The following is a 144,179-nucleotide window of genomic DNA, read 5'->3' as shown; positions in this document are numbered from 1 at the left end:
AAAAAACACAAAAGAAATAAACAAAACAGCAATGAAAAACTTCAGCAATGTCAGTTGTGCCCACAAATGTTTTACTCAAGTGGATTTGTGTTTCGGTTTTATACTCCAAGGAATGCTAAGTTGCATGTCAAGGTCAAGGAATAGAGTCACAGAGACTGTGGGTGGAAATAGGAGCCCAGGAAGAATACAGAGGCCATGAGGATAAAAGAACAGAGAGGTAAGCAAACTTGAGGAGAGAGTACTTGGTTTTCCATGGTCTGTGAATGAGATGACTTAGATGGCAAGGGCAAGAGAGAAAGAGTTCTCCTAAATGGTGTATGAGATATGTTATAATTACTACTATTGTATTCTTGTCATTATTATTGTCGTTTGTCATAGTCCTGGCTGCTATAATATACTCCCATAGACTACGTGGCTTAAACAACAGACATTTGTTTCTTACTATGCTAAGAGGCTAAGAAGCTCAAGATCAAAGTGCCAGCAGAATTGGTTGTTGGTGAGGAATAGCTTCCTGGCTTTCAGATGGCCACTTTCTTGCCATGTCCACATAAGGCAGAAACAGCTCTGGTGTCTCTTCCTTTTTTTTTTTTTTTTTTTTTTTAATAAGGAAACTATCTCATCATAGGGGTTCTAATCCCTTAACCTCCTCTAAATCTAATTACCTCTCAAAGACCCTACTTCCTAGCATCATCATAAGGAGATGGTTTCATTCTTCTTAAATATTCAGAATATTCTAGAAACAAGTATTTCTGCCCACCATAAATAACCTGGGCAATTCACTATCTATCTATTGGGAGTATATGGAAGATGAAGAACATAAGCACAGGGAATCCTCTTGACTGAGTGAAAGCCAAGGAGCACTCACAGGTCTTCAGGAGAGTATGGGCCTCAGACATCAGTAATTATGGATTCTAGTCAGTTGTCAAAATTTGAGTGAGCTGACTTCTTGATGACTCTCACAGAAGGCAGCCATCACATTAAGAGGAAACTTGAACTGCAATCCCTCATTTTCATGGAAAAAAAAAAGTTAGCATAATGGGAACTGATAAGAGAGCCAAATCATTGGAATATGAAAATCACAGAATTAGCATTTATCCAAATTCCTCAGCTGAGCCTATGATGGAAAAAGCTTGTTTTAATCAAGTCAAGTCATTGCTTCATGATTGTGGAGTTTCTTATGAGCTAAAACATCCCTTATTCTTATAGGTAAAATTAATGGCTTGACCAAAGAATTAGATTAGTGAAGCAAAGAGCCTTTGTAAAGCTCCAGGAAAGACATCTTCAACATTTTCAAGTTGTCACCTCCATGAAACAAAAACTTCAGGGCTAAATCCTTTGGAATTAATCAATCTAAAGGTCACCTCCTTCATATTTCCAGTTCTCAGACTCAAAATTTTGCTCTGCTAAATGTTAGTTTTGTTTAAGATCTAGGGAAATTCACATGACCACTGTTTTTTCTCCCAGATAACTTCATGAAAGATAAAGAAAGCCCATGAATTGTATCCACAGACCTCATGTCCAAAGGACACTGTCCGTTTGGGTTTGGCTTTGCCAACGAGGGGCCCAGAAGTTATATGTCAGAAGTTACTCTGTCCTATTTAAGGGTTATTTCATTTTAATCCTCAATTGTATTTGTGAGGATATAGTATTTTCATGGAAAAAAAAATATTTATTGCCTTGACTGTCTTTCTCCCCTACTGTTTGTCGACTGCTAAGCAGTTCTTGAATCATCAGGTAAGTTTTCTTAGTCTCATTGAAAATTACATGCTCACTCTGATCTGAAGAATACAAAACTTGGATACTCAAGATGGTGAATTCTTACTAGCCATGAAATATTTGTCAGAAGTGAAGGGGCAATTTCCTGTAAGCCACAGGGTTATATAGTAATATCTCTTCAGTAATTAATATATGGCAGGGTAGGATAGAACACAGCAACATAGCAGAGTTCTGGCACCTCTTTCCATCACACCATGCAGACACCCCCGCTGCTTCCTCATCAACAGACTCAGGAATACCACTCGAAAGTTCTGGACGTGCTTTATTTTAATTTACTGTATTTCATCAAATGCTATATTGAAAACTTACGTGCTGTTGCTCCGCCATATACTTTGCCCCCTTCTTTGCCCCCTAAACTTCCATAACCTAATATTCTTCCTTTTTTTAAAAAAAATTAACATTTATTTATTTTTGAGAGACAGAGAGAGAGCATGAGTGGGGGAGGGGCAGAGAGTGAGAGAGAGAGAGAGACAGACAGAATTTGAAGCAGGTTCTAGGCTCTGAGCTGTCAGAACAGGGCCCCAAGTGGGGCTTGAACTCACAAACCGTGAGATCATGACCTTAGCCAAAATTGGAAACCTAAGCAACTGAGCCACCTAGGCACCCCTTTTAAAATTTTTTTAACATCATAATCTAATATTCTTTATAATTATTCTCTAAGGTTAAATGTCAAGTTCCAAATGTATACATTTATATAAATGCAAGTACAATCAATTGTCAATATTCATGGATTCCATATTTGCAAATTTGCCTACTTATTAACATTTGTCGGTAACCGCCAAATCAGCACTTGTCGCTTTCATGATCTTTCTCAAACGTGCAAAATGATGAAAAACTTGAGTTGAATGGCATGCAAGTTCCCAATTAAGGTCAAACAAAGTAATGCTCTGCTTTCTTTTTCAGTGCTTACCCTGTAAATATCTTCCCCCACTCTGGTATATTTACTGCTCCTTTTTTTTTTTTTTCACTTCAGTGCTTTTTGATAATTTCACTATCTAAAACAGCCCAAGGGTAGTGCTTAAGTGCTGTCTAGTGTTCTTAAGTGCAAGATGGCTGTGATTTGCTTTGTGAAAAAAATGCATGTATCCAAGAAACTTTGTTCAGCATCAGTCATAGTTCTGTTGGCCATGAGGTCAATGTTAATGAATCAGCAATGGATGTTAAATGCAATGTCTTTAAGCAGAAACACATATAAAACAAGGTTATGTATTAATCAGTTGACAAAAATGTCAACAGAGGTTTACAGGCACCTAACCCTGTATTTCCTCTAGGAACAATGGTTCAGAATTCACCAATTCAGTGTTCATGGCTATTTTACAGAATGTAACTACCACAAATAATGGAATCAACTCTATTTATTTACAATGGGAAATTTATCACTTCTTAAAATATATACATTAGTATGGAATCAGGAGGAGACTGACCTAAGTCAGGAAGTGAGTGTTTTAGCTCCAGGCTCATTATTGACCTGTGTTCTGAGATTCAGGCACAACATACGATGCAAAAACATAACAAAACAGAAAGAAAAAAAAAATATATATATATATATATACACATATATACTGTATTACTTTGAAGCAAGTAGCAAACATCACAACAATTTATCTGTAAGCATTTATGTATGTTTATCTAAATAATAAGTCTTTTCATATAAAACAACTCAAATAGCATTATCACATCCAATTAGCCAATCAATTATTGCTAATAATACACACTGGGTGGGGACAAAACAACTTGATTCTTGTTGAAGCTGAATGATGGACACATGGGGTCACTATTTTCCTAGGTCTATTTTGTATACTTTTCTGATTTTCTATAATAAGCTGTTGCAGAAATAAGTAATAAAGTAAGAAGCACCATTCTTCTATGCCAAAATCCATGCTTGGAACTTTATGTATGCTGTTTTAATGCAACCCCTATAATAATTTTGTGTAGGAGTTATTGTCTTTCTTAACGTAGAGCAGACATTCGTGTGTGTATACACACTGCATATATACATATATGTATATAGACATATCTACATGTCTATATACATATATGTGTATTAACATATACATTAACATATATGTACATATACATATACATAGTATGTGTGTGTATACACTGTTTAATCAGTGATAGCAACTATATTTTAAACATTTAATTTTCATTGTTTATTTTTTCTTATAATGTATTACATATATAGTTTGTAACAATGATAATGGATGATAAATGAATATATTTTCCACTTCCAATTTATACAATTTTCTGGAATAGTGTGGTACACATACATTTTGAATATTTATGTATGTACATATATATTCAGGATCACTAATATTTCATGTCTACTTATCAAAAGTTCAAACTCACATTTCTAGACTTAATATCTGAAAAGGCAAATAACCAAGATAAAGTTTGTTCAAGAGTTCTAGAACCCAGATCTAGATATGGAAGATATACTCAGTCAAGAATGTAACAACAATTTTCTTTCTGAAATAAATTTCACGATTATTAAATTTAGAATCACAGTATGTTAGAGTTTGAAGTGGTCCTAGATATCCAATCTTCTTACATTTCAAGAAAATAAATCCCAGAGAAAGAGAGTGGCTGAAAGTGGAGACCAAGTCTCTTAAGTTTCAGGCACAATGCCTTTATATTACCTTGCATAGATTAATTTACACCATACTGAAAAATGTATCAAGAGTTCTAGGCAAACATGGAAGAAAGAATAAATAAATGTGCATAAACATGCACATGAACACAGATGCACTAAATGCACAAATGCAGATTAATATAAGACATTTAAATTAACTAAGATATTTAAATTAACTGAAATGTTCCCAACTTTAAACCCAGAATAGACATAGGTCAGGTAGAGACAATTTTATCTAAAGCTGTTTGCAAACCCATAATTAAATCCATGCACACTAGCAGTTACACAAAATATCACCCTGTGGTGTTATACTTGGTTGAGGATTAATTAGATTAAAAGCCTCTAAGACTAATTCATTGAGATAAGAAATGATAATTTGGGAGTCTATAAAACAGAATTATTCTTACCATATTGCTTTTCTAAAGAAAGTTTCAATTATCTCTCTTTAGCCAAATGTAAAAGTATCTTTTCAGCTTAAAATATCTACTGAGGGAAGAAAAAAAAAACAACTCTATTGAGATGAAATATCTACTTAACATAGAAAAATATTCTACCATGCAATTAAAACATTAAATATGAATAACATAAGTGAGAGGTATACCATAACAGATGCTATGAGTCAGTGTAATGCTCCTGTCTATTTTACCAAAAACTCTATCATCATTTGCTAACTTAGATGAGTATTTCTTTTCAGGGAATAAAAATAAAACCAAGACCAAAACAGTGCCAAAAACATAAAAATGCTTCAAAAAACATGTCCCCTTGCAATAAAGTGAACCACTTTTAAAATTATAGTGAAACAGTGTTAACCTACCATAAACATTGTTGCACTTCAGCCTTTAGAGTTGTAGATTCTGATCTGTACTTAAGTTACAGGAGCTTCAAATATGGGGCACAGATAAGGAGGACTAGTATAGAACTGGCATAGTAATATAACTCAATGGAAAATTAAGAACAAAGAATATTTGGAGGTCTAATATGTGATAAAGGCAAGACTTTAAGTCAATCAGGACAGAATAGAATTGTAAATACATGGATTCATGCAAATTGAAAAAAAAATGGGTTGAATTCATGCCATAAATTGTAATACATTTTGAATAAAAATATGCATGTGAAAAAATTAAGCCCCAGATACTTTAAAATATACAGAAATTGTATTTCTATAATATTGGGCATGGGGAGGTCAGTTATAAAGATCATGCCAAAGGAAAAAGAAAACAACAAGGAAAAATACTAATTGACCTATTTAATGAAAAAAATTTCATTACACATAATAATCAAATTTTTATGTGAATAACAGATAAAAAGTTCCTAAATATCATAGAAAATCTTTGTATTCCCATAGAAATACAGGCAAAGATATGAAAGAGCAACTTATAAATGAAAAATTACTAGTGGCCAATAAATGTTACACATTGTATCAACTTGATAAATAATTTCAAAATACAGATTAAAACAATCAAATATGATTTTCACCTATAAAATTGAGAAGATAAAAAGAAAATACAGAATATTAAGGAGTGTCACCTATTAAACATTCTCATACACAGCTAATCCAAGTTCAAATTGATCGAATATTTCTGGAGAAAATGTTATCAAAATATATGAAAAATAAAATGTATAGCAAGTTCAGTCTAGATTTTTTCAAAAAATAATCAAAATTATAACAGAACAAACTCTAACTCCTGGTCTGCTCTCCTTTCCCTTTATTTCTTTCTATTTCTAGCCCCAAACTCCCTATTTTTCTGATTATCCATGATGGATGATATTCAGCTATTTTCATAAACAGCTTAATACAATTTAGAAAAAATATAGATGCACATGTATATTCATAAATGTCTATCTGTGCATATATATTATATTTACACACACATTACATATGTATGCATGTATATGTCTGTGTTTGAATTTTATGTAAGGAGAGATCATCATAAGATTAATGTATGTAGGATAACTTCTACCATATGTATACATACCGACTGAATATTTTTGGTTTTCATGACATTCTAATGTGCAGGCTAGCAGTAAAATTTGCCCAAGTTCTGCTTTCTACACCTATATTTGTTTGTGTTTTCTCCTATATAGTGGTATGCTGAAGTCAATTAACACCAACTTCTGAGAGTCAGTTATTTTTTTCTACAGTTTGCAAGCAATTATTTCACATTGTTATATGAGTATAAATTTAGATATGGGGATAAATAATCAAAACTCCATTTCATAATAATTTTACTATAATTTACTATTACCTCTGCTCTGGAAGTTATTTACATCCTTTGTTTCTGTGTAATGGAAAAAGGATAAAATAGAAGGTCTTCATTGTTTCGTTTTTTCATTATTAATTAATATAAACAAAATGTCAACTAACAATTCTCTCAGAACTATACTCATCTGTTACCTGACACTATAAGCTGTCTATAGATACGAGTTTGGCAAATATCAAAGAAAGTGTTCTACAAAATCAATGGCTGTGAAAGTTACAATAAAGAATATAGTATATGAAACTATTTTTTGTAAATTGTGTGTTGCATATAACAGTAAAATTAATAATAAACATCTATATTTTTCTCTAGTAAACTGGTTTATTAAATATTTATAAGCACAGCACTGCCTAGATCTCACAGAAAATTGTATCTTAAATTTCCTTTTTTTTTTCATTTTTAATGTATTTTCAAGTGTTTAAATTTATTTAAGTACAAGTTAGTCTTGCCATGAATTTGAAAAATATGGAACAACACAAGTAAAATATATATAATATTTTGTCTTTTGGGGTGTTTCCTTTCACGTACACATTACTTCAAAATTTCAGATACACTGTGAACAGTGTTTTAATTTCAACAATACCTCATGAACAGTTCCCTATGCTATTAAACATTCCTTTAAAACATTCTTTAATAAAGGAATACTCTTTCATAATATAGATTTATTCATAATTTATTTGATGAATTCCAAATTTATACTGTTGAACAAACTATATATTCTAGAGGTACAATTTATGGTAATGTTTATAACCTCTCATTAACCAAAGACGTGAGAATTCAGGTCAAAGATGTTTCAAATCCGTACATGAAGGCTGATAGTTACTCAAAATTATAATAATTATAACCCATATTAAGAGATTAATTGCTTTGATATCATTGTAGTATTCTATACTTTATCTTGTATAGTTTGCACTTGTGATTCATTTTTAGTGTCTTCTCACTTTAAACAACCAAAAGACAATTTGTTTTAGTTTGGCACAATTACTAATAAATAACAATGAAGAAGAAAGTAAGGTTAGTTCTTTCAACACAAAAATTTCTTCATTATTAGCATGGTGCAGACATTGTCATTTCTGATTCCCAGAATTTGAGACAGAGTACTAAGGGCTTCTTGTTGGAATATGAGGTTCATAAAAGTTCATGCCAAAGAATCACCATAAACCTCACATACAGATTGCTAGATGTGAGAAAATATATACATAATCAGGTATAAGAGGATTGGCTGAAACAATAAAGAACACCAACAGATTGTGAGTTAGTTCTTTTCACACACTAGTGATTTCTTGGGCTGAGGCTCAGGATTCACAGTGACATTATTCAATACAGCTTCTCAGATGCTTCCCTCTACCAGCAATGCCAGCCTCACCCCGTACCATTTCCTAGGATAACCTTACATATTTTTAAATGTCAACTAAACTGCATCTTCTCTAGGAAGTCATCCTCTGCCTTCCCATATACCTAAACACACACACATGCACACACACACACACACACACACACACACACACACACGTGGGGGCGGGAGGCTCTTATAGTCCATAAAACTTTTCTAAAGCCCCTCATTACGGATTGAGTCACGTCCCCCCAAAAGATATGTTCATGTTCTAATGCCTGTTAGCTGTGAAAGGGGCCTCATTAGAAAATAGTCTTTGCAGATGTAATCAAATTAAGATGAAGTCATGCCTATTAAAAATGGGCCTTAATCCAATGACTACTATCCATATAAAGAGAAAGAAATTTAGACACCGATATACAGGGAGATCACTACATGATGACAAAGAGACTGGAGTGATATATCTATAAGTCAACAAACACCAAGGACTGTCAGCAACTACCAGAAGCTAGAAAGAGTCAAAGACCATCCTCCTCTAGAGCCTTCAGAAGGAGGATGGCCTTGTCTTCACCTTGATTTCAAGATTTTAGCCTCTGAGACTGTGAGACAATAAATTTCTGTTGTTTGGAGCCATCCTGTTTGTGCCTGTTTGATAAGGCACCCCTGAAACTGAACACATCCCTAACACTTTCTTCCTCATTCATTCATTCAACTAATTTTCCTAAAGGCTGACTCCATGCCAGATCATGTACTTGCGTGCTTTCCTCCTACTCCTCTGCCAATCAGTACAGTCCCTCAGGAGAGGAACTTTATCATCATATTCTCCAGAGCCTACACAATTACACACACAGAAGAGGTTGCTAATAAATACTTGTTGATTAAATGCCACTCTTGATCTTTCATAGTGAGCTTGTTTTAACATTGCTTTTATCTCCCAGTAAAGAGTGGTGTTCAAAGAGAATTGAATGTTGAGAGAATAAGGAGCTGTCTTTTAATGACAATCACAAATCTATCCAAAGTAAACAACAGAATATGTGCATTTTAAGCAAACATCTTAGATTTTTGTTGCTGGTGGTGCTGTTCTCATCAACTATGCAAATAAAATCCCATTTCTCTTTGATTGTCTGAATGTTCTTTACTTCATCAACATAAAAACAGCCAAATGGACTTTCACTGAACTTGAAGGGTTTGGGAAGGCCTGAGAAACAGTAAGTATAATGGATCAACTCTGAAGTCAAAACACCTGAGCCTGAATTCCTACTTAGCCACTCCTTAGGTGTAACCTTAAGGAAGCATTAGGTCTCTCAAGTCTGTAGATTCTCAGCTATAAAATGTGATTACTAAGTACACACCAGATATCTTACATATGTGAGGATTCAAATACATACTAGATGTTTAATACAGTGTCTTAGATAGAGTGAATGCTCAATAAAGTAATTTGCTTTAGTCCTACTGTATTATTCTCATTATTAATTCCACGTCTATATTTATGGTTACAAAATCTTGGTGCAAGTCCTTTAGAAACTCTTACTACTTCAGTAGGATAAAATATGTAACATCTTAGAGAAAATAAGAGATCATTTACTTATATATACTCAACATGTGATCATTTCAAAAAATGAGGACCAAAAGAAAGATTGCTTTTTCCTTCAAAAAGAAGTCAGTCTAGCTAAGTATCTTGGTCATCATTTAAAGAACTTTAAAAATTTTAAGTCTCTAATAGCACTGAGGGGAGTGGTTGTCCATGTGAATACACAGCTGAATCAGAAAGAATTGCCTACCAAACACTCATGGTTACATAGGAAGATAGAGATACAATTGCAGGATTCATTGACTCCCTATTTCCCATGGAAAACTGTTACAACTCCCTTGCTAAGTACACACGACACTTTATGTTCTCATTTCCTGCTTACTGGCATATATGGAGTTACAGTTCCCACATTACATTTCATTTTTTACTGGTTCTGCTTTCCCTATGTGTTTTTTTTTTTTTCTCATTTGCTGCCTTCTTTAGATGGATTCTATTTATAAAATTTCATTTTCTCTCTGTCTTGGTTGGAAAAATATAAATTTTATTTCTATTCTTTTTGAGGTTAACTTTTATATTTTAACATGAACATTTAAAGTTTAAAATTGATAGCCACAGAATCCTCTGGAAAAATTGAAGGGTATGATAATATTTCAGTCTAATTATTACTACCTCCCCCATTTTAGATATCTTTTCCTTTATGTTGGTTCTAAATTTTGTCCCCATCCAATGAAATATTTTTTATTATTTTATACAATCAGTTTCAATTAAGTCACTGAGTTTCTTTGCTCACAATTTCTCTTTGTGTCTCATATATTTTCCTGGAATTATTCATCCAGAATGCATTCATTAAATTGAATTTAAAAATATAGCCTTAAGAATTGATTTATTGTAAGTGTTGTGGGTGGGAAATGCTATTTTTGTTTGCCCAAAATTATTTTGATTTTATTCTTATTCTTGAATAATACTTTAGCCTGCGAACCTTTTTACTTCTTGGAACACTCTGCGGATCCCATTTTCCTCTTCTCACTTCCACTATTGTTAACGGGAAGTCAAATTTAAGACTATCATTTTATCTTAAGTGATCTTACTCTTCTGTTAATTTTAAGATATTTTATTTATGTCTGGTGTATTGCAGTTTCCTTACCATATATCCTGTTATGCATTTATTTTTAAAATTTTTTTTTCAACGTTTATTTATTTTTGGGACAGAGAGAGACAGAGCATGAACGGGGGAGGAGCAGAGAGAGAGGGAGACACAGAATCGGAAACAGGCTCCAGGCTCTGAGCCATCAGCCCAGAGCCTGACGCGGGGCTCGAACTCCCGGACCGCAAGATCGTGACCTGGCTGAAGTCGGACGCTTAACCGACTGCGCCACCCAGGCGCCCCTGTTATGCATTTATTTTTATTCTGCTTATGATTTATTGGGTCTTCCTAGAAGTCAAATTTCATGTCTTTAATCAGTTTTGAAAACTATCCACCATTATCACTCTAGCTATTACCTCTTCCCACTCTATTTCCCACTTCTGGAACTCCAATAAAACATATGTTAGACCATTTCCTTCTGTCTTGCATGTCTCTTAACTATTCTTTCTTAGTCTCTGTACCTTTGATCTTTGTGCTACATTCTGTGTGATTCTTTTCAATCTCTTCTCTGTATTTCGTAACTCTCACTTTAGTTGTTGTTGTTATTGTTTTCTATTCTGTTGATTTACTCATCCATCCAATTTGATAATCTCTTCTGTTTGTTTATGCTGACTCTTACTCTTTTTATTTTCTTCTGTTTTGCAATTTCTATTGTGAGTTTATATTCACATCGTGTTTCATTTGTAAGAATTAAAAAAATAAGATCTGTAGAAATAAAAAGATAAAGTTATGTCCCTCTAGATAAATTTTACTTTTGATTTGTTAGTTTCCATCCTGTTTCCAATCTGGCAACTCTTATTGGACTCATCAGTTTATAATCTGGAGGTCTCAGAAGAGCTATAAATTTCAACCCTACATATGAATCAGGTCACAATTTCTCATGGGAATAAAAAAATTCCAAAGCCTAGGCTAAGACATAAATAAAATATTTATTTTATTTCCCTTTGCTGATTTGATAGGTATTTAGCCATTGAACCAATATATAGGGTTGTCTTAAAGATTAAATGCTATAATGATAAAAAAATCTTGGTATACTAATAGTAGTTATAGTAACAGCAGCAATAATAGTTACGAGCCTTGCCATTTATGATTAAATCAGAATAGTAGGTAATTTTTAGTCTTTGTATAGTTAAGTACAAATTCTTGCATATATTAGAAACTTAGCACGTTTTTTTGTCAAAACAATGAGAAAATAAGTGTATAAATTAAAAATTTCTACATGTCTTAATGTAGTGGTTTTTAAAATATTGTTGGCTACTAAGTGTTTTTTCCTGTGTGTGTGTGTATGTGTGTGTTTCAAAAAAAAAACAACAACAACTGCTCATTGGATAATCCCACTCTCTCCATACTCCTCAAGGTGGAAAAGTAAAGTATGTTTTTGTGTTCCTAGAGGAGGTCAATATATTAGTGCTTACCACATACATTACTTTCACTCACCAGGAGACAGAAGGTAGATAATTACATCAGTGTAGACAGGTCTCTGAATTGAGAAGACCAACCCTAAAGCGGTGGGTGGGATGCCAGATATTTACATTTTAACATGGAGGGACTGATATGAATCAGAACCTTCTTTCAACCTAACTCTGAAGACTTTTTAGGAGACGTGCGTGAAGTTTCCACAGTGTTAAACATTGGCCATAACTGCTTTCCTATCAGTCACCAACTTGCCTCTAAAAAAGACACACTAGCTTGATGCTTATTAAACTCTTAGGTTGTATTGGTGAATATTTCACAATTTTCAATTGTGAATAGTAATTCTAAAACCATATGTTCACATCTGTTTGGAGTGTATTTGTTTTTGTAGTGTAGTTGTCATTTTTATAACTGTTTTTTCTTTTGTTCACTGAAATCAGTTAATCGTTATATTAAAGGCATTATCACCACCATTTTTGTAACACCAATTTGATGCCCACAAGGTAACCTTCTTGCTAACCTCTTGGTTACCTACTAAATAAGTAATCAGGTGTTCTGTTATTTTATCCTCACAAAACTCAAAGTAGGCATTGCTACTAATTTTCTTCTTTTTCCTTTTTGCTTTGTTTTGTTTTAATAAGAGCTTTGGAGTCCAAAGAATAGAGGTTAGTAGCCCAAAGACTCAACAACTCCTAGTTCACCCTGTGACCTCCAGGTACCTTTCATTTCAAAATCTTTCAATTTCTGACAACAAATTTTCCAAATGAAATCCTATCAAACTTACATATAGCAAACAATCTGGTCTGAAAGGAATTGGCATTAAAATTGATGCAATATTTCTATTATAAATCAATTTCTTTGGACTGGATGATACAATTGTGTAACTGACAGAGAACATAAGATCCTAGAATCCATGTTGATGTTTTACAGAAACTATTAACAACGAGCCTCCCCAAAGTTTTCCTTATCTTTCTTGAAAGATTTTAAACTTTCCTACTGCAATATTTTTCATAAGCTAGATAAGTATCTTTTAACTCCACTATGTTTAAACGCATATCAATGAACTGAATGAGTGTAGTTGTAATTGTCATAATAGGTTTTTCTCATTTGCTTTCACTTGTTTATCACTCCAGAGAAGGAAATGTCATTAACCCACACTATGTTTAACAGACAGGTTCAAATATCTGTTTCTGTATCTCTTTGTTGACATCCTTCCCTTATTTTCACTGTAGCCTATCCTTCATCATGAGTTTTATTTTTTTTTTTTAACGTTTATTTATTTTTGGGACAGAGAGAGACAGAGCATGAACGGGGGAGGGGCAGAGAGAAAGGGAGACACAGAATAGGAAACAGGATCGGAAACAGGCTCCAGGCTCTGAGCCATCAACCCAGAGCCTGACGCGGGTCTCGAACTCACGGACCGCGAGATCGTGACCTGGCTGAAGTCGGACGCTTAACCGACTGCGCCACCCAGGCGCCCCTCATCATGAGTTTTAAAATTAACTCACACTCTTCTTGCAACAACCCTGTACAAATTTGCAGAAGGCAGTCCATGCCACATCAGCAGTCCTTGACTTTCAGGGGATGGGGACTAGATATCTGTTGAATGGAAGGAAATTCCCCTGCAGAGTGAGACTTGGGGCTTCCTATTTTTAGGCTAGTGATTCTTTAAATATGTCATGACTCAATAAGTAATTAGTTAGCACAAACTTGGATTTTACCTCACATTAAATATTTATAGGTTTCCATTAACCTGGTCTAAATTGATAGAGCCAGACTTGATGAGACTCCCACCCCTCAACTAATTTCAGTGCTTTATTAATTGTATTTTGAAAATACAGTTCTGATCCTCATACTTACCTGCTCTTAAACTTCCCATGGTTCCCCGTTACTGAGAGAACCAGATGCTGAAAACACATTCTATCATCCCCAAACATCCCATGCAAGTAGAAGTCACTAAAATTCTACATGGGAAAATAAAGGGTGTGAAAAATTTTAACAAGTTATCAAGATATGGGCTTATGCACTTTCCCCCTCACATCTATATATAACCTACAAAATAATTCTAGAAACTCAGAAATTGTGTTGAATCTAAATGTCTCGTTTCTCTCCCCTGTCTCTGTTGCTACTACCACTGTTTTAATTCAGGGCCTCATTAGATCTCATTTGGGCTACTTCAAGACCAACCCCACTCACTTTCCTGAATCTTGCTGCTTTAGCTCCAGTCTATCTCTGACTCTCTAGCCAATCGGATCTTTGTAGCAGAAATATGGATCGTGTCCTCCGCCTCCTTATCCTGTCTGTTAGTCTGTCTATGACCTGAAGCTGCACCTTTGTCTCCAGAACCTAGCATGCTCCTTCTCTACTCTCAAGCTCCTGCTGTACCAAATCTCTTTAGGCAACCTGTTAACTGACCTCATTGCTCTCTCATATGTGTAGAATGATCCCCTCTGCTTATTTATCAGGAAAACTCCTATTTATTGTTGAAAATCCTGCTCTGATCATTATCTCATCTTTGAAGTTTTCATTATTGCCTTCTGTCAAAACTGAATTAGTCACTCCTTACTCTGAACAATTTCTATATTTCAAATGTAATTTTCCCTATGCTCATATCTCATAGTAACTCATGGCATTAGGATTATTACCAATTATTAGTCTAATTTTTCCATCTTATAAGTCTTCAAGCCAAGAAAAACCAAAAGATTTTTCTGAGTTCTGCTATATATCAGAACTTGTAATGGGGAAATAGTGTAACTAAACAGAAAAAAACCCTGCCCTTCCTGACATGATAGACTAGTGACTGTATCACTCTTCTTTGTTACTGTGAGACAGAGAAAGCACAAAGATATATCTGTTAAATAAACAAATAGAGAAACTGTTTTGTTAAATAAATGGATATGGTATCAACCATGAAGAGAATTCAATCTCATTTTTTGAAACCAATTTAATTATTTTTTATTGGATTTGGCCAGCATTTTCAGAAGCTGAATAGCAAAGGATGGCAATGCCATCTTTAAGCCAAAGTACTAAAGGAGAGATAATCACCCGTCTGAAGACTGTAATGTGTTCTTAGATATAAAAGGCAGACAGGAAGACATGCCTCCGGGTATCTTACCCATCCTGCATGGAGCTCTCCAGAGGTGAGTTCACATAATTCTACAGACTCTATTATAGCCATGTCTAGACTTGCCTTGAATAGCTCCAATAATAGCAAATCCCTCACCTCCCATCACAAGTTGTTCCATTAACAATTGTAAATTTTTTAGCAACTGAGAAAAAAAAATATTGTGTGTGTACATATAGAATTTCTACAACAACTTGATGTTTCAGTTTTCTTGGTAAGACTATTCTTTTTTTTTTTTTAAGTGGATTTCCAGTATTTTAAATGACAAGGAAAGAAGGTATTTCTTCTGTTTTTGACAAAATAACAACACTATGGAGGAACTAGAGTTCACCTAATCCAACATCACTGTTTCCATATAGGGTACTGGAGTCCAGGGACAAACACAAGCTAGCCAAGGTGAGTTGGGTATTTCATGGATAAGCCAGAACTAAAACCTAGATCTCCTATCTCCCACATACCCATTCCACTGTACCATCTCATCTAAGAGCTTAATCTGACCAAGATTTCATCTAGTTTTTTGTCTCTGTTACATTTTATCAATTCCATATAAATATAAAAATTATTTTATAATTGTTTTTTGACAAACTAAAATTCAATAGTGTTAATGTAATCATTCATTTCCCTTATCCCCTGCCCCATTCCCCCTGCAGCCTGAACCAGGCACACTGTGATCACCAATATAGCCCTTCCCATTACCCTACACTGAGAAGAAATTTTCTGTCTCTGCCTGGTTCCTGGAGAATTTGTGATGTCGACTGCCAAAATGGGTTTGAAAGGACAGACTCTGAAAATCAGAGGGGAAAGGAAATATTAAGGGAATACAATTACACTAATGGATAGAAACCTAGAAAGAAGGGAGGGGCAGAGGCTAGGAGATACCTTTTGACTCAGAGAAGAAGGACTTTGGGTTCCAGAGAGTGGGGATGGAGACAGGTCAAGTGATGCTCCAGATGGTGCTGAACGTAAGAATTTTAAAAAGAAAGAGACATCTGGGATTATGGCTGAAACCCCCTTTATCAACTAATGAAGAGTGATATTTTGTTACTGTTATCATTAGAACTGTTAGAGCTGTTTCAATAAATGTGGCCTGACAATAAAACTTGTGGCTTTATTAGGGCTAAAATAAACAATGTAAGAATTTCTACACAAGTAGGTTTAAATGCATTTAAGAATATTAGGTTCTAGACCAGATTTTGTCAAACTGTGGCTCAGTTTGAATAACCTGTGAACTAAGAATGGATTTGTATGTGTTGATAAGGGTTGCAACAACAACAACAACAACAAAAACAAGAAAATAGCAACCGTCAGGCTCTGGCCCTTCATAGAAAATGGTTGCTGACTCTTGCTCTAGACAAAGGGCAAAGTAGGCCCTTTCAAATTCTGCTAAAAATTTGGATTTGAAGCTATCCCTTGAAAAAGAGACAGAACTGTTGTCAGATGCAGAAGTAGGGACTCCTGTCAATCTATCCCATGTGAGACAATCAGGAGTGGTTAGAGATGAAAAGGCAGGCCCTATCCTTGCTCCGTGAAGAGACTGGAATGCAGAGACCATGAGGACCTTGCAACTACCCTGCAGAGGCTGACAGGCTAAGGAGAGAAGATTCAACATGCAATGTCTCATTAAGTTTAAGAGCCATTTATTGAATAAGAGTCATGGTAAGATTCTCTTATCAGTAGTAGCAGTATAAGGACCACCAAAGCTTGGGGTTTAAGTTAATATCTTTTAATAAATTACATGTCTTCAACAGACATCAGTGTCTTCATTCATAAAATGGAAATAAAATTGGTGGCTCTTTTATAATATCAAGATAAACATTAAATTAAGTAACATATTAACTATCAACCTTTCATATGACCTAGCCCAGATGAAGTGATAAATAGAAATAATTAAATTATAGATATTTCATTTTTTCATGTGACTTTAAAAACAAAATTCCAGCTCTTACAGCCAGGTTGCTGACAATTGAAATCTTTCAGAGAGCTTGGTGAGATAGCTGAAAAGCAAATGCTAAGATATTTTAATGCACAGGAGATATGGGACATTTAGTTTCCTCCCAAAGTAGGTTCAGGTGCCCAGGTGGAAAAGAAAGGCAATTACTATCCACTTATTCCTTCTCTATGGAAAAAATAAAAGTCCCTCATCCCTTGCCTGACAGCTCAGCTCCTTCCCAATATGTCACCTTCCAATTATACAAGTGACACACATGGTTCTGTCACCAAGTCACAAAATTGCCCACCCAGACATGAACCCCAATGGTATATTCTTAAGCTCAATTTATGGCCAGTCACTATGCTACTCATATATGGCTTATTATGCCTAAAGAGTAGATGTTATGGTTATCCTGACATTTAACTAGGAGGGAAGAGTACAATTCCTAACAGGAATCAGGGACAATATTAATTATAATAAGTAACTATTACTTCCATTATCATCAGTGTAAGTAGTGAATGGATACGTATATAATGCTTTCAAACACCTTGCTCTTTGGGTCTTCCTCACAGCTCCATTCCTAGTTAATCAGCACCTAATGTGCAGGGAGTCCCCGAAGGACAAGGGGTCGTTATGGGGTTAATATGTCTGTGGTGTTTAATACTTGGTAAATAGACAAACAAAACACAGAGAACACAATAAACACGAAGCTGGAAGATTAATAGTTTGCATTAAAAGCTTTATCAAAACCCCCCCTGCCCTTCAAAATATCTAGATACCATACGCAGGGGTCATTTAGGAATTTTTTTTTTAATTTTTTTTTCAACGTTTATTTATTTTTGGGACAGAGAGAGACAGAGCATGAACGGGGGAGGGGCAGAGAGAGAGGGAGACACAGAATCGGAAACAGGCTCCAGGCTCTGAGCCATCAGCCCAGAGCCTGATGCGGGGCTCAAACTCACGGACCGCGAGATCGTGACCTGGCTGAAGTCGGACGCTTAACCGACTGCGCCACCCAGGCGCCCCAGTAATTTTGTTTTTAATAAATGACTAAAAGAGTCTTATACCAGCTATGAGGAAAAGATGACCTGGATATCTTAGCATAATTCTATTTTATTAATACCTATATTTGAGGAAAAGCTGAAATAGGATTTGTTACACCAAACTCCCTGACAGCATAACGTTATTTATACGGGTAGGTATGGGTAAGTGAGTTAATGTTGCAGTATTTTTAAAAGCCAGCTGTTCCCCAAGCAAGAAAATAACTGGCTGTCGTAAATGATCAATTGTGTAAAAAGGTCCAAGCTTTGCAAATTTCCACACAAGATATTCAGAGAAATTCTCCACCTACCTAAATAAGCTCATTCCAGCAACCAAATTGTGGGACTGAGAGCTTTGGTTTCACGCTCAGAGATATGTTTTCGTTACCCCAGAGTGTCACTAAATTGGAAATGTCACAACCCTTGGGGGCACATGAAAAATGCATATTATTTCACATCTGTTTTTCACTTGATCCCAATGGACCTGATATTTCTCCAAATTGCTATGTGGAAAAACCAATTTAATTTGATTGAGGAATGAACAGAAACTTACAAGTAAAGTGGAATACTTGCTTTAAGGTTAAAGTGGAAAACTTTGCTTTGTATTGTTATTGCTGAGAAATGCTTCTAGGAGTATTGTTTTTGTTTTAAAAAACTTCTTTACTTGTACTGATGCAACTCTAACTCAGCTCTTTAAGATCTAGGTCAAGAAGCATTCCAAGATGGCACCCCAAAATATGTATTTTTTTTTCTTTTCTGAAAATATCGTGCAGGTATAAACTGCAAAGGTTGATGATACGCTGATTTGAAGGCAAACTCTGTTCTTTGATAGTTGTGTGACCTTGACTAAATTAGTTAATTATTCTGATCCTCAATTTCCTTATATGCAAAATGAGAATAATGAGTGGTCATGGAGATTAAATAAAATAAGGGATATTAACACCTTAGTAAATAGAAATGCCTAAATAGACCCTAAGAAATGCTAATTCTATTCATTTTAAAATACAAATTAAAATTTTAATCCATTGAATTAAGCCTTAGATGATAGAAGATAATGGCTCTTGGTCCTTTCCTGCTTGAAAATTATGTGACTCCCATTTATAAACATTTCTCATATATCCATACTCTTTATCAATCCTAAAGTTTAAAGAATCTGAAAACCATGGTTTTGACTACCAGAACATCAAAAATCACTCCAAATGCAAGGAACATAAAGCATACCAAGACTCTGTTGAAGGGAAACACTGGCGTTCTAAAGGAAGATGGAATATGTCCCAATCCATCAACCCTCTGATCATCCCTACATTCTCCCCACATCTCTCCAGGGGAAGGCGTCAGATTAGATTTAGCACAATTCATTCTGGAGAAACGCTGTGTGTGAGCTGATAAGCACACTGAGCGGCAAGAGAGCATTGTCTGTGGCTTTCCCCTAGAGCGCTGGCTATTTATTTCACTTCTACCCCAATCCAGCAAAGACATTTACTAAATTTCGCTTGATGCTGTCATAGGATCCCTTTGAAAAGCACCATTTGCAGCAAACTGAAAAGGTTGGCAGAGGAGGAGCCTTGTGACTAGCTCACAGGGCTGTGTTGGCATGTGTAGGATTTCTTGGGGAAAATTATCCCTTCACCGGGCAATTAAAATCCATCTGGATATTCTGCCAGCTGAAGAATTCACTGAATTCAGTGCCAACTACTATCAGGTATGGATGTCTCAAATTTCCTTTGAATGAGATGGGAATATTCATCCTACAATGATATGTTCCTTTTGAAATGTAGTTAAAAATACAGACTAGGACAAGAGGGTCAGACAATCACAGCATAGTTTACCAGGGGCTCTTCATTGTGTTTGCACATTAACCTCTTTGACTCTGTGGTCAAACTATGGACTCCTTTCTCATAATAATACTTTAAGTGCATAAGATAAGTACATAGCATCTCAAGAAACTAATTAGATTGACATACAATTACAAATATTTATTCAAGCAGCAGGTATGATAGCTAGTGCAATTTCAAAATAGTGGTAAGCATAAATGATATCTCAGCATATATACAATAACTTTAGTGTGGCATAAAAGTATTTTTATTTCTATTAGTGATAAAGTCAGAAGAATAGCTTACACTAATGGATTTACTGCACACATCCATAAACCAAGGAGAGGCTTAAAAATTTTCAGTTAGAGATTAGGAAACTAGTGAATTTCTCCATTCATGTACATAAACCCTCAACTTATAAATATCTACTAGTGAGAAAAACTTTGGTCTTAGAGTGAAAACAACTTAATTAGCAATCTAGTATTGCCGCATTATAAATGTGTGACCCAAGCAAGTCCTTTTAATAACTGTGAGTTATAATTTTCTCAACTCTACTTGCAAGAATTTAGTGATAACTGAATGACATCATAATGCCGCCAATAACAATGTGGTCTAATATTTACTGGGCACTTACCATGTATAAGTCATGGTGCTAGTTGCTTTATAGACATTCATTCAAGCAATACAGGGGAGAATTCTTGCATAATTCAAAATTATATCCAAATATATACAAAGGGCTCCTGACTGGAAACCATAGGATATCCATTTTAGCCTAGACTTTGCACAGGGAAAACCTTTAAACCCGCAGAAATTCTTCCCAGTCACCATTGGATATTATACTGACTGTAATATTGGTATTATCTCTGCAGGGGAAAGGAACTGCAAGAAATCTACTCAAAACTCCTCATTTTGCTGGATATCACTCTGAGGAATGAAGGAATTTCCCATTGAAATGTGTGAAGTGTCCCACTGTAATCCTCAGGCTCTTGCCTATACTCCTTCCCAAAGTTCTCTCTCAATATAGTTTTACAATGATGGTGGTTGGGATAATCATCAAATTCCTAACCACATAAGCACACTAGTCAGGAAGGACTCCTGACCAGAAAGGATGCCAGTAATAAGCAAAGGACTGTTACAGTTACACTGTTATATATAGTTCTACTGTTATAGTATAATAGTGTTAAGAAATAATTTCAGGGGCACCTAGATGGTTCAGTAAGTTAAGGGTCTAACTCTTGATTTTGGCTCAGGTCATGATCCCAGGGTCCTGGGATTGAGCCCAAAGATTCTCTCTCACTCTGCCTCTCTCCCTGCATTATGCGCTCTCTCTCTCTCTCTCTCTCCCTCTCTCTCTCTCTCTCAAATAAATAAGTAAATAAATAGAAAGAAAGAAAGAAAGAAAGAAAGAAAGAAAGAAAGAAAGAAAAAGAATTTCAGTATCATTTCCAAAGTTTTAAAGCATGGAAATAGAAGGAAATGCCTCAAATTATTTTAATGAAGCAGGCATAACTTGATAACAAACCTAACAACTGTTGGCTTAGGATATTATTCCATAAATATAGGTATATGTCATAATTTATAATATTAATAAATAAGAACAAATATATGGACATTTCTCTCAATGCTAAAAAGTCCTTTGAAAACATATTTATATAGGATAGAATAGGATATATAAATATTTCACTGACATGATAAAGCATATCTATCTCAAATTCAAAGATCATATTTAAAAGAGAAAGAGATGAAGAATCCTAAGAACCAAACAATGATATCTATAGTCACAATTACTACTTAGTATTTTTGAAAATATCAATTAACAAATTACATACTGGAAAAGAGCTACAGTGTAAACTTGGAAGAAGATAATATATGATTGTTTACTTGGAAACTCAGAATGCCCTGGAAAAACTCCTACCGATAAAAAAAGAACTTTTGTAAAGTTCTAGGTGCAAAATTTTTATACATAAAATAATAGCCTTCATATATGCAAACAACATCCAGTTAAAGGACACAGTAAAATAAAATAAAATAAAATAAACATTCAGAACACCAATAAAACAGATAAAACGCTTAGAAATAAATCCAACAAGAAGTGTCAAGATCTATACAAAGATAAATATTAAATGCTCCTGAGGAACCCAAAGATGATTAGAACAGATGAAAAGGCATACAGAGAGTCTGACTAGGAAGATTCAATAAATAGTGATGCTTGGTCTCCCTAAGTTATTCCACCAATTCATCATGATACAAATACCACTCAAATTCAACTTTTTCTCTGGTGGGAAGTAAACAAGCTAATTATTATATAAATTTTATATGAAAAAACAATCAAGAATCACTTGGAAAACTGAAAAAAAAATAGATTGGTGTTTAAGGTGTGTAATGCCACCAAATACTGAAACACATTCTATAGCTTCAATGAACAAAGCAATGTGATGCCGGCAAACAATTAAAAACTCAGTGACTCAGATTAGAAAGTCTAGAAATATATTCAAATATGTATTGGAGTCTGGTGTATGATAAAGTTAATAATTACAAATAAGTAAAGAAAACATGAAGTATTTAGTGAAAGGTTCTACAACAACTTGATAGACAATTGGGTAATTATTAGATCTATGCCTCACTCATAATACCAGATCAAAAGCATCAAACATTTAAAAATATTCTTTTGAGGATGAAACTATAAAGGAATTGATAGAAAACCTAGGATGTTTAAAAATATCAGGTTGAAAAAGGCATTTATGAGAAAATGCAAGACTCAGAAGCCATTAAAACATTGTTCAACTGCATAACCGCATGGCAAAAATTACTACACAAAATAAATAGATGAACAGGAACATATTTTCAATCCATCACAGAAAGGAAAAAAAAACATAGACTGTTGGCTTCAACAAGGCTTCAATATATATTTAATAAAGAAAAAAGAACAAAAAAAGCCAGTAGAATGGGAAAAGGATTATAAGCAGAGTTCACACAAAAGAAAATGCAAATGATTTTGAAACACATGGAAAAAGTTCACTTCCAGAAACATTAAAAAAAGTCAAATTAAATTACAATGACTTACTTTTAATCTATTGAATTGCCAAAAATAGATAATTTTGATAATTTACATCATTGAGCATATAGGGAAGCAGGCATTCACATTCTTGGTGAGGATGAAATTCATACAACTTCTATAGAGGACAATTTGGGAATATTTACCAAAAAAGAGAAAAATACACATTACTTATATGTAAGTTAAATAATATATAGTCCTTCAGTGCAATAAGATTCACAATATAAAATGAGATTAGAAAAAGCCTAAATGCTCATCAATAAAAAGCTAGTTAAATAAATTATGGCACTTTAATATCATTGTCTCTTTTAATGTCTAGAGTTCTTACGCATAGTTCAACTATGTTCACTTTTAAATATCTTCAAATTTTTGCATGTTTGCTTAAGAAATAAATCCCACCCCTGGGGTGCCTGGGTGGCTCAGTCAGTTAAGTGTCAGACTTCCACTTAGGTCATTTTTTTGCGGTTTGTGAGTTCGAGCCCTGCATCAGGCTCTGTGCTGACAACTTAAAGCCTGGAGCCTGCTTTGTATTCTGTGTCTCCCTCTCTCTCTGCCCCTCCCCTGTTCGTTCATATTCTCTCTCTCTCTCTCTCTCTCTCTCTCTCTCTCTCTCTCTCTCTCCAAAAAATAAACATTAAAAATTAAGAAATAAATCCCCCCAATACTTTTAAAGTCATTTAAGTTAAATGACCAGTAACATATAAAATTCTTAAATATATAATGTATTCCATTCAGTTTAAAGTAGGTGGCACAAAAAAAATTCAGAAAATAGGTGGCACATATTTAGTGTAACAGATTATAGAAAATTCTAAACTCAAGCTGTAAAAAATACAATCTTATGGGGTAGCTGGGTAGCTCAGTCAGTTCAGCCTCAGACTCTTGATTTCGGCTCAGGTCATGATCTCAGGGTCCTGAGTTCAAGCCCCTTTGTTGGCTCTGCAATCCTGCTCTGTGGATCTTGCTTAAGATTCCTCTCTCTCCCTCTGCCTCTCCTCCACTAACTGTCTTGTGCATGTGCATGTGCTTTGTCTCTCTCTCTCTCTCAAAAAAAAAAATCTTATGGATTGTCATTATTCGCTTATTATCTGTTCCTGTCAACATTTACATGTTAGCAGATATGCTTTTCATCTCCTCAGAAGTCTGTATGGGCACTGACTGTAGGAAACTCATGGGAATGGTTCTAAGATGGATCCTAAAGAAACACATGAGCATTATACTCATTTATTTATAGACCCAGTTATAGAGTAAGCAGTAGTTAGGTAGGTGGATAGATTTAGACAAATGAAAGAAGACACATTGAAGCATAGATGGAAAGATGGACAGAGTTATGGACTAAATATGTATATTTTCCCCAAATTCGTAAGTTGAGATCTTAACCCACAATGTCATGGAATTAGGAAGATGATAAGGACATAAGGGTGGAACCCTCATGAATGAGATAGTATTTTTGTAAAGGGGACCCTCAAGAGTTCTCTCATCCCTTCCATTATGTGAAGATACAGCAAGGAGATGGACTGTGAACCAGGAAGTGGACACTTTCCAGACACCAAATCTGCTGGTGCCATGATCTTGGACTACCCATCCTCCAGAACTGTGAGAAGTAAATGTTTGCTTTTAAAAGACCCAGTCTATATTATCTTGTTATAGCAGTCTGAACATACTAAGATAGATGATAGAGATAGAGAGAGAGATAGAGAGATAGAGATAGAGATAGAGATAGAGATAGAGAGTCCATCTCTAATTAGCTCTGCTTCTACATCATTGTCACCCCCAACCACAAGCACATACAAGCACACAAGCACATTTGTGCACACACACACACACACACACACATATACACTCCTGCCTTCCCTTCAAAAATGACACCATCTGTTGAGTCAGAGTCTTACTATAAAAAAAACAAAAAGTCTTACAGCATGAGTTTAAAATCAGAGTGGAACTTTCCCCTAAGACAGTATTTTTCAAAAAGCAGGTTTCAAATAAGTGGATCCTAAAATCAATTTAGTGGGTTATAAACAATATTTTATTTGAATAAAATAAAGCAGAAGAGAACACAGAACACTGGCATGCATAAAATGGATTTAAATATTATTTCATGGCAATTTTGTTTTAATTTTAATTGTAATTTCATATATACATACATATACAAATATATATATATATATATATATGAGCTGGTTTTGACATAAAATATATTACTTAAAGTGGAACAAGATAAAAAAGTCAAAAATATGTGAAAATTATTGCCAGAACTTAGGCACCCAAAAGCAGATGGAAGGATTTAATCTTCAATCTAGATAAGAAATCATTTTCCAGGGCTTTGCAAATTACATCGCAGCTATAGCAATTAATCTTTACACTATATTTACTAAATGTTTTTACACTCATCTTTCAATTGATCTTCTAAACCATTCCTTTTAATGTAGATGAAACAACGGAGACTTAGTAGAATTGAGTGTCTTTTCCAAGTTTATTCAGCTAAGAATCTACGAAGCAGAATTGGGAATCCAGCCCAGGCTGAATCCGACACCTTTTTTTTTTTTTTTTTTTTTAATTTTTTTTTTCAACGTTTATTTATTTTTGGGACAGAGAGAGACAGAGCATGAACGGGGGAGGGGCAGAGAGAGAGGGAGACACAGAATCGGAAACAGGCTCCAGGCTCCGAGCCATCAGCCCAGAGCCCGACGCGGGGCTCGAACCCACGGACCGCGAGATCGTGACCTGGCTGAAGTCGGACGCTTAACCGACTGCGCCACCCAGGCGCCCCCGACACCTTCTTGATCAACAGATATGGAAGCCAATTTATTCCTTTATTTTTTCACTCATTCAAAAAAAAAAAAAAAAAAAGGTTTACTGCATAGTCTTGGGCTCCAGGCATAGTGCTGTATACAGGGAATGTACTGAAGGGCAAAACAGACATGGCTCCATTAAAGTGGAGTCATGTGAGTGTTAGCTTCACAGTCTCACATCCATAGGCTTGGCAAGTGACAAAATGTGACTGGGCCTCAATGAAGTTTAACTTCTCCCTGAATAATGATCTCACTGATGCTTGAGAAAATTAAGATGCCGATACAAAAGTAGGGATTTGTCACTACACAAACGCAGGTTTGAATCCTCACTTCTTTTTCCACCTGGCGTGTCTTTGACATAGGCCAAGGTAATTCTCAAATTCAGCTTCCTCATCTGATAATGGAGATAATAACATCTGAATTCCAGGATTGTTAGAAGGATTAGAAATAATACATTAAAAAGGCCTGGCACCTCACTGCCATTATTATTAGCTATTACTGTCAGTGCATCCAAACAAATTTGAAGAATACTTGCTTAAAACATAGAGACTTGGAGAACCATACATAAATGTTAACAGTGATAGATATGAAGACTCCCTAATAAGTGCCTGTCAAGTCCCCTGCGTGTGTAAATGCCAATTTGTAGTCCTTGGCAAATATAAATATAAAAGCTGTCTACTAATAATGTGTTTAATGAGGACAATAAAAGCAACACAGCACAGAGAAAATTGAAAGCTCAACATTCTCATCAGTGCCAAAGCATTTCATCTGTTCCATCTACCAGTGTCTGTAAAGCCAAGCTAGCCTACTTTTGAAAATTCTCCTGATTTGATAGTAACTAGTCCTACTTAAGACTTAAGACAGCCATGCTTAAAATGTTCTCCCCAAGAAAATGATGAATCACAACTGCCAAAGCTTAACGCTATTTGGCAATAGTCTTTTTGAAGTTTCCTATAAACATTTACCCTGACCCTTGATACCCTTCCATTCTTTAGAATTCGGCATCCCCAGGGTAAAGATGGCAAATTATGAGGAATTAGGTAGTAGTTATAGGATGTAGCTTCACTGAGAAGAAAGAGTGTCATTTTTCAGTAATAAAAATTCTATGAATGTGTCTAGGGCAAAAACCTACAGTTACTTTGGGAAAGGTTTATGTAAGATCTGACATTTCAAAATGAGGCATCAAATATTCTTGGCTGCTTAATTTTTGCAAGCTGGGACTCTTGTGCTTTTGAAAGGGGGGAAAAAAAAGGACGAACATTTAGATTCTCTTCTCTTCTTTTCTGCCAACCCAATCCAGACTGAATGGGTTCCCTGAGCAAAGGCTTTTCATGACATTAAAGTGAAGGACTTAAGAAAGCAAAGAGATAAGGTTATTTTATCCATGTTAACCATACCAAGCCTTGGGAGAAAAGCAAATGGCTCACACTGGGGAAAGATCTGGATTCTTCCATTCTACATCACTGGAAGAGTTAATTTACTAGATGCTATAAAATGGCCCAAAATTACATTCAGGCATATTCATTTATTCTTCTGTGCTCTCCCCACCTTCTCCCACCCCCTCATCCCCCATGCCAGCCCAAGCCATTAACTTCATTCCAAGACTGAACTAAGGAATGTTCAGAATTCAGCTTTTAGACTTACTGATGGTTAAAGGGTGACTCCACATTAAAAGCGTCACATTTCCAGAGCCAGAACCATTTCTAAGCTAGTGCCTCTCTTCTCTCCTTTCCCACAGAAACTGACTTCTCTTCCAAGAGAAGGCTTCCCCCAGGCTCTAACCCTATGTGATCCAAAGACCTTCCAACGCATTTAAAGGAAAAAGATAACAATTTAGACTTTAGACAAGGGCAAACCGACAGACAAAAAAACATCACAAATACGGTGGTAAAATAGATTATTTTAAAGAGAAATACATTCTCTAGTAAAATAATCTCTAATGCTTTCGTTTACAAGGGGAATAGAAATAATTACACTTAATTTGTAGCTGGTTGATGTTTGTACTATTATCTGGGGAAGACTACAGCGTTCAGAAAGAAGACCAAGTGAGTTGCCCTCAGGGCCTCCCTGACCTAAAGGTGCCTTTTCACTAAGAAAAACCCTCCCCTATCTTGTCAACCCAAGATTTTTCTTTACAGAGAAAGGAATTCCTCACACACACCCTGTATCCTGCCAGCCCAGTTGTACCCCTCCCACCTTTTATAGCCTTTGGTTCTCAGAGCTAGAGTGGATTTCAGTTCTCACCTGACCTAGCTCACCTGTTCAATCCTACCTGACTCTGATCCAGAGTCAAGGCCATGATGTGGTCCTCCCCACATCTTCCAACTTTACAGTCAAAGTTTCTCCCCTTCCTTTCCAAGCAGATAAAATACAGAATCAAGAAAATAATTGAGTCCCATGCCCATGGTCTATGCTGGAGACCCGAGGATTTCCAAGATACAAATGAAGGAGGAAGTCAGAGGGGAGTCAAAAATGTAGAGAAGGCAGGAGAATAAGGGAAAAGAGGAGTTAAAGTAATTCAGGCCTTCATACAGGAAAGGAGTAGTGTGGGGGCCATATGGCACAGTCTTTGAAAGGCTGAGAAGGTCAGTCCCACATTGGTAGAGGCTATACAGATTTGAGTTGGCTAGACTAGTTGTCTTTGCATGGCATTTTCCATAACTCCTTCCCCCCACAACTCCACTCATCCCTCCACCAACTAAGTAATTTAGATCCTATTTCTATAAACCTAAGATAGATAGATAGATAGACTTATTGATTACTTTATTTGAGGGTTTCCATAGTTGTACATGCTGGTGTACTATTCTATAGTCACCAGCAGGCATCCAGCATCCATTCAGCATAAGTGACAGTTAAGATAAACCAATCAATTGATCAATTGATCTAAAATCCCTAACCCATTTCTATACCACGGAACCTCACCTCCCAAGATAAGAAGCCTCATGTCTGGCTTCGCAGGTAGTAATCACAGAAGCTATGTGAAAACTATTAACTTTCATAAGCCAGAGCTTTTCAACCTTAGCTATTCATTAGTGACACCTGGAGAGCTTATTTAACAAAACCATCCTGCAGCCTCACAATAAGAACGAAATTTCTAGTTAGGACCCATGAATCAATACTTACTGATATTCTCCAAGCTGATTCCAACATGTAGTCAAGACTGAGAACTACTGCTTCAGATCAGTTGTCCTCAAATTTAAGTGCTGCATGAGAATTACCTGGAAGGCTTCCTAAACAGGATGACTGGACCCGCCCACCCCAAAGTTCCTTATTTAGTAGGTTTGGGGTGGAGCATGGTGTTCGCATTTCTCAAGAATATACAGCTGTTAATGCTGCTGGTCTGGTATCATACGATTGTGTTAGAGAAATAACTTGGCAGTTGTGGTTAGTGGATGCGGGAGAGGGATGTAAGCCAGTCATACTAATATATGACCCATTAATTGATAACACAACTCATTCAGCATAATGAATAAGAGATATATCCCAAAGGTAAAGAGTGAAGGTTTTGGTTTCAGACACAGGGAAGATGAAATGACTCCAGAACATAATTTATAGAATGTCAGTAAAAGATTTCCTTACAGAGAAAGTTATATAAGAATGAGGGAAGTCTGTGCTACAGCATATTGATCCTTTAGTATATGAAGGTGACCACAGTGGCATCCACTACACTGTAACATGAAATAAATTAATTTGGAGATTTCAAGTGAGTCTGGAAGGGATAATAAAGGTGAAAGTTTTTTTTTTCTTTTCTTTTTTTTTTTTTTTTTTTTTTTGAGAGGGAGAACAGGGGAGGGAGACAAAGGGAGAGAGAGAGAATTCCAAGCAGGCTCCATGTTCAGCACCAGCAGGGAGCCCAACACAGGACTCAATCTCATGACCCAGGGATTATGACCTGAGCCGCAATCAAGAGTCAGATCAGATGCTCAACCGACTGAGCCATCCAAACACCCCAAGAGATTTCATTTATTAAACCAAAGAAGAAAATGCTGATTAGGAGGGAAAAAATATTTTTAAGGCAAAGAACATTTACTTAAAAGGCTTCCACCATTCAAACAAAGGTTAAAAGATAATATTAGGCTGAACCTCTAAACTTGCCAATACTAAATGTTTTTGACCTACAGAAATGACAGTTTATTATGGTTCAACCTACACTAATAATTTCAGAAACAGAGTATGGTGTGTTTCCTTGGAATCAGGTGAAAGTTATTAGTCTGAAGCTGCATGAGCAAAAACATCTCATCCAGTTTTGTCCCTGCTGACCCTGGCAAGTTCCTATGCCTGGGATAGGGTAAGTAGTGTACTTAATAAATGTTGGTTGCATCAGTAAATGATCTTAAAGTGTTTTCAGAGCATTTGAAAACCCTAAATATGCACATCTGGAGCCTGAATTTGCTTTGATCTTTCATTTTCTGTGCCAGGTTGTTAATGTTTGAAACTTATTTTTTCTATTTTAATCAATTCCCCTGCGAAGTCACCTGTTGGACCATGGCCTGTACATAACTATTGTCTAGACATGAACCAGGATGTACTTTGCCCTTTCAACCCCTTCCATCCTTCAGAACTGAATCATTATTTCACTGTTACACTCGCAATCGCTGTTCAATAAAGCTTCCAGTGGACCCCCTTTCACCTTTGCCAGATTTCTAGTTTCTTGCTTGAATGTCCTTCATCTTTTCAAATTGTCCTTTGGCTGTATTCAATACTTAAGTGACTATTACTTCACAATGCATGCGCCGTAACCCCAATTTTCCATTCGTTGGAGTTTATTTTCTGAGGAAAATTGCACTTCATTACAGATCTATTCATCTGTGAGTTGGGGGGAATATAGTATTATTCCAGTCTAAAATGGGTCACTTTTTTTTTTCTCCTTTTGCTTGAGTAGGGAATGGGAAAATAAGTTTGGGCTCTTTTGTAGTTGATTTGGCAAGGATACTTAATCAAAACTATTAGGGTCATGGCAATTCCTCAATGCCAAGACAGAATATATATTACTTATGAAACATAAACAAAGGGCCATACTGAAAATGCTAGTGCACTATAACTCACAGCAGGTAAAAAAAAACCAAAAAACAAAAACATATGTGATTCAAGGAACTCATAGTTGTGCATAACAACACTATCTAGCTCAACACGCTAGTCCCTCACTGACCACAACAAAGGTGATATAAAAAAAGAGCTTGTATATTAAATTTTTATGTACCAAATCATATTTTGTTATACAAAACAAATAGCCAAAAATTAAAGAATGCATTTAAACAGCATTGTACAGTTTATAAGGGGCTTTAATATAAGTCATTGGACTCTCTTTAAAAAAATAAATAAAACCTGTGAAGGAGAAAAGCCAAATGGCAACATGTCCACATATTATGACAAGGGTAGGCTACAGAATGTGCCTAGTTTCACACAATAAATATAGTTGCAGAAATTAGTTATTAACCTAAGATTCTGTTCTAAAATTCAATGCTGTTTTATCCATTTCAGGCTGTCAACATCCATAGTTTAACCTTTGATTTTATTTATTAGGCTGGTTTTGAGTTATCTTTCTTTTAGTTGGGTATCTTTCCTATTGATTTGGTTATATTTCCTACAAATTATCCTTATATGATCTGTATCAAGATATGAATCAGTGAGTGGCATGATTTTGTCTCTTTTGACATTTTAGTTTTACAGAAAGGGGATCCCACAGAGTTCTGGTCAAAGACAAATATGTTGCCTTTATATTCTGGATGTGTAACTCTCAAGAGACAGAATGGAGACAAGGCCCTTTAGGGCCCTGAGATATGGCCCAGTTTCCCTGACATTGTAATGAAGATTGTCTACTCTAGAGGCCATGGGTTTATAATGGGGGATCTCGTACTCAATTATTTGCTTTTTAAACTGTATATCTTTAGCTGGGGGGTGACCATGGCCTGAGTGCTTCACCACAAATTCAAATTTAGGCTGGGGATTAACAGAAAAAGCAACAGGCTAGATTTAGAGTAAATTTATCATTTTGCAATGTTTCACTTGGCATGCCAAGTTCTCTGCAATGAGGCCTTTGCCTCTACTTCCAAATTGGTTCTGTTATCATTGTCCCTGCTGTCTTTAGGTCTCCTTGAAAGCAAAAGAGGAAGAATGAGGTTAGAGCCACAGTGGCCTTAACCAGGTCTCCAGAGAATTATTCAAGTAGTATAAACAGCACAAACATCAACACAGCTAAACTTCTCAAACTGTTTTTCCAAAGTCCATCTCAAATTTCACCTCTTTTAGGTAGTAACCCTACCCTTTCCTGGGGAAAATGACTTAATGTGTTTCTCAGGATTTAAGTTGCTTATTATAAGCAACTGCTATGCTCTGGACCCTGTACTTGGTACTAGCACTTTGCTCCTACGTTTGTTATAGTATTTATTTTTCAAACATCTTAATGTATTTGTTTTCCTGCCTATCTCCATAGCTAAACTGTGAACGGGTTGAAGCAGACCCCATGTCTTACTTGCCTGTATATTTCACCACAAGGGCCTTCCAGAGTTCCCAGGACCAAGCAACCCCTGTGGCAACCACAGTAGAAATAAGACACTGGGTCTTAGTATATGCCATCCAAGCACTCATGATCTAGTTATGGGAGTGGATAAGAAAATTTTCAGGCATCACCCTTCAGAGAAGTCTGTGGTATAGGTAAACACGACTGTAAGAAATTTCCACCCCAGTTACGAAGCAGGGTGTCTTGCTTGGTAGAATCAAATTAACATCATGCTTTCTAGCTTGGGAGTATTTTACAGAGACTACCTATGCAACCCACTAATATCATGTCAGATAGGGTTAAACATCTAGATCCACTGTGGAAGAAATGGTACCTGATCCAATTGGGGAACAAGGTGTAAGAAAACATGTGGCCAAGAAATAGCTGTACAAGTCAAACTGGAAATCTGCTTCTTTTCCCAGTGCCAAGGTCCCGGTATTGAACAAGGAGCTTAAAACAAGACAACACAGGCAACTATGCAAGTAATTTACCACCACCATAATACCAACATATAGGAATAACTGGGGAAAAGCAAAAAGTCCAGGATTTTACTGTAAAAAACAAAACAAAACAAAAAACAAACTGGTATGTCCTGAATTCTTCATTCTTAGTATTAGACTCAGTCTCCTGAAGTAGGGAGCGGCTTGGGTTATAGACATAAATACAATACATATAATAGATATGGCAAATTAGGTAAGGTTAAAAGCTACTTGTTGCTGCCTACTGACCCTAGGATCCCTTTCTGTTCATTGGTAGAATACCTGAAATTTCCCAAATTCCAGGTTTTTTTGTTTTTTGTTTTAGGAACATTGATAGTTTTCTTAGCATGTAAATATGTGTAGGGAACAGAGCCATAGAAAGACATAAAGAGTAGAATGCTAGAGCTGTAATAAATTTAATAAATAATCTCACTCCAAAACTCATTTTAGGCATAGAAAAACTGAGGACCAAATAATAAAATGGGATTGTCCAACGTGTAAAGGTTCTGACATTAGGGCAATTGAAATTGATTTATTACCAACTAAATAACGGGTACTGTGTTAGGCAAGGTCATTGCTGTTATCTCACTTAATCCTTAGCATGACTCTGCAATAGGGTTTTGTATCTTCATTTTACAAATGAGAAAGATGAAGTTTGGGAGTTTCAACCAGTTTTCTTCAGATTGTACAGTTACTGAGTAACGGGAGATCCAGCAGTCATATTCAAGCTTAGGTTTAAAGCAAAGCCAATAGTATAGATCTAATTTATCAAGGTTTTGCAGAGCTGTCAATAAGCACAGTTTAGGTAATATCCTTTCCAAAATTCTTAAATAACAGTCTACTTTAGTTAAATATAAGCAAAATTTTATCATCCAATTTTGAATTGTATTGTTTCTATTCTCAAAGTGATTTTTTTTTCTCTTCCAAGAGGGCTTCTTTCTTCCTTTGGGCTGAGGTTTCATCTGTGTCTAGGAAGGGTTCTGGCCATTATAATAAAAATCTACTTTTGCACTGGCTCAATTTGCTATGCATTGAGTGGTAAAATGGTAAAAGTAGCACCTCCACCTCTGGTATCTTAATATCCATCATTCTGCCCTCCTCACTCATGAACCAGAGAGAAGTCTGTCAAAAATATTGAGGCTATCAAGTATGGTTTTCTATTTCTCTCTTCTTTTATGGAGCTTTTTATTTTCCACCCTCACTGCCCTGATGCTTAACATAATCTCCAATCTTCAGAATGAGTCATCTGCCCATTACAAGCTCAGCCACTTGTACTGTAAAATGGATCAGGTGCTACAGGAAAGCACCCAAAAAGCACAGATGAATAGCAACATAGATAGCTACAGGTTGACAAGGGCCCTATAAGGTGAGTCAGAAACTAGCATTTTTGAGGACATGCTGTGTTGTGTACTTTACATACTAGTACTACTAAATTTACTAAATTTATGTGTACACTAAATTTATGTGTACTTTACATAATACTACTACTAAATTTAGCTTATTAGTTTCTCATAAGCAACACTATCAGGAAGATCATTTCTATTGGGCTCTTACTATGTACCACACACTATTACAAATGCCACACAGGAACGTACTTGTTCAGTTTTAAATAGTACTAACAGCTTTAACAACAACAACAATAGGGCAGCAATCTTCAAAACTGCCCAAATTCCAAATTCGTTTGTAGTAGCAGCATATAACATTTTTCCTTCTTGAACTTTGTTTCCAAGTGAGAGCAAACTTCAAAATCCTATTTAACTTTAGGTTGGGTTTTATATTACCTGGAATGAGTGTTAATCTGGATTATCATCTAAAAGACAAAAGGCAAGAGTTGTTAGTGGCAGTCACAAGAGATCAAAGAAAGTGAACAATCCAAGGAGGTTTAATGTTATTTATTCCAACAACACTTTCCTTCCTGATTTGCAGACAGTGACACCGAAGAGAAAAGTGCTATGGTTCAGACTACATCGCTGGTTAACAGCAAAATCAGTGTTCAAAGTCAGTCCTCTTGTCTCCCATACCCGCAGCCCTTCCACAATAATGCAAGTTACAGTCTCCAGGAATGTGGAAACACTGCCTCTGTCAATTACAGAAAACTATCAAACGAAACCGAAACCCAAACATGCAAAATCTATTTAGTTTAAAGAGACCCTACTTAACTATACTAAGGGCTACTTCGTTTTGGGTAACTATTCAATGACAGCATCCTGAATGACAGGATGCCTCCCTACTGTCTATAGCCAAATGTCAAAATTCTGTATTTTAGAAGTCCCTTATCTGATCTTTGCTTACCTCCTAGTCTCACACTACTAGGGCTTTTCACCTCAAAATAAATATGCTGGTCTCGAAATCATTCAACCCAACCTCCAGCTGGTCTTCTCCTTACATATTCCTCTCCTGCTCCATGCACACACACTGACTGAGTCCAGAAATTGCACTTTTACATGCAAATGACTTGTATTGTCTTAAATATCTATGTCTATTTATAATTTATATACCTTTAAATAAATATATATAATTAATGTGTATAAATATTTATTTACATTCTTTAAAAAATTTTTTTAAATGCTTATTTTTGAGAGAGAGAGAGAGAGAGAGAGAGAGAGTGTGTGTGTGTGAATGGGGGAGGGACAGAGAGAGAGACACACAGAATCTGAAGCAGGCTCCGGGCTCTGAGCTGTCAGCCCAGACAGGGCTTGAACCCACAAACCACAAGATCATGACCTGAGCCAAAGTCAGACGCTTACCCAACTGAGCCACCCAGGCACCTCTATTTACATTCCTATAAAGATATACATACATATGTATAAATATTCCAGGTATCCGGTGTATCCTCCCTATGACCTGTGTTAGAGCTGTGCTCATCAATGTTCATTTAGTGAACAGATGAATTTGGCATTAGGACACACAATATAAAAAATTCAATGAGATAATTTCATCCAACTATAATTCCCTATCCTATCGTGTAGCATCTTGTCCTCCACAGAAATTCCTTCTCCCTAATGGATATGGGAAAGAATCCCCAAAGTTAGAGATATACACATAATGCAAAAGAATCTCTATATTCTTTCTATTTCTTGCTATCCTAAGTGATGCCAAGTGTCAGAAAATATATGCAGCAGTCTCCCAAAGTAAATGCAGGTTTCTGAGAAAGCTCTATTTTCTTGGGAGTACTTAAAATCAATTTTTTTATATAAGCAAAGGAAGACTGCAGCTCTTGCCACTAAAATTCAAAGTGCTATACACATTGTAGAGTGAAACCCAGGAAGATTCAGAGAGAATCTAATCTAGCACAGTGCAAGCGATAGACAATGTTATTTCCAACAAATTAATTTAATTGGTTCTACAATAGCAAGAGGAAGTAGCTTTGTGCATTTAGGTGTTCCCTTGGGTGCAGAGCTGAAAGTGGCTCAGAGAATACACAGGAAATCTACTGTAAATCAAATGTTCTTACGGAACTCCATCCTTACCATGTTACCTAATTGCAATACAATTTTACATCCACATGACTAGTGCTGTTTTATTACTTCTTTAAAAGAATACGTGCAAAATGCACTTGATTAAACACGCCCTCCTATAATATGTTAGGAGAATTTACGTTAATAGGGCACAATATCAACTAACTAATATGATTAAAAAATCTTATGTACATAATTTGGAAATGCCAAATAAATTTACCTAAACTATAGCAATTTTTTTTTGCAATTTAAAGAATATGGAATGGGATGCCTGGGTGGTTCAAATGGTTAAGTGTCCAACTTCAGCTCAGGTCGTCATCTCACGGTTCATGAGTTCGAGCCCTGCATCAGGCTCTGACAGCTCAGAGCCTGAAGCCTGCTTTAGATTCTGTGTCTCCTTCTTTCTCTGTTCCTCCCCCACTTGCTGTCTCTCTCTCTCAAAAAATAAATAAACATCAAAAAAAATTAAAGAATATGGAAGAGCTTAAGAAGTTATGTTATCATGAAAACTCTTGATTACAGTAGGAACTAAGGTTTTCTTTTTACTTATCAGCATTTTAAAAATATTTTCTATAACAAATTTATGCTACTTCTGAAATTAAAAAAACACTTTTTATTTTTAAATGTTTTAAGTGCTTTGAAAGAGGAAAGTTTAAGGTACACCAGAAACTGTCAGATGCATTGAGTAAAGGCTTTAAGAAATGTCACCAGCTAGAAATCCAGATAGAGGGAATACTATCCCACGTAGTAGCAACAGTGTTAGCAAACATCCAATATTATATATGTGAGTAAGTGACTTAATGAACAAAGCTGCGTAAAGTAACTGTTTTTGTAAAAGCAAATAATGTAGGTATACTTGAGAAAATGACGTAAAAGTGCTTTATAAAACTAATATCTTTAAAAAAACCCTATTTGAATATCCTTAAAGTAGGCGTTCTGCTTTCTACGTTCATATATGCTAATAAATCTGAAGTAACCTGTGAGGGAAGCAATATTTTATCTATTTCACAGATAAAGAAATAATACAGAGGTTATAAGGATTTATTCTCTCATTCATTCAAAACTTTTTATTGGAAACCTACACTGTGCCAGGCAGTGTTTTGAGTGCTGGAGAATCAGAAAGAAAGAAAACCCAATAGGCACTGCCTTTATGGGAGAGGCCCTGTCCAGTGGGAGAAAGTTTCAAGGGTGGGATCTAGAATTGGCATCTCTAACCAGTTTCCAGGTTATAAGTTTCTGCTTACCTGGGGATCACACCTAGGCAACAAAGGAAAAGCCCATTTGGTGAAACCTAACGAACAATGAGAACAGAGAGCGAGATAAGATGAAAGAGGCAGACTGGGACTTAATGGATTATGGTAACAATTTGGAATTTTATCTTTGAGGAGAGTCATTAAAAGCTGGTAAGGGAGGTTTAGGCAGTTGGCCATAGGATAAGATTAGTATTTTTAAGAACTGTTACTTGAGCTGTGGTCTGGAGAGCGGACTGGAGAGGGGCAAGGTCAGATGCTGAGAAAACAATGAAGAGGCTATGCCAGAGCTGAGAAATGATGGTGGCTTAGACTAAATAAAGTAAGAACAACAGAGATGGAAAAAGTGAGCAGGTGTGACTTAACCTAATTTCTATAGCTAGTAAATGGTAGATGTAATGTTCGAAGTAAAATTTTCTGACTGCATATTTGGTGCTCTACCCAATTGCTATTAAATATGTCCAGACTGGAAGCAGCAGCAGCAGCAGCAGCAGCAGCAGCAGCTGAGAACTTGTTGGAAATGCAGAATCTCAGGCTTCACCTGAGACCTGCTAAAGCAGAACTCTAAGAAGATTGCCAGGTGTTTCACATTTACATTAAAACACTCTACCATAAAACAGCCACTTTGCATCTTACAAATTTAGAAAATGTATGCTTTTGAGTAGCAGAATTTTTTTTTTTTTCAACTTTTTTTTTTATTTTTATTTTTGGGACAGAGAGAGACAGAGCATGAATGGGGGAGGGGCAGAGAGAGAGGGAGACACAGAATCGGAAACAGGCTCCAGGCTCCGAGCCATCAGCCCAGAGCCTGACGCGGGGCTCGAACTCACGGACCGCGAGATCGCGACCTGGCTGAAGTCGGACGCCCAACCGACTGCGCCACCCAGGCGCCCCGAGTAGCAGAATTTGTGAAGGAAATTCAACTTCTCTTCCAAAGACGGTCTAGAATTTTTTTATTAGGACACACATACTAATAAAAAAAAAACACATGTTGCAGATATACATAGATAATGAATTCATTGATAATCGTATAACTTAAAATTCAAAACAAGATTTCAGTTAATGACTATAATCTCTATCAAATTAAAAGTTTCTGGGTTTGATTTATTTTTCTATTCATACCTGAGATATACTTACAAGAGAGGGAAATGATTTATTGAACAATTTCACTAAATCTAAAAATTTCTTTATGAAATTAGCATAGCTGACAGTGTCAGAATAATAATGTCAGGGGTAAGTAAAATTTGGGGATGAAAGATTTATTTATTCCTTTAAATATTGGCAACTTAAAGTTTACAACTATTCAATTTTTTTATATATATAAAGGAATAAAACAGTATAGACAATCTCCAACTTTCGTATCATGGTAAATGTTCACAAGCTGAACAAAATATTCACAGATTCTAATAGGTGTTCCATTCCCAATATGTTAAAACCAATTACAGAATCTCTAATGGCAGCTCATCTTTTAGGTATGTTGTTTAATGCATATTTCTAGCACTGTGCACTTTAGTTTTATCCTTTTCCTTTATAATTGAACACACAGTTGATTGGGCTTAAGGCCAGTGAATGCCTGATAGAGGCTAAAGTTGAGGCAAGCCTAATGATCTCCATCTTGCCTTAATTATATTGAGTTTATGAAACCTATGCTTCTCCTCACCACTCTCAGCAATTTCATTTTTATCTGTTTCTCCATTTGTATAAAGTAATAAAGGCAAAGTGAATAAAATATTAAAATATTTCCACAAATGGATATTACTTTACAAGCAAAGGTGGTGATGCATATGAACTGAACTTCCGGCTTGTAGGTGGAGCCATTGTCAGATGGATTGAAGTGCCCTTCCTAAAATGATGAAGTTTGAAGTTGATAAAGAAAGATGATTTAGGGGGTCTCAATGTACAATGCATGAAAATGCAGGATGTACAACATTTGATTGAATAAAACTCAGTAACTATTAACTACCTGTCTATAGCTGAATTTATTTCAACAAATTAGTATTGAGGGTCCGTTTTGTAGCTAATTGGTATTGAGACACTATGTTGGTAATATGATATACCTTGGCCTCCAATAGATACGGTTATGAGGAGGAAAAAATGGAACATATTCACAAATGATTGTATTATATTCACACATTTGAAAGAAATCTGAAAAGGCACTGAAGAGAAAGTAACATTTTAAGACCTTGGATTTCAATAGGTAGAAATACAGAAGTACATGCATTTCAAATAAGCAAACTCTAATGAACAATAATTTTAAGGTAGAAAAACAGTGGATTCATGATAAAATAGAAAGTAGAAAAACTGTGGACTATAAGATAATTACAGCTAACATTTATTAAATATTTTGCCATTCCCTCTTCTATAAATCACTGTATTTAATCTTCACAACAACCCTAAAGGGTATTTTACCTTTTCCATTTTACAGATAAAGAAGTTATAGCTAAGCAACATACAATAACTTGCCCAAGGTCATATAGCTAGTATACGGGGCAGGACGAACTGGATCATTGTCGATAAAACTGGAAAGTCTACATTATCCCATGTCCTTACTAAACAACACTCATGGCATGCATATCGAGAAGTAGTACGAAATAGGGCTAGAATGATTAATTTCTAGCTTTGAAATTCCCTGATTATTCTGAGTTATTTATATAAGTGATATTGTAAGACTTATGGTAAGGCATCATCATCTCTATCCTTCTTGACTCATCCTGTACCCCCAACTGTTTCCTTTACTGCATTTTTCACAGTGTAGTACATTAATCAAATACATGATTCTTCTAAACTACTCTATGGGTATAAACAGTTTCATTTATGTTCATATCTTCAACATGGCTAGGTCAGGCATCATGTAGCATAGATTAGGTAGTCACTCAATAAACAAAGAAGTGGAATCTGAAGAGGAATGAAATTATCCTTTTGAAATATTGAAATACTGCATCATTACTTTCAGAAAGATTACTCCCGAGTGGAAAAATGCTGATATTATGATAAAAGAATCCCCCTGCATTTAGGATGTCATATCTCTATCTGTTAATAATTATAGGTTCTGAGAAGCAAGATAATATGGTGATCATCAACAACATACTTACGAGTAGGGGTTGCAAATTCTGTATGAAATCACCACATAGCAGCCTGCACTCTAATTTGAAAAATCAATTCCCAGTTGTCTTTTAAAATTCATATAGGAACATAAAGTGTGAAAATTAAATAGAAAATCAAAACAAAACAACCTTTTATAATCACGAGGCAAAGTTAGCAAATAACTACTATTTATCAAAGTGATTTACGTACTTTATTAATCCCAAAGCGGTTAACATTAGAAACATTCTGACAATTTATTTTCCATTAGGATGAAAACATACGTATTCATGGATGTGCTGAAGCTGAACTATTAACAGCTTCATTCTTTTCCCTTTAGGATTTCACACAAACTCTCTCCTGTAGCCTTCATATTGTACCACATCCAAGAGAAGATCCTGTTATAATCATGGCTCTTTGGTATTCTGAGAACTCATTGCCTTGGCTAGAATCTAGAATACATCTTAAATACTAAACTGTCTTGAAAGTGAAGACTGTCTGAGCCAGATCTAATTACCTGAGAAAACAACAGTACCTTCAGTTGAGCCACCCTGACATACCTTTGTAAGACAGTGACTAGTTAACTACTGTGGAGCCAGCAGCACAAAAGCAATTGAACCTAACGTGGCTTAAGATTTTGAAAGCAGAAAGTCATATGATCCAATCCCCTCCTATCTCCACTGAATTCACAGGCATCTCTAAACCTGATTCACTTTGTAGTATTTATACTTATTTATTTTTTACAAGAAACTATTACAGTTTGCACTATTTTTGTCTTCATTTTACATATGAAGCATAGACTGTACAGGGAATTGGCCTAAATAACACAGCGGCATGGAAATTCCAACTCAGGCAGTAAGGTACTATATACATCTGAAACACCTTACCTACTGATACTCCTATGTGTACCACAAGCAGCACCAGTGCCATTTTTCCCATGACAACTACAATAATCACTATTGACTGTGATAGCTACTTTTTTTCTCTGAGCCTATATGAATTTTTATTAAAACACATCTGTCAAATTAGCTACTCTTTAAATAAGCATTTCTTATATGCCAAGCATCATGTTTTGTTTGGTCTTTATTTATTTTGAGAGAGAGAGAGAATGCAAATGAGCAGGGGAGGGGCAGAGAGAGAGAAGGAGAGAGAGGGGATCCCAAGGAGGTTCCACACTGTCAGTGTGGAGCTTGACACAGGGCTCAGACTTGCGAACCCTGAGATCATGACCTGAGCAGAAACCAAGAGCCACCTAGGTGCCCCTCCAGGCATCATGTTAATGACTTTACCAGCATTAAATTATTGATCCCTTAAGAAGGCATTATTATCCTCAAGTAACAGATAAAACTGAGACTCAGGGAACTTCAGTAACCAAGATTATGGAGCTAGTAAGTTCATGGCCAAGAGTCAAATAAAGATCCTTCTGATTCCAAAGATGGGCTCTTAGTGTCCAGATGAGCCTTACCTTGCTTTACCTCAGTAGTTCTCAAAGACAGACTATAAAACTCCCTAGATAGCATTTAGAAATGTGGGGGTATTTTTGGTTGTCCCAAAGCACTTAAGACAGGGATGCTAAACATCTTTCAATGTGCTAGAATGTCCTTCAAAATGAATAACTGTCCCATCACCAAAATGTCAACAGTGCCCTCTTTGAGAAGGACTAAATGATCACTTCTTTTCCCATGACAGAAATGCTTCTCATGTTGGACATTAACTAATGTATTGTCAAACAACTGTTGCCATCTTTGTATCTAGAAGGGCTGAATGAAATGGTAAAGGTTCTCTGATGTGGAGTTACACCTGCACATGGTAGTGACTTTTTTCAGGTCATAAAGCAGTTCTCATTTATGTCCCTCTAAGAATAGGATCCTTTATAATTTTAAATAGTAAATGAGGACAGCTGACATGTAAATAATGCAACTCAGCCCTTTGATCCCCTTTGAGTAATGCAAATTAATTCTGATAACTGTCTAAATCAAATACTCAGTGAGAGAGATATGACACTGTTCTGGCAGATGATGCAGAAATTATTTGCTGTTGGTGATGGTGGTGGTGACGGTGGTTTGTTTTTTTCACTTACAGATATTCAGATAGGCAATCTATTTTTCCATCTGCACCTGTTGCAGCCAACAAAGGTGTTGATACAAAACAACAGTTTGAATATCTGACTATATCCCTTTTAACTCTCTCTATATATTTTTTTTCTTTTTTTTTTCTTGTCCTACAAAGATTAGTGGTTTAATGATTCTCTCAAATGTTATTAAATGTAAACAAAAAATGGTTTGGGAAGAGGAATAATATCATGGTGACAACTAAGAGGCCAGAGATTAGCAGTGGATTGGTCTTTCTTTTCAAAGGATACTTTAGCTACCTCATAAAGTGAGAAATATGCTTAGATCTCTTGAGGTTGGTTTCTTTTGTAAGTTAAAGGCTGGATATGCTTTGCTTTTGCTGGAAAATAATAGAATGAAAGATAAAGAAGTGATAGCAGTTTGCCAAAAGATAACTTACAGAGTGGGTTTCTTTCAGTTACCATGTTAATCAACCTCAGGGGATTGAGGTGCATTTCTCAGCAGCCATCATATTCAGAAGAACGCTGAGAGTTCAAAGTAGCCATTTCACAGAAGAAGAAAATGAGGTTCAGAAAGTTAAATGCCACCACCTCCCTCCCCCCACCCCGCGCCCCGCAAGGTTTCAGATCTAGTGAAGGTCAAAGTAATGATTCTAACCCAGGACAATCTATTCCCAAGGCTTGTGTCTACATCACAGGGCAGCACTGAGTTACCAAGCTCAGTGAGCAAAGGAGTGGTAAGAATGCCCTATGGCTTGTATACGGTCTCAATATTGTCAGCAAACATTCAAATACCGTATTTATTTGTGCTTTATAATACTGTCAGGAAGAGGTCAGGGAATAAAGAATTACTTTTCTGGCAGACAGTGAAGATAAGAGATATGAAGGGAATGTTCCAATGTCATACAGCCAAAAAGTGGTAGAGCCCTGATTAGAGAGTTAAGAAGCTGACATTAAATGATGCTCTCCAGTACAACAAATATCACCTCTCCAAGAGATGAAGCCGATGTGTAGAGCCTCAAAAATGCATTTATATTTACAAATAAGACTATCTCTCTAACTAAGGAAAAGGTTTTATTTAGCAAAGCAAGTCTTGTGAATATCTATACAATGGTGTTTAGCCATGTTAATTGTTAATTAATGCATCATAAATTTTCAACAGATGTGGTAGTATGAGTGAAGTGACATCCTTTTCTTGGCCAAAATTTATCCTCAAGAAAACAACATAAATGCTCAAGACCTTAGCTTCCTCATATATAAAAGACAAGATTATGGCAAAGCAATTTTGTTCACAACCTAAGAGTAAGAATTAAAAAGAATTATAAAATATTTGGTGAATTTTGGATGGTCATATTTGTATGACTTATTTAGACTCCTATTTCTCTCATTTTCTGCCAAACCTTTTAATACTAGACTAGCACATAAATTACATACATACATATACGTGTATTCACGCACATGTGCCTGCATGCACGCGCGCGCACACACACACACATACACACACACACTTTAGTGATCCTGTTTATAAAATGTATAAATACCATGTTTTACTAATTTGATATTAAAATACAGAATTCAAGCAATAGTAACATTTTAATGAATATTTCTTAAATTTTATTTGTTATTAAAAATTATTGAGAGGATAAGACAATCTTACACTAAATGTGGGTTTTTCTTTGGGAAATGAAAGCTAGAATGCGAATATTGCTATACTTTGAGTTAAAAGCTACAATTAATAGAATGGCAATTTTGCATTAGTCAAAACTACACATTGAGAATAACTGTATGATTTCTTTAGCATATCTTTTTCAGAAAGGAAAATTATTGAGATAGTTCTTCTTGGAATTCTCCACCCCATCTCTCACTGGTTGTTTTTAATTTTCATTTTTTTAAAAGAGAGAGAGGGAGTGTGAGCAGGGGAGGGACAGAAGGAGAGGGAGAGAGAATCTTAAACAGGCTTCACGCCTTGCACAGAGCCCAAATGCAGGCTTGCATCTCAGGACCACAACTTCACGACCTGAGCCAAAATCAAGAGTCAGATGCTCAGTTGGTTTACTGAGCCACCCAGGTGCCCCAAACTGGGTTTTTAATTTTTTTTTTCAATGTTTATTTATTTTTGGGACAGAGAGAGACAGAGCATGAACAGGGGAGGGGCAGAGAGAGAGGGAGACACAGAATCGGAAACAGGCTCCAGGCTCTGAGCCATCAGCCCAGAGCCTGACGCGGGGCTCGAACTCCCGGACCGCGAGATCGTGACCTGGCTGAAGTTGGACGCTTAACCGACTGCGCCACCCAGGCGCCCCCCAAACTGGGTTTTAAGAAAGGGATAATAAGCTCTTTGAGGATAAACACCTGATTCTGATTTAACAGCTTTGGGAGAGAGTAGTAAGAAGCTGGTCCTTCTCAGATAGGTTGAAATGGGAGAAACACTATAAATAGCATGCTGAGATTTGAACACAGAGCTCCCGCTTCTTCAGTAGGAATTTTCTATATATTGTTGGGAAGAAATCTTGAGACTCATACATTGGCCTTCAGCACTTTCTAGAATTTGAGCAAGGTGACTCATGCAATTAGCTTAGGACCAGTAGAAACCAAGAGAAAGTATGTGGGGACTTGTAATAACTTGTTTCACCTGGGAAGAAGGAACAGCGTGGGTAGAAGGACGATAGTTTCCTTTTGTTCTAGTTGATAGATGGGCCTTAAAGAATTTAAATACTTAAATAGCTCAGTACTACAGAATATTCATCTGTAAGTGAGTTAATGGGATTTCTAAAAGGTTATAAATTATCCCAACGAGCCCACATAGGTCATTCTGCAGGAAACTCCAATACATCAGGAAACAACAAATTCAACAACATGTATGAAACCCATACCGATTTTTACCTACTCACAGAGGGTGAGTGATTGACTAACCCATATTCACGATTATGGGTGCAGCAATGAGGTGGAGCCAGGGTGGAGGGAGGAGTGTCATATGTAGAACAGTAAACGATATAGAATATCTGTGTCAAGAATAGTGCATTCGGGGTGCCTGGGTGGTTCAGTCAGTGAAGCATCCAAATGTTGATCTCAGCTCAGGTCATGATCTCACAGTTCGTGAGTTTGAGCTTCACCTAGGGCTTTGTGCTGAAAATGTGGGGCCTGTTTAGGATTCTGTCTCTCCCTCTCTCTGCCCCTCCCCTGCTCATGTGCTCTCTTTCTCCCTCTGTCTCTCAAAATAAATAAACCTTAAAAAAAAAGAGTACAATTAAAAAAAATGAATAGTGCACTCAATCTCTGTTCAAGTTCACACAGAAGAAAATGAGATTAAATTTTAACATTTAGAGCATCTACTTATGGAGCCAGGAGACATATCTAACTTATATCTAACTTGAGCGCTAGGCATCATTCTCCCCGATTTTGTAAACGAGAAAACTGAGGCTAAGACATCAAATAACTTGTTCAAGGACTCATACGTAGTAAGGGGTAGAGCAGAGTTTTATGGAAACCTGACTCTAAAACCTAGGTTATTGATCCTCATGTAGCACTGAGCTGAAAAGAAGGTCAGCAATATAGAAGAAATGACAGTAGACATGTTGATATTTTAATGAATAAGGCCTAAAATTTCCCTGCTTGAGATAGTTTATCACTAGTCCTAGCTAGAACTATACAATCTGTGCTGCACAGTAAGGCAGGTCCCAGTGCCCCTATGGCTACTGAGGACCTGAAATGTGGCTAATCAGATATGCTGCAAGTATAAAATGCACATCAGATTCTGAAAATATACTATGAAAAGAATTTGCAGTAATAATTTTATATTTATGTTGAAGTAATAATATTGTGTATATATTTATTGAGTTGAATTTTATTATAGTGAATTTTACCTATTTCTTTTAACTTTTTAAAAATGCACCTACTAGAAAATGTAATTTTACATATGTGGGTCACCTTATTGGGTAGAACTGGTGCAGATCCTGAAAGAACAGAGATAAGATACTTTTGGCCTTTGAGGATATTGTCTTTTTTTTTTTTTTCCAAAGAGGAAAACGACTTGAGGATGTGGCTGTTGCTGAGCTTCTGTTTTAAAAACAAGAGCTTTCTTTGTTGCTGTGCCATGGTGAGACCATCAGCCTGAGAGCTGGGCCCTAGAAAAGACAAGTTCACTCCCCCTCCTCTTAACTAAGAATCCTTTTTAAAAAGTTAGTTTCCAAATCTGCCTAAGTATTTCATTTCAAAAGTGAAAATAATAATATCAACCCCAAGTTACTGTTATGGAAATTAAACAAGATAATCCATGCCAAGTGCCCAGTTTGGACACTCCTGAAAAAGAATGAAGTCTTGCCACGTGTAAAACATGGATAATAATAGAGGGCATTATGCTAAGGGCAGCAAGTCAGAGAAAGACAAATACCACATGCTTTCACTTATATGTGTAATCTATAAAGAACAAAGCAAACAAAACAGAAGAAGATTTCTAGGTGCAGAGAACTATCTGGTGGTTGCCAGAAGAGAGGGGTTGGGTGCTGGGTGAAATATGTGATGGGTATTAAAAGGTACAGACTTCCAGTTATAAAATAAGTAAGTCACAGGGATATAATGTACAACATAGGGAATACAGTCAGTGTGTTTGGTGACAGATGGTGGCTAGATTTATTACGGTGATCACTTCATAATATATATAAATTTTGAATCACTATGTTATATACCTGAATATAATATAATATTATATGTCAACTACAGTTTAGTTAAAAAAAGAAAAGTTCTATCATTTTATAATGAGATACTGTCAATAGCTCCTCTCTTATATTCTTGATGAGGTACTTTTTTTCTTTTTTTTTTCCCCCTACATGTATAATGTCTCTTTGAATTAATTCACTTAATAAAAAATTGAATAATGCTCAGAAGTCCACTAAAAGAGTAACTTTAACAGGTCACTGAAAGCTTATTTTATATCCCTCTGAGAATACCCTAATATTTACTTAATATTCAAAGATGATACACCTCTTTCTAAAATGATAGAGACCATACTTTGTACAAGATGATGGTACCATTATCTTAGATTCATTTGAGAAACTGAGTTCATATGAATGTTCCATATCACTGTGGTCTTCATATTCATCTGTCACTGTCAATAGTGATTTCTCTGACTTGCTGCCCTTAGCATAATGCCCTCTATTATTATCCATGTTTTACAAATGGCAAGATTTCATTCTTTTCTTGGCTAAGGAATATTCCGTTGCAATATTTCATTGTGTATATGTGTATTATATATGTGTGCGTGTGTATATGTATCTTTATCCATTTCCTATCAATGGGTCATTTAGGTTGCTTTCATATGTTGGCTATTGTAAATAATGCTTCAGTGAACACAGGGGTGCACCTATCTTTTCTAATTAGTATTTTCATTTTCTTCAGATAAATATCCAGAAATAAAATTGCTGGATCATAGAGTAGTTATACTTTTAATTGAGGAACTTCCATATTGTTTTCTATAATTGCTGCACCAATTTACATTCTCACCAACAGTGCAGGAGGGTTCCCTTTTGTCCACATCCTTGCCAGCACTAATTTCTTGTATTTTTATAATACCCATTCTTACAGGTGTGAAGTGATATTTCGTTTTTGATTTGCTTTTCCTTGATGATGAGTGACATTGAGCATCTCTTCATGTTTCTGTTCGCCTTCTTTATGTCTTTGGAGAAATGTCTATTAAGGTTCTCTGCCCATTTTTTTAATAATTTTTTTAATGTTTATTTTTGAGAGAGAGAGAGAGAGAGAGAGAGAGAGAGAGAGACAGAGCATGAGCAGGGGAGGGGCAGACAGAGAGGGAGACACAGAATCCAAAGTAGGCTCCAGGCTCTGAGCTGTCAGCACAGAGCCCAATATGGGGCTTGAATCCATGAACAGTGAGATCATGATCTGAGCCAAAATCTGTCGCTCAACCGACTGAACCACACAGGCGCCCCACCTCTGCCCATCTTTAATTGGACTGTTTGTTTGTTTGTTTAGATATATCTCTATCTCTATCATTACCTACCTACCTACCTACCTACCTACCTACCTACCTACCTACCTATTTTGAGTTGTGCAAGTTCTTTATACATTTTGGAAACTAACCCCTTATCATACATATCATTTACAAATATCTTCTCCCATTCAGGAGACTGCCTTTCTGTTTTGTGGATGATTTCCTTTGCTGTCCAAAAGATTTGAGTTTGAAGCAGTCCCTTTGGTTTATTTTTGCTTTCGTTGTTCTTGCCTCAGGAACAGACCCAAAAAACTATAGCAAAGACCTATCTCAAAGAGCTTACTGTCTTTGTTTTCTTCCAGGAGTTTTATGATTTCCAATCTTACAATTAAATTTTTAATCCTAAAATGGTAGAACTTTTAAAGTGCATATTCGTTTGAAACTTACTTAACATTTATTTTATGCTAGGCACTTCTCTCCTGGATTATCTTATTATGTCCTCTTGTTGTCAAACCAACCTATAAGGTAGGGATTTTTACCCCTATTGTGAACATAAGGAAACTGAAGTTTAGAGGACAGAAATAATTTGTCAAGTTGGCAAAGCAAATTAAATAGTAGAAAATGGACACATCAGCCCATTATTTCTGATCCTCTCCCTATAACAAACATTGATTAAGTGGGTGGGGCCTACATTGTATTAGTGTTTAAAATGGAATCCCAGATACTATTCACTACTTTAAGGAGCCTTCCTTCACTAAATGCCACTGTGTTTGAAAACTGCTCCTTGACAACTGCCTCTAGAGAATTAAGAACATCTGCCTTAGAGGAAAGAAATACAGTTTTGGAAGACACATAATCAAATATGGTCTCTCTGCCTAAAGTCTTGGCATTTCTTCACTCATGTGCCTCAGGATTAACTATAAAATGTATGTACGCACTGTATATAAAATATATGTTTAAAAATCTGTAAAATTTGATCTTATGTCACCCACCCACATATTTTAAAACTCTGTATGTCTAAGGGAAAAGTAAAACATCTATCAACACCCTCCTATCTTTCTCTCCTACCCCACACACAGGTACAGGGACACATAGGACATATATATCTTTGGTCAACTTACACTACATCTCAGCTTTAACACCACTTTCTCCAAGAATTCTATCCTTCCAAGTAAGAATTTATTCCTGTCCTGTACATTCCTTGAAGTTCTTTTATCTAACCTTTATAACCTTGTATTTTAAATGTATGCTTATTGGCCTGTTCCTGATGAACTGTAACATATAAACAGCAATGGATTCTACTTTTGTGTTGCCTCAAGTATATATAAGTTGGGGGAGGACTCAAATAAATATAATCCAAAATAAGAAATAGAAAATCAAAGTCACATGTTAACATTTATTTAAAATGAGAAAATAGGGGTGCCTGAATGGCTCAGTTGTTTAAGCATCCAACTCTTGATTTCTGCTCAGGTCATGATCTCACAATTAGTGAGTTTAAGCCACTGTGTTGGGCTCTGCCCTGATAGTGTGGAATCAGCTTGAGATTCTCTCTCTCCCTCTTTCTCTGCCTCTCTCTCTGCCCCTGCCCCACTCACATATGTGTGCTCTCTCTCTCTCTCTCTCTCTCTCAAAATGAACTTTAAAAAAATAAAATGAGAAAATAAATCACATCAAAATAAAATACTGAAAGTTGACAAATAGTACAAATATCCTATACACAGAGAAATAACATTATAGTTTTACCAATCAATCAGCCTAACATCTTTCTCCCTTTCTCCTCCCCCCAACCCTTGTCTCTACACACACACACACACACACACACACACACACACACACAACTTCTGGGTCTAACCATTTCAATTCTAATTGCTCTTCCACCATCCACATCATTCCAGCAGTAGCACCACTAGACAACTTTATACTGTGTAACAGTTTATAGATAGGCACCTTTTGATCATGGAACCCAGTGAGGTGGCAGAGTGGGCAGTAGGATTTCTACATACCATTTCTCACCTGGGGTGACTAGTCCTAAATTAATATACACAGAACTAACTGTGAACCACATGTATCTGTGCTACTACATGCTAACCATATGCTAACTATACATATGCAGTACGTATGTTTGTAAGTATGTATATATATATATATATGTTTCTATCTATCTACTTCTCAACACCAACTACCCTTTGCTGGATCTCCAAAATGTCCTGACAATTCCAATGCTACTCTTCTTGGGAAAAGTGTGTAGTAGGAAAGCTGTGGTATAAAGAGATAGAGGTTCTTATCAGTGCATTAAAATAAAACAGATGAATTTTGCAACCTCTCTAAAATAAGTGACCATGTGAACATACTGCCAAAGCCAGGGATTTGGAGGGGCCTGTATATATGCTTCAACTTATTATGCATACAATAAATCCACTTTTGAATATGAAAGAAGAAGCATGTGTCTTTTGTTACTTTTGAATCCCTTTTTCCTAGTCCTGTGCCTGAAATATAGTAGGCCCTCAAAATATATTAAGTGAATGATTAAATTTAATCATAATAGTTTTAGTCACATCTTCATAACTCATGGGTTGCTTTGTAAAAGAATTTAAAATAAAACAGGGGAGTTGTTAGTCCAGCTTAAGATGCTCCCATAACAGGATTCCCATAACAGGGAGTTTCCCAGCTTAGGAAACAGCAACAAGCTTCATCTGGTGCTATGCATATTAAAAGCACATTATTATTATTATTATTATTATTATTATTATATTATTATTAATTATCATCATCATAAATATTGTAATTATACCCCTGTGTATCCTTAAGGTACTTCTTTCCTCTCTATGATTAAGAGACAGTGGAGAACCTAGCTTTTGAAATACTTTTTCACAAAGAATTTATAATATCAGAGACATGAAAGAAAAGATCACGAAGGGTACATTAAGTTCAAGGGAGTTATACTTGCCAAAGGAGAATGGATGAACAAACTCTGATATACTCATACAATACAATTACTACTCCAGAAATAAAAAGGAATAAACTACCCATGTATGCTATAATATGGATAAATATTCAAATAATTATGCTGAGGTGAAATAAGTTAGACAATATGCTGTATGATTCCATTTATATAAAATTATAGAAAATTATAGAATCTATAGAATTATAGAAAATGGAAATGAATTATGATAGAAAGCAGATCAGGTGTCGTGAGGATGGGACACCAAGGGTTGGGAAGAAATAATAGGCAAGAGGAAACTTTTGGGGGTGATGGATGTGCTCATTATCTTGATTGTAGTGATGGTGTCATGGATATATACATACATCAAAACTATGAAAGCATATGCTTTAAATATGTACAGTTCATTATGTATCAATTAGACATCAACAAAGATGTTAAAAAGTTAAAGGAGTACATATGTATTGTTGCCTTTCCAAAATAAAAAAAAAAAAAAAAAAGGAATCAGCATTATATAGCACAGGCCCTTGAGAGGGTAGACCCAGATACATCCCAGATGTGTCCTCATTTGGCTAGATTTGTACGTCTCCTTATATAAATCTTTAGATTGCTTCACCAATTCCTGAGCCTCCTCAAAGATTTATAAAGGGTAATATTTAGTAGAACATCCTTATCAGCAATTCTAAAGAATCCCTATTTCTAGAGTGTGCTCAAGGCCAAGAGGGATTTGACAAAGCAAATAATAGCCTATGTAATGAAAGAGAAATTCTTCTTCTAAAACAAACGCATGGCTTTCTAAGACAAATGGATTAGTCCCATTGTATTAGAGCAAACTTTTTACACATATGACACAAGGTCATTTTAAGTGAAGGAATACTTGTTTGTAGCAGAAGACCAAACTTAATATTGGATTCATCTTAAAGGACATTCCATCTATTTATTAAATACCATGATGTTTGCACTGGACATTTCTGCAAAATTGACTTTACTAGTTAAGGAGAGGCTTTTATATAAATAGTTTGTGCCCCAGAGATACTGGGGTCTCCTCTGCCTCATTTTTACTCCATGTGGAATGTTTCTTGAATGAGTATACAAAGAAATGTTAGTAAATATGAAACATTAAAATGAATACAGCTTGGCTTATTCATTTCATCTAATTTCCTTTTGGAAAAAAAATGAAAAAAAAAATTTCAAGATGACAGGAGACAGTCATGGCCAAGACAGGCAAGCTGCATATCCTAAAACACCTGCTTTTATGTATATAATAATTGTTTCAATGTTATAATAATCCCACATCATAGGTAAGACAGGTATCAATCTTCGCATTTTATTTTAAAAATAAAGGTCTCTCTGGGGCACCTGGGTGGCTCAGTTGGTTAAGGGTCTGACTTCAGCTCAGGTCATGATCTCTTGGTCTGTGAATTCAAGCCCCACGTCAGGCTCTGTGCTGACAGCTCAGAGTCTGGAGCCTCCTTCCGATCCTGTGTCTCCCTCTGTCTCCCTCTCTCTGTGCCCCTCCCCTGCTCATGCTCTCTCTCTTCATCTTTCAGAATTGAATAAATGTTAAAATTTTTTTTTAAAAAGGTCTCTCATAAATTTATATTTTCATTGACTTCACTTAAAAAAAAAACAGAGAAAGTCTTCCTTCAGTCTCTCCTGTTCTCTCTCATCTTAAGTCTGATCTTCTGCACCTTTAGTTTTTCCTATGCTTATATAGACAGGTGTAGACATTTGAGTGTTTCAATTCCTATGCCACCCGTGACTTTTTTACTGCTCCCCCAACACATTGTAATTTCAGGGCTTATTCTGGGCCTTTGCTTAAACACTGACTGGTTCCAGTTCTTATGGTACTGTGTCTCCAATGCTAAATTACTCTTTTCTATGGATTTTCTGATCCCTTCCTTAGATTTAATTACTTCCCCTAAGTATACGTATAAACAGCTCTTAATACATATTGTTTCCCTTGCCCTTTAAACACACATGCTTTTTAAATGAAATTATTGTATGATAGGTATCATTTACATATATTTTTCTCTTTAACTAGACTGTGAGCTTCTTCATGCTGAACTAAATATGATCTGCAGTTGTTAAGAATTTTCTAGAGTCAGGGAGACCTGTGGTTTGAATGCTATCTCTAATGCATCTAGGACAAGTTTTAGACAAGTTACTTTCTTAATGTCATCTTATTTTTTTATATGTGAAATATAAATCATGACACCTGGTTTAACAGGATATGTTAAAGAACATATAATGAAGTACTGTATGTAAGGCATGCCTGGTACATAATGTATGTTCAACAAACGATAACTAATGTCATTGATGTTTTATTGCTATTATTGCTTTTACAGTGACAGATGACACTCAGGAAATCAAGATGTGTTTTTGAAGAGCTTTCAGTTATTCTCCAGGCAGTAACTCCTTGCAGATTTTCAGGGAGAAGAATATTACAGAGATCACGGGACAATATTCCTCAAAGCAAACTGACCCTCACAAACATATTGGTGTGATGCGACAGAGGTTGCTATAGTGCAAATGAAGAGAACCGCAGCCACAATAAGCCATCTGGGGTCTTCTGAGACATCCAGCTCATAGGAGATAATGAAAACATACATCACCCGTAACCTTTTAGGCCAACTGGGCTATTGAACATAACAGGACATAATGGCTTTCCTGATGTGTCAGAAATTCTCCACTCCTGCCTACAGGTAGTTCATCAAATTGTTCTATGCTTATTGCTTCAATCTGCATTTAGCTTTAATATGCCCTATATGCCTGAATCTTTTCTCCCAAAACCTTCAAGGCCCCAGGAAATTATTGCTCCCGAATGCCATACTCACTAAGTGACAAAGACCCTGAAAGTTGAAAATCAAGCCTGCTACACTACAGAAATAAAAAGGAGAGAAGTCATGTTAAAAATAAACAGTTTCAAAGATTTCATGAAAAAAAGTCAATGCAATTTGCAACTTCATTTGTTCTAGTGACAAGCTGATAAAATGTTGGTGGTACAAATGCATCAGAAAATTTGACACAAATTGAAAGTGACTACACATTCCATTATCCCAAACTCCCTTGGTAATGGAAAATGATTTTTAAAGACAGTTTCTAATATGTCATAGATGTACGAGGCTGCCTATGGGAAATAATACCCTTGATTATCAGGAAAGATAAGCATTCAAAAGAAGGCAAGGGCTGCAGTGATTCTGTGATTGAAGCTTTACTACCCCGATTATTGGCTATGCAAAGAACTTCACTAAGAATACTAAAATATACAAAGAAAATTGTTATCAATGAAATACACTTAAAAATTGGGGTATGGAAATAACTCATGAGTCATTACCAGAAAAGTCAGTGTAGTTAGTCAATAATTAAAGCTTGCCATGTTCAGTTGGTTCAGTGCCCAACTCTTGATTTCAGCTCAGGTCACAGTCTCACGATCATGACATGGAGACCCAGATCAGGCTCCATGCTAAGCATGGAACCTGCTTAAGTTTCTGTCTCTCTCCCTCTGCTCCTCTCCCCCGCTCATGCGCACTCTCTCTCTAAAATAAAACAAACAAAACAAAGCTTGCCAAGGTATGCATTACAATTTTTCTAAAAGAGTGTTAACATGTATTAAATGGCATTCTATTCATTGAAAAGAGTTACTTAAAAATACTAAAAATAATGCACACCAAATTAAATTTTCTCTAGAAACTTTTGAAATAAAAGTATAGTTGGAATTTACTAGATGGTCTTTTGAATTTATTTCATTTTTTTATAATATGGCTTTGTAACATTAGTATGTTGTATCTTATGCAAAAAATGATTATACAATCAAAGAACCTAGATTCATGATAGTTGGAGAAGGTATAGGATACTAAATATTTATGCCAATACAATAACATTATATCAAAGTACTGATTTTCTTTATTTTACAGGGAGAATTGATCTCAGAAATTAAGGGCTCTTCCCAAGGCCACACAACTAATAAGTGATAAAAGGGGGTTTGAATTTAAGTCCATTTCACCTGAAAGACTCGACTATTTCTCCTATGCTATTTTTTTCCAATACATTCTGATCCTGAATTTTAATTAATTCTGAATATACTTTGTTTCATCCTTGATAATCATATATTAATGCAGAAAACAGCTTCCAACTCATCAATATGAAAAAAAATCACTCAATTCATTTCAAAATATTTACTGAAAAAGTTATTAGTTCCTAAGTATCATGCTCAGTAGCCATTCACCAATAGCCATTATATGACAACAGTAGTAGTTTGAACAATTTCAGTTTCAAGTAAAAGAAACCCAGTCCAAACTGACTTAAGCAGCACACAGAAATTTATTGCCAGGACACTGGTGATTTTCCCATAAATGAAGGAAAAACTACAAGGGCCAGAGAAGCTTTGGGTCTCTAAGAGATTGGGCTTGAACTGTTTCTCATCATGACTCTCCCCATCTCTCACTTTTACTTCTGTTAAGGTGTTGGCTTCATTTACTCAGGTGTTGGGGTTAGGTTGAGAAGAGAGAGGCCCACACTTCCTTGCACCTGCTGTATGCAGGGCTCCATATGTGCCCGGTGCCATTTTTGTTGTTGTTGTTGTTCTGAATCAAATTTAATTTCTTTTATTATCAAAAGTTAAGAGACACTTTCTTCAGTCTTAGAAATTTTTACTCTTAGTATAAAATAAATTATCCCACGTCTTACATGTGGGATGTAAGTTTCTGAAAGTTTCTTCCATCATCACTGTCACTTCCTGATTCATTCAGCTGCAAATCATTTCTTAAAGTACTCATCAGAAGGCCACTGTTCTCATGAGATCTATTCAGGCCAGCATCCATATCAGGAATCCTGCACTGTGGCATGGCAGACATGACAGGATGTCCTGAGATACAATTTCCTGGCTCAGAAGGAGAGGACCTGTAGTCTTCATTGTCTGAGTCACTGGAACTATCCTCACTACCTGAAGATGATGAACTTTTAGAATCAGATGAACTATCACGACTACTTATGTAGTCCATTAGACTAGCTTCTGCCTTCAGTTCTCTTTCAAAATCTTCCATTGGAGATGCTAGGACAGTCCATCTTCAGAAGGGGAATGTTTTATAAGATTAGGAGTCCTAGCTAAATTCCGCATTTGTTGCTTCTGTTGCTCTATATGATACATATGCAATATGATATATGTGATAACAGACATGGCCTCTCTAGCTCTGAAGCACACCGTGACAGTCTGAAATGTGAGAAAGTTTCCTGCAGCTTAGCACATAAAAACAACAGGGAAGGATTCTAACTGGCCAGCTACATTCACATAATGATCCATTACCAATCTTTGGCCAAGGTGATGCAGCATTATGGTTCTTTAGGCTTGGGGTGCAAGGCCACCTCCATCATCTGGAAGATGGGTGCTTTGGTTGGGAGCTCCACAAGAATTATAGGATTGCAGTGGAAGAAGAACAGTTTCCTAAAGAATGAGGCCAGGGAAGTACAACAAGTTGAAGATTAGGAAAGCATAGTATGTTATCAGAATTAGCAGACATCAAATATACACTGGCTAACATTTGTCAAACATGTACTACATGACAGGTATTATTCTGAACATATTACATGTATTATATTATTTAATCTTCACAATAACATAAGAAATAGGTGTTTTATATTTATATACACACACACACACACACACACACACACACACACACACACATACACATTGTTTTAAAAGTTTGTTGATTTTCAGAGACAGCAAGCAAGCGGGAGGCAGGGAAGAGAGAGAGAGCGAGAGAGAGAGAGACAGGGATCCGCATTGTCCGTGTGGAGCCATACTCGGGGCTCAAGAACCTTGAGATACAGAGCCAAAATCAAGAGTTAGATGCCTAACCGACTAAGTTATCCAGGTGCCCCAGAAATCGGTTATATTTTTCTCTCCAATAAAGATAACCAAATTAAGGCTTAGAGAAATTAAATCAATTGCTCCAAAAGGTATGGCAGTACTTGAAAGGGCTGGACTGAAAATAATGTCTGATGTAGCTCTTATAACCATTCCATTCCACTTCCAGGTGTGGAGCATTTTTTTTCTTTTGTTTCCCATTACTACATACAGCATGATTTGCAGGTCTTGGGCATCCATCTTTGTGAATATTTTAGTTTATTAATATCTTTAAAATATATTTAGAAGCAAACTGCATGTATCAGATAAATCTATAAAACAAAATGAGGAGGAATATCACACTCACAATTTGGATCTTTGTTATTTTAGGGAACCCACTGAACTAATTTAAAACGAATAGTAACATCAACACGGGTAATCCTATTTATACTTTGAGCCAAATATAATGTTTCAAACCCTTTTCAATAGCCTCTTGCCAAAGCAGATGTTTGTCTCTTTTTTAAATTAAACACTTGACAGTTTCTACTTTTATCCCCTCTGCTTATTTTGTATGTATTCATTCCTGGGTTGAATTTTTCTCTTGACCTTGTTCACCAATCCCAGCAAATGTTATGCTGAAACATCTCTTTCATTCACTGCATTATTAAACTACTTACCGCATTAGAAACTATACATTATCTATCTGATGTTATTCAATGTCTGTTTCTCCACTAGATGATAAACTGTCTGTGTCAGGTATTGTGTGTACTTTATTCATCATCGCATGCTCAATGGCTAGTCAAGCATTTGGTAGAACAGTCAACCAACAGGTAATCTTGAATAAAGTGGATTAATCCACTGATATTTTAATATATACAGAACATACTTTGTCTAATCCAAAATCAAATTTTATTATTATTGGGGTGCCTGGGTGGCTCTTGGTTAAGCGTCCAACTCTTGATTTCAGCTCAGGTCATGATCTCGTGGTTTGTGGGTTTGAGCCCTAGGAGGGCTCTGCACTGACAGTGTGGGTTCTGCTTGGGATTCTTCCCTTCCCTCTCTTTCTGCCCCCCCCCCCCCCGACTAGAATTCTCTCCTCTTTCTCTCAAAAATAAATAAAAACATTAAAAAGTAAAAGTAAATTTAAAAAGTTTGTTATTGTTGTTTTGTTTGATATTTAAGGTTAAGATAAAATCTCATAGCAGGACTAATTTGATGTTTTCGCACTTTTAGCTTCTTCTTCAGATGGAAACATTGACATTTGTTCATACCACCCTGTCTTTGCTCACAGTGCTTCCTTGGTTTACACTGCCCAAGTTCTGCTTTTCTATGGGGTAAACTTCTCCCCATTCTAGAATTTTTCTATTGCCACATCATCTATAAATCTTGTTTGACCTCCTTATGGTAGTTTTTTCTCCACTCATGTTTCTATGGTGCAATTCTATTATTACCCTTATCATCAGTCACTGTTACTATATGTTTAAATGTTTGTATCTTGGAGAATGGAATCTGTCTCTAAACCTGACTTCATATTCTTGGAAACTAATAGAGTACTTGGAACATAGTGCTATTTTCATGTTCATCATTTTTTTTTTTGATCAATAGAACCTCATTTCTTGTGGGATTCATCTAAAAACTCTTTACCAGTGGTTCTACCAGAGAACCACATTCTGAGGATAGAAATGACTGATGCTGATGAAGTTTAGCTGGTTGGGAGCTGAAAATATACAACTTTGAGAAAAAGTCAGTTTGCTGAAGCTAAGGGAAAACTGTACAAGAATGAAAGGATTTGGGTAAGAGGGGACGGAATTATTAAAGGTATGAAAAAGGAAGTGAAAATTCAAGAAAGGAGTATTTTTCAGCATTGTGCAAATGTTCCCAATCAAAACTTATATTCTAGGTGTGAATTTCCCTGGCTGATAAACTGATCATCTTATATTTTAGTTCTATCTTTTTCATTTTCTCTCCCAGATCTTCAGTACCATCTATCCTTTTCTCTGCCAGTGCAGGTACTTATTTGACATTCAATGAATGATATTAGTTCCATGTCAAATTGACTTTGCAAAATAGGAGATATATAAGAGGAGAAGCATTTTACTAAAGAAAGACCACAATGAAATGAATAATAAACTATAAAATCAATGACTCATGCTTAGGGAGGTGGCCAGGGCTCTGGAATCACCCTGACTGAGGTTCAAATTCTTATTGTCACTCACTGGTTGTCAAAATTGTTTATTAACTCTCTGAGCTCCAGTTTCCTCCTCTGTATGACTGGATAATACCTACTTCATATGATGATTGAGAAAAAGAAAATAAGTTATACAGAGTGGTGAATGTATGCTCAGTGTGTACTGAACTCAGTACAGTTTTAACACAACTGAACTCAGTTGAGTTAAAAGAAATTTGTATGGGCTTACAGATTTATCTCATTCCATTCAAGCAATAACCCATTTAAAAATTTTAGGGAACTTAAATTTAAATAAGTGAATTAACCCGTCCAAAGTTTCCAAGTTAATAACTGGTACAATCAGAATTAGAGCACTGGAAGAACAAAGAAAAGTTATTTAAAAGGACATATTGTAACAATTACCATCTCAGAAGGATTCTTGAGCATATAGACAATATTATAATATGACATATGAGAAAAAATAATTTTATTCTCTGTAAGTAGCAATTAATAACAAATTAATAAACATTTGCCAAATAATGAATCATACTTGATTTCCATCAGGGAATGACTAATTCTTATCTGTTTCATCACTTAGATTAAAACAAATGCATGGTTATGTTCAAGTGATATCATCTCTGATATAAAAGTCTGAAGATCTAAGAGTTATTACTTATTGTGTGGAAGGTGTTAATATATCTCTTTGGAACCTCAGTGCAATTTTTGGAGAAGAAACCTAATGGAGCTTTGTGAGTCATTTTAGAATTAGAAGAAAAAAAAAAAAGATGACTTCAGATTAATGAGGCAGTGGCTTCAGGATTCCATTCCACTCAACAGCAGGCCTTTCCTTACCACTCATTACCAATCTAAAGTTTTCCGGGCAATTTAAACTTGATTCCGGAAATGTAAGCCCATCTGCGGCAGATATTTATTGGAGAAGAATTAACAAAGGCCTGGGTATTTCTGGAGCTGTGCTCCTGGAAGCATGTGCAGGTGCGAGCACTTTCCCCCACCTTCCACTTGCGGTAGGGGAAGCTGGAGGCATTTTTCAATGAGGTTGCTCTGGGCAAACCCTAAGGGCCTGTCTTCCTGTTGTGTGTACCCAGTCCAAGGAGTTGAGTAGGAGGCAGTGAAACTGGAGAAGATGAAAAGTGGCATCACTGAAGCCTCCCTCTAACTCTCCTTCAGGTATGCAGCATCCGGTAAACAACAATTAGAACATACACCCATGCCCTCTTGTCAGCACCTATGATCAGCTGGTCAAGCATTGGTGACCCCTGACTGTACTCAGCAGCCCAGAAAATCACACCCGAAGGCAGAGTCAGCTCACCTTTGTCAGAGTAGGAAAGGCTTTTCCTGTTCTGGGGCCTATGGGCTTATCTAAGAAGCCTGGTATGGACATCTCAGGATGTAGTGATAATCATTTCACGGATTTACAGATTTGATCTGGGAAGTTCTGGGCGATTACCTGCTTACTCTGCTCCCTGCCCTCATGGAGGTGACCTTTGTGAGTGTCCATGTCAGAGTTTTCCAGTTTCAAGGCTTCAAGCACATCTCCCAGTTATTGATATCACTGTTTTTCCAACCAAAATAAATTAAATTTGAGACAAGTTGTTCATTCCCAATCACCTACACTTTTCAGTACATCTTACAGATAAAGGCAGACTCCAGTTTTCATAAAAAGCCAGCTCAGTACTTGTCTGGACAAGTGGGATACCCAGGAAAAATGAAAGATCTCCAGACTGTGCTTCTAAAAGCTATGTTAATCCTGAGACGATAGCACGTTATTAAAGAGTGAAGATAGCACATGAAAAGTAGCTAGCTAGCAGGGCAATGTCTGATGCACCACTAGCATTTAATAATAACAGAAGGTACAAGGCATTCCTTCTGCATGGTATTAGTTCTTTTGCTCATGTCTGCACCTTGCCCTTTCATTGTCCAGATGGAGAGGACTCTGTTACTTCTTTCAAGTGTAATTACTGCAAATTGCTCTTGGCTCAGCCCCTTCCCAGATACTGGGTTGTCAAGAAACCCCATTTCAGGGCTGTCCCATGCATCTGTATGAGTGTACATCTCTCCCCTTCCCCAGCTCTCTCTCTCTTTGTGGATGCATAAACATATCTCTCTGTATCTCACTTTCAAACCTGTGGCCTTTTAGTTTTAGGAACCTGAAGATGCTCAAACAGAAATCATTACCATTAATATATGATGAGAGGATGCCTGTTTGACCATCAAATAAGCACATTTTTAATTCAAGTCTAAAACTGACAAACTCTAAAACTATGTACTACAAGACAAGAAAAAATACATTATCAAGATTAGCAAATTAAAAAAAAAATAACAAAACAAAGCCTCTGCAACTGAAAACAATAAGTTATCAAAATTTACTTCAGAAGAAAGAGTGTTTTTTACTGAAAGCCTGAATTAGAGTCCTGGCTCTTCCATTTTCTAGTTAAGAGATGGAGTGGGGGGGACTTAGTTCATTTCTCCTGCCCATGTTCCCTCCACCCGTGAAGTGAGATTAATAAATGTTTCCTTTCCAGGCCTGAGGTGAAGAGTTACTTATAAAGACACACCAATGACAAACATTTACATTCACGAAGCCTTAGTATGTACCAGCACCTTAAGCACTTTGCACGATACATGATACTCCATATGAGAAGGAATATTTATATTCCCATTTAACATAGGAGAATCTGAGTCTGTATTATATAATTATAGTACAAATTACTTTTTTGCCAAAGCATGCCCTGTAATGGCATTTGTTAGTTGTTATTATTTTCCCTTCAAAAAGTAAGTGAACACAATATATTTGCAAAGAACCGTGTTTGGTTTCTCTCAAGGAAATGAAGCTGTCCCGTGCCCACCATTTTCCCTCCACTGCCAGGCTTTGGAGATGTACCATCTACATTTGCAGACTTCAATTATGTGTGACTCTTCCCTTCTCATGCTCCTGCAATCTTCATCTCATTCCCACACCTCCTGATTCAGAATGAAAACGGAAATAATGTTTCTATTAAAATAAAGGGACCAGAATTGCATCATTTCTTAATTAATTAGAAGATGCCTGTCTCTCTCCTCTCGTAATTACATGCTTCTCTTTTCATTTCTTTCTTGTGATGAGAATCTACACTCTTAAATGAAATCAATATAAGATTTGAGTTGAATGGGTATCAACTTTACTCTGGGGAAAAATGACATTTGTTCACTACACCAGCTCAAAAAAGAACTTGAGGGTTGTGAGGATTAAGTTAGCTTATTCTTGATTTACTCCACACATCTTTATTGAGCAATGCTAAGTACTGGACACAAATCAGTCAATAAGAGAGATGTGCTTTCTGTTCTTGTGGGGTCACGTTAGCAGGGGGAGACAGACCTTGTCTGTGCCATTTATGAGTGGGGATGGGAAGTGTGCATCTGTGTCTTATTTCACTTGATAGTAGGGCATAGCAGTAGTTATGGGTGTTACAGTAAGGTCTCACAGGGCACTAAAACATCACTTGAAATAAAACTTGATGGGGAAAATCGTATTTACCAGAACTCTTTTTAAGAAGAAAAAAGTGGTTGGCAAAAGTAGTTTATATGGTTACTGGGCATGGAGGGTGAAAATCTTCAGCAGGGATGAGTTACTCTAAAGTACCTTCAAAAGAAGTTGGGTCCTGTTAACTTTCACCTTTGTTTGTCTTTGTCAAAAGGCAGTGTGCATGATGGAAACAAAACTGGGTTACTCTCTATTAACTGATGAGACACTGAGCATTGACAATGTTCCCTGCCAGTCCCTCATGCAAACCCCAGAGTTTCCTCCAAACATATGTTAGAACTCAAAAACTATGATTCAAACAAACACAGGTCATAGTCCCCCAAATCATTTTCATTCTTTAGACAGGTCCTGAACTTTACAATTATGTCAAATAATTTCCTGCTTTACAAATCCTCCCTTTTCTGGTATCTATCTTTCTTTCCTTAACTGCTATCATCCTGCTGCTATATATGTATGTATACTACTATGTATATATGTATGTATGTACTACTATTACCTTCCCAATTTCTTTTCTAATCATTTTTTATCTGACTTCACTATCAAGTGTGAGTTCCATAAATACAGTGATTTGTCTTATTCATCTTGGCACTACATTGCTAATACCCTGAATCCATATAGGTGTAATAAATATTTACATTATGTTATTATTTAAATAATAATTTTCTACTGAAGGAAAAATTCCAGTAACTTGTTTACTAAGTCACGCCTACTACACCCAAGAAAACTGTATTCACAGATCAGACATCCAATAAATATTTGTTGAATGTCTATATGATTGTCTGATCCCTTGTTCCTCTAAATAATGTTAATTTCCTCTAATAAGAGCAAATCATTTTCTTTTACTTTCTTTGGATAGTCTTTTTGCTATTCTTATATTTCAGGACATTCAGAAGCGGTTTAGTTTCAAAACTGTGAAGTGTGTTAAAAATGTGTTATTTATAGACTAATTGGCAAAGCCATATAAACGTAATGATGGCAGCTCAATTTCTGGGTACAGTCTTGTTTGGTTCATCATAATTTGACAAGTTGGCATGCATGAGGTTAATGAGAAAATTCATTTTATCTGACATACTAGGCATTTAGGAGAGCAACAGTCACACTAATAAGGAATTACATGTTATACATATTGCATAGTCTTTGCAATTTTTCTTAAAAATATATAATGAATAGTTTGCTTTGCTGAACTCTAGATAAGCAAAGAAAGAAAGGGCAACACCAAGGACTTCAGAAGAGAAACAGAATGTCTTAATAGCTTCATGTTCAAGGCAGAAGTTCAAGGTGATAGCCCAGAAGGGCAAACATAGACCCTACCCCTGCCTGGTGTGGAAGTACAAACAGAATTGAATTATTTGTCCACATTACTCTGAAAATAATTGTTTACAGTAATCATACCAGGAACATGCCACTAGCTCTCATAAACATCCTTTTAAAATAAGCTAACAACTAAGAATATAGGGAAACAACCCTTTTCCCAAAGGCAGTGAACAGAGATCCAAATAGCATTCACATTACGCCCACTGGAAGGACAAATTCAACTATCCTTTCTAGATAAATCGTTGTTGGCACCTATATGACAAGCACCATGCAAGGTGCTAGAGAAACAGTGGATGGCAGACATATTGTCACTGCCCTCAAGGAGCACACAATCTAGTAGGAAAAGCTTACAGTTATGGTAGGTTCAAGGTTACTGTGTCCTGGGTGAGAACCTTTGCAGGTGAGATTCAGCAAGTGAATGATGTCAAGGAGAGACAAATCTGGTTCTTTCTGAGTGCACTGGACACCTGGTTAGTTCTATGAGGATCTCTGTCCTAACATGGGTTATTCCATAAGAAACAGAAGAGCAGAGACAATCTCTATTTTAAGCACCACATCTAATCATTTCCCAACTTGGAAAAAGTTTCATTGTGAGTCCAATTTCTTGTGCTTGTCATTCACGGTCTTGCTTGCCACTTCTGGCCCCAGTGTGTGAACATACTTAGCAAAAAAATAAATAAAAATAAAAATAAAAATAAAACGAAACAAAAAACCTCATACCAAAAACAAACCAAAACAAACAAAATAGCAAAAACAACAACAAAACACTATACGTGTAAAGGGCTTGAGATCATTGTATTTACCTATTTAAACACTAAGCAGTAGTAGGTCCAAAAAAGATCATGGGAGGAAGGCTCTTTCCTTTCCATGTGGCGGCAGCCATCTGCTCAAAGGTAAGCAGGACGGGCACTTACACGTACCCCCAGGAGCTAAGGAGGAAGAAACAGTCCAGTGTGATGCGCTTTCTTCTCAGGTTGTGCTGCTGCCAGTACCTCCAGCTCTCTACACTCCACAGGAACCCCTGCCCAACCTGACCTGATAAAGCACATAGACTGGGATACAAGGCCAAGGAAGGTTATGCCATATTTCAGATTCGTGAGCGACGAGGTGGCCATAAACTCCCAGTTCCTAAGGGTGCTACCGCTGGCAAGCCTGTTCATCATGGTGTTAACCAGCTAGTTTGCCCGAAGCCTTCAGTCTGTTGCAGAGGCGTGAGCTGGATGCTGCTGTGCGGCTCTGAGAGTCTTGAATTCTTACTGGGTTGCAAAGATTCCACGCACAAACCCTCTGAGGTTATCCTCATTGATCCATTCCATAAAGCTCTCAGAAGAACTCCTGGCACCCAGTGGATCACCAAACCAGTCCACAAGCACAGGGAGCTGTGAGGGCTGACATCCTCAGGCTCCTGCATGGCCTTGGAAAGGGTCATAAGTTCTACCACACTATTGGTGGTTCTCACTGCACAGCATGGAGAAGATGTAATAGTCTCCAGCTCCACTGTTACCGCCAATATAAGTAAAGTTTGTAAAAATCTTGCCTGGTAAACAATTTAGGACAGTCAAAAATAAATAGATACTACACAATCATCACAATATCTAGCATTTGTATTGAGATTCACTGTTTACAATATGCTTCCAAAGTGCATTTCTTAGTGGTTCTCAACCCTGGCTGTGCCACAGAATTACTTATATGTGTTGTTAATATCACCAATACCCAGACTGCAGGCCAGCAGATTCTGATTCAGTAGATCAAAAATGGTATTTTTAAGCAGCTTCATGGATGATCTTGAATTGCAGTCAGGATGGAGAAGCATGGCTTCATGTCATTTGTTTCTTCCACAGTGTTCCTGGGAAATAGGTTTTATTTATACTCCATGAACTTTGACTCCCTTATGCCTAGAATGATTTTCCTGAGGCACCTACTTGGGGAACCCTCCCCTAACCACATCCTCTTCTCACCCAGTCTACCACACAGGCAGATCCAAATCACAGATGAGGATACTGAGCATACCACTGATTTGTCATTCTAATGTGCTGGGGTTTTTTTTGTTTGTTTGTTTGTTTTGCTTTTTTATTTTATTTTTTTTTAACTTTTTTTTTTCAACGTTTTATTTTATTTTTGGGACAGAGAGACAGAGCATGAACGGGGAAGGGGCAGAGAGAGAGGGAGACACAGAATCGGAAACAGGCTCCAGGCTCCGAGCCATCAGCCCAGAGCCTGACGCGGGGCTCGAACTCACGGACCGCGAGATCGTGACCTGGCTGAAGTCAGACGCTTAACCGACTGCGCCACCCAGGCGCCCCTGTTTGTTTTGCTTTTAATCACAGTACCTTATTCAGTTAGTCTCCTACTTACTTGTGAGCTCCTTAAGAGCATGGACTTCCTGGGACACCTGGGTGGCTCAGTCAGTTAAGCAGCTGACTCTTGATTTCAGCTCAGGTCACGATCTCATGGTTCATGAGACCAAGTCCCATGTCGGGCTCTGTGCTGACATCAAAGAACCTGCTTGGGATTCCCTCTCTCTCTCCCTCTTTCTCTGCCCCTCCCCCGCTGTGCTCTCTCTCTCAAAATAAATAAATAAACATTAAAAAAATAAGCATGGACTTATTATGTATTTGCTCTTTTCTCTTAAGAATGCGTTATATTACTTGGACATGGTAGGATTAAAATTAATAATAACAATAATAATACATTATGTTTACTATGTGTCAGTTACCATCCCCTGCATTGTATAGATATGAATCGATTTAATCTTCATGCCAACTATATGACATAGATGAGGTAAGTATTGTTCTTATCCTCATTTTGCAGATAAGGAAACTGGAACACAAAGAAAGTCAGAAGCCTGAGGTCACACTGTCTGATCAATGGAGAAGCATTAATATCACGTCCGTATCACAGGATGAAGAAAATTCTTTTCACTTCACAGATGAGAAAATGGAAACTTTTCCTATCATACCAGCATGGACCATTTATACTGTGGTTTGGATACTTGTTCTTTATTACAGTATCTGGAGTTTGGGGGATTCTTTCAGTTCAGTGTATCCTGTGTGTAATACTTCTACATTGTTCTATTATCTTTTAAATGGGGGAGACAGAAGATACCAGCAGAACCACTGCAGTGCATGTACCTCCAGTTGAAGACAGACGATGTTAAGGAGCACTGCCAGCCATCTGTTGACATACTGATTTGCCACGGAAAAAAATGGGAGTGCATTTGTTCACACTTCCAGATTATTTAAAAATAAGGAGCAATGGGAGTTATTAAGTTGGGCAATCTGAGTTCTAAGTAGCATTTATACACTTTTTTTTCCTGGATGCCTTCCTTAAAATTAAATTTTTAATAACCTTTAAGCCTTGCAGCCTTGAGGGAATAATTTCTTTCACAGTAGTTCAAAGGTTTAATTTCACAGTAAAGCTTTTGAAATATGGTATTATCCCTTTTGTTCTAGAAAATTACTGTTTAAAAAAATCATATTTCAAAGTAATGATTATAATGAGAAAAAGATATGAGGCCCAACTTCAAAAGGAAAAAATGATAACCTCGCCTGTGATGTCCTCTAGTGAGCCTTTCCCTCGTGGATTCTAATTTGTAACAGTTCGAAAAATCTCTGGAATTGTGCAGTCTCTGCCTGGTAATACAGCCCAGGCTGCGGTCTCACAGTGAGGAGGGGTTGATATAGACATAACGGAAGCCATTAACTTTCTTATGTAAGTAAAATGCGGTATGTCTTCAGTCCTGCTGCGTGTGTGTTTTCTGTAATGCTATTTCCAAACAATGTTATCTTTGGAGTTCTAAAGCCATTTTGTGGACATTAGAGTTGCTTGGAGTTGCAGAGCAGGCAGTGGGTACGTGAAGCATAGCAGAGTCTGACAGGGAAAGAGGACGAGAACCATCTAATACAGAGCACCCAGTCTGGGCTTTACAAATGTTTTATCTTTTTAATCTTCATAGTAGCTCTCTGAGATCAACAGTATTAGCCCCATTTTACTAATGTTAAGGCCTCCTATAAAAGAAAATACTCATCTGGTCTAATTAGTTTAAGAATCAAAGTCCTCACTGCAACTTCCATTCAGAGCTCCTTGGCCTATTTATCACTTTATAAGAGTTTTTTTTTTTTTTTTTTTTTTTTTTTTGAGAGTGAGAGATAGAGTGTGTGTGTGTGTGTGTGCATGTGCACACGAGCGGGGGAGGGGCTGAGGGAGAGGGGGAGAGGGAGAGAGGGAGAGAGAATGTCTCAAGCAGGCTCCATGCTCAGCATGGAGCCTATCACAGGGCTTAATCCCACGACCTTGGGATCTTGACCTGAGTAGAAATCAAGAGTTGGATGCTCCACCAACTGAGCCAACCAGATGCCCCAGGACTATTTGTTAAGTTGTAAATTCATAGACATGAAAAAGTTAATGAAGAAAGACTCATGGAATGAGAACTACATATGCAGGATACAATTAGAACCATAAGTATCCAAAATTTAAAAAAATACTACTGTTAGCTATTAAAGGACTGACATTAAAGGAAATGTTGGGTAGTAGGGACATGGGATGAGATCTCAAAATACATGCATTTAATCTCTAGGGCTATAAAATCTGGGACAATTCACTGAAATCCTCTTAGCTTCAATTTCTGCATCTGAGAAATGGGCACAAAAGACATAAAATGTTTCCCTCAAGTGATAAAAAGGATATGGATGTGAGAAAGCTTTCTGAACTATTGACTCTCACGTTAATGCACCCATGGCCATTCACCCTGCAGCTCTGTGTATGCATGTGTATAATTATTGGTTTTTAGATGTTTCCAACTCAGTATTTATCATACTTCATGGCAATGATCTATTTAGATATTTTTCCCACAAACATACTCTAAGATCTTTAGGGCAGAGATTGTATTTTGTTCATCATTATATTTATCACATATTATATACTCAGCCACCTGCTTAAAATTTAATACTACATTCCTATTTATGCATTCATACATTCATTCAATTAGCATTAATATCTACTAAATGCAAGATAATCAATAGAATGGAGTCAATTTAATCTAGGAGCTTTCACAAAATAATATATTGAATGAATTATGGAAGTATGGGCCATAGATAGTAATATAAATTTTATTCTTGTTATTCCCTCTGTGCCCTTTAAACTTTGGTAAACACAATAATAGTAGCTAACTTTTACTGAATGCATACTACTCACCATGCTGTATGATAAGTAACCTGCATGTGTTATCTCACCAATATCTCCCCCAAAATAAAAAGGTTAGTACTGGAGAAAAGAAAGAAAGAAAGAAAGAAAGAAAGAAAGAAAGAAAGAAAGAAAAAAAGAAAGAAAGAAAGAAAGAAAGAAAGAAAGAAAGAAAGAAAAAGGAAAAGGAAAAGGAAAAGGAAAAGGAAAAGGAAAAGGAAAAGGAAAAGGAAAAGGAAAAGGAAAAGGAAAAAAGAAAGAAAAGAAAAGCAAAAGAAAAGCACAGGCTGGGGGCGCCTAGATGGCTCAGTCAGTTAAGCATTTGACTTTGGCTCAGGTCATGATTTCATGGCTCCTGAGTTCTGGCCCTGCATCTGGCTCTTGCTGACAACACTGAGACTGGAGCCTGCTTCCGATTCTGTCTCCATCCTCCTCTGCCCCTCTGCTGCTCACACTTTCTCTCTCACACACACACAAAAATAAACATTTAAAAATTTTAAAAAAAGAAAAGAAAAGAAAAGAAAAGAAAAGAAAAGAAAAGAAAAGAAAAGAAAAAAAGAAAACCACAGGCTGAAAATAGTGTCACTTAGACCAAGTTCCCAAACCAGGGCTTAATATCCAATCTAACTGCAGTTTCAACCTCCCCCAGAAATGTGACTTTAACCAGTCAGTTAGGAAATGTTTTGTTTTGTTTTTCATCAGCACCAATGAGTCTGTCACCTGGGTCCTCTCCATTTACCAAAGAAAGATGAGGTAATCTGCAAGATAAGACACCTTGCTTTTTCCCCTAGCAAACAGCCTCCTGGGGAACAATCCTTTTCTTGTGCTAATAACTTTCTTATTCCATGCTCTGTCTATAAAAATCTTCCATATTGTGTAACTCCTCAGAGTGCCTCTCTACTTGCTAGGTGGGGTTTTGCCTAATTCATGAATCATTTAATAAAGTCAATTAGATCTTCAAATTTACTTGGGCAAATTTTATTATTAAACAGTACTATCACTATAAATATTGAGGAAACTGAGGCTTTAATAGGTTAGGTAATTTGTTCAAGGTCACAGTAAATACTGAGGTCAAGATTCAAAACTAGGTCTTCCCGATTCGTTTATTCAACAAAACTTTATTATACTCCTACTATGTGCCAGATGCTAGGCTACTTACTGGGGACTCAATGGTGAATAAGAACTCAGTGCTTACCTTTGTGTGCTTATTGCCTAGCAGGAAAAGAAAGATTAAACATAGAAATATGTGATTGATTATTATAATTATTTTAAGTTTCTTTTAAATGTTTAAACTGATACTTATAAAATCCAAACTCAGAACTGTCTTCTTATATTCTAAATATACAGAGAAATTTTCTCCTTTCTGATAGGTACCTGATAGGGATGGGCAGGTGGTGGTCTTTTATTCTCTCCAAGTTCAGAGTCATTCATCATAACTAATCTGCTTAGTTATGATATTTTCAGCCAGTAATTCAGATTTTCATGTTTACATTCAATTTTAAACACTATGGAACTATAATGCATCAACATAAATACATACATACATACATACATACATACTAAATATTTTTTAAATGTTGGATACATATTCTCTTAAGTAGCCAAAAGGTCCTGAGGTTGGTCTCTAAAAGGCACTTTTCAGGAATGAATACCCTTCTGGTACTAGAACTAGGTCACATAGATTGATATATTTCATCTTTGTAGCACATTGACTTAATCTGTCCCATCATAATTCCTTTTCTCTGAACCAAGAGGCCCTGTTGGATAAATTTAAGCTTATGAGTAGAATAAGTTTCTGTGATCTGTATTAAAAGAATGGATGGTTATGGTAAAATTAAAAAAAAAATGTATATTTGGTCTTTGTCTCTGGATCCTGGCAAGAGTTCCTAAAATCTTTGGAACTCTCTGAGTGATAAGAGTTTCTTTTATCATCCATAACAGGTCCCTTTTGACCATATTAGAGTTTATGGTAATGAGGTAACTCTCGGTAGGCCCCTTGATAGCCTCAAGATGGGTTACAGAGGAACCAATTACACGATTAGAAGGTTAGAACTATCAGTTCCACCCGACCCCCAACCTCTGAGGAAGGGAGAAGGGTTGGAGATTGAATTCAGTCACCACTACCCAATGATTTAATCAATTGTGCCTATGTAATGAGACCGTTAAAACCTCTGAAACAATGAAGTTTGAAGGAGCTTACAGGTTGATGAATGGAGAGTTGTAAGAACTCCTAAATTTGTAGCAAGCTAGGCAGAGTGCAGGTAGCATAAGGACCCCATTTCCTGCTGACATCTAAAATATAGGCAGTCTTTGTGGAATTAAGCTCCCTTGGTTCTGCACTAACTCCAGGTTGTTAGTGTCAGAATTAAATTGCATTGTAGGACACCTAGTTGATATTAGAGAATGGGAGAGCTGATTGATGTTGGAAAGATATATTTCAATTGTTTTGAAGAAACACACAATAGTACTAAGAGTCTGACTTGGTTTTGCCAAAGGGCCATCACCTTAAATAGCTTCAGTTCTAGTTCTGGCATTTAGAATTTGTGTGACCTTGAACAGATTACCTAATTTCTTGAAGGTTCTGTTTCCCTATCCATAAAACAGAAGCATTCATAACAGGATTGTTAGAAAGATTAAAATAGTAACTGTAAAAATAAGCTTTTTTTTCAATAGCTGACACCTAGTTAAGTATTTAGTCATTTTTAATCTCACTCCCTCTTCTTTTCCTTTCCCTCAAATTTAGTTCTAGAACAAACTATTTCGTAATAGCCCAGAAATCCAGTATGGTTCTAATTATACTTTTTACACTCCAGAAATTCCAGTATTTCTCTAACAATGGATGTCTTCTCTCAGGCAGTTTACAGCTGTGGATCAGACCATCTAGTAGGCAACATGTCCCAGTTTGGGGTTTGGGAAATATAGTTACCACTCCAGATTACATGGTGATTAAAATGCAGGAGACAGTGCAAGACAATACTGAATTCATTAACATTTACAACATATTAGCTATGGGATTATTTCCAGGGGCAAGAGCCAGGAAAAAAGGGGTTGAGCATTTGCTTCTAATAGGAGGTAGAGGTACCTTTAAGGTTTAACCACTAAAGTTCTAACAAACCAGCTTCTCTGATAAGGCAGACCAGCCAGCCTCTGCGTGTTTTGCAATTTTCAATACACAGTTCCACTTTCACACTTCAATAATTCATTTTCTAGCACTTAGAATCCAGAAACCTGCTCTCACTGATGTAGCTAAAATGTAAGGAACAGAGTTTAATAACCAACATCTCTACTTATCTCATCTCATTCTCCAGTAAATTGTATTGGAAAACATGTGTAAACAGTACCAAGCAAACAGAGCATTTATGGTCTCCTTTAGAATGTGTTCTATTTGAATTCTAGATTTATAGAGGTAATAATTTTATAGAGGTAACAATTTTCCATAACAAAAATGCAAAACTTTCTAAAATGAAAATTCTAATACTATCATAGAATTGTAGAATCTTCAGACTTACATTCAAATAGAACAAACATACGTGGAGTACCCAATTTCTCCTCGTAGTATTCTGAAAGGTTTCAATCTCTGTGTGGCAGGTATTATCACTCTCATTTTGCAGACAAAGCCCCTTAGAATACTAGAGGTTAAATTATTTTCCTATGGTTGGAGTAAAAATAGAGCTTGGAAAATCCAAATAGACTTGAATGCTTCTCATGTTCAAATATGAACAATCATTAGATATGTCAAATTAATAAAATAATCTAAAAAGGTCCTCCTTCCAATGATCTTAAATTTTAGAAAATAAAACAAATATCTCAGAGCATATGAGGTGCCCTTTAAGTGCATGGGTGTCATACACATTATCAGATGTTTGTTTTTCAAAATTTATTTAGTGATATTTAGATACATTAAGCAAAAATCACAATTCCGTTTGACTGGTAGCCAGCATGGCTCTAACCTAATCCAGGTGGAACTACAGCTGGGTTAAGAACTTAAGACCATCATCAATATAAGCTTAAACTGTGAAGGCCACCAATATTTAAAAGGCCCATGACAAAACTTTCTTCAATGTGTCTCCAATGACTTAAAGGTGCTGTTAAGGTACATGGGCAATCTCATGAATATTAAGAATTTTGTTCATGATGTAGTAATAAATCATTACTTATTTGGTATTAAGGCAAATAATAATCGCAATCATAACAGCTAACAGTGATTAACCAATCTCTTTGTGCTAGACACTCCGATAGTTAATTTACATATTTTACATATTTCAACTCCAGATCTATATAAACATTGTTAACGTCTGCCATGGTCTAACAATTTTACAGACGAGGATACCAATGCTCAGAAAAGTCAAGATACTCTGCTAGCAAGGACCTGAGCTAGGATCCAAACTCAAGTATGTTGGACACCAAAGGCAGAGCTGCATCCTCACTGCCACTGTTGAATATTTGAAAAGATTAGAGCAGACTTTAATAAAGTAGTGTCATTCATCCCTAGCCAAACAGAGCTCTTCATCAGATGTCCAGCAGATTAAAAACCTAAAATATGGACTGTGACATCAATGGCATTCTGACCACCAAAGATTAATGCTTCCTTTTCATAATATGAAAAGTCAGCCACAGACTGCATTTTGTCAGCTCCCTTGAATCTAGAAATCCGTCTAAGTCCTGACCAAGTAATACTGATAGAAGAGATGTACAACATTTCCAGGCCTGGTCCAGCCTCCTGAGTGATGCTTCATTGTGTCTCTTTTCTTTATGCTAGTTTTCTATCAAACTCCAAGATGATCTTGGAAGCCAAATGTTGAAAGGGAAGAATCTCTTTTGGTTAGGTCCTTCAAGCACAGTAACTGTCCTTTATTCCTACCTTATACTGTCTGGTCTCTAGATGAATGAGAAATAACTTCTATTATATCAAACCACTAAGACTTGGGATTTTCTCTCTTGGAGTAGTTTGTGATAACTGATAAAGATTATTAGATATGCATAATAGTTCCAGTAATGTGGCCACTCAAATCTACAAACATCAAATTAGTCTTGTAGAAGAGCAAAATATTACAATAGCTTTAGTTCCATTTCACTTTTAGAGAAGAATTTTAACTTTGGTTAATGATGGAAGGAAAAAAAGAAGTGTTACTTTGGAATGCAGTACGGCTGCACCTTTCGCTGGTGCTTCACAGAACCACTAGTTTTAATAAGAAACCATTCATTTTCAGAGTCCTTGAGGCCAGAAAGCAGTAGAGTTGTTTTAGTGGTTGGAGATGAAGTAAAATATCAAAAGAAATGATAAAATGTGATAATGACATTTCACTGTTTTCAGTTTAAAAAAACAGGAATATTTTGAGTAAAACTTAAAAAGTCAAAGTTAACTATACAGTTGAATCTTTCTCTTTTCTGTTTCTCTAACCACCTTGAATATAGATAAAAAATGTTGACCCTGATAAAAATATTGCCTACCATCTACTACAAACCTTTTATATTTTAAAAAAAGTATTGCTACATACTCTGCATATTCTTGTCACAATAATATTCAAAACAGCACCATAAAATAAGCCTTATCCATTTTATAGTTAGGGAAATCAACTCATAAAGATTACACAAAATGCTCATGGTCATATGGCAGACATGGATGGAAACCGGGGCACATCTGCTTAGTCATCCTCCTCTACCCACAATATTTCAGGCTTCCATCTCCAACAACCTGTTGGCTCTACTCTCTATTTTTGTCTGTGACTGTGTAAATGGTAAAACTAATATGATTATCAAGCTGCCCCCTACTTAGCCACTCCACAGAATCTGACTCTGCTGGAAATTCCCTCTTTTGGCTTACCCAGCACCATCATCTTGTTCCTTTCTTAACTGTGCCTAATCCTGGGCTTCCTTCCCTCCTGTCTGCCCTAAAAGACTTGATCTACTGCTCTCCTTACTGGTAAAATTTCAGTTTTCAGTTCCCCATGTGGTTCCTCAACACATGAAAAAATTTCCCCCAGTAGACTGTTGTTACGGAATTTATGTTCGGGGCTCATATATTCTTAGAGAAGAAACACATTTTATTCTTTATGGAAGTCTGTATTTTATGTTGCATACTTATGCAAAGGACATGTTCTGTATAAATCTTACAAATGAAAATGTGAATATGAACATGCAAATCTGGTAACAACTGTGAATTGAGATATAAATAGAGGAGCAAATACATGAAACATTTCTTCAAGGCAGGAAAAATAGATCAAGGGAGACAAAAAGATTTGCTTCAGTGCTTGGGACCTTGTTTTCTGCCAAAGTCAAAAAATATAAACAACAGTATTGACTTTGTAAGGTCAAAGTTACTGGGTTTTAAACAAAATGACTACAGTGGAAGGAATATTTTTTTGATGTGCATCAAAAAAGAAAAAGAAAACATACCCCTCAGAATAAAAGCTGAAGCTTGTCAATCATTAGCATTTTAATCTTTAGACACATGGAACTATTTATAATTTAAAAGTATTCTGTAGGATTACAAGTAGAGGCAACAAGCATTTATCAAGACCTTACTATGTTTCAGGAATTTTACTAGATTAATCATCACAAAAGCTCTTTGAGGAGAATTATATGTTTGTCTGTTTCAATTTAAAGTCCAAAAATTTGTTCCTGAGAAGTAGGTGATCTTCACAAAAGCCTTAAAGCTGGTGAGAGGTACGACCATGATTTAAAATTAAGTCTGTCTACAAACAAAAACTAAAGGAGTTCATGAACACTAAACCAGCCCCGCAAGAAATATTAAAGGGGACTATTTGAGTGAAAAGGAGAGGAGAGACCAAAGTAACAGTAAAAGGTAGGAAACACAAAATCAGTAAAAATGAATATTTCTGTAAAAAAGCAGTCAAGGAACTCACAAAATAAAAGGATATAAAATATAAAAACATATACCTTAAACAAGGGGAGGAGAGGAGTAAATAATGGGTTAAAACTTAAATAAACATCAAGTATAGACTACTATATGCAGAATAGGTTGTATGCAAATCTAATGGTAACCATATATCTAACACTACTAATATATATGCAAAGAATAAAGAGAAAGAACAGGACTCCTGGGTGGTTCAGTCAGTTAAGCATGCGACTTCTGCTCAGGTCATGATCTCTTGCCTCATGGGTTTGAGCTCCACATCAGGCTCTGTGCTGACAGCTCGGAGCCTGGAACCTGCTTCAGAGTCTGTGTCTCCCTCTTTCTCTTGGCCACTCCTCCACTTGTGCTTTCTCTCCCTCTCCCCGCCCCCCGCCTCTCTCTCTCAAAAATAAACATTAATTTTTTTTTTAATGAATACAGAGCATTCCTAATACATAATAAAGAAAAACAGCAAAACATGGAAGAAAGACAAGTAAGGATAAGAAATAATCTTCAGAAACAATAACAAAACAAATAATAAATTGACAATAAATATATATTTATCAATAATTACTTTGAATGTAAATGGACTAAATGCTCCAATCAAAAGACATAGGGTGATAGAATGGATAAAAAACACAAACAAAAACAAACAAGATCCATGCATATGCTGCCTATAAGAGATTCATTTTAAACCTAAAGACATGTACAGATTGAAAGGCAGGTGGAAGTTGAAACGTCTATCAAGCAAATGGATGTTAAAAGAAAGCTGAAGTAGCAATACTCATGAGACGAAACAGACTTTAAAACAAAGGTTATAACCAAAGACAAAGAAGGACACTATATAATAATAAAGGGGACAATCCAATAGGAAGATATAAGAATTGTAAATATTTATGCTCACAATGTGAAAGAACCCAAATACATGGAACAGTTAATAACAAACATAAAGGAAGTAATCAATAATAATAGGGAACTTTAACACCCCACTTATAGCAATGTACAGATCATCTAAACAGAAACTCAACAAGAAAACAATGGCTTTGAAAGACACCCTGGACCAGATGAATTTAACAGATATATTTGGAACATTCCAATCTAAAACAGCAGAACATACAATCTTACCAAGGAACCAAGTGCACAAGGAACATTCTCCAGAATAGATCACATACTAACTCACAAAACAAGCCTCAACAAAGCCAAAAAGACAATAGCCGTACTATGCATCCATTCTGGCCACAATGCTGTGAAACTAGAAGTCAACCATAAGAAAAAAATCTAGAAAGACCACAAACACATAGAAGTTAAATAACATGCCACTAAACATGGGTCAACCAGGAAATAAAAGAAGAAATAAAAAGTTCATGGAAAAAAATGAAAATGAAAACTCAATGGTGCAAAACCTTTCAGGTGCAGCAAGAACAGTTCTAAGAGGAAAGTATACAGCAATAAAGGCCTACCCCAAGTGGCAAGAAAAATTGCAAATAAATGACCTAAGTATTCACCTGGAGGAGCTAGCAAAAGAACAAACAAAACCTAAAACCAGCAGAAAGAAGGAAATAATAAATATCAAGGCAGAAATAAATGAAGTAGACTCTAAAAAACATGACAAACCAAAATAGAACAGATCAATGAAGCCAGGAGCTGTTTCTTTCAAAAAAAAAATCAATAAAATTGATAACCCTCTAGCCAGATTTATCAAGAAAATAAGAGAAAGGACCCAAATAAATAAAATTGACAATGAAAGAGTGCTGATGCTGGAAGCCAAGCTATCCCAGCCTGAGTGGCAGGGCCCGGGCTGTGGACGGATTGGTGACTGCAGGGCGGCCTGCCGACAGTGTAGCTTCTTGTCCTCCCGCTTTTAGGTAATTTGGCCTTAAAAGTACCTGGGGTATTGTCTGTTGGGGAATTGCCCTCGGCAGGCCCCCTGGGAAAAGAACCATTAGGGAAGAAAATAAGGCTCCGCAAGAAATTGTGCGGCCTTACGTTTAGCCCTTGCCATCCTCTATGGAGACTCCTCTACTTACAAGAAGGATGACAGCCTCATACCTTTGCCAGCAAAGAGGGCCTGTAAAGGAGAGACATATGGATTTGAAAGCCCCACTCCGGCAACTAAGGAGTGTATCTCTGGGCACAGGTGACTTTAACCCCTAGGCCCACCTGGCCCCCCGGAGGCATTCCTGATGATGACTGAACCTAGTCGGTTAAGCTACAGAATGGTTCTTTGGTTCCTAGGTGCATTGTCTCTCTGAGAATGTATGAGGCATGGGTTTCTAAGGCCTTTCCAGCCCCTTTCTGGCACCTCGGACCGAGGCAAACACATTGTTCTTCTGGCCTCATGTGATTAGGAGGTCATGTCCCTGTAACTGTTCCACTTGAGGTGCTGAGAAATGGAGGGCCTTTCAGGAGAACAGCAAAGCAAATGCTTTGTAGATTATAGATAAACGCAGATGCAGAATGGAATAATGTAAGAAATTAATCTATAATCAAAGGGTATGCGGGAAAGTTAGGGGAAAATCGCCATGTTATTTCTTAAAGGTTGTTTATACATAGGAACATTTTCAAAATTAGGTAATGTTAGAAAAACATAGATGACGTATGCTACAAGGAAATCATAGCATATATAATGCCACGTTTACTACAATAAATTGGCCAGTTCAACACACTGCTGTTGTCTGTGTCCACTTTTATTTTAGTTTTAGTTTTTTATTTTAGTTTTTATTTTCTAGTTTTTATTTTAGTTTTGTTTTATTTTCACTGACGCCGTTCTTCCTTCGGGAACCCCTGGTTGCTGGAGCTGGTCTCCGGCAAAAGAGAAGAAATAACCAACACCCTGGAAATAAAAACAATTATAAGAATGTTATGAAAAACCATACCCCAACAAATTGGATAACCAAGAAGAAATGGATAAATTCCTAGAAACATAAACTACCAAAACTGAAACAGGAAGAAATAGAAAATTTGAACAGACTGATATCCAGCAATGATTCAAAAAACTTCCAACAAACAAACAAAAAAAATCCAGGACCAGATGGCTTCGCAGGCAAATTCTACCAAACATTTAAAGAAGATTTAATACCTTATCTTCTCAAACTATTCTTAAGAAATACAAAAGGAAGGAAAACTTCCAAATTTATTACATTGACACCAAAGCCAGATAAATACAGCACACACACAAAAGAGAACTACAGCATAATACCGCTGATGAAGACAGCGGTATTTTGAAGACAAAATACTAGTAAAATGAATTTCAACAATACATTAAAAAAATCATTCACTGTGATCAAGTGGGATTTATTCCTGGGTTACAAGGGTGGTTCAATATTTGCAAATCAATCAATATGATATAACACATCAATAAGACAAAGGATAAGAACCATATGATCATTTCCATTAGATGCAGAAAAAGCATTTGACAAAGTACAACATCCATTCATGATAAAAACCTTCAACCAAGTAGGTTTAGAGGGAACATAGCTCAATATAATAAAGGCCATACATGAAAAACCCACAGCCAACATCATCCTCGATGGGGAAAAACTGATAGCATTTCCTATAAGGTCAGGAACAAGACAAGGATGTCCACTCTCTCCACTTTTATTCAACACAGTATTGTATTTGCTAGCTACGGCTAAAAGACAACAAAAAGAAATAAAAGGCATTCAAGGCATCCTACCTTTCCAAGGTAAGGAAGAAGTAAAACTTTCACTATTTGCAGACGACATGATACTATATATAAAATATCCAAAAGACTCCACCAAAACAACTCCTGGAACTGATAAATGAATTCAGTAAAGTCACAGGACACAAAATGAATCCACAAAAATCTGTTGCATTTCTATACACCAATAATGAAGCAGCAGAAAGAGAAATGAAAAAAAGATCCCATTTTCAATTGCACCAATAACAAAAATATATCTAAGAAATAAACATAACCAAACAGGTGAAAGACCTCTAGTCTAAAAACTATAAAACGCTGATGAAAGAAACTGAAGACCACACCAAGAATTGGAAAGACATTCCGTGCTCATGGATTGAAAGAACAAATCTTATCAAAAATGTCTATCAAAATACCAAAAGCATTTTTCACAGAACTAAAACAAACAATCCTAAAAATTTGTATGGAAGCACAAAAGACTCCGAATAGCAAGGCAATCTTGAAAAAGAAAAGCAAAGCCAGAATCATCACAATGCCGACTTCCAGTTACACTATAAAGCTACAGTGAATGAAACAACATAGTACTGGCACAAAAATGGGCACACAGATCAATGGAACAGAATAGAAAACCGAGAAATAAACCCACAACTGTATGGTCAATAATCTTCCACAAAGCCGGAAAGAATATCCAATGGAAAAAAGATAGTTTCTTCAACAAGTGGTGTTGGGAAAACTGGTCAGCAATATGCAAAAGAAAGAAACTGGACCACTTTCTCTCACCATCCACAAAAATTAATTTAAAATGGATTAAAGACCTAAATGTGATACCTGAAACCACAAAAATCATAGAAGAGAACAGAGGCAGTAATGTCTTTGATATCAGCCATAGTAACTTTTCCTAGATAGGTCCCCTGAAGCAAGGGAAACAAAAGCAAAAATAAACGATTAGAACTAAATTCAAAATAAAAAGCTTCTGCACAGTGAAAGAAATAACAAAACTAAAAGAGAACCTACTGGCGTTCTAGTATTTCAGGGTGGAATGGGTGGAAGTGGGGGTAAGAAGTGGCTGTAGTTTGGATGGAAGGAGGCCAGAAGCTGAGAGCAAGCATGGGCTGGGTGGGCACCATGGTAGGGATCACCACCATGTAGGCTGTGAAAGGCAGGATCTACGTTCTGCAGCAGCAAGCAGGTGATACAGAGGAATGGGCGGAGAACCTACAGTGGGAAGTGGAGGAGGAAAGGTGGCCAAGAGCAGGCTGAGGCCGAGGTGGCCTCCTTGACCCCTAGGATGCAGCTGGTTGATGAGGAGCTGAACAGTGCCCAGGAGCACCTGGCAGCTGCCCTGCAAAAGTGGAGGAAACTGAGAAAGCTGCTACTCAGAGCAAGAGAGGTATGGACGTTACTGAAAACCTAGCCTTAACATATGAAGAAAAGATGGAACTCTAGGAAATCAACTCTAAGAAGCTTAGCACATTGCAGAAGAGGCAAATCTAAAGTCCAAAAGGGGGCTCAGAAGTTGGTGATTATTGAGGAGCACGAGGAATGACCTGAGCTGGCACAGTCTCGTTGCCAAGACATGGATGAGCAGATCAGACTGATGGACCAGAATCTGAAGTGCCTGAGAGCTACTGCAGAAAATTACTCTCAAGCAGAGGACACATATGAAGAGGAGATAAATATTCTTACAGATAAACTCAAGGAAGCAGAGACCCGTGCATGATGAGTTTGCTGACAGGTCAGTGGCCAAACTGGAGAAGACAACTGATGACCTGGGAGATAAGCTGAAGTGCACCAAAGAGGAATACCTCTGTACACAAAGGATGCTGGACCAGACTCTGCTTGACCTGAATGAGAGGCAGAGCAGCCCAGTCCTGCTCTGCCACTGCTCCTCCCTCTCAGCCCGACTCCTCCTAAGGCTGAAGCTGGCCTTGAAACTGAGAGCTGATCTTTTTTTTTTTTTTTTAATTTTTTTTTCAACGTTTATTTATTTTTGGGACAGAGAGAGACAGAGCATGAACGGGGGAGGCGCAGAGAGAGGGAGATACAGAACCGGAAGCAGGCTCCAGGCTCTGAGCCATCAGCCCAGAGCCCAACGCGGGGCTCGAACTCACGGACCGCGAGATCGTGACCTGGCTGAAGTCGGACGCTTAACCGACTGCGCCACCCAGGCGCCCCGAGAGCTGATCTTTAACTGGAAGGCTGCTTTCTCCTTTTGCCACCTCTCCCACCCCAACCCCTGTGTCTTTTTCGCCAAACTGTCTCTGTCTCTTCCCAGGCATTCCAGTTGGGCTTCAAGCTGAGCACCCTGGGGACAATGTTTTTTTGCAATGTGTGCACAATGCAAAGTGTCTTTGAAAGCATGTTGTGATGTACACACTTTGTAATTACCTTTTTTTCTGTTGATGTAGTAACCATTTGTACAACATCCAAATAATTCCACAGTTCTGAAGCAGCAGTCTAACCCCTTCCTCACATTTGGAAAGAAATTTTTCAGCTTAACACATACTGCCCTCTCCAAATTTATTTTGAAACTTCACTTCTTTAGGGTTGGGGCACATTGGCCACCCCGTCTGGCTGAGAACTCTCTCTACAGTCTGTGGGCTGATAATATGCTGATCTTTTAAGTTTCTTTCCCTGCCCAGTTCCCCTTTTTGGTGGGGTTACCATGAGGTCTGTTAGGTGTTTATCCTGCAGCTTATTGGCTTAAAATGCACTCTCCTTTGGTTTGTTCTCTATGGCACTGATCGAGAGAAAGAAACCAATAGTAAAACTGTTTTGATACAATTGTCTTTTTGAAATAAAGAAACAGTCCTTCCAACCCCCCCTCCAAAAAAAAGAAAGAAAAGAAAAGAAAAGAAAAGAAAAGAAAAGAAAAGAAAAGAAAAGAAGAAAAGAAAGGCAACCTACTGAACGGGAGAAGATATTTGCAAGTGATTTATCTCATAAAGGGTTAGTATCCAAAATATTTAAAGAACTTATAAACTCAACACCTAAAAAACAAATAATCCAATTAAAAAGTGGGCAGAAGGCATGCACAGACATTTCTCCAAAGACATATAGATGGCAAGCAAATACATGAAAAGATGTGCAACATCACTTACCATCAGAGAAATGCAAATCAAAACTACAATGAGATACCACCTCACACCTGTTAGAACAGATGAAATCAACAACACAAGAAACAACAGGTGTCAGTGAGGATGTGGAGAAAGGGGAACCCTCCCGCACATTGGTAGGAATGAAAACTAGTGCAGCTACTCTAGAAAACAGTATGGAGGTTCCTTCAAAAGTTAAGAATAGATTTACCCAATGATCCAGCAATTGCACTCTTGGGTATTTACCTAAAGAATACAAAAGCACTAATTCAAAGGGACATAGGTACTCTTACGTTTATAGCAGCATTGTTTGTAATAGTCAAGATATGGAAGCAACCTAAATAAATGTCCATCGATAGATGAATGGATAAAGAACAAGTGTCTGTGTATGTATATATGTGTACATGGTCTGGAGATTTTATATATATATAAAATCTGTGTGTGTGTGTGTGTGTGTGTGTGTGTGTGTCTGTGTGTACACACACACACAGACACACACACCAGACACACACACGCACAGAGAATATTATTCAGCCATAAAAAAGAATGAAATCTTGTCATTTGCAAGGACATAGAGCTAGAGAGTATTATGTAAGTGAAATAAGTCAGTCAGAGAGAGACAAATAGCATATGATTTCACTCATATGAGGAATTTCACTCATATTTGGAAATAAAACGAACAAGCAAAGGGAAAAAAGAGACACAACTTAAGAAACAGTCTCTTAATTTTAGAGAACAAACCAATAGTTACGAGAGGGGAGGGGTGGGTTAAATAGATGATGAGGATTAAGGAAAGCACGTATCCCAGTGAGCACTGGGTGAGGTATGGAATTGTTGAATCTCTGTATTGTACACCTGAAACTAATATAACACTGTATGTTGACTAACTGGAATTAAAATAAAATAAAAATATGAAATCTAATATGGCTAAACATTGTAATTTTAAATAAAATCAGTCTTAAAATTTCATCCTCCAAAGGCTGTATTTACGAAACCGATCATATGCAAATTTTACAGAGTACAACCTTACAATCCTGTTGGTGGACACTATGAATGCCTAGATTTAAGATGAGATAGATTTATCTCACTTCCACAATCAACTTCTGATAACTTTGTCATCCATAGATTTCATACGACTAATCTAGTTTTACCGTCAGTTTGCAACCAATATGAATTATGGATTCCGATGGCATCATATCACCTTCAAAATAATGAAAGCATAGAACACAGGATGAGAACATGACATGTGGGGCCAGATCTGCATGGGTTAAGACCCTTAGTTCCTTGTTCTAAATGTGACCTCGGACAAGTGACTCTATCCTTTGGTGCCTCTGTTTTAAGACCTATAAAATGGGGATAATCATAGTCCCTAACTCATAGAACTGTTAGGAGAATCTAGTAACTATATAAGCAATATGCTTGGAACATCGGTCTGCATATAGTAGGTATTAGAGCTTAATTATTCTTATTACCTCTTCCAGTTCTTTCCATTACCTCCTCTATACACAAACAGTATATCCCTGGCCTACAAAATTAGTTGCGGATTACTGTGGACTCTGAGTTCTATAACACTATGCCTTTGAGTGATTTGTTCCCTCTGCCTTAAAATTCTCTCCACAGTTTCCAGGCCTTGGAAGACTCTTACTTTTCCATCAGACCAAAACTACTTTCACCTTATCTCAGATTTCCTTGATTATTTTTGGCATGATTAATTACTGTAACTTACACAGCATCCAGGGACTCTTTTTTTAGAATATTTGATATAATTAAAAATACTCAATGACATATCTGTTTTCACTCCTAAGCAAAATTGTTTTCGATGACAAGAATGAAATTGCATTAATTTCTACACTTTCAAAAAGTAGTGTTCTTATGGTAGACATTAATAAATGAGTGTATTTCGAATAAATGAATGAATGAATGGCAACATCGATGTGTTTAAAAACAACATAAGGGCTGCTCTCATGCCAGGTGGGAACCTCACTATACTGTTTTTTTTGAAGTTCTTGCAATAAGTCTGCCTTTCATGCAATACAACATGATTAATGGGGTCATTTTAATATGTTAGCAATTAAGTCTTCGGGTATGGTCTGGATCCTACTCTATAATCAAGCATATCATAATAAGACTTCAGGATATTTGAAACAGGGCTATAAAGAGTAAATCACATTTTTTTGTGAAGAGTAAAATTCTTATTTATGTGGAAGACTAGGGAAAGGGAAAAGAGGGGGAAAAATAAGATTAGCTGCTTTCTTTCATTATTGAGTGTCACACCTGCTCTCAGGACCTTCACAATGAGTCTCTCATTTCTCATTCAATTTTTATGTGAGGTTAGGTTGTATCCCACATCACAAAGTTATAGGGATATTTTTCAAATTTTATTTTTGCAATATTCTGCAAACGTTCCTCCTGTGTGTTTGCATTTGTACATATGTGTGTAGTCAGGTTTTCTGAGGTGTAATTTATACACTGCAAAGGCTTTTGTGTTTTCTATCACTTTTCCCCATAAATAGGGTGACCACAAGTATCAGTTTGCCTGGTGTTTCTGGTAGGTTTCCCTGAGCAGCAAACTTGGAGATGGACTATGGATGCTAGAGTGAAAGATACTGACTAGACAGTATCCTGGGATTTACATTTGTGGAAGGGAAGGGAAAGAAGCAGCACTGGACAGAAGGAAAGGAGGAGCTGCAATGAACCTCAGTGTAGCTCCAGCCAATCTCATAGGGAGCTCTGAAGCTGAGTAGACCCTACAGAATTGTCCTGAGTTGAAGATGGCAAGCCTTTATATCTCCTACGCACCAACACACACACACACACACACACACACACACACACACACACACACTGGATCAGACATTGGTTGCTCTGAAAAAGGAGTGTGATGGTGGGTAAAGTGACTTCCCTACACTGAGTCCATCTCCCTTAAGGGGGATATGGGTAGCATATCACACTATCTACCACGCCTGCTTGTTCCTGGCTTATGCCCATTGTCCCAATGTATTTATGAATAGTGCCCCCCTTCACACTCAAGATTATCCTAATTTGAACAACAATCCACTACCCTTAAATCATGTCTCCTGGGCATTACAAACCTGGGGGAAAGGAGGTGCAAACGAAGAGGGATATTCTGGAAGGAAAGAAAGAAAAAACTGAACTCATAAGTCCTTTTAACCATGAGGGAATATAGGCAAGAAAAAGAGATAACAAAAGGTCAAAGAGGAGTGAGTCCTCACTTTTTCTTTCTTAGTGTGAAACTTAGAGAAGAGAGTAATAGAACTATCCAGAGTTATGTTTCTGGTGACACCTGAGAATATGAGCGGTACAGAGATCTATGGGTAGCTTGTAGCATCAAGTCTCTAGAAGAAGCTCTGGGTGTGGCATCTTCAAGAAGGTATGGTGCTACAGCATGAAGTGACAGCAATGTGCAATGTGTCTAGATAGGTGGACTGTGGCAGCTCTATCAGATCCCACAGCATGGAGTGGGATGTGCACAAAAAATGGGAATCTGTGCATGTCCTAGCATGAGGATACCAGAATCTAATAGAGCTATAAAGATCCCCTGAGGGAGCAGGGAGACTTCGTAGGCTCTCACTCCAGCAGGGCGTGTCATCACATTGGGGCAGCAGACCAGATAAGCCACTGTGCAGCAAAAAGCAAGGAGAATGCAGAAAATACAAAGTAGAATATTATAATATTCATGGATTCTATCCACATCCTCATACCTATTTTGGCTTAACTGGCTTATTAGTCTGAAAGGAGAAACAGGTTTGTGAGGCAGAGCCCTTTCTTCTTTCTATTGGCAGCAGCTACTTGCTGGTTGCACCAGAGCCTCTGTGTCAGTAGGTCAGTCCATCTCTGTTTAGTATTAGAAAGATCACTTGCTTGTATATATTAATCACACTAAAAGAATCCACTTCATCAGTAGTGAAGGCTCACTGTTGGCCAGGCGGCGGTCATAACAGTGGTCACTGCCTACATATTTACTAATATTAAATGTTCCTGTATCAAAACTTGCTGAATGGGTATCAGAAACGCTGGAGAAAGTCCTCAGGATTGTTTTTAAGCCTTAGGAACCAAATAGTGAGGAATTACATCTAACATGTTTAGGAACATATCTTGTCAAAGCACGAGTGAAAATGAGGCTAGTTCCTCATGTTTGAAAAGCCAGTTTAAAAGTCCAGCAGGGCACCCGGTGTCTCCATCGGCTCAGTCGGCTCTGACTCTTGGTTTCAGGTCAGGTCATGATTTCACAGTTCATGAGTTCTACCCTTGCATCTGGCTCTGTGTAGACAATGCAGAGCCTGCTTGGGATTCTCTCTCTCTCCTTCTCTCTGCCATGTGTGCGCTCTCTAAATAAATAATAAAAGCTTTAAAAAAAAAGTCTAACACAATGACTTCTGGATTTTTTTCTAAGGGCCTATTTTAAGAATGCCATATCGCCAAGACTTCTGACAGGAGACAAGCAAAATTATACAGAAAAAGCTCAGAAATTGATCTACCCAAGTGAAAAATAACAATCTCTCAATACAAAGATGCTTTATGAAAACCTTTGCCAGTTTAGTTGGTTCACATTTTCTTTATGTTTGGATAAGACTAATGCAAAATAAAAATATATGAACTAAGTCTATTTTTTTCAAGAGTAAAATAGAAATTACAAGTTGTAAGAAAGTATATTGTCAAATATTAATTAGCAGTGCTTTTATCTAAAGTATATAAAATAACGGTATGCCTTAAAATAACTACATTTCCCTGGATTCAAAGAAATGTGATATTTTGGTCATTTTATTTACTTCTTTGCTGTTATTTCTCAACTGGCTCAAACTTTGGAGGTGAGGGGTACTATTTATAGAATCCTTTCAAAGACTCCCAATGCCATTCTTGTGGAACGTGAACTTTTAAACAAAAGTGAAAGTGACTTTTTTAAATGAAAGGCGATTATTTAAAACAGAAGAGACTCAGGTATGTATAATTACTAAGCTTATACTATCATACTATCCAATAGTTTAGGAGATTCACAGAAGAAACATTAGACCTGCTACAGGAAATAGAAAAGCAACATTTAACTCATGAATTTTAATAATACTCAGGAAATATACAGCTTACTTGCACCAATAATTGTTGGAGATGAGGACAAACATGTAAAAGGGCTTGATTAACCTGCCCAAGACCACACAGCTAGTACAATTTAGCTAAGAGTTAAACCCCCAGGCCATTCCATTCCAAAGCCCTTTCTCATCCCAAAGTAACATACTCTCTTCCCTTTCCACACATTGTACTATCATTGTGTGAAGTTTAATTCTGTCTCAACTTGACAATCTTTAGTGTTACCTGAAGTAGGTAAGAATAAGGAAAAAATGAATGGAACCAAAGTGTTCTGCACGGCATCTGGTTTTTGATTCTGGATTTTGATAATTTAAGCTTTGGGGTCAGTGTGTACATCTGAAACTATAAAGAGATTGTGAAAAGGGAAGGTCCTTAAATTCATGCTTGAAATAAATCTATGATTAACAAGGCTCAGGTTTGAAGCTAATGAATATTTAATTAAAATGTTTGACTTCATCAAGGAGACTTAGTAAATTACTGTCAAAAGTGCTACGCCTATTAACATCCTTTCCAGCTCATGAATGTACCTAGAGCTAAAGTACAGACAAGATGATCAAGATTCAAAGGATGTTGCACTCTCAAGGTCTTTAGAGATCATCTCATCTGGTGCTGTTTGACATGTGTTCTGCTCAACGCAGTTCCTAGATATTGTCTAAAAACAGGGGATTCTTTTATCAAATGAGCTGAAAATATAATCACCTGGGAGATTCTAGGCCCCATCAGCCTAGAAAAGACTGCAGGAAATCTTCTAATTAAAAAACAACAACAATAAAATTAATCCATTTAATTCCCAGCTTTTCCTAAAACTGATTTGGCCATTTAAAAATGGTTTCTCTATATTTTAACAGATACCAAAAGCTCAAGGAACAAGTGGTTCTAATGCTCATTTAATGTAAATACCACATCATTTTGCTTACAGTAAGGGAAATGAAGCTCAAAGAAGTCAACTGACCTACTGGAGCCATCTAATGAATTAATGATCAAGTCAGGGGGTCTACTGATCCAGATCTACATTTTTTTCCCATTAGAAAGACTTTAGAACCTACTGTTTAAGAAGGTGTCTCATGTACCCCATAACATTTAATGGTCTTTAGTGAGCTCACAGGTTTTGTAGTTTTCCTTCCAGTTTTAACATATACCTGAGGGACTATGTTCCTCTTCCACAATTATGCAAAGACTTAGCTTCACTTCATTTCAACATTTAATCAAATCTTGCTTAGTATCCCTCCCCCATCCCTTCTCCGGAGCTGCTAATTGCTTTATGTGCATCTCTACCCTGAATATTCTTAATTGTGAAAGAGTTTAAATGGATATGGGGTTTAAATTTGATTTATAAAAATCTCTTAAGTGGTCTTCATTGCCTTTAGTGGAAAGTATCCTTATTTCCTTTTCTGTTTGAAGAGGTGTTAATTAAATACTTTGAGTTAATTTAAAATTAACAGTGGATGTAATTTGATGTCTTTCTATTGAATCAGCAAGTTCTAAATGAAGATTCTCAGGTCAAGAAGATTCTTGTTTTAGGTGTGGTTAATCTAAGTGAATAGACCATTTCAGAGAATGAATCATCTGTGCTTCTATAATTATATTATGTGGAAGGGGGATCTCAATGCAGAGCCCAGTCCACTTTGAAATGCAAAGAAAATTGTGTGCCTAAACAAATTGAACCTACCCACAAGTACAGAGGGGCCAGTGGCTTTCATGGAGCCTGTCATCTGGCAATACACTTGATAATTCTGTAGAGTTGTCAAAGCTGGAAAATCTTTGGAGATCAAATTATCCACCTCCCTTACTGTGAAGACTAGAACACTGAAACCCATACAAGAGAAAAATGAGCTCAGGGTTACCCAGTAAATTAGCACTAGTGTCTGAAATTGAACAATTGCAGGGCCCCTGAGTGGCTTAGTCAGTTAAGTGTCCAGCTTTGGTTCAGGTCATGATCTCGTGGTTCTTGAGTTTAAGCCCCCCATTGGACTCTGCTGACAGCTCAGAGCCTGGAGCCTGCTTCAGATTTTGTGTCTCCCTCTCTCTCTGCCCTTCCCCCACTCAAGGTCTGTCTCTCTCTCTGTCAAAAATAAATAAACATTACAAAATTTTTCAAAATTAAAATAGAACAATTGTCCTTAACTTATAACCCCCAGATACATCTATGAGTCACAAACTTATAGGTTAAGCCAGTTTTTGTTCTTGTAAAAGTCATGGAGGCAACAATCACTGCAGCATATGAATTTCAAAGTGTGGCACACCATTCTTTTTGGTTCAGCTTTCCTGATATATTTACTTTTCAATTGCTGTATAACAAATTATTACAAATCTAACAGCTTGCAACAGTACATACTCATTATTTCATAGTTTCTACAGATCAGGAGTACAGGCGTGGCTCTTCTGGGTCCCCTGCACAAGGTCTCACAATGCTGCAGTTAAGATGTTTGCTAAGTTATGTTCCTTTCTTTTTTTTTAAATTTTTTAAAGTTTATTCATTTTTGAGAGAGAGACAGAGACAGAGCATGAACAGGGGAGGGGCAGAGAGAGGGAGACACAGAATCCAAAGCAGGCTTCAGGCTCCAAGCTGCCAGCACAGAGCCTGATGAGGGAGGGCTCGAACTTACGAACCACAAGACCGTGACCTGAGCCAAAGTTGGACGCTCAACCAACTGAGCCACCCAGGTGTCCCAGGAAGCATGGGGACATGCTTTCTTTCTGGAGCATGGGGTCCCATTCTAACCTCATGTAGCTGGCAGAATTTAATTTCTTGTCCTTGTACGGCTAAGATCCCTACTTTCTTGCTGGCTGTCAACTCTTAGTTCTTAGAAATTGTTCACAACTCCTTACCATATGGCCCTCTCACAATGTGGTAGCTTATTTCTTCAAAGTCAGCAGGAAAACTATCCCCATATCTCTTTTATGTGCTCACCTGATTAGGTGAGGTCCACCAGGATAATCTCCCTGTGGATTAACTCAACATCAAATGATTAGACACCATAATTGCATCTGCAAAATTCTTTCACCTTGCCACATAATGTAATTGAATCATGATGGCACATCCATTATGTCCACAGGTCACATTACATGGAAACATTCACTAGGCAGTAGGAATCTTGGGACCATCTTAGAATTCTATTCACCATACCAGACCAACTTCACCTTCTTCCAGAGACGGACGTAAGGGAAAGTTTATGTTGCTTACATTTCAAGTCTTTTCACTTGCATGGCTACTGCAAGTACTGGGAATGGTTGGGAGTTACGGAATATTCTAAGCAGAGAGAAGAAGATAAGTTTTGATATGGCAGCATTTCCATTTAAACATTTCTATATAAGCTAATTCAGAAAGAAAGGGACCTAATTCTCTAAAAATCTAGTGTGTGTGTGTGTGTGTGTGTGTGTGTGTGTGTGTGTGATTTCCTTTCTTATTCTAAATAAATATGCCCTATATCTTACCTAATTCTATGTGTGCTTTCCTCAATAAGGGCTCCTCAACTTTTGCAAGCTTCAGATCTCAAAACTCATGGCCCTGTCACTCACATGATTTTAGGGCAAATACCTGGAGCCACTGCCTATCTTAGAACTCACTAGGATTTATAATATGTATCATTTTATAGTTGTGACATAAGCTATGGAAACCCTAATGACCCTTCTATGCTTGCCTGTCTCCTATCATCTTCAAAAATCAATAAATGGGCCTCATCTCTCAGTTGGTTTGGGAACCCTACTTCAGTGCTTATTTTTGTAATACCACATGGATTTTAATTATATTTCCTTTCGTATGCTGTCTCTCTACCTCCATTATCTCAATCTTAACACTCCTACCTAACCCAAGCTTGTCCTTAAGAAAGGAGGAGTACATTTTCCTTTCTAGTTTCTCAGTGCTTAGTCTCATTAGGCACTCACAGATTTTTTTTGAATAAATACAGAATAAATAGTCGGAGTGTGTGGTTGCATTTAAAATTATGATAAAAAGAAAAAAGTTAATGGCATTGGTTTTAGACACAAAACTCATTGAATTTTTTTTTCAAAATTAAGTTTCTCCTTTATACTATTGTTTAAAGGATTACTTTTCACACTAATTTTTATTCACAGAACCATAAAATGTGAAGGCCCTGGGCTTAGTGAAGAGACTTTGCATATTGAAGTGTAAATCTGGGCTTGGGAAAATGACCAGGTCAGTTTGAGACCCGAGTATCCTCATCTGTAAAATAGACTTAATTTCAATCCCAGCATTGCTATGAAGACTGATAGTGAGATGACATATCTGAAAGTACCTAGTAGCTGCCTGGCACATCAGTAAATAGAATTAAACAAAAACACTAATAATAACAACAAACTAATACATTAAAAATCCACCCTTGGGGCACCTGGGTGGCGCAGTCGGTTAAGCGTCCGACTTCAGCCAGGTCACAATCTCGCGGTCCATGAGTTTGAGCTCCGCGTCAGGCTCTGGGCTGACAGCTCAGAGCCTGGAGCCTGTTTCCGATTCTGTGTCTCCCTCTCTCTCTGCCCCTCCCCCGTTCATGCTCTGTCTCTCTCTGTCCCAAAAATAAATAAACGTTGAAAAAAAAAATCCACCCTAGGCACCAGATGGAATAATTACAGTTATTTCCATTTGATAGTTGAGACTCAGAGACATTAAGTAACACAGGAGAACTAATACAGGCATATGAACTTAACCCAACTATTTAATCTCTCTTAGCCTCAATTTCCCCATGGGAAAAGTGGGAATAGAAACAGATAATGTTTATATTACTGTGGGGATAAATTGAAATAGCATATGCAAGAGTGGCTGGATGGTAAATAGCACAGAGTCAAAAAAAATTTAAAAAATTTAAAAAAAAAAAGAAAAGAAAGGAAGCAAAAACCAAAAGGTAATGGAGAGAATGAGCCAAAAACTACAATCTGGGAATCAGAGAAGTAATTATTTTTTCCTATTTTGAAACTGCAAAAATTGAGGCTCATAATACACAAATATCACGTCCAGAATCACACAACTTGATGCTGACAAGATGGAACTTAAGTCTCCTTGCACTGTGTAGGTTCTTTCTATTGCTGAGCTCATCTGTGGCTCCTCAGCAAATGCATATCCCACAAGGCATTAATTAATTCCTAGCTGCTCTGCGGAGACTATATTAGTGTTATGAGCAGATCTGTACTTTAGGCATACAGAGGAACTTGGTTCACAAATGCCATATTGGAATTCCAGATTAAGGGAATGCCAGGTTATACACAGAAGGCTGTAGGTCATTGCCAGACAATAATTTCCCTTTAAAATATTCTCCTGTAGAGAAAAGGATTCAATTTAATAAAATTGAGTAAATTGAAAAAAAAAAAAAGAGTATGGCATGGTAGCTAAGCAGTCAGGTTCTAAAGTCAGACTGACAAGGGTATTAGCCTGAGCCTACCACTACCTTAGGCAAGTCAAATAAATTTCTTTTCTATAAAATGAAGATAATTTCTACTTCTTGAGATTGCTGGGAAGATTAAATGGTAAAATGCATATAAATTCTCAGGAAAGTGTCTAGAGTAGCTCTCTGTTAATGTTAACTACATAGTAGTCCAAGCGCACCTGTGTAAAGGCTGCATTCCTATGCAACCTCATACAGGTGCTTCCTGGACTGTGTTATTCTCCATGTTTACCCACACCTAAAATGGACAAGGATTTGTAGTGCAGCTCTGTATTCGTAAATGTTCCTATTGGAATCATTTGCTTCTGCGTTTGATACATAGTTTGATACAGTTTTGCAACTAAACACCACTCATGTAATTAGCAAGGATATCCAGACCATAACCAGCACCCAGAACCCCTTTCGTACTCATCCAGTCACAATCCCACCTGTCATCCAGAAGTAACTTTGATCCGATTCCATCAACATATATTAGGTTTACCTGCTTTTAATTTAATATAAAATGAATTATTACAGTGTTTATATCGTCTGAATTTTCCCTCAATATTATGTGGTGAGATTCATTTATCTTTGTGAACATAGTTGGAGATCACCCAATTCTCATTGCTTTATATTCCGTTGTATGAACACGCCACAACTACTATCCATTTCATTGTTGACCGACATTTGTGTAAATTCCAATTAGGGGCTGTCACAAACGAAGTTGTGATACATGTTTTACTATGTAGATTTTGGTAAACATGAAAATGCGTTCTGTTGAGTATAAAGCTAGGCAGGAGTGAATTGCTCAGGTTACATTTAATGGTCAGGTTTAGTAGACATTCTCAAACAGTTTACAAATGTCTGTACCAAACTGCAATTTTACTAGCGAGTGTAGGAGAGTTCTGGTTCATTCCCATCCTTGCCAACATTTGATATGTTCCATCTAGTTCATCTTAGCTTGATGGATATGTAGTGATAAAGCATTATGTTTTTAATTTATATTCCCTCATGACCAGTGAAGTTGAACAATTTTTTCACATATTTTGATAGCTATTTGGATATCCTTTTTTGTGTGTGAAATACCCAAATCCTTCGCCCCACTGGTCCATTGGGTTGACCACCTTTTTCCTATTGATTTATAGAAGTTCTTCAGGTCTTCTGGATGTAAGTCCTGTGTCAGACATAATACACTGAAAATATCTTTACCACTCTGTGAGCTTCCTTTTTTGTTCTCTGGGTAAGTAGATGTTCCTAATTTATAACATATTGTGATTGATGTGGGAAACAAAGACAGAAGGAAATGGCAGGTAAAATTAAATTTCCTTATAACCTGCAGCCCATTGACAAATACTTGAGGCTGGCAGAGTTTCTACAGGAACTCCCTACTGTCTTAATGCTAATGCTTTGCTAGAGGGAAAAACACCCTAATTTGACAATAGCTTGGCCTCCAGTATCCTGTGAGTCTTCTTTAGCATATGAAAATCTCACTGGAAACTTCCCCCAGACTTTATCTCCCCAACTGCATCGTATATAACCTGTCTCTCTTCATGGTCCCTGGGCATCTCTTCGTGCCCATGGGTCCTGTCCCTATGCTTTAATAAAATCACCTATTTTGCACTAAAGACGTCTCAAGAATTCTTTCTTGGCTGTCGGCTCTGGACCCTAAGAACCCCATTGTCACTCCCAAAAAGCTTCATCAATGATTATTTTATTATATTTCAAAAATATATTTTAAGGGTTCTGTTAGCTGTATTAAAAGCAACTGTTTTATTCTGCTGCTGAATAACAGGAATGCAATGAGGTTCAAATATTATAGCTACCCAAAGTAAGTTCAATGCTTCCATCCAAATCCTGTGCTCCACTGTGATCTACTAGAGGCCCAAGCTAATCTGTCTTGCCTTAGGATACCAAGCCCTCTCTTATTTTCTTATTTCTTCCACAATTAGCTGTAGCCAATAAAATCTGTAATAGACTCATCAGCATTATATGGGCAAAATAGTACTGCTTAATAATTTTAAAAGAAAGTATGGCACATAACAAGGTAGATTGTAGGGAGAATTATTATATTTTGGAAGAGGTAGAAGATTGTAAACAAGACCTGTGTAAATGTAAGTTGAGTTAAGTAGTATGTTCAGGAACTTGACCTATATATGTAAGTAAAAGATGGCATTATTATGATCATTCATTCATCTACTCATTCATTAAGTACCTATTGTTTCATATTGATATTTTTAGTTTTCCATTTATTTATTTGACTCTTCATTGGATTTTGTCCAAAGCAAGGGCTGGCACCCAGATTAGTTTCAAAAATCCTTTCCCACCATGTCTCTTCGGTCTCTTCTGCCAAGGATCTCAAAATCGAATGAGTGAGATACAGCTCTACCGTCCTGTCAGGAACATGTTACAGTATTGTCAAAGACAGTGTTTTTCAGCCAGTGTCCTGGGAGCATGGAGATATTTAAGATTGTGATGAAAAAAATCTTCACAGTAACAGATGCCTAGAGCTAGGTTTGAAGAATGAGGACGTCTTCAGGTATAAAAGGAAGGAAATGCTAGATTTTTTTGGCTGGCTGGTTGGTTTTTAATCGCCAGGAATTACCCAGAAGGCAGGGTGTAAGTAAAATCAGTGTTCTTTTACTTACATAAAATACCATTTACTTCAGGCAACGGATGAGAATTTGTAAGGCTGGGATATAGCTACCCATTGTTCACTGGAAGAGCACATACAGTTTTAGATAAAAAGGGAGAAAGAACATTTCTCTACTTTGTTTTTGCTACACTATGGGGCATCTCATAGAATCTGCAAGGGAAGATAATGCACAGAGCAATCTTAACAGCACAACAGATGGGTGCTGCAGGTGACATCTGAGGTGACGTGTTAGCCTCCAAGACCATCCATCAGACTGCATAGGCCCAGTCTAGTCTCAGGTGCCATCTCAGGCAAATTAATAACAATATGTAAAAATCTCCTCCAAAGGCTAAAACTTTTTATTTTGATTTTGTCTTTAAGTTCTTGGGTTATCTTTCATTAAAAAAAAATGTATATCAACAACAAAATGTGGAAAATCACATATAAACCAACATTTTAAGTAAACACAGAGAATACATGCTCTGTTCCTCTAAAATACCCAAACATGTCCTCGTCAATAGCTTTGAAATATAATGTGAATCGCATAAAAATTTTAACATGTTTTAGTAGTTACATTAAAACAGTAAAAACAAGCAAAATTAGTTTAATAATATATTTTATTTCATCCAACATATCCAAAATATCATTTTAGTAGGTAATCAATAACAAAATTATTAATGAGAATATTTTACATTCTTTTTTTTTGTATGAACTAAGTCTTTCAAATCAGGTGTGCATTTTACACTTAAAGCACATCTCATTTTCCATGAGCCATATTTCAAGAGCTCAGTAGCCTCAGGTGGATAGTAACTGCCATATTGGACAATGAGAATAATTTTTAAAAGGAATTTAAATTTTTAGTAATAAATGTTAAAAGAATAACTTCAATTCAAAGCTAGTTATGCCTTGCACATATGTGTTTTATAACACATTTTACAACACTTGTGTTTTATAACACAAGGCACATTTATAATGTGCCTTGCACATTATGTGTTTTTTTTTTTAGAATAATTTCAGGTTGACATAAAAATTGGAAAGATAGAAGTTTCTGTCTACACTGCACCTGATTTTCCCTACTGCTAACATGTATATTTTCTACAGCACATTCATCACAATCAATGGGACCGATATTGACACATTCTTATTAACTAAACTCCATACTTTATTCATAGTTTGTTAGATTTTCTTAATGCCCTTTTCCTATTCCAAGATTCCATTCAGGATACCACGTTACATTCAGTTGTCAGGTCTTCTTAGGCTGCTGGGCTTTGACAGTTTCTCAGATTTTCCCTGATGACCCTGACAGTTTTGAAGTCAGACATTTTACAGAATGTTCTTCAGTTTAGGTTTGTGTGATTTTTTTTCCCTTATGGTTAGACTGGGGTTATAAGCTTTGAGAAGGAAACCCTCCACAGGTGAAGTGCTATTCTCAACACATATCAGTGGTACATGTGATCAACATCTGATTTATCACTGGTGCTGACATTAATCACCTATCTAAGGTAGTATTTGCCAGGATTCTCTACCATAAAGTTATTTTTCCTCTTTTCCATACTGTGCTCTTTGTAATCAAGTCACTAATTGTAGTCCATAATCAAAGAGTAGAAGGGCAAGTTTTTATATAAATTATTTGAAATTCTGTGTGGGAGATTTATTTCCTTTTCTCTATTTATGTTTTATCATTTATTTATATCAGCGTACACTTTATTTTGTACTCAGATGTAGAGGGTAATACTACATTATTTTGTGACTAAATTGTTGCATCTTTGGCCATTGGGAGCTTTTTCAGATGGCTTTTCTTCATTTCTTCATCATTTGTGTTCTGATCAATTCCTTAGTTTCTAGCACTACTAGATGCCCCAGGTTTAGCTTGTATATTCTATGTCCCAGCTCTAAAATCTGCCATTGTTCCGTTCAAGGACTATTGGAACCTTCTGTTGGAGCATGGTGTTAGAAACCAAAACTTGGGTACTGGGTCACATTATCTTTTGATGAAGGAGTCCTGTCCTCTTCTATAAATGTACAGACTACTGTATACTTTGATGAATTTGGTATTTCAGGTTGAGCTTCATACCCCCCAGGGGCTGCAACTTTTAAACCCCATTTCTCACTCCTACAGCAGGTAAGAAAGGCTAGCTATATGTTGATTTTTCACAAAGAACTCCTCTTTTTTCAAATGAAGATTGACAGTTTTTACGTGTGCATGAACACTTAATTGAAAATATTCTCTGACGTAATATGAATAATAGAGAACTGAAAATGAAGAACTTTCTAGGAAACATTTTCCATCAAAACATCATTTCACAGATTTATCTATCCTTGTGGATGGGCTATCTGACAGAATGTTTTACTTGAACTTGAAAAGAACTGGCCGTGGAGACCTCTACAACCACACAGCATCGACAATCACATCCATAGTTTATTCAGTGCTACTTGCCGGGCACTGGGCTAATTAATCTGGACCAGGATCTCACTTAATCCTTAAAACAGTCCCATGCATAGATGCTATTTGTTACCTCTTATTTCTACTTAACAGTTAAGGAAACAACCTGAAAAATGAACTTACCCATAACCACACTTGTAGACAATGACTGAGATGGAGCTTTGAGTGTGAATCTCTCTGACCCAAATTAGCTTCACTTACCCAACCACTGTACTATATGGCGTGAAATAGGGCCAGTCTTCTCAGACTGCCTGCTTCAATATAACTTTAGTGCTTAATATATAAGGGTTACTTGTAATTTTAAGAAAAAACAATATTTGCTTCCAGAACACTCAAATTTTGAATGAGCAAGCACAATCACCATAAACATGGCTGGAAAATTCCACCAAAACTCATCTATATAAAGACTTAGGAGAAAAGAGGGCATATTCATTGGGAAATTCTCTGGGAAATCATGTTAAGTAAGAAAATTTACATTTGCTTTTGCAATTCAATGTTTTATACAAATACTGATATAAATATGCAGATTTGGTTGGTATAAATAGCAATACCAAAGGATTGCCACTAATAAATGAACATTTCTTATATTTTCTTTTATGTTTAATATTAAGTTAGAAAACAACAATGAAGAGTAGAAAACACATGGGCTTGGAACCCAGCAGAAACTTGATTTAAGTTCTGCCACTTATGAACTGAATAATTTTTAAAAAGTTTCTTGAATGCTCTATGCCTCTATTTTCACACTAGTAAAATGAAAGAAATAAAGGAATGCTATGAAGGGTAAGCAAGATAGCACATGCAAAGTACCTGGCCTACAGTATTCATTCCCACTACTCTGCACTATTCAGCTACGCCACAACAACATGAACATATAACGATAACATGCACAGTGCGGACAGCTGAGCTCAGTGGTGTGGATGCCTGGTACAATACGATTCTCACAGAAATCCTTTCAGATGTGCATTACTGTTATAGTTAATTTCACAAATAAGGAAAAGATACTTAGGAATATAAAGAAATTTACCAGAGACAGGGTGCAGAAAGTCAGAGTTTGAACCCAGTGTTGTCTAAAAATCTGTTCACACTATGGTCTAACTGTTCTGCTTAATGCATGATAATGCACATTAGGGTCAATAAATGAATGGGGACCAATGAGTGAATGAGAACTAATCTTTTTTTCTCTCTCCAACTAAGTAAAATTTAGCCAAATTAGAAAGGAATTTCTTAATCCTTAGGCCCAGCTTTATTCCCTTCTCTATCTTGCCTGCAAACATGATTTTGTAACAAGTCTGAAACACTCATCGCTCATTCTTTTGTGTGAAAATTGCACCAGCAAACTCCAGTCCCATCCAACTTATAATAAAAAAGAGTAAATGACAAGTCTATTATTAAAGTTTTGATTAGTACTATTAGCCAAAGTCCAAAGAGGGTTTTTGTTCAACAGATCTGAAAAGCCAAACAGGCAAATTTTATGTAGATTTCTATGCATTTGCCACAGAATGAATGACTGACATTTCAGATTGTCAAAATGTCAAATTCCTTCAAAGATTTCCAAATAGGATGGAATAGGGGTAACTGCTTTTCATGTTTCCAGAAGACTGCTAATTTTAAAGTTTAACCTCTCCTTTGCCAAATAAATTTAAGTTTGGCATTCTTGCTTTCTATGCTTGCTAAATCTTAGAGATTTTCTGAGAAGCAATCTAAGCTGGGTTATATTAGAGATACTGCTCTGGAATCAATATGGAGCACTGTGCCCACAGTGGCCCACAGTAAGCTATGCAAGACAGTGAATTCCCATTTTAATCACTTTTAATCTGTGTCACTTTGGGGATGATCTTGGAATGTGACTTATATTCTCAAATAAAAAGCTGTAGATGTAATCCATTATTGGTATAGCCTACTCAGCTTCCATTAAGAACCACTGCAGCAGACCGTGGCATTATATAACATCCAGTCTACATTCTGATTTGAGAAAAGTCTTTGAAAATTCTGAAAATTTCCCATTAAGTTTTGGAATGAGGTTTGTACCCAGGTAGGGGAGGGCATGTGTAGTGGAAAGAGAAATAGCTTTGAATCAGACAGGCTTGGTTTTCAGTCACTGCTCTGCCATTTACTAGTTTGTATGCCAGTGTGGGCCAATTTGTTTTAATGGCTACAGAGTAAGTCCCTAACCCCACCAGCGCTTTTTCAAATATATGCTAATTGGTTTCACTGGAAATCCTGCAGAGATTATTTGGAACATTTGTTGCAATTCCATTATAATGTTAAAAAAAAAAAAAAAAAGAATGTGTGTTGCCAGTCCTCTCCCTTCACTGCTGCCAATCACACTGCTAAAATGCAAATAATGTAACCGGCCCACTAACCACCTTCAAGGGCTCTACACTGCCTGAAGAATAAAGTCTAAGGCCCTGAGAAGGATGGGGGGAGTGGGGGGGAAGACTTGTACACCACTCTTGCTCTCTTTGCTACCATTGTCTGTCTCAATATTTATTTTTCAGCTCTTTCAAACTTTTGTGCTGTAAATGTATAGTTTGATAATCATTGATATATATATAGAGATATAGATGATATAGATATAGATATAGATATAGATAGATATATTTCCTGAAATCATCACCAATATTCAGATAATGAATATATCCATTACCCATTATCCATATACCCAAAAACTCTTCTTCCTTATTTTTTTTAATGTTTACTTGCTTTTGAGAGAGACAGAGTGTGAGCGGGGGGCCGCTGGTGGGAGCAGAGACAGAGGGAGACACAGAATCAGAAGCAGGCTCCAGGCTCTGTGCTGTCAGCACAGAGCCCAAAGCGGGGCTTGAACTCACAAACAGTGAGATCATGACCTGAGCTGAAGTAGGATACCTAAGTGACTGAGCCACCCAGGTGCCCCATCTTCTTCCTTATTTTAAAACCACTCCTACCTAATTCTTAGTTTCTGGATAACTACTGATTTGTTTCTTGTCACTGCTGATTAGTGTCTACTTTCTAGAATTTTATGTAAATAGAAATCAAATAATATCTGCTCTTTTATATGGCTTCTTCATCACAGAAAATTATTATGACATTCTTCTGTATTACTGCATGTCAGAAGTTTATTTTTATTGTCTCTTATTGTGGGATTCTGTTGTATGGCTACACCACAGCTGATATATCTATCCATTCACCTGTTGGTGGATATTTGGGTGGTTTCCAGTTTGGGGATGATACAAATGTTGCTACAAGCATTCATCTATAAGTCTTCACACAGATGTATACTTTAATTTTTCATGGGTAAATACCTAAGAATGTAATGGTTGTATCAATTGGGAAGTGTTTTTAACTTTCTAGGAAATCACCAAAATGTTTTTTCAAGGGTTTTTACCACTTTGCCTCCCTACCAGCAGGACATGAGATTTCTAACTGCTCCACATCCATGTCAACAATTGCTGTCATCGCTCCTTTTAATTTTAGACATTCGAATAAGGTGTAGAGTGGCATCTTTTGTGGTTTTATTTATTTTATCTTTTGTGGTTTTAATTTATATTTCCCTAATGATTAATGACAAATGCTTACTTACTATACATATGTTTCTCTGGTGAAGTTTATGTAAAAATGTTTCACTTGTTATTTATTTAGTTGACTTCTTATAATTAAGATTTGGAGTTCTTTATATATTATGGAATGAAATCTTTCATCGGATATTTGATTTGCAAATACCTTTTCCATGTCTGTAGTTTTTAAATATTCTTATTGTCTTCTAAAGAGCAAACATTTAATTGTGATGAACTCTAATTTATTATAACTGTTATAGATTTTGCTTGCAGTGTCATATCTAAGAAATTTGCCTAACCCAAGGCCACACTGACTGTTTTTTCCCATTTTCTTCTAGAAGTTTTGCAGTTTTATATTTAAAATTTAGATATATGATCCATTTTGTTAATTTTTGTGTATAGTAAGAGGTATGAATCCAAGTTCACATTTTTGCGCATGAATAGCCAATTGTTTCAAAACCATTTGTTGGAAAGACTATCTTTTCTCCAATGAATTGCTTTTGTTAAACCTCAGTTGTAAATAAATGTATGGATCTATATCTGTGGATCTCTATTCTGTTCCATTGATCCATAAGTCTTTATGCTGCTACTACACTGTATTAGTCCAGGAGCATTATAGTAAGTCTTGACATCAGGTAGTATAATTCTTCCAACTTTATACTTCTTTTCCAACATTGTTTTGGCTACTCCAAATATTTTGTATTGTCATATGAATTTTAGGATCAGCTTGTCAATTTTTACCAAAAAAAAATGTTTTTTTATGGGAAATTTATTAGAATTGCATTGAACCCACAGACAAATTTGAAGAGAATTAAAATGTTCATACTGATTCTTACCAATCATGAACACAGATTATCTCTCCACTGATTTGGTCTTCAAAATCTTTCAGGAATGTTTTTCGTTTGTTTCTTCTCAGGATATAAGTCTTACACATCTTCTGTCAGATTTTTCCCTAATCATTTCACATTTTTGACACTACTTTCCTTTTTTTTAAGTTCATTTATTTATTTTGAGAGAGACAGAGACAGCATGAGTGTGGGAGGTGCAGAGAGAGAGAGAGAGAGAGAGAGAGAGAGAGAGAGAGAGAATCCCAAGCAGGTTCCATGTGACTAGCTTGTGGAGCCCAATGTGGGACTTGAACCCACAAACCACAAGATCATGACCTGAACAGAAACCAAGAGTCTGTCACTTAACTGACTGAGCCACCCAGATGCCCTGATGCTACTTTAAGTAGAATGTTAAAAACTAACAGTAAATTTCTAATTGTATCCTGCAACCTTGCTAAACTTACTAGAGTCTAGTAGCTGTTTTATAGCCTCTGTAGGATTTTTTTTTTACATGGACAATTATACCATCTGCAAATAAAGACAGTTTTAATTTTTCCATCTCAATCTGTATATCTTTTCTATCTCCCTCTCTCTTCTTCTTTTTCTTTTTTTCCTCATTGCATATACTAGAGTCTTCAGCATAATGTGGAAAACAAGTGTTAAGACAGACATTCTTACCTTGTTCCTGATCTCTGGGAGCAACATTCAGCCTTTCAACATTCTATACTGTTTCACAGGCTGAGGAATTTCCCTTCCTGTCCAAGTTAATCAGGAATAAGTTTTAAAAATACTTTCTACACCTCGATTGAGATGGTTATGTGGTTTACTGTTTAAGTCAACCTTGCATTCCTGTAATAAGCTCCAATTGTGTAGCAAGAATTGCCCATTTTACATATTGTTGGATTTTGCTGAAATTTTGTTAAGAATTTTTTCACGTGGGGCACCTAGGTGGCCCAGTCGGTTAAGTGACTGACTCTTAATTTCAGCTCAGATCATGACCTCACAGTTCATGAGATAGGGCCCTGAGTCAGGCTCTGGGCTGATGGTACAGAACCTGATTGAGATTCTCTTCCTCTCCTTCTGTCTCTGCCCCTTCCCTACTGTTTGTCTCAATACAAATAAAAAATGTAAAAAAAAATTTTTTTTCATATATGTTCACGAGGGATATTACTCTGCAGTAATAGTTTTGTCTGATTTAGGCATTAAGGTAACACTGGCTTGAAATAATTAGCTGAGAAACATAGCTTTTCAGTTTCTGATAATAATTTGTATTAAGAATTAATACTATTTCTCCTTTAAATGTTTGCTGGAATTTACAAATAAAACCATCTTGGCATGAACATTTCCTTGTGGGAGGTTATTAAGTACAAATTCAATTTTGTTAATAGTTACATTATCACTTACTTTATCAATTTATTTTTGAATGAGAATGGCTGTAATGCACTGACACAAACTGGGTGGCTTGAAACAACAGGAATTTATTTTCTCACACTTTCTGGTGTCCAGAAGTCTGAAATCAAGGTTTCAGCAGGGCCACCTCTCTCCGAAAGATCTAAGGAGAACCCTTCCTTGCCTTTGGCAACTTTCTGGTGGCTCCTGGAACTCCTTGGCTTGTGGCAGCATAACTCTAAGCCCTGCCTCAGTCTTCACATGGCTTTCTTCCCTGTGTCTCTCTATGGGTAAATCTCTCTTCTTTCTCTCATAAAGACATCAGTCATCAGATTTAGGGTCTAAGTCCCGGAAGACTTCATCTCAAGATACTTAGCTAATTACACCTGCAAAGACTGTAATTTTGGGGACACTTGTACTTTGTATCTTTCAAGAGATTTGTCCATTCCATCCAAGTTGCCAAATCTATTGGTATGAAGTTAGTCGTCATACTCACTTCGCACATTCTTGATGTCAGTAATATGTGTCTATTTTATTTTTATGCTAGATTAGTCTGGCTACAGGTTTATCAATTTTTCTTATCTTTTCAAAGAATAAGCTTTTCGTTTCATTGATTTTCTCTAATGTTTTTTCTGTCTTCTTTTCATTGAGGGAGATTGCATTGAATCTTTACTATTTCCTATCTTTTGCTTACCTTGTATTTAATTTTTTTCTTATTAGTTTCTTAAGGTAGAAGCTAAAGTCATTCATGTTCTTATTTTCTAAAATAGACATTTTGTGTTCTAAAATTTCCTATAAGCTCTGTCTTAGGTAAATCCCATAAATTTCGATGTTTTGTTTTCATTTTCATCCAGTTCAAAATACTTCCTGAATTTCCTCTTATTTTTTTCTTTGAGCCATGGGTTATTTAGGTGTGGTATTTAGTTTTCAAATTTTGGGGATTTTCCATGTATCTTTGTTACTGATTTCTAATTTCATTTCATTATAGTCATAGAACATACTGTGTAACTGTAATTATTTCAAATGTACTGAAATACATGTTTGGGCCAGAATATGGTCTATCTTGTTAAATGTTTCATGTGTACTTGAAAAGAATGTATAGTCCACTCCAACTGCATTGGGGTACTCTATAAATGTTAATTAGGTCCAGTTGGTTTTTAGTGTTATTCATCTATATAACCTTACTGATTTTCTGTTGACTTGTCCTATTTCTTATGAGAAGTATTCTAATATCAGATTATGATAATGATTTATTGATTTCTACTTGGAGTTCTGATAGATTTTGTTTCATATATTTTGAAGCTCTGTTGGTACATACACAATGGCTTATAATTGTTACTTCCACTTTCTGAGTTATCACCTTTAAAATTATGAATGACCCTCAATTTCCTTGTAGTATTTCTGTCTGAAATGTACTCTGTCTGATATATCTACTGCAGCTGTTTCTGTGCTTAGTGTTAGCATGACATGTTTTTCTATTTTTTTTTTAATTGTAACGTATTTGTATTTTTATATTTAATGTATCTTACTTGTATCTGAAATACAGTTTTGCCTAATCTCACAATCTCTAACTTTTAATTGAGGTATTTAATCCATTTATATCCATTTATATTTAATGAGTTTATTGATGCTGGTTTTAAATCTACAATCATTTTAACTATTTGTCTCATATATTCTTAGTAGTCTTGTTCCTCTCATCATGCCTTCCTTTGTATTAACTAAGTATTTTTAATTGCTTTTTACTTCATTTTTAGCTATACCTTCATTTTATTATTTTAGTGGTTGCTGTAGAATTTATAGCATAGATCTTTATATATATATGTGTGTGTGTGTGTGTGTGTGTGTGTGTGTGTGTGTGTGTGTGTATACGGGGGGCCGTGAGTGTGTGTGTATTTTAGAAAGAGAGAACACATGAGCAGGGGAGAGGGGCAGAGGGGGAGAGAGAGAGAAGCTTAAGCAGCCTCAAAGCTCAGCACAGAGCCTGACATGGGGCTTGATTCCATGACCCTGGGATCATAACCTGAGCCAAAATCAAGAATCACTCAACTGACTGAGCCACCCAGATGCCCCTATAGCATGTATCTTTGATTTATTAGTCTACCTTTAAGTACTAGGATAATACTTCATATATGGTGTAAGAATCTTACAATAATAGACTCTCATTTCTTCCCTCCTGCAGTTTCACTATTATTGTCATATATTTTGCTTCTCTGTATGATATAAAATTCATAATATGTTGTTAATATTTTTGCTTTAAATAATTATCTTTTAAATATACTTAAATAGAAGATTCTTTTTTTGTAATATATATGTACTCATATAGTTTCCACGTCTGGTGTTGTGCATTACTTTTAGTGGGCATGTGTGTTGACAGGTTTTGACCATTCAGTGCAAATAATGTACCCACACATTTTATATAAGCAATTGTCTTTTCAAGTCATGACAAAAAACTTTAATGGCTTTATTGATACATATGCTACAATTCACCCATTTAAAATACATAATCAAGGGTGCCTGGGTGGCTCAGTCAGTTGGATGTCTGACTTGATTTTGGTTCAGGTCATGATCCCAGGGTTGTGGGATCTTTTTGTACCCATCAGGCTCCACAGTAAGTGTGGAGTCTGCTTAAGATTCTCTCTCCCACGCCCTCTGGCCTCTATCCCACTTGGGCGTGCTCTCTCACTCTCTCTAAAACAAAAATTAAAATAAAATAAAATAAAATATATAATCAATGATATTTAGCATATTCACAGAGTTATGCAAGCACCATGACAATCTAACTTTATAAACTTTTGAATATCAAATAAATAAATAAGTATCCATGATCACTTCTTATTTCCTCCCAATATTTTTCCTGCATACTCTTAGGCAAACCTTAATTTACTTTCCCTCTCCATATGTTTCTCTATTTTGGACATTTCATACAAATGGAATGACACCATAATTGGTCTTTTATAGTCTGTTGAGACTGATTTATTTCACTCACCACAATGTTTTCAAGGTTCCTCCATGTTGTAGCATGTATCAGCATTCCATTTCTTTTTATTGCTGAATAATATTCCACCATATAAATACACTATATTTTGTTTACCTATTCATCAGTTGATGGAAACTTGGGCAGTTTCTATTTTGGGCCCATTTTGAGTATTGCTATAATATACATTTATGTATAAAGTTTAATATGGAAACATGTTTTAGATTATCTTAGGTATATTACTAGGAGTGAAATTGCTAGAAGTCATAGAACAATTCTATGTTTAACTCACTGAAGACAAGCCAAAGTATTTTCCAAAGTGCTATACCATTCTACATCCCTACCAGAAATGTATGAGGATTCCAATTTTTACATAGCCTTGCCAACATTTGTCACTATCCTTAATTTTTATCAGTTATGGCCATGAAGTAACATCACACTGTTGTTCTAATTTGCACTTCCCTAATGGGTAATGTTGTACATTTCATCACATGTTTACTGACCACATGTATACTATCTTTGAAGAAATATGTCTATTTATATTCTCTGTCCATTTTTACTATTTGTAGTCTTACTTGTTATTTATTTATTATTGAGCTATAATAGTCATTTGTACATTCTAAACACAAGACTCTTGCCACATAAATAATATCCAAAACTTATCTCTCATTCACTGGGTCTTCTTTTCACCTCATTAATATTGTTTACAGGGCAAAAGTTTTATAATTTGGTGAATTTATCTTTTTTTTTCTTTCATCACTTACAATTTTGGCTTCATATCTAAGACTTTGCTTAGCAAACAATTCCAGCAGCCACTGAGCTGAGCTCTAGAATGAAAAAAGGGATGGTTCCTGTTTTCATGTAGTTTGTTTAGTTGGAGAGATAGGCATTTATTTATTCACATTAACACACAAATACATAATTGCAAAGTAATTAGTTATGTGAGAGAAAAAGAAAAAAAAAAAAACAGCAGCTGTAAGGAAATATAACAGAAGACCAGAAGTGTAAGTGCATATGTGTGTGTGTGTGTGTGTGTGTGTGTGTGTGTGTGTGTGTGTATGTGTTTCAGGATAAAGTAGTAAAGGGAGTGTTTCCTAAGGAAACAATACTTGAATTGAGACCTATAAATCCGAAAAGAGAAAAGGGTAATGGAGAAAGCCTTCTATGCAGAAAGGCATGTTACCGAAAGAAACTGAAATTGGACAGTATTGAGTTGCAGAGGGAGGAGGGCTGAGAGGCTCATCACGTAAGACTATAGAAGTAAGCAGGGTTAATATCATGTAGAGACTTGTAGATCATTTTAAGGACTTTAGTATTTTCCCTAAAAGCATGGAGCGACGTAGGATTAATAACTTTGGCTGCAGTATGTAAAACTAGATTGTGGAGAGAGTAAGTGGCAATGAGGCAATAGGTTAGGAGGAAATTGCAACTGTTCAGGCAAAAGATGATGCTGGCATGGTGTATGATGACAGCAGTGGAGGTGGAATGAAGTAAAGAAATCAGGGAGACATTTACTTAGAAAAATGAAAGAACTGGACTTGGATAGAATATGTGAGGTACAGGGATTGGTTGCTATGTTTGCCCTAGAAAGAAGGCGTCCTTTGAGTCTTGAGTCTTAAAGTTAGCTGCTCTGGTTCACAAATCAATATGCAGTTGTCCCTCAAAAAGACTGAGTACCTGAACTGCTTGCTTTGTTCTGCTTCCAAATACGATCTCATTAACTTGTTATTTCTGATCTTTTCTTTTTTTATTAAGTTTTTAATTTTAATCCCAGTATAGTTAACATACAGTGTTATTTTAGCTTCAGGTGTATAATATAGTGATTCAACACTTCTATACATTACTTGGTGCTCATCATGATAAGCACGGTCTTAATCTCCATCACCTATTTCACCCATTCCCCACACCCACCTCCCCTTTGGTAACTGTTTTTTATAGTTCAGAGTCTGTTTCTTGGTCGGTCTCTCTCTCTCTCTCTCTCTCTCTCTCTCTCTCCCCCCGCCTTTGCTTGCTTATTTATTTATTTATTTATTTATATTTTATTTATTTATTTTGAGAAAGAGACAGAGACAGAGTGAGCAGGGGAAGGGCAGATAGAGAGGACAGAGAGAATCCCAAGTAAGCTGTGTGCTGCCAGTGTGGAACCTGATGTGTGGTTAGATCCCAAGAACCAAACCCTGAGATCATGAACTCAGCTGAAATCAAGAGTCTGATGCTCAACCAACTGAGCCACCCAGGTGCCTCTGTTTTGTTTCTTAAATTCCACATATGAGTGAGATCAAAGTTACTTGTCTTTCTCTGTTTTATTTGGCTTTGCACTATACTCTCTAGCTCCATTCTCCTGTACTCTCTAGCTCCATTCTCCTATATCGAGACTTCATATTACACTTCAGACACAACCCTTGGTACAGCTCTCCCTGTACTAATATTGCATCCACTACTCTTCTAAATGCTGTTCATTTACCTCCATAGGTAATTTTTCTTCTGGCAGCCATTGGTACAACCTGCCCAATCAAGTTCCACCTTCCAGAACATTACCAGGTACTAGATTTTGTAGCTGGCATTCTCATGGGCAGAATCCTAGATTGTGGAGCAGGCAAGGAGAACTTTCCTCTCACCCACTGACAACCAGTTTCAAGTAGAAACAAGCAAGGCCTATAACTGACAAGTAGGTCTTAACAGCTCTAGAACCGATATGCTTCCAAAATACAAACATCCTCCACATTCACAATATCTACTCATATTCTGCTTCCCTAATCAGACCACCCATTCACCACACCTTCTGCCGAACACAATAAAATATTTAATGTCTCTTTCAGATATAAAAATGGGTGAATTTCTTCCTAGATGTTGAAACTTTAGGGAACATGATATATAATTACCCTCTCCTATAATTTCCTGTATTACAACTCTGAAGTTTGCAGTGCATATCCCTATAATTACTTCTATATGTAATTACATTTACATAATACTTACATGATTTTTATTTACATAATATCTCAGGTAATGATTCATTTTTCAGCAACTTTTTATATGTCCCCAAATGGGACACATTGGAGCTATATTATTTCTTACATGAAATGCTAAAAATATAAGCATAAACATATACATTAGTTTGTCATCGTTTGGCAAGTTTTGAGAAATTTCGGGATAGATATTCAAATAGATGTAAGTAAAATGAAAGAGTAGAAAAGGTATTCTCATGTTAGAGTGACAACACATTGTTTCCATGTAACATCAAGAAGAGGTACATTACATCCTAAGTATAATCAACATTACAAGCACTCCATAATGATGAAAAGATTGAACGCATGGATTTTTCCCCTGGAGTTGTAGCTACTCCACCCCAGGTGTGTGTAACACCCAGTGGGTTTCAATACATAATAGGAAGATTTAAAGCTTTGGAGTCAATTACTTCTGGCTTTAAATCCTACCTCTGCAACTTCCAGTTGAATGATCTTAGACAAGTTACTTCCTTTGAATCAAATTTTTCCATCAAAGTTCACATAATAATGTATACTTCAGAATGTTGCTATAAGGATTAAATAACTAAGAGAAATCAAAGAGTTTGTTGCATAAGGTAGGTGATCCGCAAAATTTCATTTCCCTCTCAATTATTTTCAGAATTTTATGTATCTTCATAGTGGTTTTTGCCTACTCGTAGATAAGCCATGTAATTAAGATTAGTTTACAGATGGAACTAATTTCCAAATAATTTATTTAAGATAGCCCCAGGAGAGCTTGTTAATCCATGAGTTCTCAGCACCGCTCCCCATCAGAATTTTTGACATAGGTGGTTTGAGTAGGCCCAAGAATTTGTATTTTTTTTTTAAAGTTAGGCTGATGTTGCTAGTTGGGTACCATACTTTGAAAACTGCTACTAGTTTGCACCCACCAAAATGATACCATTGGCAAAAAGGGAGGAATAGCCACATTTCCCAAAGCCACATTTGCTGTCCTAAACTATAAATATATTCTAAGAGTCAACATGATCCCATAGATAGGAGTCAGCATACCCAGACCTGTCCTTCTCTCAGTGTGTGACCTAGGTCATGTCACTTCACTATGTTTGGCTTCAGTTTCTCCATCTTAAAATGAAATGAACTGGACGAGGTCAATGTTTTCCTTCCTTCCTTCTTTCTTTCTTTCTTTCTTTCTTTCTTTCTTTCTTTCTTTCTTTCTTTCTTTCTTTCTTTCTTAATTGTGTTCTCTAAGCATTGCAGGCAGGGGGTCTTCAGAGCTAACTCAGGGATGGGTTGGTGACAGAGTAGAAGAAACAAGAATTTGAGCTTCTCTCATTCCCAAATAGATCAGCTCTTCTTCCTCCTCCTCCTATCCTCCTATACTTCTTTTTTTATTTACTCATTGAGACGGGGGGGGGGGAGAGAGAGAGAGAGAGAGATTGAGAGAGAGAACATGTGGGAGGAGGAGAAAGAGAGGGAGAGAGAGAATCCCAAGCAGGATCCACACTACCAAGCACAGAGCCCCATGTGAGGCTCAAACCCACGAACTGTGAGACCATGACCTTAACTGAACCAAGAGTCAGATACTTAATAAACTGGGCCACCCAGGCACCCTTAGATCAACTCTTATATTACTTTTATATATAGTTTAGTTCCATAAACACACATAAAAATCAAATAAAACAAATTCAAACAAATAATCCAGTCTGAAAAGCCTTTGTGCTAGATCATATCTGTGGCTTTTTTTTTACATTGGTTTTGCACAAATATTAAACTCCATATATAGAACATTCTATACTCCTAGTTTTCTGTGCTTACAATGATAGTCAGTAGTGATAAATCCTGAAGCACTGTAAATCTTAAACTTCAAATCTATCTTCAGTGTACTTTTAGGGTTAAGATTTTTTTGTATACTAATTATTTGAGAACAGATATGCCATCCTTATTCCTTGTGGTGATGCTATTAATCTATATATACATATACTACTCTAATTAATATTCTAGGCATTTCATGATATAGTTAACAGGGTTGAGTATTTCCTTTGTGCTGCACAGTATACTAAGAGTTTGAAATGTATTACCTGTTCAATCACTGGAAAAACTCTTTTAAATAATATCATTGTTCCCTACCATTTACAGATGTGACATCTGTAGCAAGGAATCACAGTTGGTAAAAGATGAGGATAGAATATAATCCTAAATCTACTTGCCTCTAAAGCTTATTCAATTTACGCTATAAAAAGATCAAACACTTTGTAGTTGTCATTTGTAGTTGTAGTTGTCAAATGGATCAACCAAAATATATTTAAATAAATGTCTAATACTAAAAAAAAATTAAAAGAACAAAGATACTATATCCCAATGAGAGGAGTCATCCCTACTCCAACAAAGGCCTTTCATACAGTGAATAAAAAAGAAGATTTAAATGGTTTGCCCAGAATCACGGAGGCAGTCTTATGAACTATGAAACATTATTATTTTATTATCTATTTGATTTTTCACAGTTTTCAAATGTTGAATGATAGGCTTAGGTTAAGTTAACGAAATTAAAACAAACAACAGCACATGTTAACTAAATACCATAGTCTAAGGCAATAACACGTTTGAGTTGGAAGTGTAAGATTTGAAGTAGGGAAGACATCATGAAACACTGAAATCCCACTGTAGTGCCACCTTCTTGACCAGGAAAACTAATAACCTCTTAATCATGGGTACTGACTCCAAAGATGCTTCATTTTGAACCTCTTATTCTATGTGAAGAAAGCTTTAATGGAGATTAGATCCATGGGTCATTATCTAAAGAGACTTAGATAGTAATTCTGTACAAACTCTGAGAAGGTCAGTAGACAGAGGAATCATTCTTACCCCAAAACACTCATCATCTTTTTATTAACTCTTCAAGCAATTCAGACAAAAAACAATTGGCTACCTCTTATCAGCCTGATGATTGAGATATGATAACCCTCTTGAAGTGGTTAACTTACAATTTGCATTGTAAATTAGGGTTTTAAGGCTCACCCTATTATTCTTCCTTGGGAGGTTAGCTAACTAGGCATTCTTCCCCAATGGGGCCTATCATCTGTATTCTGCAGCTGTATTCATTACCTATTTTCAGGTACTATTTGTGAAGGTTGTGAGAAGGAATAAACACAAACTTTATTTAAATAAAGGTGTAAGTTACAATACGGACAATCCCTGACTCATGATGGTTTGATTTAGCATTTTTTGACCTTAAGAAGGTGCAAAAGTAATACACATTCAGTAGAAACCATACTTTGAATTTTGATCTTTTCCAAGGCTAGCCAGCAGGTGTTATGATACGTTCTCACAATTCTGGGTAATGGTAGTGAAGCTGGAGCTCCCAGGTGGCCACAAGATAACCTGGGTAAACGACCAACACACTTACAACCATTCTATACTCAAATGACTATTCTGTTTTTCAATTTCAGCAGTGTGCGCAATAGATTACATGATATATTCAACACGTTATTATAAAATAGGTTTTGTGTTGGGTGATTTTCCCTGACCGTAGGCTAAATGTAAGTGTTGTGAGCATGTGAAGGTAGGCTGGATAAGCTATGAAGTTAAGTAAGTTAAGTGTGTTAAACTGATTTTCAACTTAACAATATTTTCAACTTACAGTGGATTTACCCATACATAACTCCACGTTAAGTAGAGGAAGATCTGCACTGTTTTTACAAACAAAAATGGGAATCACCTTGGCCTCAATTATTTCCTCAATTATGAAATTAAAGTTAACCATTGAGACATACATCATATTTAAATTTTTTTTCTCATGGCCTTATAAAATCCCAGTAAAAAATATTAACTAAGGAATACATGTAGAAACAGGAGATAAATATTATCAACATGAGAGAAATCAGATTTCTGTTACACAGTCTTCAAATTTTGACAATTAAATGTCATATGCAACTGATTTTTTATAGCGTTTTCAATCAAAAAGCAAAGACACATCTAATATTAATAACAATAGTAATATACTAATGAATGACAATCCATTCATAAGCTCTTATAATTCTTCTGTTAATTCCCTGATGCATGGATGCACCTGGCATGAAATTCTGATTGTTCTGTTTTCTACTTTCATGTTTCTCCTAGTCTCCTTGTCAAAATCACCATCCATTGAAGGCAAATAGCATTTCATGTTACCAACATACTAGAGTTCTTTGTCTATTCTCCAGAGTGGACAGTAAAAGTAAAGTTATTTCCAAATATCATCTATTTTGCAGGTCACAGATCTTTAAACTTTGACTGGTACCCGATTTTCACTACACAAAAATTTGTATCCAACCATCTTGAAAAATACATGCAAAGACTGTGAATATTCAGTTTAATTTGTGGTTTTAACCCCTACATTTTCACATTCAAGGGAAACATCTGTCCTACTAATCATTGTTACTTTCATTTCAACAGACAATGCATTCAAATACTGATTAGAATAAGATGCTGGGAGCTTCCAGTGCATATCAAACAGAAGAACAATGAACACCCAGATTACATTAGAAGGACTGTGACTAAAGACATTTAGACAGAATATGTGTTGATAGGGTAATTATTAGTTGGAGTAAATTGCAATGTAGAAGCTTTAACAAGTACTTGTATAAATAGTTTCTTTTCCACAAAAGAGATCTTGTGGTACAGAAAAAAATGGTTCCTACTTCTAATAATTTCCAAAATCAATCGCCTCAATCGTAAGAGTATTTTTAAACTTTCACTCTGAAGTGTAGTATATGTGTTTAATTTGAGTGAGTACTTTTTTTTGTACTGGAAGCCATACCTGATCCAGTGATTTCTTCTTTGCCCCGTGCTGTGAGAATCAACAGAGAACTGATGCTGTAAGACAAGCTACCTGGAGTGACCTAAAATGAAAAAGGCATTTTGAAATTAGGGAAAGAAACCTGCAAACTTTAGTAAAGATGGCTTCATAATAGGATGTTTTTCAGTCATTCAACATTTACAGTATTGAGCCCAGTTAGCTGTGGGCATGCAAGTGAAAAAGAGAGAATGGAAAAAACCTAGCTAAATGTCACTAAAATTAGTGATATGAATGGATGAGCAATGAAAAATGAAAAAAAAATCCTTTATCTGCATGAGTTTATAAATTATCTGAGAGAGAAAATATCATATGAAAAAGATCCACTAATTGTAGTATATCAAATACATAAATCTGAATTATTTTATACAAAGTTTCTTTTTTATACAAAGTTTCTACAAATAACTTTTTAACTGAGGATGCAATTAAAAGTAAAATGTGAATGGGATTAAAATGGAGGCTTCCCAGAAGATGGATTACTTCTGGAGAAACTACAGGAAACCCCTAGGTCACGAATGTTTAGTCCTAATTCTAGAGAGCAGATGTCCCCTGGAAGAAAAGGGATTACAATAAACACACACACACACACACACACACACACACACACCCTATATCCACACATATATGTACACATACACCTATATACATATACATATGTGTGTATAGATACGTAAGTTACCACAAATGGCTTTATTTTATGAATATTATTGGTTTTGGATATAAATCTCAGTTACCCTAATTAAAAACTACATTCTATGGTGTTCACTCGGCATCATATTAAAAAGACTGGTGTCAACTACAAGGGCTTCTTTTATACATCTCCATCTACACCTGAGGCTTTCAAAATTAATCTGATGAATGTAAAAAAAAATTCTGCACTGGTGAAATTAGTGGCTTATTGATTACTATGTTTAAGATATGCAGATCTGCTTGTATGCTTTAGTGAGGCTCCCCTCTCCTTTCACAAGATGTAAGAATCATGATATAAGAATTGAGTGAGGCTTGTAAACTATTTCCTCAAAGACAGTGGACACAGCTTGACCCTAAAAAGATCCATGTATCCAACTTATAATGTAGGAGAACTTAATTATAACTATAATGCAGGAGAACACAATTGCCTAACGACAGCTATATGTGTTACCTGTTCACATCCACCTCAAGTGAAGTTTCATACCAGGTGGTAGTCAGAACAAGTAAAAGCACCACATGACTTCTGGCCACATTGATTTTGACCACATTGAGATTAAAATATAGGTTGTAATAAATTGTTTTATGTTTGATTGCCAATGGATATCTATATTTAATAAATGTATATGTGTATGTCAGAATTTGGCTTAACTCGTTTTTATTTTAACTTGACACCAAAATTACAGGTGTAGACAACCCTCAACCTGAAACTTCTTTGGTAGTTAGCATTATCTACTGGAAAAAAACCTGCGAGGTAAGGGTGACCAAATGGGTATAGCTCAGCTTGCATCAATTATCTGAGTACAGTTCTCCTAATCTTCAAGTCCTCTCCACTGACCCCTTATGGTGAGGGTCATTGCTCTCCAGAGATCTCTATAGATCAATGATTTCAATCCAGAAGCAGTCACTGAACACATTCTCTTTGTTAGGCTCTGAATTTAGCACTGGTGATACAGAGATATACAAGTAAAAATCATTACTGTCTTGGAGTTCACAGTCTAGTAAGGAAGCCTAACAGTTTATAAGATAATTATGATTTAGTATGATAAGTAGAAGGTGAGATAGGCTAATAGCTAAAAGCAAAGTTATGGATAGATATACAATTGTGGAGAAATTATTAAATTCCCCTAAGTTTTATTTTTCTTATATTAGGAATAAAAATAACAAATGCATATGCAAAGGTTCGCACAGCAGCTGGCACACAGTAAGTGATCATAAATGCTAGCTGTTATTATGTTGTTAAATGAACTCCTATATGTATTTATTTAATCATCCAACAAATACTTTAATTCATATTACTTACTATATATCAGGCATAGAGAAAAAGAGACATAGTCCCTGCCACTTTTTTTTTTTCTCCAACGTTTTTATTTATTTTTGGGACAGAGAGAGACAGAGCATGAACGGGGGAGGGGCAGAGAGAGAGGGAGACACAGAATCGGAAACAGGCTCCAGGCTCTGAGCCATCAGCCCAGAGCCCGACGTGGGGCTCGAACTCACGGACCGCGAGATCGTGACCTGGCTGAAGTCGGACGCTTAACCGACTGCGCCACCCAGGCGCCCCAGTCCCTGCCACTTTAAAGCTTTTTGAGCTGTATATATACATTATGAACGCATAGAGGAGCTGAAAATTATGAGATCTCATTCTGCTTGATATATTCCTTTAAGAAGCTTATTCAGGACATAATTTTTATCTTTCAAAAATCTCCAATTTTAACATGACTATTTCCATAGAAACTGGAATTAAGTTAATGAACACCCTTTACAAAAGTGTCAAACCCAGGTCTTCTACTGCTATCAATTTATCTTGACCATTACCCATGGGTAGGTATAAGACAATTCACCAAAGGCAATAGCAAACCAAAGATATGGATGAACAATGCTTAATTTAACATGGATCAACAAAAATGTGAGTCAATGGAATCAAGACTTTATGTTTTGTTCTTTATTGGATATGTAGTTAACAAAATGCCTGGTAAACTGGGTGAACTTAAAAAAACCTAATGAGTGAGAAACACTAGCATGTAAGATAGCATTCAGACATGCATACCAAAAATGTGTCCAAATGATTCTTAGCATCATCTTTCAATTATCTATGATAACAACACTTATATAAATCAGTGTTATATTTATAAGTAGAAGAAATGTCACTTTGTCAGCTATAGACGCAGCCACCTCAACAGACACTCAAACTTCTTCAATGGGGGCCCACTGCTCTGAAGTGCTTTGGTGCTGTTATTCAAGTTTGACAATTGAAGTTGTTCAAAAATGAACCGCTTTGCAAAATAGAGAAGAATTTGGGGATGCCAGGGTATCTGAGTGACAGGGAGAAAAGAAGAGGGATAGGGACAGTAGGAGTGTCAGAGATGGAAGGAAGGGATCAATGAAATTGATGGTCATGCCCACAAACTTCCAAATTTTCAGTAAAACAAGCAAAACTCCTGACTAATGTGATAGTTATATTTTATGGAAGTTACTAAAAGAAATTCCTTGCAGATGGCATTGACACAGTGTAGAAGAGTGTAAGCTCCCTGGCAATTAACAGACTCTTTAAAGAAGGGCTTTCAAATGTCATAGGCTATAAAGTCCAGAGAAGTAAGTGTTCAGGAAAATTTCATAGAGATAAAGAAACTCATTAAACATAAAAACAAAACAAACAAACAAAAAAACAAAACAAAACAAAACAAAAAAAAAAACTAGGGGCACGTGGGTGGCTTAGTCAGTTAAACATCTGACTTTCAGCTCAGGTCATGATCTCACAGTTCTTGACCTCAAGCCCCACATCGGGCTCTCTGCTGTCAGCATGGAGCCTGCTTTGGATCCTTTGTCTCCCTCTCTCTCTCTCTGCCCTTGCCCCTCATACATACTCTCTCTCAAAAATATATAAACATTAAAAAAACCATAAAAACATATTTAAATAACATTCATGCAATATAACACATTTACCTAAATCTCAGTGTAGTTGGCTGAATGACAACTCCTTCCTTCAAAAGTGTCCACATCTTAATTTCCAGAACCTATGAATGTTCCCTTACACAACAAAGGAGACTCTATAGATGTGATTAAATTAAGGATCTCGAGATGGAGATATTATCCTGGATTATCTGGGTATGCCCAAAGTAACTATAAAGGTCCGTATAAGTGAAAGCTTGAGGCAAGAGGAATTCAAAGATGAGAATTCTCTCATCTCTCCATCTCTTAAAGAGAGAGATTCAAAGATGTTATACTGCTGGCTTTGAAGATGAAGTAAGAGGCCATGAGGAAAAGATGTGCATAGTCTCTGGAAATTTGAAAAGACAAGGAAATGGATTCCCCCTAAAGCCTCCAGAAGAAAAGCAGCCTGGCTAACACTGTGATTATAGCTTAGAAACATCTCCAACCTTATTAATAAGATACTAAATTTGTGTTGTTTTAAGCCATGAAATTTGTCATACTTTGTTATACCAACAGTAAGAAACTAACACACTCAGATGAGTAAATCTTGATTAAGAATCAGATCCACAATGTTTTCAAGACATGGCCAAGTAGTAAGAAACATAGGTGAATTAGATTGCTAAGACACAGACAGAAGGGAGGATGAAAACCACTGAACTGTACAGTTTAAAATGGTTAATTTTATGTTAAATGAATTATATCTCAGTAAACATCAATATACAATCAATCAATAATTTACCGAATACAGATTATACAATAATAGCCAAGTTTTGCTTTAACCTATTGTTTGTTTCAATGTAACACTGATGCACTTTGCTATTTTTCTGAAAATGGAACTTTAATGATGGTGGTGGTAATGATGATGATGATGATGATGATGATGATGATGATGATGTTGTCAATGACAATGTTAAGAATTTTTATGATGACAACCAGCTTGTTTATTGTCCAGTCTGTTACTTTAATGTGTGTTCCCACCCTAAAGAAATATAATAAATGAATAACAAATATCATACCCATTATTCATTGACTTGATTCTGATCCACTAGCTTTGCCTCCCTAGCATTATCCCTTAATTTTTTTTTTTTTTTACCATCTCCTTTCCTACTGACTTCCACCCAACTTAATCTCAGTCTAAGATACTCTTCATCAGCTACCCTGAATATTGTTTTTGCCTCTATTCCGGAGTGACCCTATAATCTGCCTTCCAAGAGGGCATCCAGCCCCTGGACTCTATCTTTCTCTAAACTGAGATACGATTGGACAGTTCACCCCTAAATGGAGATAAAGATTTTGTATCATCACCACTAGAATACTGGGCATGATCAGGCAGAAAAACAGACTCATGAATGAAGGAGGTAGGTCAAGTCAGTAGCAGGTAGGGAGGCTATTTTGCAGTGCAGGCTTGAAGACTGTAAAGAGCTTGGACCACATCATGGGGTGATGTGAGCTCAGATGTAGAGAGAGCTAATGAGCTATTTTGTCCCGGCAACTAAGAGTATTGGCCCAGGTATTAAAGACAATAGGAAAATTTGAGCTTAGTGGCTTCTTGTTTAAGAATATTGAAGGCGCTGGGGTGCCTGGGTTGCTCAGTCGGTTAAGTGCCCGATTTTGGCTTAGGTCATGATCTCTTGGTCTGTGAGTTCCAGCCCCCAATTGGGCTCTGTGCTGACAGCTCAGAGCCTGGAGCCTGCTTCAGATTCTGTCGCCCTCTCTCTATGTCCTTCCCCCACTCATGCTCTGTCTCTCTCAAAAATAAACAAACATTTTAAAAAATTAAAAAATACAAAGAATATTTAGGGTGCCTGTGTGACCCAGTTAGTTAAGCCTCTGACTCTTGACTTCAGCTCAGGTTATGGTCTCAGAGTTTGTGAATTTGAGCCCCACATAAGGCTCTGAGGTGACAGTTGCAGAGCCTGCTTGCAGTTCTCTCTCTGGCTGCCCCTCCCTCCCTCTCTCTCTCTTTCAAAATATGCGTTAAAAAAGAATATTGCATATAGTATATTAATAAATGTCCCCCCCCCCAAGAATCCATTATGAGGATGCATCACACTAAAACCGACATTTGAGTCTTCATTAGGGTCAACTGTACAGATTTTTATGAAGCTTACATCTTGGATTCACATTTAAGATGATGAGGTCAATAGGAAGCCTAGGCAGATATTTCAATCTGTATGAAGCATTATGTGTATTTATTTATTTTTTAGGTGGCTGACATCTTTATTGCTTTGGAGTTGGGGGGTAGGCATTCAGGAGCTCTTGATAGGGCGACCTGCTCCCTCTTCACCATCTCAGGCTTGTTCTTGTAGATCATGTACCTGATGCTGCTGAGAGTGCCCTGGGCAGTCTTTTTGGTGACGGGCCACAGGGAGGAGGTGGCGGGCTTTTGCTGGCTGGATTTCTCCTTCACGGCCACCACTACACCTTTGTCATCAGCCACCAGCTCCACACTCACAGTCTTGTGGTGAATCAGCCCACTGTAGCAGAAGTAGTTACGAGCCTTCAGGTTATTGAGTTCTGTGTTAATGTGTCTGCTTGTTCCTCTTGATCAGGAAGCTGGAGCACTTCTGCACGACCATCCATCCACTGCAGGTGGACAGAACCAATGGCCAGAGACACAAAGAGCTATTTATTTTTAAGCTAACATTTAGTGATTGTGATGGACCAAGCATTGTGGTAATCAGCTTCTCTGTAGCATATTATGTAATCATCATAACAAATCCAAAAATTTGGTTTAACTTTTCTATTTTATAAGTGAAGAAACTAGAGATCAAACACTGAATAACTTAACCCAATTAGTAAACACTGATACCCTGATTCAGTTCTACGTCTGTTTCACTGTAAACTCATGCTTTAAACTCCTTTGTTAAAAAATAACCTATTTTTTTTAAAATATAAACAGTGTACTGGATCTACTATCACTATAATTTAAGCTTTAAAAAATCATTTGAGTCATTATTTTTTTCCTTTCATTTCTTTTAAGGCAGATTGGGAAATTCACAAAGCAAAATACCTTCTAATAATTTTTACTATATTTACTGCCTTGTCCTTTCATGTGAAGACATATACACTAGAGAAAATGGCTGAATTTTCCTATGGAGAGAGCTCTTGCATTCTTTCAGAAATTCGCTACTATTATAAAATAATTATCTTAATTTCAATGAGCAAATGCAAGGACTAATGGCAAATCACTAATGGAGATTTTTATCAGGCACTCAGTTAAGTTATTAAGACTTAAAATATATGGGAAAGTGTTACTCTGGAAAAGAGAATTATACAGAATTACACAAGGCTATAATAAATATTGCAGCTTGACTGCATACTAGGAAAGGGATGCAAGTTATTAAGAAACACATCAGGTTCAGAGATCTATAATTAATCTTGTCAACGGATGTGGCAGGACAGATTTCTATTTAAACTTGCATTTTGATGAGGCTTTTCCCTCATTTACTGTATCAGTACAGAGCACATTGGAGACCCAAGGGACCTAAACCCATTACAGTGGTTTCATAGTCAAGTTCATGCTCATTGCATGCCCTGCCTTGTGCTTGGTGACATTAAATATTTAACTAACTGTGACCATGATGTTGTTGAGAAAGCAGCAGCTTTTAGTGCATCTTTTATACACACTGTTGAAGAACAAATACAAAACTAAAACCTCTATAAGATTCAGTGTAGAATAAATGGTCAGGGGACAACATAATCTGTTTAGCTCCTGTAACTAAATTATACTAGAAAGCTTCCTCATTATATGTAGGTATCATATTCTATAGCAGCTAAGTGAAATGTAAAGAGTCATAAGCAATAATTCTGTCATTTGATTTTAACATGTAAGCACAACTTGGATAAGAAAGCATGCTTCTAAACCCTGAAACAATACTAGAGAAGGTAAATTACTTTGGAAACTGAGAGATGAATTAAATTATTATCTTTTAGTAACATTTAAAACAGAGGAAACGGTTGTACATCAAGGAAAAATGAGGTCTCTTTAGTAAACAAATGGGTGAGCTGTGGAGTTTTATTTTGATCAGATTTATTCCTCATGATTTGCCTTTGGGAAAGAAACAGTGAAGTTAATTTTTAGTTTTGATCATACGCTTTCTATTAGTTACAGTTATTTCTTTAGAAGTTTCCATTTTTAACCATAATTCAGCAGCATGCCACTTTAGCTTGTGATATGACATGCATTTTATACATTTATATAATTAATGGCACAATAAAGTTAATGGAAAATGAGAAGTGTTTCTTTTATTAGAATACTACAAATGACACAAAGAAGACCTGTTTCTTTTCTATCTCATTCTCAACCTCCTGAGTCCAAGTAATTTCTTATCTGCATGGTATCAGATAGGTGGAATATGATCTATTCTACAACATGCAATAGAACAGTGGACAGGAGGGGCGCCTGGGTGGCTCAGTCGGTTAGGCGTCTGACTTCAGCTCAGGTCATTATCTCAGTTTGTGAGTTCAAGCCCCACATCAGGCTCTGTGCTGACAGATCAGAGCCTGGAGCCTACTTCGGGTTCTGTGTTTCCCTCTCCCTCTGCCCTTCCCCTGATCATGCTCTGTCTCTCTCTGTCTCAAAAATAAATGAAAACATTAAAAAAAAAAAAGAACAGTGGACAGGAAAACAAAGAAAAAAATACCATTAGTAGATAAATGTTTAGGATTTACTGGATCCAGTTAGAAGGATTCTAATATCCTGTATAAAAAGTTCCTTGGTTTAAGAGAAATCAGAGAAGTTTTGTATAACTGTTATTCTAAGGGCCCATTTTATAGTATTTTCATTTGATTTAAGTCACCAAGCATTAATTCTCTTCATATTTTATTGATATATAATACAATGTTACACATTTATTTGTCTACTTGTTATCTTCTCCACTAGAATGAAAATTTCACTCAATTTTTTTTTTTTGTTTTTTAACCTTTCTATATAAAGGCTTTTGAAGATTACTTCACTTTGATGGTCTGTGAGAAATAACCAAGGACTATTCTTTGCCTACCATGCAAACAACAGGCAGTAATTATTATTTTTCTCTAGGCACATCAATCCAGGGGTCTCTGGACCCATGGGGAGTAAGGGAATAGTGAGCATTTATCTTAAAGGTTAGAGAAGTTTACACAGAGAAGCCATGTGTACAATTTTGTCTTTTCTCAAAGTTATTCTATTTCCTTTTCTACTATAATACCTTAACAATGTCTGTCTTCTTGCTGATTTATACCCTAGTCTTACTGAAGTTCTTCCACTTCCTAGAATATATCACATGCCCCACTTGTCTCTGGTCCTTTGCATCTAACCGCCATCTGTCTGGATTAGTGTCTTCCTTCAAACCCCACTGCTCATCCTTATGGTCAGTCTGGTGTTACCTCTTTTGAGAAGTCTTTCCTAATTCTGACTCTGCATTTGGTGTTCCTTTTATGTGATCTCATATTATCATGGATATCCCATCCCATGTTTACCACTCCTATCACCACTCCAACTGTAACTGTTTTCAAGTTTGATTTCTTCGACAGAGCAGAAGCTTACTGAAGGTAGATCTCACGACATGTTTCTTCATCATTGTGTCTCCATATATTAACTAGGTCCCTAATACAAATATATTTACATTTTATGGGCATATGTGCACATATAATGGTAAGGTATTTACATTTTACCAGTGATAAATGAAAATATCACTTGTCACAGAAAAATATTATCACTAATATTCTAAAATGAACTGTAAAATGTCAAATTATTTTCAAAATATTTTGCTTGTAAAAAAAGTAATCTATTAATGAAAATCTTCTACTTATTGCCATATATTTATGCCAGGTTCTGGCACTTGAGAGGCCAGATTTTGGCCACCAAGAGAACTCAGGCATAGAGTTCAGCATTCTTCAATGACCACTTTGGATCCCTAGGCTGAAACGATGCTCTGAGCTTTCATGACATTGGCTCAATGACATGAATGCCAGTGGCTGTTACACATTTTCACTGAAAGGAGACAAAAATTGTGCCATAGCTGGAAAAATCAGAAATATTGATAGGAAGACATGTATTATTATTTTTTCTATATTGTAATAATGACTCAATATTTTTTTTTCCAAATGATTACCCTATTTTCTTGTAGGGGCATTAGATTATTCTATAAAACATCCCTCCACCATGGTATCACTACCACTTTATGTTTACCTATCAGCATTTGTATATGGTTCTGTGGCTTTCAGCAGCCCCTTTTCTTCCCATAAAATCCTCACTCTATGATGCTGTGTAACTTGAAGTTCCGCAGTGTCCTCTCACTGTGAGCAACATCTGAAGGATAAATGTGCACTTGTGTCACTTATCACACCTTATCACACCTTAGTGTGTACATGGAAGTTAGTTTCTATAATAGCTGGGCAAATCTGAATCACAATGTCACGCAACTGAGACAGAAATTACATCTAAAGTGACAGGTAACAGCAGGTACAATATGAGGTGGATGAGCTGATATATATGGATTATGATAGGAAGACCAGGAGTGTGAGCCAAGATTTTGTTTTAACGATCATCAGTGGTGTTAAGTTTTGACCTTTATAGAACTTTCATATTGTGACTATTCTCTGAAGCATAGAATTCTGATCACTGACAATCAATCAATAAGCTGTGATGGATGAGGAAGGTATCCTTCTGGTCTGAGGCAGACACCAATGTGAAAGGAACCACTCCTTGTGAATACCTGTGAAATGCCAGATGCTGAGATTCTTTTTTTTTTTTTTTAATGTTTATTTTTGAGAGAGAGAGAGAGAGAGAGAGAGCAAGCGAGCAGGGGAGGGGCAGAGAGAGAGGGGGACAGAGGATCCAAAGCGGGCTCTGTGCTGACAGCAGAGACCCCAATGTGGGGCTTGAACTCACGAACCGTGAGATCATGACCTGAGCCGAAACCAAGGTCAGGCGCTTAACTGACTGAGCCACCCAGGCGCCCCTACTGAGATTCTTTTTGATACACAGTATTGACACAAGTCTGAGAGGTAGGTATTACTATTCCAGTTTTATACATGTGGAAACTGAGGTTTAAGTTAAGTTACAGAGAAACCAGGGATGAATCTAGAAATTGAATCCAGTTATCCCAGAAATCAAATTCCAGGCAACTGGGTATCAAAATGCTGCCAAAGCTATAATTATGGATCAGGGTCCACCCCTTTTTCTGTATTGAGATTTCCTGGGATGCCCTCAAAAAGGCTGATGAAAGTGACAGATATTCTTCCTGGAAAATAAATACACTTATTTTTGTATATTCTTTTCGAGAATTCATGGACTCTGAAATTTATCAACAGACACCCGGATCTCAGAATAAAGACAATCTATAGGGAAGAAACCCAGTCTTATTAACCTTTGCTTTCTCCTTGTTACATAAGATCCTTTCCAGGCATGGAACTGGTGTAAAGATTGTTGAATGAATTAACTGAATTAAAGAATGAATGAATAAAAAAGTTCTTCTAACTCACTGCTGCTAATTCACATTATGCCTGTGTGGGTGTCTGGCTTAATTACATACCATTATATCTCATGTTTTAATATTTATTGAGGATCTATTAAATGTCAGGCCCTTTTTCATCAGTCTATGTGCATTATTTAATTTAATCCTTACCATGGTTTTCAATAGCAGACATTACCTTTTTATAAACAGTGAAGATTTGTAGCAAATCTGCATTGAGCAAGTCTGTCAGCACCATTTTTTTTTTTTTATGAAATTTATTGACAAATTGGTTTCCATACAACACCCAGTGCTCATCCCAAAAGGTGCCCTCCTCAATACCCATCACCCACCCTCCCCTCCCTCCCACCCCCCATCAACCCTCAGTTTGTTTTCAGTTTTTAACAGTCTCTTATGCTTTGGCTCTCTCCCACTCTAACCTCTTTTTTTTTTTTTTTTCCTTCCCCTCCCCCATGGGTTCCTGTTAAGTTTCTCAGGATCCACATAAGAGTGAAACCATATGGTATCTGTCTTTCTCTGTATGGCTTATTTCACTTAGCATTACACTCTCCAGTTCCATCCACGTTGCTACAAAGGGCCATATTTCATTTTTTCTCATTGCCACATAGTACTCCATTGTGTATATATACCACAATTTCTTTATCCATTCATCAGTTGATGGACATTTAGGCTCTTTCCATAATTTGGCTATTGTTGAGAGTGCTGCTATGAACATTGGGGTACAAGTGCCCCTATGCATCAGTACTCCTGTATCCCTTGGATAAATTCCTAGCAGTGCTATGTCAGCACCATTTTTTAAACAACATTTGTATACTTTGTGTCTCTGTATCACATTTTGGTAATTCCTGCAATATTTCAAACTTTCTCATTATTAATGCAGTTGTTATGATCTGTGATCACTGATTTTTAATGTTTATTTTTGAGAGAGAGAGAGAGACAGAGCATGAGCAGGAAAGGGGCAGAGAGGGAGGGAGACACAGCATCCGAGGCAGGCTCCAGGCTCTGAGCTGTCAGCACAGAGCCCGACGCGGGGCTCGAACCCACGGACTGTGAGATCATGACTTGAGCCGAGGTCGGATGCTTAACCGGCTGAGCCACCCAGGCGCCCCTGTGATCGCTGATTTTTGATGTTACTATTACGGTTGTGCTGGGGCTCCACAAACAGTGCCCAAAAAAGCCAGCAAACGTAATTTGTGTTCTGACTGCTCCACCAATCGGTTCCTCTGCTTCTCTCTCCCTCTCCTTGGACCTTTCTATTCTCTGAGATACCACATGTTGAAATTTAGGCCAATTAATAACCCCATAATGACCTCTTAAGTGTTCAAGTCAAAGGAAGAAAGAATCTCACATATGTCACTTTAAATCAAAAGCTCGAGGGGCCCTTGGGTGGCACAGTCGGTTAAGCATCTGACTTCACGTCAGGTTATGACCTCATGGCTTGTGAGTTCCAGCCCCTCATCAGGCTTGCCACGATCAGCACAGAGCCTGCTTCAGATCCTGTCTCTCTCTTTTCCTGCCCCTTCCCCACCTTGCACACACACACTCTCTCTCTCAAAAATAAACAGACATTAAAAAATATTTTAAAAAGCTACAAATGATTAAACTTTTAGTGTGGAAGGCATGCTGAAAGCCAAAATAAGCCAAAAGTTAGGTCTCTCACACACAGCGGTCAGCCAAGTTGTGAACGCAAGGGAAAAGTCCTTGAAGGAAATTAGAAGTGCTATTCCAGTGAACACATGAATGGTAAAGCAAAGCAACTTTACTGCTGATATAGAGAACATTTTACTGGTCTGGATAGAAGATCAAGCCAGCCACATTACCTTAAGCCAAAGCCTGATCCCCCAGAACAAGGCCCTAACTCTTTCCATTTTGTGAAGGCTGAGAGAGGTGAGGAAGCTGCGGAAGAAAAGTCTGACACTAGCAGAGGCGGGTTCATGAGGTTTAAGGAAAGAAGCCATCTCCATAACATGAATGTGCAAAGTGATGCAGCAAGTTATCCATATCTAGGCAAGATAATTTATGGAGGTGGCGACACTCAACAATGCATTTTCAATGTAGATATAACTGCTTTTTGGAGGAAAAAGATGCTGTCTAGAGCTTTTATAGCTAGAAGTTCTAGACAGCATCTTTTTCCTCCAAAAAGCAGTCAACATCTGCCTTCAAAGCTTTAAAGGACAGAGAAGAGGAGTCAACATCTGCCTTCAAAGCTTTAAAGGACAGCGTAAGTCTTGTGTTAGGGGCTAATACAGCTGATGACTTAAAAGTTGAAGCCAGTGCTCACTTACCAGTTGGAAAATCCTAGGGCCCTAAAGAATTAAGCTAAATCTACACTGCCGAAGCTCTGTAAATGGAATGACAAAGCCTAGACGACAGCATATCTGTTTAGAACACAATTTCCTACTTATTTAAATCCCATTGTTAAGACCTCCCACTCAAAAAAAAAAAAAAAAGATCCCTTTCAAAATATTATTGCTCATCGACAATGTATGTGGTCACCCAAGAGCTGATGGCCATGTACAATGAGATCATTTTTTTATGCCTGCTAATATAATGCCCATTCTGCAGCCCATGAATCAAGGAGTAATTCTGACTTTAAAGCCTTAATATTTAAGAAATACACTTCATAAGGCTATAGCTGCCATACATAGTAATGTTTCTTGATGTATCTGAGCAAAGTAAATTGAAAAGCTTCTGGAAAGAATTTACCATTCTAGATGCCATGATAACATTCATGATTATTGGGAAGAAGTTAAATATCAACATGAACGGCAGTTTGGAAGAAGTTGGTTCCAGCCCTCATGAGGGACTTTGAGGAATTCAAGACTGCAGTGGAGGAAATAACTGTAGATGTGGTGGAAATTACAAGAGAACTGGAATTACAAGTGGAGCCTAACGATGTGACTGAATTGCTGCCATCTCACGATAAAACTTGAACAGATGAGGAGTTGTTCCCCATGGATGAGCAAAGAAAGTGCTTTCTTGAGATGGAATCTACTCCTGGTGAAGATGCCATGAAGACTGTTGAAATGACAACAAAGATTTAGAATATTACATAAAATTAGTTGATAAAGCAGCAGCAGAGTTTGAGAGGATTGGCTCTAATTGTAAAAGTAGTTCTACCCACAGTAGGGGTAATATGCCACCCTAACCTTAAGCAACTACCTGACCAGTCAGCAACCATCAACATCAAGGCAAGACTCTCTACTAGCAAAAAAGATTATGACTCGCCAAAAGCTCAGATGACAGTTAGCATTTTCTAGTAATGAAGCATTTTTAATTAAGGTATGTATGTTGATTTTGCAGATACAATGCTATTGCACAATTAATAGACTCTGTTATAGTTTGAACATAATTTTTATTTGTACTGTAAAAACAAATACATATTTTTGACTCACTTAATTATAAGATTCATCTTATCGCAGTGATCTAGAACTGAACCAGCAATATGTCCAAGGTATGCTTGTCTATAAATTTTATATCCAGGCACTACAACAGTGTCTAACACATGGGGATAAAATACAAATGATAGGAAAAATGTGATATACATGTTCAGTAATGCTTACATTTATTAAATGCTTGTTATGTTCAATGCAGACATCCAAATGTTTTACATATATTATCCTAACTTAATCCTCACAACCCTATGAAGCTAGTATTCACAGGAAATTTCTTTTACTAAATATATAACTGAGATTTAAACAAGTAAAAGGTCTTGCCTAAGGTCAAAAAGCTATTAAGGAACAGAGACAAGATTTGAATCTAGGGCTTTCTGACCTTAAATCTCATGCAAAGTGAGACAAAGAGACACAGTAGCTTGTCTGGAATCACAAAGCTACTGTATGACAAAGCAGGAAGATTAATCCCATCTTTCTTTCCACTACACCATTTCAATTCTACATACCATCAATCATTTCATACCCCAAAATTGACAAACACAACTTTAATGCTAGCCTTAATTTATAAATTGTTGGCACTAACTAGCTGTGGTGTCTATAGTTCATGGGAGAGCAAGGGAAAAATGAATACTAATTTGGCCACAAAACTTGGGAGCTTCATTGATCTTATGAGGCTCCAAACATTTGGGGACCAGGATGATCAAACATGCTACAAATGCTTAAACTTGACAAGACACTTATTTAGACTGGAGAACTTCCCATATCTTTTTTCAATCTCATCTCAACTCAGTCCTGTATTAAAACTACAACTGTATCTCATAATAGTCATTCAAAGGAAGTATGAAAAGAGGCAAAATGTGGTCCTTAGCACTTTATTTTATGAACTATGATTAATTATAACAGTCTATATTAGAATGTTCAATCTTTAGCTACTCCTAGGCTCTTGCCATTTTGATATTTAATTACACCACTTTAGTTCATATGTGCTTTCTCCATAAACCAGCATCTATACATCAAATAGTAGGCTATTTACATACAACTTAACAAATGGAAGTATATTTAAAAATATACCATAAAGTATGGCTTACAATCATGGGTTTTAAAGTCAGTAAGGTATGAATTTAAATCTTGGCTCCATTCATCTGATACTTGTGGGGCCTTCAGCAAACTACGTATCTAATCTAAATCTCCCTCTTATCTTCAGTAAAGTAAAAATAATAAGACAGGTGTCTCATAATGTAATGGATATTAACATATGATTGTACAGATAAACACATGGAATAGGCCCTGCATATAAAAAGTGCTAAATAAATGTTAACTTTACTAAATACACATCTTGTACAAATGACCCTTGAGCGACACTGGTTTGAACTGTGTGAGCCCACCTATATGCTGATTTTTTTTCAATAAATATATTGGAAAATTTTTTGGATTTGAAAAAACTAACAGACAAGCCACAAAGCCTAGAAATTAAAAAAAAATAAATTTTAAAAAGTTGGGTATGCCGGGGCACCTGGGTGGCTCAGTCGGTTAAGCGTCCAACTTTGGCTCAGGTCACCATCTTGTGGTTCATGAGTTTGAGCCCTGCGTCAGGCTCTGTGCTGACAGCTCAGAGCCTGGAGCCAGCTTCGGATGCTGTGTCTCCCTCTCTCTCTGCCCCTCCCCCACTCATGCTCTCTCTCTCTCTCTCTCTCTCTCTCTGTCTCTGTCTCTCTCAAAAATAAACATTATTTCTTAAAGTTGCATATTTCATGAATGCATATATGTTGATACCAGTCTACTTTATCATTTATCCTATAAGATATACACAAATCTATTACAAAAAGTTAAAATCTATCAAAACTTGTGCAAATAAACACAGATTGTACAGGGCATAATTCACAGTTGAAAGAAATGTAAACAAATGTAAAGATGCACTATTAAATCATAACTGCATAAAATTAACTATAGCAGACACCTTACTACTGTAATAATTTTGTAGCCACCTCTTGTTGCCATTGTGGTGAGCCTAAGTGTTGCCAAGTATTTGCTTAAAATGCTGTGTGACTCTAATCATCTCTGCATGAGCAGTTCTTGTCTCCAGTAAATTGTGTACTGAAATAAAAAGTGATCTCTTGAGGTTCTTACTATTAGTAGTTAAGTTTTTAGGGAGTCAAAAGTTCTATGTGAATTTCTGACTATGCAGGGGAATTGGTGCCCTCAAGCCTCATGTTGTTGACTAGTCAACTCTATTTTCCTTAGACTTACACTTCACTTACTGAGTACTGCTCTCAATTCTATCTTTCTACCTACCTACCTACCTACTTATCTACCTATCCATCTATTCATCTAAATCACTGGTTCACTTAATCCTCACCTCACCCCCACGATATTTGATTATTATCCCCATTTAATGAAAGAGGAAACCAAATCCGGAAAGATTAAGTAATTTGCAAAAATATCACACATTTAGTAATAAAATATAACTTTCCTGGGGGTGCCTGGGTGGCTCAGTTGGTAGAGTGTCCAACTCTTGATTTCAGCTTAGGTCATGACCCCAGGATCATGGGGTTGAGCCCCTCATTGGGCTCTGTGCTGAGTATGGCGTCTGCTTAAGAGTCTCTCTCTCTCTCTCTCTCTCTCTCTCTCTCTCTCTCTCTCTCCTCTCTCTCTCTCTCTCCCTTTGTCCCTCTCCCCCACTCATGCTTCTCTCTAAAAAAAGTAAAGTAAAAAATTAAAAAGATTAAAAAATTTTAAAAAATTAAAAATTTACCTGTAGTACTATAATCATAAAGGGACAATAGACAGCTCTGATGAAAACAGAATACAAAATATGCACAATTATCTCCACCCTGGACTTATGCCAGGAATGCAGGCTTAGAAAAACAACATCTGACCATGAGAACAAATTTAAAAAGCTACTAGTATGGACACATTAAAAATGAAAACTATTTGTCTTAAAATGTATACCCAAAGTTGTTCAACTCAATTTTCAAATGATATATCCAACAAAAGGTTAATATCCAAAATATACAAATATAATTCATACACTTGAACACCAAAATCATCATCATCATCATCATCATCATCATCATCATCATCTTTATCATCTGATTAAAAATGGGCAGAGGACCTTAACAAACATGTTTTTCCAAAGAAGACATACAGATGGGCAACAGACACATGAAAAGATGTTCAATATCTCTCATCAGGGAAATGCAAATCAAAACCACAATGAGTTATCACTTCACACCAGTCAGAATGGCTAATATCAAAATGACAAGAAATAACATGTATTGGTGAGGATGTGAAGCAAAGGGAACTCTCATGCACTGGTGGGAATGTAAATTGGCATAGCCACTGTGGAGTATAAGGTGGAGGTTCCTCAAAAAATTAAAAATAGAACTACTATATGATCCAGTAATTCCACTGCTGAGAATTTACCCTAAGAAAACAAAAATACTAATTTGAAAGGATATATGCAGTCCTATGTTTATTGCAGCATCATTTAAAATAGCCAAATTATGGAAGCAACCTAACTGTCCCTAATTAGTTAAATGGATAAAGAAGCTGTGGCAATATATATACAGCAAGTGTGTATACACACACAAACACAATGAAATATTACTCAACCATAAAAAAAGAATGACATCTTGCCATTTATGACAACTTGGTTGGACCTAAAGGGTATCACAGTAAGTGAAGTAAGTCATACAAAGGAAGATAAATAATATATGATTTAAATGTAGAATATAAAAACAAAAACAAGACAAAACAAAACAAATGGAATAAAAAAAAAAAAAAACAGAAACAGACTCGTAAGTACAGAGAACTGGTGGTTGCCAGAGAGGAGGGTGGTAGGGGATGAGCCAAATAGGTGAAGGGCATTAAAAAGAACAATTTCCAGTTATGAAATAAATAAGTCATGGGATGAAAAGTACAGCATAGGGAATATAGTCAACAATATTGAAATAGCGCTGTATGGTGACAGATGGTAACTACACTTAAGGTGGTGAACACTGAATAGCCTATACACTGATGATGCATTATGCTGTATTCCTGGATCTAACATGACATTTTAGGTGTAAAACTAATACCACATTGTATGGCAACTATATTTCAATGAAAAAGTCCAATTAAAAAAAATTCAATATTATTACTTTAAATCTATTGTACTTCTTCATTATTTAACAATGTTTTGGGATAAAACAGTTACACAGAAAAGAATTAAGGATTATAAAAATGCAAGTTGCATGAAACAGCTCCTTTTATAAAGGAAAGGAAAGGAAAGGAAAGGAAAGGAAAGGAAAGGAAAGGAAAGGAAAGGAAAGGAAAGGAAAGAAAAAGAGACCCTGTGAATAGTAAAGGATGTGAGACTAAATAATATAATGGAGAGGGAAAGAAACTTACTATCTATCAACCTACGTTCAAACCCTGGTGACCTTGACAATTAATTCACTTCATCTCTCAGAGGCTCATTTTTTTCTCATCAATAAAGTGGAAATAAAAATAAAACAAGGATTCTTGCTACAGACAGTCATATTTCTGTGATAAAGAGGCATCTTAGTACACCATAAATGGCGTAAACACTAAGGAAGAGCTGGTTCTGTACTCTAAGAGCAAAACTGACCACAGAAGTATGCATTTTAGGTTATCAAAAGTCTCTGTAAGCAGCAAGTACAAAATATGTATTTGTTGATTGCTTTAATAAAGCACTTTGGAAACAATTTACAGAATAATAAGAATGTGTATAGAATTGGATCTTCAAAGCTCAAAATCCATTATATATTTGGCTCCTGCCTTGCAGTGAATTTATCTTCACCACCCTTTAGCCCCAGGTACAGTACTTTGTTCATTTAACTCTATTCAGCCAAATGCTTTCCCCTGTCTAAGGTTAGGACTATGGACTGTTGAGGTCAATTTGTGAAGTTTGGCAACAGCTGGGATTTACAATGGTGATTCAATAAGCACTACTGTGTGAGTTTATTAACGTTTATGAGAAAGTAACACTAAATGAATTCTATGGAAAATTAGGGGAGTTTGATCAACATTATAAATCATGTTTTTGTGATTTTTTTTCAGTGTTTTTCCATTTCAGTGAAAATATGATTTAGAAGGCAGTAGTCATCCTTTATCATGCCATATAAAATCATTATGGACTATTACTAGCTTTCTGAATTTATCAAATTATTAGCTTTGAGTTCCAATTTCATTTTTTTAAAGTAGCAGTAAAGTACAGACACTAGAAAAAATAGGTTCATGAATTATGTTACTCCTTACATTTCTACAGACAAGTCTAATCATTTGTTTAAATACAAATCCTCTTTTTATAGAACAAGTTAGGGCTAAGAAACTCAAACGACAGTTCCTTTTGATTCCACATTATCATGCCATCTGTCACTAAAGTATACAAATTATCTGCTTCACTCACTTTCTGTATTCAATGTCCGCCGGCTTCCTGAAGCTGCATGCAAATGTTCCTAAAATATTCATACTCCTCCTCCATTACCATTGTCACTGTCTTAGTGAAGGAACTCATCATCTAGACAGTTATCCCAGGTCCCTACTCAGCCTCCCACCTGCCTTCAGTCTCTCTCCCTTCTGACCTTCCACGAATCACATGATCAGTGACTAAAAAAAGCTCTCCCTGTGCATCATCTGCCTCTGGATTAGTTTTAAAAAAAATCAGTCTGGCCCTTCTGTGGCCCCTGGTTACAGACTGGAACTAATGCTCAAGGTGTTGCAGTTCAGCAGGTAACCACTAAGCCTGATGAAATGCCATTTCTGAAGCTTAATCCCCACTGAGGCAGCTACATCCTTACTCCATCCTCAGAAGTGGTATGGTTTATTTGCAACTTACCTTCTACACCACCACCAGTTACCTGTCTGAAAACATCTGACTCTGTAGCATAGCTCATGAATGATACTCTTTAATTGTAGACATGTATAATATAGCATGTAACCAGTGTCAGTAAATACATATTTTCATCTCCTATCACATGCATCACTGTGTAGTTTTGCACATGCTGTCCCCTCTCTGTAGAATGATCTTTCGCCCATGCCCTGTCCAGAAAATGCTGGATCGTCCTTCAAAGCCCACCTTACAGGGAACCTCCTACCTGAATCTTTCATCAATGCAATTCACCTGCTTCCTAACAAGAGGCATTGACAGTTCTCACATATCACTTTGATTTTAAGAATCTCTCTCGCTGAAAACTGCTCATACTGTATTTGAATTGGGTATGTCTATCCCTGTCTCCTTGACAAGGCTGCAAATTCCCTAAGGGAAGGCATCATGTTGTACTCATTCCTATATTTCCAATGCATGCCATAGTGGTTGCCACGTAAGAGGGACACAATAAAAATCTTGTTTGAGTTTTTGAAGCCCTGTTTAAAAGATGTCTTTTAGCTAAAATGAGACAAATAGAAGAGATATTGGAAGTGGGAGTGATAGAGGGCAAAGACAGAAAATAGAACTTCTCTGGTCCTAAATTAATAATGTCAAAGTCAAAGATCTGAAGCAAAATACCAGTCATGGGTGGAACAAGTGACTCAAACGGTCTCTAAACACATTAAGAAATGAGGGAAGAAAACTAGTATTTATTAAACACTTATTGTATGCCAGTCAGTGTACTAGGCGCTGTAACAGTTTTAACTCATGTAATAGATACAACCTTCTGCATTGTATATAATTCCAACAGTGTTAGAGAGGAAAGTGATGTTCGGTGAGATGAAATAGTTCGCCTACAATATCATCGCTGTTAATAGTAGAGCTAGGATTGCAACCCAAATGTGTGCAATTGTAGAGTTAAACATTTTCCCCCTTAAATGCTCATTTTAATGACTTTTATGTAACAGGAACTAGAGACAGGTGTTAGTAATAACAGTATTAATAATAAAAATTCCTAACACTTACTGAACATTTATTATATGTCAGGTACAGGGCTGGGCACTGGGGACAAACAGGTAAATTAGACACATCTTCTTCTCAAAGGTTTTAAAATGCACTTGAATTGAATTGAATTGGACCTAAAGCTTAGTGTATCCAACCTTAAAATAATTCTGGGGTTTATCAAACAAACAGAAAGTGCTTAGTTTTGTTTGGCTTCTGGGACTTATATATAAGGAGGAAAAAGATTCTCTTTATCAAATAGTGTGGAGGCAAGAGGCTCTCTTCCATGCCAGGAGAGTGACTTCGATAATTACCAAAGGGGCGGGAGACATTCAGATCCTTCCAATTAACTTCTGTTACAGAGTGCTGTTGACTGCTCGCCTGACAGCCACACGCAGATGGGGGAGAGAAGTGCGCACAAGATTTCTCTGCATTTCATAGTTCACAGATTAAAGGCAGTGTCAAGTGCAAGTCAAAGTTGAAAAATTGATTTATTTGGCATGGAGTGTGTGAGGAAGGACCACTTCTGAGTCATTACAAACAAGGCTGAGCTGCTTTCATATCATGCACTGCCTCTTGGTACACAAATCAAACCATTTTTTCCTTTCAGATGCATTTACTCTGAGAGTGTCAATGCCACAAAACATGGCTAGATCCAGCTTTCTTAAATCCCAGCACTGACAACCTTAGTGGTAGCTGTTATAATTACTCTAGCCCTAGCTCAAATGTTTACTTGTAGCTGCTGATGGAGAATGGGAATAAGCCGTCGTAGACTGGTTAGAGAAGATTCAGGAGAACCTGATCTTGGCTAAAAGGAAAGCAACCCAGATTGCCAGACCCAGAAACATGAAAATAATATATTAAAAACAATAATAGTCAACTTAATAATAGCAACTAGTCAAATAACATCTGCATGGTGTAAGGCTTTTTTAGGAGTGTGTGTGCTTATGTGTACACATGTATACATGTATACACTTACATGTATGTGTGTATACACACACAATCCATATATGTGTGTGTGCATATATGTGATAACAGACTATGCAGATGCCCTATACCTCATCAAAATTTCTACCTGGATTAGCATCCACTGATGGCTCTTTTCTGATCCTGTTTTCACTATGACAACGCAAAACATTAGTTTTCCAAATTGTGCACTTCCTCTGCATTAAACAATTGGCTGTTGGAATTTTACTGTGCTCAAGAGCCCTCTCTTCTCTTCCAATGACTGACTCATTGATTTGATCTATTTATTATTGGATATGGCCAAATTAATATCTATTTTCCAATTGTTTATAACTCTTTATTGTACTTAATCTTTTTTGTGTTCAAATTGTTACAGATTTGTCCAGTGGAAGCCCTATCATACTACTCATGTTCATGTGGCATGCTACCATTTTTTTTTTTGAGCCCTCCATGAGTTTTAGCTAATACAATGTGTCAGGCTCATCTTATACCTACCTTCAAAGTCCTAGGATTGGCCCCTTCTCTGAAGGTCACTGCTTCATTACAGGGAGAAATCGTGTTACATAACAACATCTAGAAACTAAATTTACTTATTGCTGTTGGAGTGTCTTTTGTTCCTGGCTCTTTTACCCAATGGAACTAAGAAACATATGCATGCACATGTACATAAAAAATACACATGAATGAATACACCAAAATATACGGACACATGCAAAAGCGAATATAAATGTATGATGCACAGATAGAGGCATATACACATATGTATAGTAGAAATCATGAATTCATAAATTACAAGGAATTTTTTTGGTTTTTGCCATATATCTTTTCACATTTGTATTCTACTTTAATCACATTGAAAAGCCAGTCTTCTTTTAATATCAACATACATATTGGCTGACTCAACTCTAAAAAATACCTAAAATACTTTCATAATTTTTTTGTCTATACTACCACCAAAAAAAGAAAAGAAAAGAAAACTATTAAAAATATTTTGGTTTGTTGGCATCTATTCCTCCTACTCACACCTCTTACTCCTGTAACTGAGAGTTCAAAGTCAAATACTATTACAATGTTACCTTCAATCAATCCTTTCCTCTTTCCCCTTTAGTTTTATTATTTTCCTCCTTAATCTAATTAATTTTATTTTTAGAATATGTAGAAAATTAACACATTTGCAAAAATCAAAACTGGCAAAAAAACAGACACATAGATCAATGGACCAGAATAGAGAACCCAGAAATGGACCCATAGCTATATGGCCAACTAATCTTTGACAAAGTAGGAAAGAATATCCAACAGAAAAAAGGCAGTCTCTTCAACAAATACTGTTGGAAAACTGTATGGCGACATGCAGAAGAATGAAACTGGACCACTTTCTTACACTATACACAAAAATAAATTTAAAATGGATGAAAGACCTAAATATGAGACAGGAAACTATCAAAATCATAGAGGAGAACAGAGGCAGCAACCTCTGACCTTAGCCAGAGCAACTTCTTACTAGACATGTCGCCGAAGACAAGGGAAACAAAAGCAAACATGAACTACTGGGACGTCATCAAGATACAAAGCTTCTGCACAGTGAAGGAAACAATCAACAAAACTAAAAGGCAGCCTATGAAATGGGAGAAGATACTTGCAAATGACATGTCAGATAAAGGGTTAGTACCCAAAATCTATAAAGAACTTACCAAACTCAACACCCAAAAAACAACCCAGTTACGAAATGGGCAGAAGACATGAATAGACACGTTTCCAAAGAAGACATCCAGATGGCTAACAGACACATGAAAAGATGTTCAACATCACCATCATCAGGGAAATACAAAGCAAAACCATGATGGGATGCCACCTCACATCTGTCAGAATGGCTAAAATTAACAACACAAGAAACAACTGGTGTTGGTGAGTATGTGGAGAAAGGGGAAGCTTCTTGCACTGTTGGTGGGAATGTAAACTGGTGCAGCCACTCTGGAAAACAGTATGGAGGTTCCTCAAGAAACTACCCTATGATGATCAGCAATTACACTATTAGGTATTTACTCAAAGGATACAGAAATACAGATTTGAAGGTATACATGCACCCCAATGTTTATAGCAGCATTATGAACAATAGCTAAACTACAGAGAGCCAAAATGTCCATAACTGATGAATAGATAAAGAAGATGTGGTATATATATATATATATATATATATATATATATATATATATATTTATAATGGAATATTACTCAGCCATCAAAAATGAAATTTTGCCATTGGTAATGACATAGATAAAGCTAGAATGTATTATGCTAAGCAAAACAAGTCAATCAGGGAAAGACAAATACTATATGATTTCACTCATACGTAGAATTTCAAAACAAAAAAGAACATATGGGAAGGGTGGAAGAGAAGAAAGGGAAAGAAACCACAAGAGACTCTTAATTATAGAGAATAAACTATGGGCTGATGGAGGGAGGTGGTGGGAGATGGGCTAGATGGGTGATGAATACTAAGGAGTGCACTTGTTGTAATGACAACTGGGTGTTTAGTAAGTGGTAAGTGATGTAACTGATGAATCACTGAATTCTCCTGAAACAAATATTGCACTGTATGTTAACTAAATTTTAAATTAAAAAAAAAAACTCAATTGTCATTTCCCCCTGTATTCTTACCACCCCATTTTCAGCTCATTGTATCCCTTATGTTTAACCAGTTCCTATTGTTTCCTGGCTTGTATTTCTTGTTTTTCTTTTTGCAATTATAAGAGGCATATTCATATTTTCTTATTTTCACTTCTTTTGTACATAAAATTCAGGATTCCATATATGTTTTTATGTACTTCTTAAAACTTATGCTATCTCCTGAAAATTTCTCCATATCGGTTCAGAGGTCTTCATCATTCTTTGTACAGCTGCATAGTACTCAAGTGTGTGTGTGTGTGTGTGTGTGTGTGTGTGTGTGTGTGTGTAGTGTGTATGTGGTGTGTGTGTGTATGTGTGTGTATGCGTGTTTACACACACCATAATTCAACAAACACTCACATCATAATTCAACAAATACTCTTTGGTTAGAGATTTGGGTAATTTTCATTATTTTGCAGATATAAAAAATGATGTAATAAATACATTTGTATACATGCAATTTTACATTCTTGGTGGTACACCATCAGGGTAATCCCTAGAAGTGAGTATTCTGGGTCAAAAGGGAAGTACATCTGTACAACTTCCATAAAGGTTGTACTATTTGGCGTTCTCACCAGCAATGCATGTGAGTGTTTCCCTACCACCTCACCAATAGAGTGTATGATCAAGTTCTTCAATTTTTGACAATCTACTGCATGACAAATAGTTCCCTGTTCTAGTATTAATTTTAATTTCTCTTATCTGAGTGAAGGGAAACATCTTTTCATATGTTTAAGGTCCACTTTAATCTTTTGGTGAATTGCAGGCTAATGGCTTTTAACCAATTTTCTAGAGGCCAAATTATATTTCCTTTTCAATTTTGCCTTTAAAAATTAGGAATATTGGTCTTTACTCTCTGATGCGCATTGAAAATTTTATTTTCAGTTGGTTATTTTTTGTTTGAATTGGTGCTATTCAAAATGTGTTTTCTTATTTTTATGTACTCAAATTTATCAATTTTTATTTTTATTTGTTCTTTTAAAGTTTATTTATTTTTGAGAGAGAGAACATGAGCAGGTAAGGGGCAGAGAGAGAGAATCCCAAGCAGGCTCCATGCTGTCAGCGTAGAGCCCAATGCAGGGATCGATCTCACAAACTGTGAAATCATGACCTGGGTCAAAATCAAGAGTTGGATGCCTAACCCAATAAGCCACCGAGGTGCTCCAAATTAATCAATTTTTAAAATTGCATGTGGTTTTTTACTCATAGTTAAAAAGATTTTTCCTATAATCATGTTTACAGAAGACTTTGCCTGTTTTCTTTTTTTCTTATTTTTTCTTTTTTTCTTCTTAAGCAACTTAGACTCCCTAGTTGCTTTGGATTATCTATAGCTTTGGTTTCTAAACAATTCTACAGAACCTTACAGCTCCACAGCAGAGACTCAGGAGGAATGAAAATGACTAATTTAAAATATATTTTGTCAGTTAAAATCTTTAATTAAAAACAACATATCTACTTAAATATGTCAAATAAAATTTTAACATATTGAAGATAATTAATATACCAAAATTAGCTGCCAGACAAAATAATTTCAGTAAAGCTAACACAGTATAGTTTCTCCTTCTATATCTGGATATATATTGAACCTTTGGGAATATATAATTGACTAGCAAGATTGTAGCCCTTCCCTGATTTAATTTTTTTTTGAAAAAAAATTTTTTTTTTCAACGTTTATTTATTTTTGGGACAGAGAGAGACAGAGCATGAACGGGGGAGGGGCAGAGAGAGAGGGAGACACAGAATCGGAAACAGGCTCCAGGCTCTGAGCAGTCAGCACAGAGCCCGACGCGGGGCTCGAACTCACGGACCGCGAGATCGTGACCTGGCTGAAGTCGGACGCTTAACCGACTGCGCCACCCAGGCGCCCCTAATTTTTTTTTAATTCAGGCCTATACATGTCTGATAAAACAAAACAAAACTCCAATAAACCAGTACATCAGATGTGCCATGCTTAATTAAGACTATGTAAAGCTCAGATATATCTGCTTTATTCATGCCCTTCATACACTGCAACAGTGAGGTGTGAAGGAGCAAGTAAACAATTGAAACACAGTATGAGATGTCAGAGTGTTGGCATCTGTAGAACGCAATATGAGTTTTAAGTCCTTCTTCTCTCACTCTTATATTAATTCATTCCAAGATCATTTGTTAAAAACCTAAGATGTATCAGGAACACTACTGGGTCTGAGATGTAAAGCAATGAACAAAGTGTTCATGTTCCTTGCTATTTCAGAAACTTTTAATTCATAAAAGTACTTTAATTTATAACAGCTAATTTATATGTCCAGGCAAGACATATTAAACACTTAATTATAATAAAAAATGATGAGAGTTATAATAGAAGAAGTACTACATGTCATAAGTTTCTATAAGAGAATATATAGCCCATGGGGTATGGAAGGTGTTACTCATAAAAGAGCACTTAAACTAAGTGCTTATATACAACTTATATGCTTTAGATATTAACCCTTTAAATGATACATGGTTTGCAAATAACTTCTCCCATGCCATAGGCTGCCCCTCCATTCTGTTCCTTATTTCTTTTGTTGTTTGGAAGGTGTTTCAGTTTCCTGTAGTCCTACTTGTTTATATTTGCTTCTTCTACTGCTTGTGCTTTGGTGTCATATCCAAAAAAATCATTGCCAAGACCAATGTCAAGGAGATTTTTCCCTGCTTTCTTTTGAGAGTTTTATAGTTACAGAGCTTATATTTAAGTCTCTAATCTATTCAGAGTTAACTTTTGTGAGTGGTTTAAGACAAGGGTGCAATTTCATTCTTTTGCATGTGAAGACGTAGTTTAACCAACACCATTTATGGAAAAAACTATCTTTTCCCCACTGAATATTCTGGGATCCCTTGTCAAATATTAGTTGTGCATGTATGGGTTTATTTCTGAGCTCTCTATTCTATTCCATTGGTCTATGTGTCAGTTTTTATGCCAGGATCCTACTGTTTTGATTACTATGGTTTTATAGATTACTTGAAATCAGGAAGTACAATGCTTTCAGCTTTGTTCTTTCTCAAGACTTCTTTGGCTATTTGAGGTCTTCTGTGGTTACATATTAATTTTAGATTTGTTTTTCTTTGAAAATTATCCCTGGAATTTTGATAGGGATTGTACTGAATCTACAGGTGGCTTTGGGGAGTATGGATATTTTAACAATATTAATTTTTCTGAACCACAAATATGATTTATCTCCCCACTAATGTGTGTCTTCTTCAATTTCTCTCATTGATATCTCATTGTTTTTAGTATACAGACTTTTCACCTCCTTGGTTACATTTCTTCCTAAGTATTTTATTGTTCTCAGTGCTACTGTAAATGAGACTGTTTCTTTATTTCTCCAGATATTTTGTTATTAGTGTACAAAAATTCACATCAAATAGTCACTACACCCTGAATTTATACAATGCTATATGTCAATTATATTTCAATAAAATTGGGGGGGGGGACTTAAAAAAAAGAAGAACTCAGTAACTTTGAAAGCCTCCCTGTCAACCTCCACCATTCATCACTGTTACATACTCCTACTAATGTATTAAGATTTGTGTTGTGTTGTGTTGTTTAAGATTTGATTCAGGCATTGACTTTAAAAGGATATATTCCTGTTCCCTGTTCTATGTCTATGCCTATGCTTTCAGTTCTTATAGTATCCTGTATATTTCTCTCTTTACTCTGACATTTATCATACTTCACTCTGTTTCTCTGCCCTCACCACTAGATAGATGCTCAGATCCTCCAGTCAGGATCAAGTCTTATTCATTCAGCACAATTGCTAACACTTTGCAGTCACTCTATATATATTCAGTAAATGAAGATTTGCCAAGATAAAAGAGGGAAGCATATTGTAGAAGAGAACTGCATGTTATAATAAGAGGACAAGGTAAAAAAGAGTATTTCAGG

The 144,179-nt window shown here is 36.5% G+C and overlaps 1 protein-coding gene and 2 pseudogenes across 1 annotated transcript; 2 read left to right on the top strand and 1 right to left on the bottom strand.

The window, feature by feature from the left end:
* Positions 1-56,248: 56,248 nt before the first annotated feature.
* Positions 56,249-56,699, bottom strand: LOC115525740 (ELL-associated factor 2-like). The gene is given in 2 exon segments (XM_032595049.1): positions 56,249-56,621; positions 56,624-56,699. Coding segments are annotated over 2 exon segments (432 nt in total). The 5' UTR covers positions 56,685-56,699; the 3' UTR covers positions 56,249-56,250.
* An 8,578-nt stretch (positions 56,700-65,277) lies between these two features.
* On the top strand, positions 65,278-65,954 carry LOC115526238 (annotated as a pseudogene).
* A 15,301-nt stretch (positions 65,955-81,255) lies between these two features.
* LOC115526237 lies at positions 81,256-119,333 on the top strand (annotated as a pseudogene).
* Positions 119,334-144,179: the final 24,846 nt, after the last annotated feature.

The sequence above is a fragment of the Lynx canadensis genome, chromosome D1 (genome assembly GCF_007474595.2).
Source record: "Lynx canadensis isolate LIC74 chromosome D1, mLynCan4.pri.v2, whole genome shotgun sequence".
In the NCBI taxonomy this organism is placed as follows: Eukaryota; Metazoa; Chordata; class Mammalia; order Carnivora; family Felidae; genus Lynx; species Lynx canadensis.
The sequence above is the reverse complement of the archived record's forward strand: the minus strand, read 5'-3'. Positions and strand labels throughout refer to the sequence as shown.